This window comes from Anthonomus grandis, chromosome 14 (assembly GCF_022605725.1).
Source record: "Anthonomus grandis grandis chromosome 14, icAntGran1.3, whole genome shotgun sequence".
Lineage (NCBI taxonomy): Eukaryota > Metazoa > Arthropoda > Insecta > Coleoptera > Curculionidae > Anthonomus > Anthonomus grandis.
In genome coordinates this window covers 23,056,803-23,158,915 of record NC_065559.1, presented here as the reverse complement: position 1 = coordinate 23,158,915, position 102,113 = coordinate 23,056,803, and the positions used below count along the sequence as shown (strand labels likewise).

The following is a 102,113-nucleotide window of genomic DNA, read 5'->3' as shown; positions in this document are numbered from 1 at the left end:
GATGATCAGTTGGAAATAGCGCCGGCCGATTACCTGTAGAGCCCATTAATGCAACGCAAAAACTCTTTAGATCTTTTGGTATGTCCGCCTGCACCGAACCGATTCAGATCTGTTTGCCACAACATGACATGCAAACAATGTTGCTAAGGCCTCTTCGTTTTCACAAGACTTTATTAAGTGCATTGCTAGGCGTAAAACGTGCAGTCCTTCGTCCAAAAGCGTTGTATTGGATTAGGAACACTCTGACGTCCAAGAACTGCTTCCTCGAACATGTCCATAATGTCAAATGGTTTTGAAAATGTCGATAAAAATTATGTGCGAATATCTGCCTAAGTTTTACCTAAAGGTCTAGAACGAATAAGCCAATCCGCTGTATCTCCTTTTAACGCACATGATAAACTAGTCACCAGCGTAATGCCAGATAACATTTGCATTTTAACAAACAGCACCACCCTTCCGGATCTGCAATTTTTGATTTTACTCTGCATTTCAATCATTTTTCTAAGTAGCAACTTCACTTGACTACTTGGAATATTTGTCTGCGTCTTAGGCTAATTCGTCAGGATATTTTCAGCCAATTGTGGACTGGTTAATCCCACTTCTGATGTCGGAGAGTCATCAGTATTATTATTTTCGGCGGACATTTTCGTTATTAGTAAAACTCGTAATTCGTGAAAATACACGCTTAATTACGTCAGTATAAAGTACCGTCGCGAATAAAATAAAAGAACTAGTGATCCGAAGCCGGTCTACCTATCATCAGTTCTCTCAAAAGACTGCCTTTTCTTTTCCTTTATCCTTGTCTTAATATTCTTAGAAAAATACGTATAGCCGACATATATGACAGAAAGAAATCATTGAAGTCAAAATAATCTTCCATTCTTCTAGAATCCGAATTCAACCTAATATTGACATTAAATTTACATTTCTGTTGTCAAGATGAAATTAATAATGTAGTGCTTTTTTTAATTTTTCTTGTAAAAAATTACTGCAAACTGCTCATGACAAAGTAGCGATATTTAGCGCATACTCGTATACTAAGTAACCTAAGGTGGTCCCAAAAATGAAATAAAAAGAATGACACTCTATTTAAAAAAAATGTCACTTATATGGCCATACTTTTTTGAAGCACCTTGTAAATTTTAAAATATTTTCCAGATATGCGCTATCACGTTCCAAAAAAATCTTAAGAGGTTAGAAAATGTTAACCCTTTTTTTGGGCGTTATAGAATACTGACACACTGTTGCAGGACCCTGTATAACTCGATTGATTTTTAAATTTAAATTTCCCGCCCCAAAAAAACGAATGACATAGCGGTGTATGATTGCCAAGCTTCATTTGTTTATTTGTGTTTTGTCATTTAATTTAATTTTATTGTTGTATTTTCTTAAGCTTTAAATTGTCAAATTAAAATAGAAAATTGTGGTTTAAAAAAAATGTCGTAAATATGTAGTTACTTAGAGTAACCACTGACACAATCTGCTAATATATTATTTTTCATTTGCAGAATGTTTTCATTTAAGGAATATATGCAGAATCCGGCAACGCTGTATATGTTACCATTGATGACGTGCATCGAAGGTTGTTCGGTATGGGATCATAAAAAACATAATTATAGGATTTATTTATATACATCTTATACCTGTAAACTTGAAGTTTATATACACACATTATATGTATAACTTATAATAAGTATATGGGTGCGCAAAGCAAAATAAAATCACACTGACAGATGACAGAAGTGACAGGCACATGTCAAATGTCCTGAACTTGAATGGTTTCCAACGAAATCATTTGGTGAAAATTTTTAATTTCCACAGGAATTTTATCAATTTGATCCAGTAATTAAAGTTCACACGGTGTGTTTAACGGCGGTAAAATTTTTGGTGGTTCGTAAAATATTCCGGGAGTTTTGCAAGAATAAATCAGTAAACACTTAATAGTAGTGAAAAGGCCTTAAACTTAGAAACAGAAGTATATTTTTATAGGAAAACTTTTACATTTGATCAGGTAAGCAGAAGTATATTTTAATTATGTATTTATTGTTTTAACATCTATGGGTACTACATTGTAATTTATGTTGCAAAACAAAAATAGTACCACAATCAGCAGTATGAACTCTAGGCTAAACAAATAACAATTTTAAGTAGGATAATGGGTGGAACCTGTTTTGTTTAGAATAGTCCCATGATTATACTCATCAGTTTATACCCCTTGTCAGATAAGTGGGTACCTTTACTTTCTAGTTTTCTATTGCTGGTCAGATATGTTGACCAAATCATTCAAATTTGCTCATAATATATTCCAACAAGCATTTATTCAAATGATAATATTTATACATTTATAGGGCACTTTTTTGGTCATGTTTTAATGAACCATTAATTGAAATTATTATATTATTAGCTCTTATCGAGTCGAATTAACTACAATCTATATCACAGACTTTCAAACTCAAAACTTTACTGTAACCTCAAGAGATAAAAAATCTTTCTTTTTATTATTCTTGGGGTTCATTCCAAGGAAACAATTTTATATTATTCTGAACGTTAAATACTAGAAAACACATTTTATTATGATATATTGGACATAACCTCTAAAATTCATGAAACCATATTAAAGCTATGGCATGCCAATTAATTAAATCACAAACATAACAATTGTTGTATTAATAAACTATTAACTAATAAACACTAATAAAAATTGGTCGATTATGTATTCAAATCAGGTGCTTGAGCAATTTAAGACCCAAGGATTATCACAAAATTATTCTTTGTAGTAAGTTTATAGAAGATAATAAAGCAAAATTTTTTGGATGTATCAAAATGATGTCATTTTCAAATCATTTAAATATAAGTCACTTAGTAGTCCCCATTAAATAAAAACCCTTAGAAGTTACACATTGCTATCATGTACCCTCTCTAAAGCATGTCAATTACAACTGCATAGGAATCTCAGAAAGCAGTTTCATGACCGACTTGAAGCTGGCTAGGAGCACCTGAAAATGTGTGTTTTGTATCTGCGGTAACCTTTTCTTAGCATTTTATCAAAATAAGTATAATAGATGATTAAACAATAATTGATTACTGAGAGGATTAAAAATTCTGCAAGTTTCCTGGTTTTAAACTTTAAATCTTTCAAAATGAGACACAATTTTATAATATTGAAAACTATTCTTCCGTACACAATTGTAGGAATACCCGAGGAGGGGGCACAAGTATTTATTTAAAAAACAATATAGACTATACAGTAAAAGATACATCCTTTGTAAACTTGGAAGAGTGCAATTTTTTGTCAATAACCTTGACTAAACTTAAATGTACTATATGGAATATATACAGACCACCGAGCAGCAATGCACAAAAATTTATTAGTGAACTGGACAATATCATGGAGAGTGAAAAAAATCCTTGCTTAATTATAGGTGACATAAACATAAACAATTAATAATAGATTCTCACATAGTAAATGAATATAAAAATGTAATATCAATCAACGCCTTTGAAATAAAAAATAAGCTAACTATTGACAATGCAACTCGAACAACACAAACAAGTAAAACAATACTAGATCATATCATAGCAAATAAGAACCTAGAGTGCAAAATAAAACTAGATGATCATATGGTTTCTGATCATAAAATAATAAAAATAACTCTTAATAGATAGGTGGAAAAATACAAGAAAGAAAGAATTATTAAATATAAATTAGATGAAGAAAGGTGGATTCAAATGGTGCAAGAAAAACTACATGGAAAAAATAATGGTGTACAATCCTTCCAAGAATTGGCTGAGATTATTGTTAACTCTAAAAACCAATGTTCTAAGAAATATACACTAAAGATTAGATCTGCTAATGATTGGATTACTCCGGAGTTTATAAGAAAATTAAAAATATGGGATGAACTGTATATTCGCTGGAAGAGGATCCCAAATGAGTTTACAGAAAGAGAATTTAAGAGCATGAAAAATACAGTAAATAATATGCGAAAGAATTTGCAACAGAAGTATGCTGAGATGAGATTTAAGGCAGTGAGTGGACATGGAGAGTGATTAATGAACTATATAAGAAAAAGAAAAACAACAATACTAAAATAAAGCAAATTGAGATAGATGGACAAAAAATTACAAACAAAAAACAAATTGTACAGGAGTTTAATCACCATTTTTCATCTATAGGAAAAAACTTGCCCTTAAAATGGAAAAAACTCAAACTACAACATTTATAGAGGAGGAAACAATAAATACCATTTTCTTCATTCCTACCATTCTCTAGAACCTACAGACAAAACTGAAATAATAAATACAATTTCTGAATTGAAACAAAACAGCTCTCCAGGCCTGGACAAAGTTACCACCAAAGGCTTAGAAAAATTAACCCATGTAATAGGAGATATTGTAGTGACAATGGTTAATGGAATATTAGAGACAGGAATTTTTCCAGAAGACTTAAAAACAGCAAATATAATACCAGTGCACCAGAATGGAAAATGTGAGGATCTAAACAACTATAGGCCTATTTCGCTACTGAGTACATTCTCCAAACTAATAGAAAAAATAATTAAGAAACATATGACTAGGTTTATAGAACAGAATTTTCAATTCGATGACCAACAATATGGATTTCAAACAAAGAGTAACACCTTGGGAGCTGTCTTGGACCTATTAGAGTATGTGTCAAATGAAATTGATCAACAAAAATATGTTGTAGCTGTCTCTGTCAACCTGCAAAAAGCCTTCGACACTGTTGATATTGAATTGCTGCTAAGTAAAACTAGTAAAATGGGATTTCGAGGCATATGTGGGAGCTTACTAAGGACATATTCAGTAGGTAGGAGACACTACACAACAGTAAACGACCAAAACAGTGAGGCAGAGACTTTAAATGTGGGGGTAGTGCAGGGGTCAGTGCTTGGACCGTTGCTTTACCTATTGTATGTGCATAGCCTAAAATATGCTGGTCTTATGGCTAAGTATTTTATGTTTGCTGATGAGACAGTTCTAGTGTTCTCAGCCAAAGACATTAAAACCCTTGAAAAGGAAATAAATGACTCTTTAGATATATACTATAAGTGGCTGTGTTATAATAGGCTTAGTATAAATGCTACCAAAACTATCTACATGATTGTAAGTAATAAAAATAAAACAAAATGTGATATTAGTGTACATGTAAGCGGCAATAAACTTAAAGAAGTGACAGACTACAAATGATAAACTTTCATGGAATAATCATATACAAAAAATTAGTGACAAAATATCTCCTATGCTTGGTGCTTTGAGAAGGTGCTCTCACATGTTAAATATTAAAACAAAAAAATTACTCTACAACAGCTTTATTGAACCACATTTGAGGTACCTTATAGTATGTTGGGGAAATGTTCCAAATTATTTATTAAATAAAATACAATGAGTGCAAAATAAAGCAGTTAAATTAGTTTATTCTTTAGATTATTACACACCAAGTGATATAATTTATAAAAATACTGGTATTTTAAACATTAATCAATTAAGAACCTATGAACAAATTAAATTTATAAAATGTATACAGTTAATTAATATTAAGACTAGTTTAAAGGGAAAATTATTACAAATTAAAGACTGTCAAAAGTATCAGCTAAGAAATAAAAACATGTTGAGAAATGCATTGGTGCGAACAAAAAAATGTCAGGACTCTCCATTACATAGTGCAATAAGTGTCTTCAATAAAATTCCAGAAACTATTGTGAATCTAAAAAGCTACAAAAATATGTGTAAAAGACTAAAACAATACCTTAAGGTAAACTAAATAAATATATTAAATATGTAAGGCTGTAAGCCATAATCTCTATATTAATCAAGTAATATTGTACTAAATTTATTTAGAATTATGTTCCTAATTTTGTTGTATTTTTTTCTTTTTTTTTTGTTAAGTTTTAGGCCCTGGTGCCAGTTTGTAAACTGTTTTTGGGTCATAAATAAACTTATAAAAAAAAAAAAAAAACATGTTTCTTTGGACAAAGAAGGTGCAAATACAAATAACTTATTTAACAAAAACGATTCTTAAATGCGCCTGTAATCTTAAAGATAGATGTAATCAATCCCAAAATTTAGACATTTTTTGAACAACCTAGTTGAAACCCATTCAATGCAATATACTATTTACTCATTTCTTTTTGGAGCTAAGCAGTACCATGTTTGTTTTGCTACCATTAATAATAAGATTATGCTTTGTAGAACACTTGGCAATTGAATGTAAATCATTATTTTTATTATAAGAGAGGCTTCTTCAATATTGTTTGGTTCAAAATAGTGGATCAGCAGGGTTTCATTGGTATATTGGTAGACATCTAACACATTAACCTTAGAAGGAAGATCACAGGTTACAAAAAGAAATAAAAGTGGGTCTAAAATCGAGTCCTGAGGAACCCCAGATATAATTATTTTTAAATTGGAATACCTATATAAAAAATAAATAAATAAACATTTATTATGCAACAACAAAATGTTACATAAAAGGTAACATTCACATAATGTTGTTGTTCTTCCATGCTACCTGAAAAATACAGTATTAGTGGGCAGTTTCAATACAATACTACTTTGTACTAAACTTGTTCTACTTCAGAGTTTAGCAAAAATACACCCTGATAGGCAAATGAGTTTTTAAAACTTTCAGTTCTATGCACTGGTATTTGAAATCTTATAATGTTTCTTAGGAGGTGACTATGTAAATCTTGTCTTGCTGTGAAATAATCTGATAGATATTTACAGTACCTCATAAGGCGTTTTGAGCTAACTGAATTTTGTTCTTCATTTCAAGAGTGAGGTAATTGTAAAAAACAACATTGCAGTAATCTAGCTGTGACCAAACAAGAGCCTCCACAAGCATTAATTTGATATTTTTGGGCAAATAATATTTAAATTGACCCAAACTTTTAAGTAAACCTCATCAAAAATTACACCAAGATTTTTTGCTGATGCTGACCAAAGAAGGATACTGTCATTTATATGCAAAGTAGTGAAATTAGATTGAAGAAATTGTTTTTTTAATGTATTAGAACCTATGAGTAAGTATGTGCTCTTACTAGCATTCAAAATCATCCCATGCTGTCCATTTAAATATTGAGTTTAAGTCCTCATTAATTTGCTGCATACATTGACATGCATTATGAGGAGGAAATCCAGATAGCAGCTGTGTGTCATCTGCATAAAGATTTACAGAACAAAACCGAATCTGCTCTGGAAGATCGTTAGTGTAGATGCTAAATAATAAAGGTCTGAGGATACTACCCTGGGGCACTCCATAATCCTTGTTTTTATAGTGACAACAGGTTCAGATCTTGCTCCATCCAGTTCTACAATCTTTATTAAATACATACCTTTTGAGTATATAAAATTAATATTGTCAAAAGCCTCAGAATAGTCTGTTATATTAAAAAAGGCAATAGTACCATACCCCTCTATAAATCCTGTGATAACTAGACATGTGCAACCCTCTCTAAAACCATTAGTGTCCTTTATGTTATAAATTTCATGATCAGTAGTAGACCCAAAAAAATATATTCAAATCAAATTTCTTTATTTGCCCAATATATACATATACAAATCATACACAATCAATCTTACAACTACATACTATTTAACCCGAGGACAAAAAGGACTACAGCGTGACCATAGTGGCCAATAACACAAAATACACAAATCATGTGCATTTGTGTGCGGTAACCCTGTATTAATAATAATAATAATAATAATAAGCCTTTATTTCCAACAGGCAACTTGCCCAATAACAGGAAACAGTTGCAAAACAATGAAAAATATAGTTAAAAAAAAACACACACAAACAAACCTAAAAGAATGAAAAGAAAAGAAAAAGAGTAAAGTAAAGTCACATTCTCAAAAGTTATCCAAAGAATTAGAACAAATAACTATTAATATGATATAAAAACCCAATTATAAAAGTTTAACAAGATAATCACATATTCAACAAAATTAAATTAAATTAAATTAACTGCAATACACCTACTAACTATAACTTAAACACATGGGTCTTAATCCCAAGAGTAATGATCCACCAAGATATCGACAATCACATGAACCGGAGAGAAATTTATATCGCACATGTGACAGATCCGATTAAATATAGCGCATATTGTATATAGTGGCGATTTCAACAGGATGTTAGTATGAGGCCTTGGCAGAAAGAATGTTAGGGGATGTCTAGCATTAAGCCTAGGCACCATGAAACGTACACCGGAAAGAAGTACAGGACTATCAATGAATCCATTCAGTAACCCATGCAGGAATTTTACAGAGAAGATCATTCTTCTGAGTTGTAATGGATGTAGATTGAAGCGTTCCAATAGTTGCCGATGATCAAACCCTCTTACCGGATATATGCCATCCTGCCTGAAGGCCAAAAACTTAGCAAATCTACGCTGAACAGATTCAAGGAGACCAACATGATTCTGATAGAGCGGGTTCCATATAACGCAGCCAAACTCCAGTTTTGATCTCACAAAGCAACAGAAAAGCAGTTTTAATGTAGACTCCAAAGTAAAACTCTGAGAACTTCTAATTATGAACCCAAGCCTTCTCAGGGCTGACTTGACTATGTTATTGAAGTGTGGAACGAATGTAAATTCAGAGTCAAAGGTTATACCAAGATCAGTAATTTGCTCTAATCTACTCAAAATAGTATCATTAATAAAGTAATTAAAATTTAAGGGTGTTTTTGATCTAGAGTAACTGACCACACTACACTCAGCCGCATTCAAGCCTAACCTGTTAACAGCGCACCATACCTCCAATGTATTTAGACAGTTCTGAAGAAAAACACAATCCTCCAAGCCATATACATTTAAATATAGCTTCAAATCATCGGCAAAAGCCAGCCTATGACAAGTGAGTGACTCACCTAAATTTATAATTATTACCTAAACTATAGTATTACCTAAACTATACATAAATAAGTCAATAAGATTTTAAATGGAACAGCAAGTAGAAAAAAAAAGGTGCGCGAGACAAAACAAGGGCAGCTAACAGTAAATATATTCATTTTACAGGATATCCTATCTTAATTTATTTTTGTGGGAAAATCTGACAACAGCACAGCATGCATGGTTTGGAAGAAATGTAGGTTATTTTTGGTCATTAATCAGAAATTGCTTAGCATATTTTAGGAATCTTTTATAAATAAATTCCTTTACTTCATCTGGTAAATCCCTATAAATGTAAAAGATTTCTGAAAAGCTGCAGTGTGATGTTGAGGTACCCTGTATTTCTTAATAAATCATGTATGATGCTGATGTAAAAATGGATTAAGTAACGCTGCAAGGTATGAGGGTTGTCCAGTTTTTAAGATTCTATGTAAAAAAGTATAAAAATTAAGTTTTCTACGGTAACTCATATTAAGGATATTTTTATTATTTAAATGAGGTTTAATATGTTCTCTAAATGGAATATTGTAAGAAAAACGCATCCAGTTGTTCATTGTCAAGATGAACCATAAACTACATCACCGTAGTCGAATAGCGATAATATTAAACTGTCACATAATTGATACTTTATTTTGTGTGGTAGCCATTTTTTAAAATAATTAAGTTTTTTCAATCTTATATAAGCAATTTTTAATTTATTATGAATATGTGCTTGAAATGTTAGCGAATCATCAAAAAGTATACCCAAATTTTTCACCTTTTCACCTCAAACTGAGGCCAAAGGCATATTATCTATTTGTGGAACAAATAATTGCCTAATTCTTTCAATCTGATATTTAGCATTAAAAAATAGTGTACAGGATTTAGAGGAGTTTAGTTTTAAATTATGATCATTGGAGAACTTTTTTAAATTATTCAAGTCCATGTTAAATTTGTCAATATTTTCGTTTACATACTAAAGAAAATGAAGTGTATATTTGAGAATCATCAGCATATTGTTGAATTTTCGAGTTTTCAATAGAATTCCTCATATCTGTAACATATATGGAAAACAACAGAGGGCCCAAAATTGAACCTTGAGGCACACCTGTGGCAATTGGAACAAATTCAGATCGAACGCTTTGAAAATCTCTCACAATTTCCACACAAAAGGATCTATCTATTAAATATTGTTCGAGAAATTTTACAGAATTATCAGAAAGTCCATAGTAATGAACCTTGGCTAATAGCATATTGTGGCTAATCGTATCAAATGCTTTGCTGAAATCGAGAAATGCCAGGCAAGTTATTAGTTTCTTATCTTCACTGTGACGAACATCATTTAAAAGATTAACTAAACAAGTAGAGGTGCTATAATCAGATTGGAATTTATTAATGTGTTTTTCAAGAAGTTTAGAAACTACTGAAAGAATATTATTAGTTATAATTAGTCCTTTAGGATTCATATTTTTAGCTAGCGGTTTCACGATTCCCTTTTTCCATGAAAATCTAAAATAGAGGAATGTATGATTATTAATAAGGGTGGAATGCAGTATGGCAAGCAAAGTTTAACATCCCTTACTGATATACCATCATCGCCAATTGCCCCAGTGGATATACGATTCAGAATCTTTAACAGGGAATTCTCGTCTATAAGCGTAAAATTTAGTTTGATATTAATATTGGGATGGACATTTGAACGATAAAAAAAGATTTTGTCATCTGACGCAGAGTTAGGACCATGAAAAGTAGATGAAGAAAAGTTGCAAATCTGTTCTGGATTGTATAATTCATTGGGAATTTCAACTGTCTTATTGGATGATATATTTAAGTTTTTGGCATTGTCCCGTCAATCTTTTCCTTTTTTTGAAGAAAATTGGTTAAAATAGTAGTTTTCTCCTGTGTAATAGCATGTTTTGTAAAATTTCTTAACTGTCTATAATATTCTAAGTTTTGTTTTTTAAATATTTCTTGTGTGCCTTATCCCTTAAACGCATTAAAAGTTTTATGTTATCAGTTATCGAGGGCATCAAATTTTCCTCTTTAACTAATTTTGTTGAAGTGTTTATTTATTAAATTTAATATATTTGTATTAAAAATATCTAATTTTGTATCAATATTGTTTGTGAAATAAATTCCGTTCCACTCTATTTGCTGAGCATCTCTGCGAAAATCCTCAGAACTAATGTTTTTATAATTACGGTATTTTAAATGTTTTACTTTGTTTTGTATTTTTGGAAAATTTAATATGGCGTATACTAAATTATGGTCGGTTAGGCTTCTTGACACAGGTGTAGAAACGGCTTTTATCACTTCAAGTTCTTGACTTGAAATAATCACATCAATAAGACTTGACCTATTTGTTAATAAATTAGGGTGTGTAGGTTCAGTTATTAATTGTTTTAAGTTAAAGATACTTAAAACATTTTTAAGGTTTTTTGTATTCACATTTTCATTTAGTAAATTAATATTTATATCACCAAGTAATAAAATATAATTGCAAAGCGTCATTGCTTGCGCCAGTACATTTTCTAACGTATCAAAAAAAGTGATTTCTAGAAGGTGGTCTATATATAGTAAGGGCCAAAACCTGCTTACCGTCTGCTTTACACAATAGGATTGTTGACTTGTTTAATGAAGCTTTTCCTATCAAAAAGATAAAACGCAAAAAACTGTCTAAAAAAGAGTAGTTTACTAAGGGTCTAACTATTTCTTCAAAAAATCTCCGTTCGCTCCAGACCATCAGGAAATATACGTCATCTCTTTATTTCATGAGTATTTTGCTAAATATCGCTCCATATTTCGTCGCTTAATAAGACTCTCCAAGGAACAATATTATTCCAACAGGCTGATCAAGTCCCAAAATTCGCAGAAGGAATATTGGAAAATCATAAACGACATACGCAATAAAAACTCTCATTTTCCTGCTTTCGTTCCCAATGTTTCCCCAAACGCACTTAACAACTTTTATTGCAGTATAGCTGATAATCTCCAACAACGCTTGACTTAGTAGATCAGTAGATCCAATGACTTACTTGTCAGCTGTCAACGTTTCAGACTCCAATAAAATGTGTCTTTTAGTCATGGGAAACAGGAACATTTCCCTCTTGTCTAAAAACAGCCAAAGTCATTCCAGTCCACAAAGAAGGAGACATGGAGAATCCTTCTAATTTCCGGCCAATATCACTTCTATCCACCATATCAAAAATCATAGAAAAACTGGTGAAAACTCGTATGCTGTCTTTTATTAATGCAAATAACATCCTTAGTAAGTGTCAGTTCGGTTTTCGCGAGAATACCAATACAAATGATGCTGTATACCATCTTCTTCAGGACTTGTACTCTCATATCAATGGCGGGAGAGTTTCGGCGGCTGTTTTTTGTGATCTGTCAAAAGCTTTTGACTGTGTTAGTCATGACATTCTGCTGCTAAAGCTCCACCGCTATGGTTTTAGAGGCTTTCCTTTATCATGGTTTTCTTCATTCCTGCGAGGTCGACGGCAACGGGTTTTGGTTGGGTCAAAATACTCAGAATATAGCTTTATTAGATGGGGAGTGTCTCAGGGCTCAGTCTTAGGCCTAGTTCTATTTTTGCTTTACATAAATGATCTGGCTGGTCTCTCTATTCGCGGTGTCTTCACTATATTTGCAGATGATTCCACAATATTGTGGCAGGCTCTGGACTCCTCATCCTCCAGGATGATCTTAAGATGGTAAAAAGGTGGTGTGACTTACTTACATTAAATCTAACAAAAACTAATTTGCGATGTTTTAAATGTAATCTTAAAGATGTTTCGATAGATGGTGATCCAATTCAGATTAACCCTGACAGCAAATTTTTTGGAATTTTCATAGACAAAGATCTCAAATTTGACACACATATAAATCTTCTGGCTGGTTGTTATGCTGTCAGGATCAGTGTACAGGAACTTGGTCCAAAAATTGGCAAGTCCGTTTATTGTTCCCTCTTTGAATCCCACCTTCGCTACGGTATCGCTTTCTGGGGCAGTGCAAGCAGTTACATTATTCAAATGTTGTTTGTTATTCAAAAACGGGCCATTCGATATATATGTGGGGTTAATCCCCGGGATTCATGTCGTCCTCTATTTCACCAAAATAAAATACTAACTCTCCCATGTCTGTATATTCTTGAGACTGCTTGCATAATCTATAAGTACAGAGAAAGGTTCATGGTCAGGAGTGCTTGGTACCCTTTGGTTGCAAGCATGAATCAGATGATTTTGCACCTTCCTCGACCTACTTCAGCTTTAACAAAAAAGTCAATTTTTTACGACAGTATTTCTATCTTTAATCATCTGCCTATCATTATTAAAAACTTAACTTCCCCTAGGATTTTCAAAAAACATTTAAAGAGATTGCTTGTTGCTAAGACCTATTACTCTGTTGAAGAATTTTTTAATGATATACTTTAAGTGACTGATTATATATATAAGATCAATGGTTATGTTTTTGTATGTATGTTCGTATTTTATATTTGTGTCTTAAATATTTCTTTTTTAATTTTAAATTTTATACTTGTAGTTTGTAAGTTTTAATTTTTCTAGCTTCGTTAAAAACATTATAATGTTATAACAATAAAGCAATATTTGACTTTGACACTCACTTCAAACCCAACACTCATATGTTCAAAATCTGAAGAATTGACATTGTCGAATATTATTCGAGAAAATTGTAAAGATTTTTTTATTATAAAATCCAACTCCCCCTCCAATGCCAACTCTATCCTCTCTCACGAAATTATAGCCCGGTATATTATAAAAATTAACATCACAATTTGAAGACAACCAAGTTTCCGAAAGGCCTAGAATATCAAACGCATAAGAAAATACATAATTTTTAAATGCATCAAGGCCTGTGTTTAAGGACCTTACGTTCAAATGAGCATCAACAAAATTATTTATCCCGATAAAATCATCAACCAGGGCGCTATGCATGTCGTCATCCCGCAAAATATCGCGTTCATCCATCAGGAATCCCCGTCAGCATCCCCCCGTCTTCCCCGCACATCGCCACATTCCCCAAAATCCACCACAGAGACTTATCCATCAAAAATATTAACTATGTATAAATAATAATAATAAACACTAAAAACTAATTCTATATCACAAGTAATAAAATATATAGAATTAACAGAGAACGCAATATTTCCGTCACAGTGCATGTGATTAAAAACTTACCGGGTGCTTTAATTATATTTAAAAAAAAAATTGTGTGTGATTGGAGACAATAACTTTTTCTGTATCTCTGACCTTTTATGTTTTATTGTTTTTATTCTGTAAACTATAAGAAATAGGGAAAAGGTAATTTATAATTTCAACCAATCTAATTCAAATTCATAAAAAGGCTTTATTGTATAAAGACTGTATTATACCCTCATTTACAAAGCTGGAAGGAAAATTAAATACTGAAATTATAAAGCCAATACAAAAACAGACACAATACAATTCTGGGTATTTTCAAGATTTCAGTAACACTTTAATCCTCTGAAACAGAATTTTTTTGGATATTGATTTGAATCATATTTTGAAATAAATCGGAAATTTTGCTTACAATCTTTTAATCTTATCAGCTGACGGTTGATTTTTTGATGAACATTCGTTTTTACAGAGCTATTTGCCTGGGGAGGATTAAAATTAAACCTTATATTATATAATTTAGCAATAAACAATACTGAGATAAAAGTGAAGGCCTACTCTATACAGTTGCAAACTGATAAAGTTTCAGTTTTTTATATTTAAAAATAATAAATGATCATGAAAAGACTAGATAATAAGGATTACTTTGGATTAACTAAATGGATTTTGTTAGTTGGTGGCCTACTATTACATTTTATCGTATTCCAAAGCAATTGTGAAGCATCCTTACAAATCTAACGCTTGTCCTATTTACCTTTGAGTAAAATTATGCACAATTTATTGGTTTTATTTGTTAAAAGTTTGACAAGGTAGATCACTGTGTGCTTTTAAATAAATTGGTTGGCTCTTGTAATTTCATGAAATCTTATTTATCTGGGAAAAATAATGTGGTTAAGATTGATAATTGTCTATCAGATATGTCAACCTCAGGCATTCCCCAGAGTAGCAAGCTTGCTCCCTTGCTTTTTGTTCTTTTTATTAATGACCTGCCTGATTGTGTCTCCTCATCTGTAAGTCTGATGTATGCTGATGATTTTAAACTATTTAAAACTATTGCTGTCAAGGAAGATGCTGTAAAATTAAAAAATGACCTATGTTCTGTGGTTGATTGGTTCAAGATTAATAAGATGTCCCTTAATGTTCAAAAATGTGCTGTGGTCACTTTCACTTGTAAAGTTAACTATTTTCTTGAAGACTACTATATTGATAATACCAAAATTCTTAGAAAAAACTTTATTAGAGGGAGTATCTTTTCAGACCAATATGAAATTAATTATTAATTGTCAATTAAGATCAAATTAATTGTCAATAGAGTGAAATAGTTAATAAGGCTTACCGTTCTTTGGGTTTTGTAACAAGAAACAGTAAAAATTTTAAAGTCAGCACTATCATTAGACTTTATAATGCCCTTGTTAGGCCACATATAGAGTATGCCTCTATCTGGTCACCTGAAGCATCATCACATTCAGACATGATTGAGAAGGTACAGAACAGATTTTTAAGATTTCATTAAGATTTAAGATACCAAAGACTAGATTAAGAATAACTTATTAATAAAGAGCTTTTTTATATAAATAATTTTAATACTACATCTCCAATCAATAATATTAGATATATTTAATATCAGGGTTAAGGAAATTACGATGTTGCTTGAGCATCGGGACATAGTTTAGGACTCATGTCATCTTTTTTTTTTTCTCTTAGGTTTAGTGTTATTGTTGTGAAATTATTTTAATATGTTTTTTGTTTGTTTTTTTTCCTGTTATAGGCTTTACATGTAATTACTATTACCCGATTTATAGTGTTTGTAAAGTTTTTTTTTTTTTTGAATAAAACAAAAAAAAATATAACTTTGTTATCGTTTCATACCAATAAGAATAAAATATTATACAAAGAAAGAAAGAAAGAAAGAAAGAAAATGTGCTATATTACGTAAGACAACAAAATCTTGTGTACAAGCATCCTAAAAACTAAAAAATTCCAAATTCACTTTAAATTTCAAACAAACATAACTTCTAAAACACTTTACCATAAAATTTACACACATTACCAAAATTAATCATAACAAAACAGATTGAGAAAAAAAAGCATCTTTTTGATAATAAGATAAAGTTTGGTAACATTTCTTCTGAAAGGAAACTTAATTAAAGTAAATTGGAAAATATTAAATATGTAACGGTTATTTTTTAATTTATTATATTTTAAAATAAACTCTAAAACTATTTTAATATACAGGACATTCCATTTAATTTAACGTTACTCTAAGTTGACCTATATTTATGTATAACTGGAAGTATCAGATCTGTCAAATTATTTTAATCATTTGACCCCATTCAAATGTCACCCAAATTTTCTTAGGCATTATTTACTCATATCATATTCATGCACCATTTATGTATAACAATGTCCTGAACTATCTATGAATTTTCCAGGACAATATATTCGTTGTTGTTGGACATGATGCGTCAGCTGTCCATTATGTCCCTGAAAATGTATTATTTGGCTTGTGTAAAACAGTGTCATACATTATGAAAATCTATTTGCATGGATGGGTAAATTCTAGTGATGCAATTGATTATAAAGATTTCTTAGTGGAAAATGAATTCGAATTTTTACTTGTATTTCACAAAGAGGTAAATATTTATATTTTATGTATTTATAGGCCTCCTCACAGTAATGTCAAAGATTTTTTGAATAGATTTTAATTAGAATCTTTAACTCTCTCGTTTGCCTCTTAAATCAAAGATTATGGTTGCGGGGGATTTCAATATAAATTATTTAGATGGAAACTGTATGTTTTAGAATATTAGATTTAAATGAAAGTCTAATAAAAATTAAAAACAGTATACTACTTATAAGTATGATACCATATAATATCCAAAGACAACATGAATATTAACCCCTTATTACATGAACTTTTTATTTTTTATAAAAAAAAAATCTAGTACAAACTTGACCTCAAGATTACATTAAAAATATTTGAAAAAATCCTTCTTCAATAGCTTTTTCTATTTTTTCCTGTTTTTTTTTGTGCTTCATATATGGCACATTGTGCATTAAAATAACATTTAAAAACTGTAAAAAATACCTTTATTGTTTAATAATAAAATTTATTCAGTGTGAAACTTGTAAAACAGTTCCTATATTTGTTTAAACAGGACAAAACATTATATTTCTCGCATTTTATGAAGCTTTTTGCGCCACGGATATTTGCATTACACCATAATGGAAGATGACCATATCTATCTGTTCTAACATCTTGCATTGGAAAATTGGTTGCTGGACTCCTTCTTTTCTTGTTTTGCAAATTTTCCATAGCTCCACTTGGACGACCCCGCTTTCTAGTGGAACCAGCTTTATTAACTTTGCACAAACACTCTGCTACTGCCATTTTGAAATCTGCCAGGGCATTATTTAATACTTTATTTAATCAATACACGGGATCAACCCCATTATAAATATTTCTGAAAAAGAAATAAAAGCTAGACTACCTAACCACTAATTACTAATTAACAATAATAATCAGACTTAATCTTAATACCAAGGATAATTAAACTGTTTTACAAGTAGTAATAATAATCTCTCAAAATCTGAACAATTAACAATGCAAAATTAGCTAAGAAAAAACAAAATATATTATTATCAATGACTATGATCAAATGTACTTCAAATTATTAATCATGGAGCAAAATTATTTCAAAAAACAAAATCCTACAAATTCTCAATAAGACTCCTAAAATACAATAAGAAAATTCCCAAAACTTCAATTCCAATAGACTTTACTAGTTCTCAAGGTTCTTTCGACAGGCGAGTGCATAGCATAGTTGGTACGATGATGAGGCAAAGAAAACAATCGATTTACCCTCAGATTATGGTGTGGAATATTAAATGAAATTTTATTAAGTAGTTTGGGACAAATCACAAGGCCATTTAAAAGTTTATAAATAAACACTAAATCGTTCTCAGTGCATTGCTTCATCATAACAATGGTCACTAGGAACTGGAATGTGAAGTTTATAAAGGCAGAATCGTAAAAATTAATTTTTAACTCTCTCTAGTGCCATACAATTAGTCATGTAAAGAGAAGACCAAATTATTGATCCATACTCCAACAAAGAGACAACAATTGATATGTACAGGGTGTCCCAAATTCGAGGGTAACCATTAGGATCTCGGAAACCGTAAGAGTTACGGGGTCGGTTAAATAGAGGCAAAGTTGCGCAATTTGGAGCTTAATAAAATAACGTTTAAAAAATTTAAAAAATCCGGATACTTCCGGAGATATCCAAGAAAAATCAAAAATTGTCAAAATCGTTTTTACCTTCTACCGATTTTATTTAAAGAGATATCGGAAAACTAAAAACAGTTTAACCGGCTAATGTCATTTTGTCATGGCCTACTATATACATTTTAAAAAATCAAAATATTAGGCAAGTCGCCTATAAGAAAAAATAAAGTAGATGATGATCGAAAAAAAACGAAACGTCGTAGATTATTTTTTTTTACCGACAGATCTTTACAATTGCGCAGGACAAAACCAAGGACCTTAGATGCTTTAGTTATAATAGTATTCACATGGGTATTAAAATTCAATTGTTCATCAAAAAAGATACCAAGGTCCTTCACTACTTCAGTGTACCTAAGATTAACATTATCAATAGTATAGGAGGAAATTACCTGTTTGTTTCTTTTGTAGAAACTAATGTAACTGCATTTACCCACATTCAAAGCCAAAGTATTACCACACCCCATTCACACAATCTATTCAGATCATCTTGCAATAGAACCATGTCTTGTTCTGAACTGATCACCCTATAAAACTTTAAATCGTCGGAGAATAATAAAAAATTACTATTTTCAAATCAAACCAAAATATCATTAATGAAAATATTGAACAACAGAGGAGAACAATGACCACCCTGTGGAACCCCAGTTAGTAGTTACTGATTAGTTGGTGATTAGCATCACCAATTTGTACCTGCTGACATCTGTCAGAAGAAGAAAACTCGCAAACCAGGCCACCAAACAATCTGAAAAGTCTCAATTTTTCTAGTAATAAGCTATGGTTGACACTGTCAAATGCCTTGGAAAAGTCTGTATATATTACATCCACTTGTTCACCGCTCTCCAAAGCATTCAACAGAGCACCCTGATACAACAACAAGTTTGTAATAGCAGACTTGCCATGACTGAAGCTATGCTGTTCAATTAACAGAAGTTCTTTGCAATAAAAATTACTTTGGTCATAAATAAGACTGTCTAGAAGTTTTGGGATGGCAGACTGTACACACACACTCCTGTAATTGATCATTTCATTGGCAGTACCATATTTAAATATAGGCGTAATAAAACTGAGTTTCCACTGGGGTGGAAAAATTGTCAAGTCTAATAACCTACTAAATAAAATAAAGAGGGTATAAGAGAGGGCACATACACATTTTCTCAAAAAATAATTGAGTATACCATCGGGGCCAGCACTATGTTTAAGGGGTAATCGAAAGATCTTATCAAAAATTAATCCAACTTTAGGATTTGGATTAGTCATGTTTACACCAGCCTGCCGAGAAGGTAAGACATTATTATCTACATTATAGACAATAGAAAAAAATTGGGCAAACCCCTGTGCAATTTATTCACAACTTGCAAACTCCCCATTATTATAGGTCATCAAATCAAGAAGCCTATTTGTTGCTCTCCTGTTATTAAACTTATACCAAAAACTTTTGGGGTTTGTATAAAGTAATTAGTCCAAATTTGTTTATATTTTTTTTATTTGTTAATTATTTAGTTCTACATATTGTTTTTGTTCTACATTGTTTTTCATTTTCTTTTTGTATTTTTTCCAACAATAATTTTTACTTTTCCTTTTGAACCCTTATTAGTTCCAGCTGTTTCAACAATACCAGTCGATGGAGCTCTGTATTGGACAAATTTGAGGTTTCATCTGTTTCTTTAGATTTGGTTCTTTTGGTAACTATGGAGACTTATCAGGTAAAGGCCGAACATGAGGTGTAATAAATTCTTCAGTTTTGGATGTTGATGGCTGAGGTTGTTCCACAGATATTGCTCCTGAAATAATTTTTTGGATCAAGTAGCAGCAAAACAGTAATTTATACTATTCGGCAAAAAAAACCGCTGCAAATCCAATCAATACTTCGACATCACTGTTTGAGTACCTAACCCTCCCTACTTAGAAAACGACATATATCATATTTTAAGTAAAAAATATAATTTTTTTGGATGATTTACCAAATAAGAACATTTAGCTTTTGCTAGTAAGTAAAAGCAAAAGGTTATTCACTTTGATTTCAGCAAGTGCCATTAGATAAAGCTAAATATACCTAGTAAAAGCTAAAGCTTATACTTCATACTAAAAGCAAAAGTTGCACAACACTGCCCAATGGACGAATATGATTTCACTTCCCCACTTGGTTAATAACTTGACTTTTTTTTAGCACACAACATATTATCTAAATTTTATGATATATTTCGTATCTAAAAATTATTCTAATTTTCAGGCGCATCATTTATTATTTGTTAGTATAACATAGTTCTATGGTATTCTGTTTCAGGTGTGGCTGCCAAAAAATGTCACACCATAGCGACGATAATATGCTGATAGCGACCAGCGATTCCTTTTGGGAACCGGGGAATTATAAGAAAACAACTAAGCGGATAGAGGATGGGAATAAATTATGCACTGATCTTATGACTTTGGCGAACGAGAGGGCCGAAATTGAGAAGAGCTACGCGAAAGCTCTTAAGGCATGGTAAGTAAGTTAAGCTTTATATCTATTAATGAGAATAGTAATTGGTAAAAATCAATTTTATCAGACTCTAGGCTCATCCTAGACTCTATCCCAGATAATTTAGAAAAGTAAATCGTTTTTTTAGTTTAATGTCATATAGGGTATTTTTTATAAATAGTAATTTCTTCTCATAGTGGGAAAATATCTTAAGCACGTCAATCAAAAAACAAAACTATAAGTATGCATCTCTAAAAAGGCGAAATTTAAGGAGAGCTAGACTTTGCAAATATTTTAATTTTTTTCTTATTTTGGCGATTATCCCTTGAAATATTTGAATGATATTAATTAATATATACCGTGTGACACAGGAAAAAGGGAACACTTATTTTACTCTTCAAGATAAACAAATGAAATTTGGTAGATTGATGGAATTGTTATGAGAGCATCTTTTGACATATTCAGTTGTTTTCCGTCACTTTCTGTTTAACCGGAAGTTTACTTTCTTATTTTAAATGAGACACTTGGTATATTATTACGTATTTCGATAGAAAATAATTTTCTGAGAACAATGATGCGGCATTTGCTAATTTTTGTTTTATACTTATAGAAAAAATTAATTTTTAAAGTAGGGTGCCATGAATGCCTTAAAAGTATCAATTTTAAGTCAAATAGTCACGGAAAATTAGATTTGATTGCATTTTATGACTTAAATCTTTTACACGCCTATTTAAAACGTCCAAACCGGGAATTTTGGCATCTACTTTATTTTTTTAAATATCACGCTAACAACCACTTTTGAAATGCAGGTTTTTTCCGTATAATTTGATACGGTTAGTTTTTCAATCGGTTGATAAATAAGCCCATAAGAAGAAAAAACTAAATAACATAAATAAACGTATTGATTTAATAAAAATAGCATAGAAGGCTTCGGATTTCTGGAATAAGAGCCTGCCTTTTAACGCGTTCTTCAATTATTTTTCAATTGACATAATACATGACATCTTGTCAAGTGCAATTTTAGTGTTTACTAATATTTCTGATATTTACTGACTATACAAGATTATCCAAATTAAGTGTCCACCAATGGTAACTTTGTTATTAGTGAAAAAAGTTGTTTAATTAGCAAACTAGTGGCATTTTTGACACTGGTAAAAATGAGAAAGAAAAAAAAAACAACTGAGAATCGTATTTTTTGAGTTTTTTAGTGAAATAACATTTTTTTAACTGGATACCCCTGTATATTTATTTTTTTCGGTTAAAACATCAAATTTTAAACAAAAATTACTTTACTCCTAAGTTACAAATTAATGAAGTTATGACAGCCAAATGCAAACATCAACTTATAATCTTACAAAATAAAGATACAAATTTTTTTAAAGAAGATGCTTGAAACACCACCATGTTTTTCAATACATTTTTAGGTTTTCAACTGCTCGAACTGTCTTAAGTATGGTCCAATCATCTATTTGGGTTATCTTTTCCCTAACTACAGTCGCTTGTAAATTTGGCTCTTTAAGTAACCCCACAAGAAGTAATCAAGTGGGGCATTGTAGATCTGGCCATCTGGGAGGCCACCGGATAGGGCTCTATGTTCCTATCCCCTGATCATTAAAAGTAGTACTTAGAAAATGATAAGTACCTCCGTAGCTGTGGGCAGGTGCGCTATCTTGCTGAAAACGCAGATGATGTCTACTTATATATGATCCAATTCGTCTAAGAAGTTATTTGAAATTTCCGTCATAAATTCCACATATCTTTCACCCTCATGAAAGAGCGGGCCAACAATTTTTGAACCAATTATACCGCAGCAAACGTTGAAACTGAAACGGACTTCTTTGATGTATTAACAAAAGATTTTCTACTGAACAATAATGGTGGTGTTTTCTATTAAACATTTTAGAATTTGAGAAATTTGATTAATGTAATATATTATTCTTTATTCAGCCCAAAAACATAATATTACAATGTTACATACAATAATCGTAATATTACAAGACCCCAGATGGGTCCTAAAATATTAGCTCTAATAGCTTAGAAAAATTTAAAACTTTGCAAAAAAAAAACATTTAAATAAATAAAATAGATAATGACAATTACAATTTCAAAACATCATTGACAGCAATACAACCACAAACAGAACAAAATAAAAACTGAAACTGAATCTAAAGTAAGCCTATTCTAGATCTTTACTTAGTGCACGTCACCATCCTGAAAGAACTCATCAATACCGTAGTATGCCCTGAGCCTACAAACAAGCTTACTGGGAGGTAACTACCTAAAGGAAAGAGGGAGTACATTCCAGATCTTTAAAATGTTAAAGACGATGTTTTTTTGTACAAATGTAAAGTTTGGTTTCTCAATTATTAGATTGTCCTTAAACCTGGTTTCATATTGATGTTGTCTTTTTCTATTAGAAAAAAATGAAATGTTATTAATTAGAAACTTAATAGATTCCAGAATATAAAGACTTTACATTGTAAGAATGCCAGTATCTTTAAATACTCCTCTACAGCTATCACGATAGTTCATACCAAACACAATACGGATGCACCTCTTTTGCAAAATAAAAATTCTGTTCGAATCCACAGAGTTGCCCCAGAATATTATTCCATATGCAATTTGTGACTGGACATAAACATGGTAAGCTATAGGCGCCGCTTGCCAACCTACACTGCCATGTATTACCCGGAGAGCATAGCTGTATTTACTGACCCCGGTTGCGACCTTCTGCACATGTGTTTTCCAGTTCAGCTTTTGATCTAAAACTACCCCCAGAAAAGACACACTTTCAGCCGCTCCTATCACTGTGTTCCCGCATGTGAGTGCAAAGTCTGTTTCCTGTTGTGAAAAATGAACAATCTGTGTCTTTGCAACATTTAAAATAAGGTTATTTTCAATAAACCAGCCTCCCAGTCCATCCAAGGCTTCTTTCATTCTAGCAATACATGCTTCCCGATCATTCTCACTGAAGTTCAAGGAGGTTTCATCAGCATACTGCACCACATCGACATCAGTGGCGCACACAAGGTCATTTGTGGATATTAAAAAAAGGAGTTTTTTGAAGGTGGTAGACAATGGTACAGTGAAAACATCTTGTCGGACTTGCATTGTCTTATTTATTTAATGTAACACGACGTTTCGGTTGGTAAGTATCTCCAACCGTTATCAAGTGTAAACTAAAAAAAGGAGTGGTCCCAGGATAGACCCCTGAGGAACACCCCTCTTCAAACACTTCGTTTCTGATGCAAATGTCACCCCAGCGCTATTTGTTTCCATGACCCGTTGCTCCCGTCCCCGAAGGTATGACACAATCAAGTCCAATGCCACCCCCCTGATACCACATCATTCAAGTTTTGAGTAAAGTACACCATGGTCCACACTGTCAAAAGCCCTGGATAGATCTAGAAGCATGGTTGTAGTCACCTTGCCATTATTTAAAGAGACTAACATTTGCTTCAAAGCCTTATAAATAGCCCGAACAGTTGATTTCTTTTTCCGAAAACCATTTTGTTTATCAGAGATTATATTGTAATGATCAATTAGATTATTATTTAATGTAAATCCCGCAAGGACTAATATTTTGTTTAAATCCCCTATTAATATAATGTGTCAGAATTATATTAATAATAATTTACATGAACGGTTCGATATTTTTGTTGACAGTTTAATGTCCATTATAGAAGGTATTAAGTAAATAGGTGATACAGAGTCTTTCTAGTATGTAGATAGTCTGTTTAAGTGCATAGAATGTTAAGCATTTTGATTTTTAATTTTTCATTTTTATACTCATTTTGGTAAATTTTTCTTTTTTTAATATTTTTTTTTCCTTATATTCTTTCCTGTAATTGGTTAACAAACCTGTTGGAAATAAATGCCTTTTTTTTATTTTTTTTTTATCAAAAAATCCAATCATTCTTGAACATATAACTCTTTCAAAGATTTTACTTATATTCGAAAGGAGTGATACAAGACGATAGTTGTCAAACTTAATACCCTCACCTTTTTTATAAATTTGCTTAATAAGAGCTTTTTTCAGTAAGTCTGGAAATGCCCCTTTTTCAAGCATTAAATTCAGTATATGGGTTAGTGGCAGGCTTATTATGTCTGCCACCTCCCTCAGAATAGACACAGGAATGTTATCATGTCCAACTGATTTCTTATTTTTTAGAGATTTTATTATTCTAATGACTTCATTTTTTGTAACGGGTTCCATAAAGATACTATTTTGATTAATTGGTAGCTTTGAGAAATTTATCGATCCCCCATCCTTAATATCAGGACATAATATGTCATAATATATTATATTAATAAAAAAATCATGTATAGCATTTAAAATATCCTTTTCAGATTTTTCTGGAAAATGATTAAACAGACTTTGTTTTCAACAATTAGGACGAGTTATATTTTTTACTAAGGTCCAAGTAGCTTTTGTCTGAGGCTTCAATAAAATGTTGACTAGACATTTTTTTGGCTTCTTTAATATATTTTTTTAAGATTCCAGTATATTTTCTATAAAATTGAAGTGTGATTTCAAATCAAATCATTTATTTCCATCGACATTATAACAATGTATAGGAATTGTCAATAAAAAACTACAATGCTAATAAAAATAAAAAAGGAAACAAATTTAACTTAATTTAGTCAATAAATCTACAGTTAAAGAACTCTGTCAACAAATAAAAAGGACAGTCAGCTAACATGGTCCTAAGAGCCCTCTTAAAAGTTGGAAAAGTCTTAGCTCTCTTTATTCTACATGGGAGATGATTAAAAATTTTGAGAGATGTAATTTCCCGACCATCCTGTACCTGCCACAACCGGGTAAAAGGGATGTATAATTTATCTGCATTTCGAGTTTCATAAAAATTAAGATCTCCAGATCTCATGTAGTTTGAAAGATTTTTATGTACTGGACATGCGCACTCCAAGATATAGATGTTAATTATAGTTAGGATTTTTTCTTTTTTAAAAGTACCACGGCAAGTTTCTCTGAAGGAAAGTCTAAACATCGTACGTACAATGCGCTTTTGATTTGTTAGCACTGTCCCAAAACTGGAGAAATTACCCCAAGCTAATAAGGCATAGGATAGAGTCAAAGTCAAAGTCAAAAATAGCTTTATTGTTACATAACATCATCTGTTGTTAACAAAGCATTATATAAAATCTTAAAGATAGTTGACAACATAATCTTTTACAAAAATATAAAAATTTTAACAATTCTTACATACATAGAATATAGAATACACCCAAAGAAAGGGTAGTAAGAATTCACATTACGCTGCGCAAAATTCTTCACTGTCAAAAGATTGTATTTAAAAACTCGTCTACAGAATAAAATGCTTTAGCAAGCAAGAGTTTCTTTATATTTTTCCTAAAACGTTTTTCACAATTTATTAGCCTTATATAAAGGGGTAGGTGGTTAAAAAGCCTTCTGCCCCCATATACAAAAGAGGACTTAATCTGCTCACTTTTTGGGATAGGTAGAGGTAAAGAGAAGGTTGTTCGGAGATTGTAACCCGAGGAGGGGGGGCCAAGTTGATGGCGATATTTTTTGTGGATAAGACAAACAGTCTCTAAAATAAAAAGGCATGGCAATGTCAGGACAGAGTGTTTTAAAAACAATGGCCTACAGGGGCTACGAAAGGGAGCTGCACACATATAGCGTATGGCTCTTTTTTGCAAAATAAATAGAGAACTGAACAAATACTGAGAGCACACACCCCAAAACACAATACCGTATCTCAGATAAGACTCTATAAGAGCATGGTAGGCAATTTTGGCCACATCACGTCCCAGAGAATGTGTTATTACTCTAATAGCATAACAGTTGGATGATAACTTCCCTAATAAAGAGGAGATATGATTTTCAAATTTTAATTGCTTATCAATCGTCAGGCCCAAAAATTTGCATGTTTCAGAAGGACTTATTGTTTCATTTTGCAAAGTGACAGTTCCAAGGTTACATTTAAAAGTTAAAATATTAGTTTTAGAAATATTAAAAGTTAATCTATTAGATTCACACCATGACTTTACAAGAATTAAATCTTTATCAACAATATTCCTTAATCTCTTGGTGTCAGTGTCATGCCAAAGTAATGTTGTATCATCCGCAAAGATAGTAAATTTGCCCCTAATTGGAAGTTGAGAGATATCATTGACATATAGCAGGAACAATATTGGTCCAAGAACAGAACCCTGGGGTACACCAGCGTCCATATTCAGACGGGATGACATATCATTGTCAAAGAATACCCTTTGTGTTCTTCCAGATATGTAAGAACGAAACCAGTCGAGAGCAACTCCTCTGAATCCATAGGTTTCTAGCTTCTGTAGCAGTATTCTGTGACTTACACAGTCAAACGCCTTAGATAAGTCACAGAACACCGCCGCCGCACTCTCCCCAGCGTTCAACCCCATGTACAGACTCTCTAAAAAATTGAAAATAGCATCAGATGTACCCAGTTTCGTCCGGAATCCAAATTGCTGATGGTTAAGAACATTATGCCGTTTCAGAAATTCCATCATCCTAGTTTTTACCAATCTTTCTACAAGCTTGCCAAGCGTGGAAGCAGGGCTATGGGTCTGAAATTTGATGGGTCATCATAGTTTCCACCCTTAAATAATGGTATAATCAAGGCATCCTTGAGTAAATGTGGAAAGGACCCACTTGAAAGTGAAACATTTAACACCTCAGCCAAAGAATCAAGGGTTGGTAGCGGTAGCGCTGTTAGGACCTTTAGTGACAGCCCATCCCATCCAGAGGAGTTCTTATTTTTCATTGAGGATAGAGCTTCCATTATTTCACTAGAATCTGTTGGTCCAAAGAAAAATGTTTCAGGCACCTTAATGTTGTGTAAGTATGAGCGCGGATCTCCAACAGACTGAGGCAATAATATTGATAGACCCAAAGCAACACCCTGGAAAAAATGATTGAGTGTTTCGGCCGACACCGTGCTATTAGAAACAGAAGGGTTCCCACGTTCGCCTCGTAAGTCATTAACAATTTTCCAAGACTCTCTAGACTTATTTCTTGATTGGTTTATTTTACTTGAGTAGTATAAGTTTTTTGCCAATTTCACTGTATCACGGTAAATTTTGCGATATCTATTAAAGTAGGATATGAATTTGGAGTTGTCCAAGGCAAACTTTCTTATGGAGTGCAAACACCGAAGATTTTTACCAGAAACTAATAGACCCCTGCTGTACCAGGGTCTTCTCCTTTTTTCCCTAATTGTCACCATGGGAAAAGTTGCCTCAAAAACATCCACTAAAGTTGAATGGAAACTCTCAAAAGGATCACCGTTGTTGAGTATGATTCCATTCCAGTCTATTGAATTACAACATTCTTTAAACTTACAGAAATTTTTTCTAGTGAACAACCTTCCGCACTTTTTTTTTCTTGAGGTACACTTTTTTTCACTTAGAAGAAAGGAACATAATACGGCCTCATGATCAGACAACCCGGCATTCACAATTCTACATGCAACCTGCGTTTCACAGAGAGTAGAGCAAACATAATCTAAAAGTGGAATGCACTGAGGCATAATAAAAGCTTTTAAATGTATATGCATCCACATAGTCTCGATGTTGCAAGATGGCATAATTGCTGTAAGACAATCTATTGCACACAGATTCCACCTGAGGATCCCACGATAGATGTCTATCAATTACAATTCCCATGAACTTGGTGGAGTGTTGTTGGATGAGGCTACTTGATGACTGCTCTCTAAGGAGTAAGCTCCGGTCCTGAATAGCTCGAATCGGAGTGAAAACAATGAAATTGGTTTTCAAACTATTCAAACAAACACCATTTTTCTAGCACCACCCCGCAATATGGTGGTTTTTGAGTGGATAGACTGATAGTCAGTACCCGAGACAACTGCTGATGTATCGTCGGCAAAAAGTGTTATGTAGCTGTCATTAACCAGGAGAGGCAAGTCATTAATAAAAAGTAAAAATAAAATGGGCCCAAGAACACTACCCTGTGGAACCCCAGTGACGACAGTTGCCCAATCAGATATGGTCACCTGACCACCAACTCTCAATCTAACAGCCCGGGTTCTACCTGTCAAATATGATTGATATTTATAAGCCGGACCTTTTATACCATAATGAAAGATCTTATTTAATAGTAAAGCATGATTAATGGTATCAAATACTTTAGTAAGATCAAAAAAGATACCAACAGATTTTAATTTCAATTCAAAATTATTCAATATACATTTGTATAAAGAGATATTATAGCATCTGGTGTAGACAGTCCAGACCTGAATCCAAACTAATGACATGACAGTATAGCAAAAGAATCTAAAAATGCAATAAGTCTTCTTTTAAAAGATTTTTCAAAGATCTTTGAGAATACAGAGAGGAGAGCAATAGGCCTATAGTTACTCACTTCTGCTGTCTCCCCCTTTTTATGAAGAGGTATGACAACAGCTGATTTTAGCTCTTTAGGAAAATAGCCTAACTGAAATGATAAATTTAGAAGATAGGTAAGTGGAGAGATAATATGCTCAGCACATGCTAGCAATAAGTAACAAGGTACTTCATCTACACCGGATGACTTTTTCCTTGAGGAAGATTTTATAATCTCAAGTGTTTCTCCTTTAGTGAGAGGAAATAGAAAAAGAAATTGGGATAAACTGTTGAAAGGCACATTCATTCCCATGGGTGCCTGAAAATTATCTGTGATCTTTCGCACTGACAGTACAAAAAATTATTAAATGTATTAGCAATATTGAAGTTGCCAGTAACTTTCTTTCCATTATCAGTAACCAAATTAGGAACACAGTTTGTTCCGCGATTTGAAAAGTTCGTGATTGAGTTAATAATTTCCCATGAGGCTCGAGTTATATTGTTAGAAGTAAGCAACTTTGTTGAATTATAGGCCTTTTTAGCATTTACGATATTTTCTCTATGTACCTTCAATCTCCTTCTATAGGATGTCAGTAACTCATGGTCATGAATGGTCTTTAGTTGAGTATGAAGTAGCCTCAATTGCTTACCCTCATTAATTATCAATGGTGTTATCCACTGATGAGACTTTCTGTGATATGGCTTCGATTTGTTTACATAAGGAAAGCTCATATTAAATAAACTGGAAAATGTGTCAAAGAAGTAAGAAAATAGTCTCAATAACTGACAGCCAATGTTCTTTGGACAACAAGTTGTTAAAATAGCGTATTGTAACGAAATTCGGGAACACACTTTTATTGTCAACGTCAAAAACACTAACCTAACTCGCCTTGACTGTCGTTTAATTGTTTCCAAGGTAAAAACTGACTAAACAATTAAAACTGAATGAATTGTCACGAAGCGCGTCCTTTTTAAAACCCGATGGAACAGTTTCGAAATATTTAGAATTATCTTCATTGTTTTTGCCCAAAGAGACCAATAATTTTAGGAGAATACTGACAGTCAAAGCAAGCAAGTATACAAATTCTAGAAAATTAGAACTACAGGGATTTACAATAATATAACCTAAATAACCTAAATTGGGGCCAAAATGGGGCTCTCAAACAAGATGAACTACCTAAAAACTAAACACTATAGATGAAAATAATAAACCAAACGTAAGTAGAACCCTAAAGAAACCCTACGAATCAACTTTAACTACACAATACTAATAAAATTGTACAAAAACTAGCAGAATAATTAACGTATTTACATTTTCATAATAGTATGTTTTCATCAGAAAAGGATCTAGAACTCATAGAAAATTTGCTTAAATCGTGACTGATTGGGTTTCCCAAGTCAAAACTCAGTATCCGAGCACAATGATCAGAAAACGCTACTTCAAAGGTGTCAGTTGAAAACAGTGCAGAGTTAGTAAATATACTATCAATCAAGGTACAGGATGATCCCTGAGTTCTAGAAGGTTAGAAAGAAAACACTAGTTTAAGACCATATGAGCTAAATGCGTCCACAATATGTACTGCTTCTTTACATCTGGAAATAAAATCATAGTTAAAATCACCACAAAAACACATTAAAATATTAGGTTTATATAAAAGCTTTAACAATTTCTCAAAGTATTCACTAAAAGTTTTAAAATTTCCCCCCTAATTACTCTTTGATATAGAACCCTTTTATTCCTGCAAGAAACCTTTAGACCTGTTGTTATCCATTTGTTTGATCTGGCATTGGTTTTTTAATAGTCCTATTTGGACAGGTAAAATTTAGTTTTTCAGTTAAGATGTGGTTAAATTTACCGTATGCCAGGTTAACATCAGTCGCATCTAGCACACCATGCCAGTCTACACCCTGTAGTTCCTGCGAGAACTGTTGTATTCTAGCCTTTGAAAAAGATCTTACAGAAATGTAGCTGTCTTCCCTGGCTTCAGTTTCTAGTTGACCTATAGAAATACTCCGGGCATAATAATCAGACAGAGCCGACCCAACCACCGATGGATTCCTAAAATCCTTAAAGTTAACATATATGTTGTCAATACATGAAGCACTCTTTTTTGTGACCCTAGTGGGTTCAAATATTGATTTTTTAAAATTAAAAGAATTCAAAAGGTCAATAAGCCTACTTTTTTCCAGATTATCATTTAAAAAATTCACATTAAAATCACCACAGCATACAACATTAAAATTCAATTCAATGGTAACCATAAAATGTAACGAAGGTTATTTTACATTTTGGCGACAGAAGTTAAGATGACAATGGCAAAAAACTAGTCTTCTCTCTGGATTCTCTGCCAGAAGCGTTTAAAATGGTTGGTACTTATACGGAATAAATTTTTACTTTTTTAAAATCCTTTGAACAGTACCATAACTGAAATTAGAGTCCTTGAGAACATTTGGTATTGAATTCTCACGATAAGCTTCGAAATATCCAATAAGTACAATTTCCGTGATCTCGTTTATTATGAATTCTTTTTTCGCCTTTGTTTTAGCAAAAACATTTTCATTGCCTCTAAATTTTCGATAGAAAATATCGTTCATACGGTTGAATGCGAGCAGTGTATTAAGTGTTCCCTTTTTCCTGTGTCACCCGGTATATTATGCATGATTGAAAAAAATATATTTATTTATTTTATACAAGCAAGGCCACGATTTGAAAATTAAATATTACCGCAAGTACTGGCGTACTCATTTGTAAATAGTATATACTTCGAAAAATATGCTGACAAACCGACTGCTATGGAACCTATTAAAAATGATGTCAAGATAAAACATTTTTTTTTTACCAACTAGCACTTTTTAAATATTTGCCTAATTCCACGTCGGAAGTGTTTTACATAATAGCTATAATGTTTTATATTTAGAAATAATTAAACAATGTGAATTTTAAACTTCAAGACCATAAATTTTGATGTTAAAGTAAATAGTTTCATGGCAACAAAAGCTTTTTAAATATTAGGCTTAGGTGCCTGCCTCATTTTATCAGAATGAAATTCAGAAGGTACCACATTAGTAGAAAGAAAATTTCTTTAATGGGTATTATGAGAACTATTAAAATATAATAATTAAAACCTGTAAGCGTCATTTAAATAATTTTATAATTTTTAATACGTTAAATGAATTCAAAATAGTCCAAAATAATCAAAATAAATCATAAAAATAGAATAAACACCTTGTAAAACAACTGGGCGCTTGGGCGACTCCAAAGTAGAGCACACTTATTCCCGTAAAATTAATTAATTAAAAAGAAGTTAAGCAAAACTCATTAATTTGATTAATACGAATTGATATGTTTTAAACTTGCTCAGTGATTTTCCTTTTACGATAACCATTTAATTCATGTTCACCAACATTTAACCACTTTACTTTAATATACCAAAATTCATTATTCACCAATTTATTACTTTTATCCGTTTGTTAAATGTCCCAGTGACGAAAACGTACTGATATTGAATGATATACAATCGTTCAATATGCCAAAACGTGAGCACTACATTACTCATAAACCGTAGCCAAAATGCTACCAAAAACATTATCATAAAACATGAGATTGAGACAGCAATCTCCGATCTAGACCACTTGACGATAACACACTTTGTACTGAGGGGTGCAATGGACACCAAAACGCGAGGGTCCTCTCCAAATACAAAGCCTTGTTAAATACAACGAGCTGTGCAATGGTCCCAGACCAGCTCAGTATCTTAACAAAAAACAATTAACAATCGTCACAACAACACAAGCAAGACAAACAACAATCGGTCATTAATATATTTCATTAATCACATTCTTAATTAAAAAGGTAAAATATCGGTGTAATCAATAAGATAGAAATAAGCATACTCTGTGATAATACTCACCCTTTCTTGTAGTAAAACACTACACCAAACCAACACAGCTTATTTCACGTCGCAACACCCTTTATTGTTTTTATTAAATAACTTCACTCTTTAGTGACCAAAACTCAAATGAATTTTATAAACCAAATATTTATCTCAGACTCTTTTATCCAAACCCATAAAAATAATTCCCGAGGGGAAACGCTAAGTGTAAACCGTATTTGGTTACTTACGGTACCGCTGAGCTAGCTTTAGTTTTGTAAATATCCTGGACCTCTTTTCGGTCAGACCCATAAATTTCATCTTAATGACTAAGAAAAATATTTCAGTTCTTTAGAAAATAAACAGGATCTTACAAAAATTAAAATGTATTTATTCAACAACTAAAAATGAAAAATGCTTTTGCATTTAGATATACCGAGTGATACAGGAAAAAGGAACACTTAATAACTATTTTACTCTTTAAGATAAACAAATGAAATTTCTGAGAACAATGATCCTGCATTTGGTGCTTTTTGTTTTATACTCAGAAAAAAAAACAATTTTTTAAATTGTAAAATAGGGTGCCATGAATGCGTTGAAGGTTTTAATTTTTAATCAAGTAATCATGGAAAAAATAGATTTCATTGCATTCTATGCCTTATCTTGTACACGCCTATTTAAAATGTCCAGACCAGTAATTTTGGCATTTACTTTATTTTTTTTAAATATCACATTATTGGGAACAGCCAATTTTGAAATGTAGATTTTATTTCCATATAATTTAATATAGTTAGTTTTTAAATCATTTGATAAATAAGCCCATAAGAAGAAAAAAACTAAGTCACATAAATAAACGCATTTAATTAATAAAAGGCTTTGATTTGTTGAATAAGAAGGAGGCTGCATTTTCACGCGTTCTTTAATTATTTTTCAATTGACATAATACTTATCTTGTCAAGTGCAGCCTTAGTGTTTACTAATATAGGGTGTTTTTTTAGAGGTTTGGATTTTAAGTTGTCAAAACTGTTTCTGGTGATTGTCAATTTGACAGTTGGTGTATTCGTGGTCAGTACAGTTTGCCATTTCACAATGAATAGACTTACTCCAGAACAACGCTTTCAAATTGTGCAAATATATTTTGAAAATCATAGTTCAATTCGCGAAACTTACCGTGCGCTGCGTCCATTTTACGGTCGACATAATCGGCCATCCGAACAAGTTATTCGAAAAACCATGGATCGTTTTCGTACCACGCATACTCTAGTTGATAATACGCATCCACAAAGACGCCATACAGTGCGCACAGAAGAAGTTATTGCTGCTGTGGAGCATAGTGTTGAAGAGGACCCGAATGAGTCGATTCGCCATCGTGCACAACAATTGGGGCTGTGCCCATCCACTTTGTGGAAGATTTTGCGGCAAGATCTTGGCTTGCGAGCTTACAAGATCCAACTTGTGCAAGAACTGAAACCGCGTGACCATTATGCGCGCCGTACGTTCGGTGAATGGGCGGAAAACAGTATTCAGCTTGACCCATTTTTTCAATCCAAAATTTTGTTTAGCGATGAGGCTCATTTTTGGTTGAACGGCTTAATAAACGTCAATAAGCAAAATTGCCGAATTTGGAGTGGAGAAAATCCAGAAGCTTTTGTTGAGACGCCCTTACATCCATTAAAAGTCACAGTTTGGTGCGCTTTATGGTCAGGAGGAATCATTGGCCCATATTTTTTTAACGACCAGAATGTTACAGTCAATGGAGAACGTTATAGAGCCATGATTGCCGACTTTTTTGTTCCTCAGTTGAACCGACTTGATGTGGTAGAGCTTTGGTTTCAACAAGATGGTGCAATGCCACACAGCGCGTGACATTATCAATTTATTGCGGGAAACATTCCATGATCGCATAATTTCACGCAATGGACCTGTGAACTGGCCTCAACGATCGTGTGATTTCACACCCCTGGATTACTTTCTTTGGAGATATGTGAAGTCACACGTCTTCAAAGATAAACCACAGACGTTGGATTACTTGGAAGCAAACATTCGCCGCATTATTGCCGAGATACGGCCTCAGATGCTTGAAAAAGTGGATTCCCGATTACGCTACATTCGAACCAGCCGTGGAGCTCATATGCCCGAAATCATTTTTAAGCACTAATGGCATAATAGTTTTATTTCACTTCAAATTTGTATACCTCTCAAAAAAACACCCTTTAGTTGAAATGTTTACTGACTATATTTCTGAAAAACTGAATTTATACTTGCTATTTAAAAAGTACCAAAAATATTGGTTTGGACATTTTAAATAGGCGTGTAAAAGATTTAAGTTATAAAAGGCAATGAAATCTATTTTTTAGTAATTACCAATTGTACTATTTCAAATAAAAAAGTTCGTGTCACTTCCTGTTAAACCGGAAATAACGAAAAATAATAAAATATGTCAAAAGATGTTCTTATAACTATTCTATTAATATCCAAAATTTCATTTCTTTATCTTGAAAATGGAAAAAGATAGTAGCAAGTGTTCCCTTATTCCTGTGTCATTCGGTATAATACTTGTGTTTGCAAATTTATCATTTTATTATAAATTCATTTGAATAATATTTACATAATTTACTATAAGAAATAAAAGCCCTTTTTATGTTCAAATTTTATAAAAATGGTCGTGTTGGCATAATTTGGGGAGGACGTCAATCTTTTTTTTTATGACTTAAAAGGTGTTTTTTCCGCATCTATAATGGCAACATGACGAATAAAAAATAATTAATTATAAAAAACAAGCGTCATATCTTCACAAGGAATAGTAAAGCTGTAATTAAGGATTAATTCAACAAATATTTAACTCCTTATTATTCTTAAAATGGCACATTTAAGGGCAATTAAATAATACCAAAATTGATAGGTGCAAATTGCCACATTATTTTTATTTTTTTAAAGGTATCGCATATTGTATAATGTACCTAGACGTGCTATACATGGTGATTGATGGTGGATGGTACCTTAGACTTTTACGGAGAACGGAAAATGGATTTTTTTTTTAAATTTGGCCTCATGGATTTTAGCTGGTGTTCTAATGATTAAAATTATATTTGGCGCAATATAGTAGTAGTAGTAAATTTGTTATTTTAATGGAATACTGTGTAAATATCACTTATGATTGTTTTTGTATAAGTTGTTCCTTTATAGATCTTTAGTGGTTTTCGAGAAATTAATTATTTTCTTTATTTTTTGACTAAAACATAGCTCTAAATAAATTTTTATTACTACGGCACTGGAACGCGCAGAATATTGAAATTATACACGTAATTTACGGAAGTATTGTATGTACATTAGTTTTCACTTTAAAAATTTGTTCTACGTTATACATGGTTGCTCAAAATTAACGATTTTACCGCTAGATACAAAAAATGTGATATGTGCATTTTTTTAAGTGGCACACACTGTATATTATAACATATTCTAAAAGGAAATTGAAATCCCTTTCTAACGAGATCTAACGTGCCTATATCTAAGTAGTTCGGTTTCTGAAATAAAAGCAAGTTTCTGTAAAAATTGGAATATTTTGACATATTTGCTTTAGGTGGCCATGAAAGGCCATGACGCAACAATGCTATGCTATTGACGTTTGCAAGTTACATTACAATTTTTGGCTTCAGACATTTTTTTAGTTAAAAAAAAATTAAATTTGGTATTTTTTTAAAGTGAATTGTAACCTCCCCGACCCGTTTAACCCTATAGCCGTCCCAAAATAATAATATTTTTTTGGATCCCAGAACCGGGTCAAAATTGACCCTTTTTTTTGTCAAATTTTTATTTGGAAAAATACGGGAATCATAATAAAAGATGTTTCTATATTTTGCTTTACGTTTATTACATAAATAAACAACTAAAACTTTTTATTCTAAATACATATACCCAAAAAACGTACGGAAAAGAATAACAAACTAAATATTTACTTTGATTTGTCTAAAAAATCACATTAGTCCTTATTCTCCACCCTCGTCTTTTAAACAATAGGAGCATTACTGTTTTAGAAATTTTAATTTCTGAGTGTGTGGGACAAACAAATTTTTGACAGGTTTTGTGGCATATTTGTTATCATTTCCCCGGCACTGAAAACATCTACTTCTTTTTGCGCCCGCGTGGGGATTGGACTGCTTCTTTTTTACTGGAACTGCCGTAGTATCAATAGCTTGACATGTAGCTGCGGAAAACCCTCTACCATCCTCATAAATTTTTTCTGCTCGCCGAACAATATTATCATGGCTCAACATGTTACCTAGTTCTTCTAAAAAAAGTTTCCTTCTTATTTTCAAGTTACCATTAGAACTTTTCCAGTCTGGTTTTTTGTAATCCGGATGACAAAGGCAATATATGAAGCGACATCAAGCCAATTAAAAAATAAACGTAGAGGTCATCTTTTTGTGCATCTTTTGGAAGAGTACTCACGTACTATTTTATCCAAGCAATCGACGCCGCTTTTTGTCTCATTATAGGAGGTTATTATATCAGGTTTAAATTTCAAATCCTTCCCCGCAATGTCATGTTGGTGATGCATTGAAGATAGCAGTACCACAAATTTTTTGGGTTTCGTAACGTAGCACACTAAAGTAAGATTTCGTGTGAAAAGAAACTGTGAATATCCAGTAAGCACTTTGGCAGGCCTTTGTGAGTTTTGTCTCCACAATTGTTAGATTCTGGGACAAAAGATCTTCTCGAGGTCCTTGATTCTTTTCTACTATTCCATTTATTTTTCCTGAATACACTTCAAAATTTTCAGCATCACAAAGGGCCCATACTTTTATACCATATTTGCCCGGTTTACTTGGTATGTAAACTTTGAATGAGCAACGACCCCGGAAAGTTACCAATTGCTCATCAATAGTTCCAAAAGCTGAAGGATTGTAAGATTTTCTGCAATTCTCAGCAAATATCTCAGTGTTCTCACGAATCGGAGCAAGTTTATCCTCCTTTTTTCTCTCAGCCCTTGTAGATAGATCATCGAAACGAAGGTGACGTAAAATGTCAGTGAACCTATTTCTGGACATAGTAGCCTGATAAATAGGCCTGGTGAATGCATTGTTTGTAGTCGACCATAAACTACGTACACTTTCTCTTGATTCTCGAAATTTACCAGTAAGTATAAGGATTCTAAGCAAAGCGAAAAATTCTGTAGTGTCTACCTCAATCCATGATTCCATCTTGACTTCATGACTTTCATTATAGGTGTTTATAAAGTCTTTAGCTTTTTTGTTTGTGTATTTTATAATAATATCTAATAAGTCATTAGAAAAGAACAGCTTAAAACAGTCAATGATAGAATTTATATCTTTGCTTTTATCTGTAAGACCTTTATTTTCTTGCAAGTTATTGCATGTTCTGGATTTTCCTGTTTTATGTGCAACCGAATACCAAGTGCGATTATCAACATAGTACGACTGTTTATTGCTCACTGTTTCGTCTTCTAATGGATCAGGTAAATATATTTGTTCTTCTTCTAACTCTTGAAATGAAAGATTGGCCGTCATGTATCTCAGGCTCTTCATCCGAGGTGTCCCCATCATCTGACAAATTACTAAATGCCTGTTCCAAAGGTATTTCGGTTTCGCACTCGTCATCTGAAGAATGCATCAATATTTCGTAGAGTTCCTTGTCCGATAAACCCTTTTTTATTTTTAGACCACATGGCACTTTACTATTTATTATTGAAAAATAAAATAACCCTCTCACAGTAACGCTTAACAGTAAACTGAACAACAAAGCGATAAATTGGAAATATATGCAACTTATCTTGTTGAGATCTGTAAAAAAGGGAGTTTTAGCATATACCTATTTATCCCAAAACCGGGTAGTCATTTTTTGAAAAAAAAACTAGTATTTTTCTTAAATTTTTACCAAATAAAACATTGTTATGATAAAATTTGAGAATTCATGGGCGCTCACTGAAAAAAAATCAGGGAAGCAAAAGATATTTCAGGATTTTTAAGTTTCGGGTTATCGAAGACCCATATTCGGTACGGCGAGGGTTAAATATAGCGCGGTATGGCAAAAATGGATTTTTCTACTTTCGTTCGTAAAGTAGATACTCACTTTGCACACTTCCCAGAGTGTGTAAAGTTTCACTTTTTACCCACTAATGCGTTTGAGGTTTGACGTTTATTTGACATTTAATTTATCATTTTTCAACAAATGTTTCGACTTTTTGTACCGTAAAGTCGTTTAAGTGCGTAAAGTAGTTTGATATTTATTTTTTTTTATATTTTCTTCTGTAGTAGAAAAAATTTTGAAAAAACTATTAAATTTTGTACGCAAAAACCAAAGATCCTATTCATCGATTTCAAAAAGCACCTTTAGCTAAAAGTCGTTGACTCTAATTCTGAACCTCTGAGGATAAACATTTTTTTGTCTGAAACGTCGCGTCAGGGGCATAACAACACATTTGTGGTTAACACTGGTGGTGGTTGAGATCTTAAACAAGAAATTTTAACCACGTATTCTACGTCAAAAAAGAAGCCCTAGTTTGCTATATAGGGTGTCCCAACTCTATTTACACACGTTTTTTTTTCGCACCCTGTGTATGATATGAAAAAAAAGTTAAGATAAAAAGTGCAGAAATACAGAGTGTTTCAAAAACTAAAGTTTTCATTGTCAAATAAGTTGTTTTAAATGGAACGCCCTGTATATTTTACCAAATTTTTGCTCTTCATTTAATTCTACATAAAAGATGTATACATCAAATATTTAATGTATTTTGTGTTATACATTTTTGATGTAGAATTTAGTAAAGTGTATGTCACTAAACCAGCGAGTTTAGAAGATTTAAAAGAACAAATACGCCGGGAAATTAGAAATATTACTTCAGATGTCATAGACAACCTTCAAAAAGGATTTTTAAATCGCCTTGGTTATTCTCAGGTTTTTAACGGTGCTCAATTCGAATATTTAATTTAGTATAGGTATTTCTTTAATTTTACATTTTATCATCATTTTTCGTTCAAAATTGCTTATATAATCACTATTCATTTGTACCATATCCCTTGTAAAAATTGCGTTCTTTTTGATTCTGCATTAAAAAATGGTAGTTTCCATTTAAAACACATATTGATGACGTCATATTTTTTTTTTTGAGGCACCCTGTATATTTAATTTCCACGTAGAAAAACCCCAAACCAAATATTAAAATCGACGGGTTTGGGCATTTTACAGAACGGTCCATTTCATTTTTATTGAATTTATCCACTACTTTACGGATGAACTGTATATACATATAGAGACAGAAATTTATGGAATTGTTGTTTTTTTTTAAATCTATAGGAATATATAGTAAATAAACAAAGTAATATTATATCAGATGAGCCAATGTGGGTATGCAAATTTCAAACTAATCAAATCAAATCAAATGTGCTTTATTGTCATAAGAGATAATCTTGTCGACAAAGCTGTATGGGAAGAATGGCATTACCATACATAGGTACAAACAAAAAAAAACACATATACAATACACAAATCATACATAAGTATAAAATAGCAACTAAAATAGTGCTCAAAAAAAAAAATCTCTTACAGCAAAACTTAAGTACTACATACACCTTTTTGACAGGGCACAGACAAATATGCGTCAGAAAATATAAAAAATATAATGTCATATGTTAAAATCTATCTAAAAAGAAGTCATTTACTTCATAGTAGCCTCTAGCAACCAACAATTTTTTAACCCTTTTCCTAAAGACTCTATTACTTTGCACTTCCTTAATATCCGCTGGAAGATGTTTAAACATTTTTTTACTATCAAATATAAATGACCTTTTTTTTAATGAGTTTGATGGTACGGGCAAAATCACATCATTAGCCCTTCTGCTGCTATAATGGTGCCTATCTCCAACATTGACATCTCTGTACTTTTTGTGAATTAAGTACACCGTTTCCAGTATAAATAAAGAAGGCAACGTAAGGATTTTGTGAGTAATAAAAAGTTCTCTACATGAATCTCTTATACCTACTTTGCAAATATATCTGATAGCCCTCTTTTGCAAGATAAAAACACTCATGAATAATTGATCGGTACACCCACCCCAAAAACACAAACCATACTTCAGATGTGACTCAGTCAGTGCAAAATAGGCATTCCTGGCCATACCAAACTCTACTTCTCTTGTTATAATTTTAAGGGCATAACAATTAGACGCTAACTTGTTGCACAATAATCTGATATGACTTTCAAACTTCAGTTTATTGTCAAGACTTATTCCCAAGAACTTATTCTCATTTAAATTATTTAAATCAATGTTTCCAAGGCAAACTCTGCTCAAACTGCATTTAAAGTTGCATGACATTTGTTTTAAGAACATTTAAAGTTAGCTTGTTGCAGTCACATCATTTTTTAATTTTGGCTAAATCCCTATTTACTGTATTACTTAGGTTTTCAACACTAACATCATGCCAAAGTACCGTTGCATCATCTGCAAATTGAATAAATATACCTTGTATATCAAGGTTTGCCATATCATTTATATATATCAGAAACAAAATGGACCTAACACTGATCCCTGTGGGACACCATGTGAAACAGGCTGCTGTTTTGAGAAGGAACCACCTGAGGAAACACTTTGATACCTTTGCAGAGCTGACCCCCGAAAACCATAACGCTCAAGCTTCCACAGCAGTATTCCGTGATCAACACAATCAAAGGCCTTGGTCAGATCACAGAACACTGCTGCATCCAACCCGCCACTGTTCAGTCCCAAAAAGAGGGACTCTAGGAATGAGAAAATAGCGTCAGACGTTCCCTTACCTTCCTGGAATCCAAGTTGTTTGCTTCCAATTATATTTTTTTGGGTCAAATAGGACATCATGCTAGTCTTTCAATAATTTTGGTGTAATAAAGTGCTGACAGCAGTGCTATGGGTCTATAATTAAAGTGAATGAAGACTATTTAATCTCCTGTGCAGAGGGACAAAACTTCTTAGCTCAGCTTGTGTATTTAAGCACTTATTATGAGAGAACATTTCTTTATTGATTTCTAGGTCTTCCAAAAAATCCAAACGCATAAAATTTTTACTCTTGACATTGACCAAAATTTTTGAATCTTTGTCGGGATCAAATTTGTGTTTAAAAAATTTTATATGGTGTCCAAATGTGGGCTTGTTAGGATTTTTTAGGTGTTCATCAATCCTAATATTTAAGGAACTACAAGTTCTCCCAATATATGATGTTTCGCATTCGCCACAGTTTAATTTGTATACACCACTTTTTTCTAATTTGTTAATTTTGTTCTTAGAATTTACTAAAATTTTGCTTAAATTATTATTTATCTTGTAAGAGAATTTTATACTTGGCACATGTTCTTTAATTGCTTGGGAATTATTTTTAGTAAGAATATTCTTTAAAAAAGGGATACAAATTTATTTTTAACTGTTTTTTTTTTGTTAAATAAACACTTTCTCTCAAATTTTTTGTTTTAACTTTTTAAATCTTTTTATCAATAAAGTTTGGGTTATAACCATTATTGTAAGCTATTTGTTTGATAATGTTGACTTCTGCGTTATAATCTGATGGTGAAAGTGGTGTATTAGTCAATCTGTGGATATACGAGTTGAAAATTGCCATTTTATGCCGAAAAGGATGGTTGAAGTAACAATGAATTGCGTGATCTGTCTGCGTTGATTTTCTATAAATACTAAAGTCTACATGATTAACTCTCCTATGAATAGTGAGGTCTAAAAAGTTTAAGGTTTTATTATTTTCAATTTATTTTTTTATATATATTTCTTTTTTTTACTTGACATTTGGATTTATTTGAATTTGTATTTTAAACGTTATTGTAAATTTAAATACTTAAGTAGATTTTGTAGTAAGATTGTACCTAGTACCAGTAGATTAGCCCTAGGCTAGACTGCGCTCTGTATTACCATGTAACTTTTTTTTTGCTACTAAAAAGTCTTCTTTTATTACTAATATTATTATTATGCTGCTACCATTCGTCATTTTTTGACCGACGATGATTGGCCGAACAGGTACCGTATAATGGCATGCTAGATCTCCCGATCTTATCCCTTTGGATTTTTTTGTAGGGAGTTATCTAAAAACCAAAGTCTTGACTCCCTTGAAGATCTTCGAAATATAATTGTTAATTAATAACGCTCGGAATGTGCGCAGACGTTTTGAACAACAATTGTATTTTTGTATAGAGGTCAACGAAGATCATTTTCAACATTTAATAAAATAGGTCTTAGATACTTTTTTTCTCTTAAAATAAGGTTTATTTATTACTAACATACGTAGAGAATAAAATTGCTTTGGCTGTGGAGGGTGAGGGGATGACGTCAAAGAAATGCGATGTCTATCAATAAATGTTTCCCTTAATATTAAATTTGACGTGTTCGGCCGTTTTTGGCTAAACAATTTATTTTTCAAGATTTTTAGGGTAAAATGTTTTGTCTCGGACACCCTGTATATAAGGGCCAATTTTAAAAAAATCCAAGATGATAATATTTTAGATATTAGCAGCAACGTTCTAAGACTAGAAATATTTCAGATTAATTCAGCAAAATCTGGTCCTATGACCCATTCAATATACCTATACATTTAACCTACTGTCGATCGTCAAATATTTAAAATTTCACAATAATTTAAAAAAAATCGTTTTGTCTCGTAGGCAAACCATGATTTGATAAGTGCATAGTAGCACATGTATATACTCATTTGTATATAGCAGACAACATACTTTAAAAAAATATGCTGACAAATCAATATATTATAAGGAACCTATTAAAAATAACGCCAAGATAATGAATATAATATTTTTGTTTTACGAATTTGCAATTTTCAATTTTTACCTATCATTCCGTGTCATAAGCTTTTATACAGGGTGGTGCAGTTCAGAAGCAAACAGAGAACCACAAAATAATATCTGTTTCTATTATAAACTATATTCGAAAAATGCTTCCTGACAAAGATAGAAGGTGTATATTGAAATTTAATATTTTATTTAAAAAATTAATAAATAAATATTTAAATGAAATTTGGCACGTTTAATCTTTAATCTTCCTTGTTTAGGTTGACTTTCGAGTCTCTGTTTTTCAAAAATATCTCAATTCTATCAGATGAATCCTTTTTTTTTAATATCTACTTTTCTTTTTTGTTACCTTTTTAGGTCAAAGCTTAAATATATGCTACTGTGGTGTAGAAGTCATGTTATGAGGTGCACGTTACCGCAATAAAAAAAAAAACTCAAAATAACATTGTTGAAATTTCGTCATTCAGGGTAAATGGCTAACCAAAATATGAAAAATTCCCGAATTCTTATCGTTTGTGATTGATGCCAAAAGCCTAAAATCAAAAAGGTGGGATCTCCACTTCTATCGTTTTTTGAAAAACTCAAGTCCGAAAATATAGACTTGATTTTCTAACTAAAAGATAAGTCCTACAAAAAAATTTACTAATCAAAATTTAATTGATAGTCCTCATTTTATTTTTTTAACAGAACATCGGCTAAAAATTAATTAATGTTTTGATTTTCCTAATTATTCTGTGCTGTCTGTATTTTCACAAGAACCAATTCTATACATGGTGGTACGATGATTCTCCTGCATGATGAGCTTATCAAGGATGTTGGTTTTATAAAGTCTGATGATTTTTTAGATTTAAATGTTGAAAAGGAATTCGAAACATGTGTTATTGTTGACTCAAAGATTAACATATATATATGGTCTGCTTGTATAGATCTCCCAATGGCAATTACGACTCATTTTTTTGTAGACTGGAGCAATTGTTAACAAGTATTCCGTTACATTCACGCATTTTGTTGACAGTAGACTTAAATATAAATTTTTTAAACAAAAATAATATCAACACACGGCGCCTTGAAAACCTAATGTTAACTTTTAATTTTCATATGCATGTGGTGGAAACGACACGCATTACAGCTGGGTCCTCTACACGCTTAGATTATGTATGTACACATTTTTTGGATTTAGGGATTGACACCAATATTGTAAACCCAGGTCTCTCGGATCATGAGGCTGTTATTGCTAATTTTAATATTTTCTCAAATTCATTTTTTGATGTAAACTTGCCAATAGCCTAACACACGTCAAAGATAAAAGATGAACAATAGTTCTACTGAACGACATTTAAACGCTAGTTACATATAGATAAATAAATATATAAAAATAAATAAAAACACACATATCAGAATTGAGATTTCAGATTGTCTTCACTACTATAAAATACATTTATTAATAAAATATTCTTAACTCTACTTTTAAATTGAGTTGTAGGAAGATCTGTTATGTTACATAGCAAATTGTTGTAAAATTTAATTGTGCAATTCCCTGGTCCAATCTGACACCTCCTTAGCCTCCAATAGGCCGGAACAAAACCACACCTGTGTGTAGTGTTATGACTCTGCACATTTCTATGGGTCTCAAAGTGCTCCCCATGCCTCTTAACAAACATAAGGTTCTCAAGGATATACAATGAGGGTACAGTAAGAATTCCCAGAGTCCCATAGGCCAATCTACAGTCGTCCCTAAACCCAAGACCTGCAAGAACTCTTGGTTCCCAAGACCTCAAGAAGCTTGGGGTCCAGGTGTACCCCTAGGAACTTCACACTAGTAACATCCGCGTTTTCAGCCCGGGTGTCTCTAAGAGCAAAAACACCGCTTTGTCTCGTTGAGCAGGAACCTGTTTGATGGTCGACTGTGCAGACCTGGAACCTCTAAGAGAGTCCGCAAGTGTGTCAGCTGCAAAGGATACCGTGACGTCATCGGCGAAGAGTGTGTATGTAGCGTTTGATTCAATGCTTGCAAGGTCGTTAATATAAATTAGAAATAGTATGGGTCCAAGGACGGAGCCCTGAGGAACACCAATATTAACAACACTCTCCCCCGACAACACCCCAGACACCCTCACAGATTGTAGCCTGTTCCTGAGGTATGACTCGAGCAACTTGACACTCTGTGGACAGAAGTTGTTTGTTTGTAGTTTTTCTAGAAGTATCCCATAGTCCACACAATCAAACGCCTTACTCAAGTCGGAGAACAGTGCTGAATTTCATACTATGAAAGGATTCCGAATGCGGTTGTGGTCCTATTCTTTCTGAAACCAAACTGTGATCCAGAGAAATAGTTGTTACTTTCAAAGAAATTTGTAATTTGCAAAGCCGTGGCCTTTTCTACTATTTTAAAGATACTTGGGGAGCAGTGCAACCAGCCTATAGTTCTCAGGGTCTTTTCAGGAATTGATTCCGCCTTTTTTAAATATGGCTTTAAATACTTGTCTCTAATATTCTGCCTGACAACATTATTTGCAATTGGGTATGGTATCTAACTCTTCTGCAAAAATTGGCTTCTGATCCGATCTCCTAAAAAAGTGACTCCCATACCATAAAAATATGATAGTAGGTATGCACCTACACTAAACATAACAAAAACATGTACACACTTTGTTATTAATATTATTATTAGTATTTATTTTATGCAGGAAAAAACTAATAAAATAAAGAACTCTGGTATTGATTTTATTTTTTTGCACCAAAACGGTGTGTCGGACCGCAAAAATGCAAGGTCAAATTACTTGCAAATCCTCATAAAGTTGCCTAACCATCTATCTCTGCTTTTTTTGATATACATAAATGATCTCGAAAGCAGTGATCCTAGTATTCCTAGTGCTGATCTTATTCTCTTTGCTGACACAAACTTAATAAAAAAAGGCATATGCACTTGGTGATTTACACATGAATCTACAGTAGACACAATCGAAGGTTTCAGATTGGTTTTATTCTAACCAATGAAATATAAATGCAGATAAAAACCAACAACTGTAAATAACTACTCGCAATTTAGATTTGGCTAATGTTAGCAACGCATCTGTTATCTTTCTTAAAATAAAAATTGATTCCGAACTTCTGTGGGATGCATATGCCCTGGAATGGCATCTGGCGTTTTTGCACTTCGGAGCTTGATTCAAAAAGTGTCTCTTAAAGTTGCACTGTCTGCTTGCTTTGCATATCTCCTATGGGATTTTAGTATGGGGGCATGCAACCAATGGGGGCCGTATTTTCTCCCTTCAGAGAAAGCCCATTAGAATCCTCAAAAACCTGAACCATAGGGCGGAATGTAGAATGCATTTCTCAAGACTCAATATTTTAACTATGCCCTGTTTATATATCTACTATTGTCTATAGCATGTCAGGGCCAATATCAATAACTATGAAACTTTTGAAGATGTACATACACATTTTATTTTTTATGGCCCCATGTTTTATAATAAGTTGCCACTTCAAATTAGAATATTGCTTCTCAATAAGTTTAAAGTAGTGTTAAAAAAATATCTTGTGGTTAAGAGTTTTCAATCAATGAATTTATTAATAATAACTTTACTGACGTTATAAATTATGCACATTGGATTTAAGCTTGTGTAAGTCTGCCTTTGCTTTTGGCCAATATGTAATTCATTGACTTGTGTAAGCTTTTGTGTTAGCACCAATAAAGTACTTTGTCTTTGTATCATTTAAAACCTAAAAAAATTGCTTAAAGCGTTTTTAATACAGAGGGAAAATGACGATTTTTTTGAAAAAATTTCAACTCCCTATATTTTGGAAACGAGGTGACACTTCCGACCATCGATGTCCTATCTCAAACTATTTTTTTATGGTTCTTGGATATACTGTAGCATTTTTGACTATTTGAAAGGGGACACCCTATACAGGGTGTTACTTAAAGGTATGTCATAATTTAAAAGGGACATTCCTGGACCGATTTTAAGTCAAAAAGTTCATATAAACATGGGTCCTAAAATTATTAGTTTTTAAGATACAGGGTGTTAAAGTTTTATTTTTTTTTCGTTTTTAATAAATTTTTCAAATACGTTTTAAAATATTGAACTGAATTTTGGCACAGGATATTATGGCATAAAAACATATTTTTTAGATGTTTACCTACTTTTTTTTAGCGACTAGTGGCGTAGCTATGATGAAGTTTTAATACAATTTTACAAAAAAAATACTACGCCATTGACTTACGAAAAAAATTATGATTTTATCTTAATTACCAATCAATTATAAACAAAAAATTCCTCCATGACTTTTGCTGTAAATCTTACCGTTTGGGTGTAATCGTTAATTAAAAAAACGTCTTTTATGCATAAAATGCATCTTTAAAAATTATGGAAATAAATCAAGTTAGCTTGCTCGTTGCCAGCAAATGTTTTTTTGTTGTTGTAAACATTATGACACTGACATTAATGATTATTTTTGATTGTGTTAAGTTTGATTTTATTTTTAGTTTTTATTAGGTACATTTTTCAAATATTTATTTTCAAGCTATTTTTTACAAACTGGTGAACAAAAAGCAACAACAATTAAATACAATACATACATACATACATAATTTACAACAAATGTTGGAAATGACCACCTCTTGCCTCTATGCAGGCTTCTGCTCTTCTTCTCATAGAATCACGAACTCTTTCGAAAATTCCAGGCGTGTTTGAAGCAAAGGCAAATCATTTTGGAGAAAATTACAATAATTCTGTCCGTTAAGGCGTCCTGGTAAAAAAGATGGTCCAATTAAATGATCGGATACGATACCGATGCAAACGTTTATTGAAAATTGTTCTTGAAAATGTTTCTCTGTAATCGCATGAGGGTTTTCTTGAGCCCAGTAATGATGGTTATGGAAATGGATTATTGCATTTCTGGAGAAATTAGCTTCGTCCGTAAACAAGATGTTCGCACCAAATTGAGGATTTTGTTTTACTTTTTGGAGATATCATCTACAAAATTGCGTACGCGGTTCATAATCTCTAAGAAGCAATGCCTGAACCCTGATGTGAAAAGGATATAACAAAGAATCCCTTAAAATTTCTCATACCGTCTTGTAGCAGATGTTCAATACCATACCAATTTTTCGTGTACTTGTGGTTCTGATCCTCTTCGACTGCATGTAGGACAGCCTCTTCAACTGCCGGTGTCCTAACTGTACAATTGATTGATAATTAAGATAAAATCATATTTTTTTCGTAAGTCAATGGCGTAGTATTTTTTTTGTAAAATTGTATTAAAACTTCATCATAGCTACGCCACTAGTTGCTAAAAAAAAGTAGGTGAACATCTAAAAAATATGTTTTTATGCCATAATATCCTGTGCCAAAATTCAGTTCAATATTTTAAACCGTATTTAAAAAATTTATTAAAAACGAAAAAAAAATAAAACTTTAACACCCTGTATCTTAAAAACTAAGCATTTTAGGACCCATGTTTATATGAACTTTTCGACTTAAAATCGGTCCAGGAATGTCCCTTTTAAATTATGACATACCTTTAAGTAACACCCTGTATAGACGTGAAGCTGTCTGTACTGGTGTATTAATGTTTCTCACCTGTATCTCGAAACCTAAAAATCGTAGAACCTTGAAAAAAAATTTTTTTGTCATAAAAGTGGCCCGAAAAAAAAAAGCCGGAAATTGTTTTGTAGTTTATTACTCAGCCACTAGGGGGTGTTGCAGCTACTTCAACAAATAAAATTCTATTTTCGCTAAAAAACTTCCAATAACGTGGATCAAAAAATATTATAGCAACAATCATTAATTTAAAATATATACAAAAAAACTCATTAATTTATATAAGTAAAAAAATGTACAATCATGTTCCTCTATGTGTTAGACATATATCGGATGTTAAGAAATTTAAAAGAGAATTAAAGATGCTTTTATTGGCTTAAAACTACTTTTTAAGGCATATTATAACCTGGACGACTTTTTTAATGATAGGTTTTAACCTTGGTCATGTTGGAAAGTTTTTTTTCTCTAGGTTTGTCAACAAGTTTACCTTTATTTAGTAATTGATTGTTTTATTTAGTTATCTTTAATTCAAGTATGTTTAAAAAGTTTTTTCTTCTTGTGTTTAATTTTGTTCATTGTTTTGTCAATTTTTGAAATTGTATTTTTGTTTTGTTTTTTTAGCTTGTAGGATGCTTGTACACAAGATTATTCTTACGTAATATAGCACATTTTCTTTCTTTCTTTCAATCTGTGAAGATGCCCTTACAAAAAGTATTCTGTCAGATGTCAAATAGACTGGTGGGAGGAGTTTTTAACTTCAGTGAGAAAAACAATTTAAAGTCAACTGAGACTGAGAGGTAGACCGATTTTTTTGAAATAATTTTTGTTTTACATGCCATTTATTGCTTTATTTTTTTTTCCCAATAAATTATTATTCTTAGCTTTTGCTAAAATCTGCTATGGGGGGCGTTGACTTGTGACATACTCTATTCGACCAATTATTTCGAAAAACTAAAATGCAACCATATATATTTTTTTACGTCATTAAATGCAGGAAAAGCCCAATAAGATGGCGAAAACCGCATACCAATATCAAAGTCAAAAATAATTTATTATCTTAGATATTAGAAACATAACGTAACAATTACTATACAAAGCAATACCTATGGTAAATGTATAGGTATTTCTTAATCAGGGATTTGTCAAAATATATGAACGTACATACGGGGTATCCCAAAAGTATGGACACACCCAAAAATCTTGGGAAATTTGGGCGCTAGAACAATTCTTTAAATACAAAAGTTTTGGGGAATCAATCGGTGCATCTGATGGTGACCTTAAATTTGATCTTGAGCTTGACCTTCAAGGTTATTTGATTGGTCAAAGCGATTTTTTTAAATGAGAACCCCTATTTTTGACACCGGATTCTGAAAGAGCGGAAAATTTTACGTTCGAGTATGTATTGAGGTATGAGGTTGAAGTAATCCCAAGAGCTCAAATAATAAGGATTTCCATTTGAAGAAATCAGGTCGACCTTCAAATGACCTTGAAAATGAGGTTCGGCGTCAAATCCAAGGTCACCGTTGGGTTTCTCGTTAAGACTTACCTAGGGTATGACCTTTATTTGTTTTCTTTTACCTCTCGGGATTACTTCAACCTCAGACCTTAATACATACCCGGACGTAAAATTTTCCGCTCTTTCAGAATCCGGTGTCAAAAATAAAGGTTTCCATTTAAACAAATCGCTTTGACCTTCAAATAACCTTAAAGGTCAAGCTCAAGGTGAAGTTTTAGGTCACCATCAGATGCACCGATTGATTCCCCAAAACTTTTGTATCTAAAGATTTTTTCTAGCGCCCATATTTCCTAAGATTTTTGGGTGTGTCCATACTTTTGGGACACCCTGTATAATAAAAATAGAATAATATATAAAACAATAAACATACACATATTTGGTATGCAGTATACACTCTAACATTTATAACATTTTAAGAAGGTTTTAAACTCATCAACCGTATAAAAAATATCGCTAAAGAGCAGTGTTTTAACTTTAATCAAAACACTGCTCTTCAGTGATATCACCTTATTTTTTTATATTTTAGTGTTCCATTTAAAAAAACTTGAGTTTGGTTCATAACTAAAAAATAGTAAATATTTGGCAAAAAATTTTATCTACACTGTGTTCTACGGAAAAAAAATCTATAAGAATATTATTTTACCTTTTCGATAAGTTAAAGGATAACGGAGATACGAAGAGGGTCTCAAAATCGCATTCCGTTAACGTTAAAAATAACGGAGATGCCCTGCAAAAGTAGCCAAATAAACTAGCAAGAGCATCATGTTTAGAACAATGTGTACTTTTTTTTTTACTTAAAAATTATGATAGTTTTTTTTTTGTATACATTTTTAATATAGTTATGTTAGTTAAAAATAATGTGACACTACCCAATACAAATATGTCAGTAAAGTCCGGGCCTATTAACATAAGAAATCAACATCAGCTAGTAAAACTCCTTATGAAAAAGGTCCACAGATTTCATGAGTATCAAAATTCATAATGCACTTCCAGAGTGCTACAAAGTAGTAAAGCGCCAATAATAAAAAGCTTTCTATTGAAACATCCTTTCTACTCTTTTAAAGAATATTTCGAGCATAAGACTGAAAAATGAGAGTATGTAAGATTGGTTTAGATAAATGCTTATTGTATCTTTAGTTTTATATGTGTAATTTTTTTTAATACTGAACCTGCTACTTTTAAAATTATTTAATGTTAGTTTTAGGCATTTTATTAATAAATAGTTTTTACCGATTTTAATTTGCTATTTTATAACCAATAACGTAATATATTGATTTAATTTTTAATATCGTTGACACCCGGTATACAGTAATGACCATATTAAGGGATATTAAGTTGTTCCGTATCACATACAAAAAAAAATCATAAATTAACGTTACCAAAAGGCAAGTGGTGATTATTACAAATAGTTTGAGTATAATTCGATTGAATTCGGTCCTGAATTAATAAAAAAAAAACTTCCACTGGAGAATTACAAAAATAAGAAAATTATGTACAAGTGTTTTATTTCCTCAAGAATTTCTCTACTTTTAAAACATGTATTTAAAAGTTCTATATTTTTCTTCAACTAAATATTTGAATAAAATGTTTTTTTTTTGACACTTAAAAACATTGTTTTTTTGCACGAAAATTACCAACAATAGCTATAACTTTGGCCTATTTTTTTTAATACACATATGTATGTAGTGAGTTAACATTTGACAATTTTTCTACCTTATTTGAGTTACCTTGATTAATAAAAAATAAAGTATTTTTTAAATAAAATATACATAACAATATTTGTTATTTATTTAAAATAACGCGTTGGTTCGGTATTACGATATGCAATAATGTATACTTAAACAAATGGTAATTAATCATATATCGGTCATATGTTTTATTGCAACGGCACGCATTTTTTTCATATAAATACGCTGCGAGGAATCTAATTATCATCACAGTACCAACAACTAGCCGTCCTATTAACTAGTCGCACCATGAAAGAACTGTCTTCTCTCTTTATTTTGGGAGTTTTCTCCTTGTCGGTACTCTGTGCAGAAATTAAGAAACCCGAGCCTCCTACAGTGAACGCTGTTGACATTATCGCCAGGACCAACAAGACTGACGATGGCGAAGGAACCAACGTGGCCGAAGAACAAGGAAACAAACGAACGAAAAAATCCACCACTACAACTTTCTGTGTAGAAATAAGACCCAGCGACTCGCATCAAAAGCCTTACCAAGTCTGCGAGCCAGCTGCTCCAACACCCTCCTACTCAGCTCCAGCACCAGCTTATGAGGCTCCCGCTGCAGCTCCAAGCTACCACGCTGCACCCGCACCAGCAGCCTACTCTGCTCCAGCTCCAGCTAAAAGTTATGCCGCTCCTTCTTCAGCATATCCTACCAAGCCCTACGCCGCTCCAGCTCCGGCTGCCAAGCCCTACTCTGCCGCCCACGCTGCTCCTTCTTACACTTCTTACAGAAGCGCCAACGAGGAAGAACTCGAGGAATCTAACTGGTCAAACATGATGCAAATGAGAATGGCTGATGCTGAGGATCTCGAACAGATGGAACAGCAAATGCGCACCGATGATTCCCAAGAAAAAGAAATGGACGAAGACAACTCTATGATGCGCAAAGCCAGCGGCTACGGCTATGGAGCTCCTTCTTATGGAGGAGGTGTTGGACCCAGCGCGGCTCTCGCTGGTGCTGGAGGATATGGAGGTGGTGAGGGATACGGATCTTCCTTGGCATACGTTCCTGCTGAACCCAAAAAGAAGCACCACCAAGGACTTGTTATCACCTGTCAACCAAATTTAGCTGGTTACGCTCATGGACTTGCAGGTGCCGATCACGGAGGTGGTGCCGGTTATGGTGCCTACCGTTCTGCTGGTTATGGAAAACCTTATTCCTATGGTTCATACGCTCCGCAAGCCGTTTATAAGCCTTCAGCTTATAAGGTCCCATCTTACACTGCTCCAGCAGTCTATAAAGCTCCAAGTTACTCTGCTCCAGCGCCAAGCTACTCCGCACCGGCCTACAGTGCCCCTGCTTCTGCTTACTCTGCTCCTGCTCCAGCCTATTCTGCTTCAGCTACTTCATACTCTGCCCCATCTTACACCGCTCCTGCCCCATCATATTCTGCTCCAGCTCCGGCATCATCTTACTCCGCTCCTGCCCCGTCATATGCTGTTCCGGCTCCGGCCTATTCTGGTTCGGTTCCTTCATACTCTGCCCCATCTTATTCGGCTCCTGCACCATCATATGCTGCTCCAGCTCCGGCATACAAAGCTCCAGCCGCATCTTATGCCGCTCCAGCCCCGTCATATGCTGCTCCAGCTCCGGCATACAAAGCTCCAGCCGCATCTTATGCCGCTCCTGCCCCGTCATATTCTGCTTCAGCGCCAGCTTACGCTGCCCCAGCAGCAACTTACTCCGCTCCTGCCCCAGCCTCAGCTTATGCTGCTGCCGCAGCCTATGCTGCCCCAGCACCAGTATATTCTGCTCCGGCTGTAGCCCCATCATACTCTGCTCCGGCGCCAGCGTACAAACCTGCTTCTTACTCAGCTCCTGCCCCGTCATATTCTGCTCCAGCTCCGGCATATAAGGCTCCATCCTACAGTGCCCCAGCACCAGCGTACTCTGCTCCCGCACCAGCCTACTCTGCTCCAGCACCAGCCTACTCTGCTCCAGCACCAGCCTACTCTGCTCCAGCACCAGCCTACTCTGCTCCAGCTCCAACATATTCTGCACCAGCTCAAGCATACAAAGCCCCAGCACCAACGTACTCTGCTCCCGCTCCAGTATATAATGCCCCAGCACCATCCTACTCTGCTTCAGCTCCAGCATATTCTGCTCCCGCCCCAGCACCATCCTACTCTGCTCCAGCTCCAGCATACAAAGCTCCAGCCCCAGCCTACTCAGCTCCAGCCCCAGCCTACTCTGCTCCAGCTCCAGCATACTCTGCTCCCGCCCCAGCGCCAGTCTACTCTGCTCCAGTTCCAGCGTATAAAGCTCCAGCCCCAGCCTACTCAGCTCCAGCATACAAAGCTCCAGCCCCAGCCTACTCAGCTCCAGCATATTCTGCTCCCGCCCCAGCACCAGCCTACTCTGCTCCCGCTCCAGCGTACAAAGCTCCAGCCCCAGCCTACTCAGCTCCAGCTCCAGCATACAAAGCTCCAGCACCATCCTACTCTGCTCCTGCTCCGGCATATTCTGCTTCGGCTTCAGCAGCAGCATACAAAGCGCCAGCAACTTACGGAGCTTCAGCCTCAAGTAGTGCGTACAGTGGATCGGTTCCCAGCTACAAACCTCCAGCCACTTACGGAGCGTCCCCTTCAAGCTACAAAGCTCCAGCCTACTACAGATCTGCTGAAAACGAAGATGCCACTTCTGTGGAAAAAGTGGATAAGAAAGTAGAGCACGAGATGCACAACAAGAACAACACGACCGTCAAAGTTGAGGAAGAGAAAGTGGGCGCTACTCTTGAAAAGAAGGACGGTTGGACTGCTGAGATGAGGGAAGCTACTGACTCGAAGCAGAACTGGACCAATGGGATGCGAGAAGCCGATGAAGCAAAGGCACAAGGTTGGGCCGGTGATAGAAGAGAAGCCACGAAGGAAAAGGATACAGAGAAGATAACTTCCCACATGGCGCAGGATGCCGCAGATACTGTCAAGAATGAAGTTGAAAATTAGTTACTAGTCTTAAGTTTTGTACTTTTTTATGTTGTGAATATACGATTTATCAAGATATTATTTTGGTTTTTCTAATATATCAAACTAAAGTAATTAAATAAAATTTTTTAATGAGATTTTCTAAACCAAAATCTCCAATTTGCATTATACTTCAAAACGGGATGGTTTATAATTTTGAAAATTTGTTGCGAAAACGTTCTTTATGTTGTTGTAGGCCTGCAGAAAACAGAATCAATGAACAGTTGCTCCAGCAGTCCGTGGTGGTTAGGTATTATTTAGAACACAAGACGAAGGAGTAAATAATGATTCATGATACAAATGCTTCAATATTTTTTCCTAAATCTGGCAGAGCATCAAAGAAGTCAACATTAGAGCAGTGCTGGTCCGCCAGTCTTGTTGTCCTTGCCAGGAATGAATTACAGCCATAGTTACTATCAGCAGGGCTATGAAAGAAAATAACTTGAGTTAAGTTACAGAAAGGAGAATATCATAATAAACTGACATGTCTCTCAGGTTTCTTTTGTTTTCAAGCGTTGTTAAATGACAAAGATCCTCAACGTGATAATAATTAGAATAATAGAGATTGGTGACGGGAAAATTTATTGAACTCTTGTTTTATATTTTGGATATGGATACTGTAAGAAGGTGATGACGCACAAGGGAACAATAAAACAGCCGAATGGAGTCAGTGTTCTGAAAATCTACATCTCTTGATAAAGCCTAATATTTGAAGCGATTTCAGATATGTGGGGTCTAAAACTTAAACAGCTCTCAAGTGTGATATCCAAGTCCTTGATGTGTGAAGCAGATTCAAGGATATTGTTATTAATGTAGTAAGAATGATCAATAATATATCAACCATAAAATTATCATTGCACCAATAGCCAACCTGTTCAAGTCACCTCAATCATCAGGCGATTTTACTTTTAGGTATCTTCATGTCATCAGCAAAAAGAATATTGAATAACAAAGGTCCTAAGTGTGACCCTTGTGGCACACCAGATAGTACAGGAATCTCTCTAGATTTATAACCTTGATTTCGAATAACCTAAGTTCTTCTAATCAAAAAAATAGAAAATGTGCGTAATATGTAAGACAAAGTGTACAATCATTCTAAAAACCAAAAAAATTACAAATTCATAGAAGAACCAAAACATATTTCTAAACTATAAAATTTTTAAAAACACATTATCAAAAAATAACAAAACCGGCTTAAGGATAAGTAAAACTGCTGTTAAAAACAGAAGTTGGAGGAAGTAGATTAAACAATAATAAAACAAAAGTATTACAGAATATGAAAATGATGTTAGAGGCTAGGTCAAGAGGTATCGTTAAAAAATTCATTAGGACTATAACATGCCTTAGTTAATAAAAGGAATTTTAATTTGCTTTTGAGCTTTTTAATATTTAATGTCCTAAATTTTTTACTGAGGTATATAAACAGTTTCTGGTAAGGGAGGGTGTAGAGATTGGTAGGGGAAAATTATCTAGCTGATAAGTCATATGACCAGTGTTAGAGGAAGGTGTAGGACATTTATGAATAAGAGTAGCTGTTTTCAGGTTAAAAAGAAAAAATAGAGTTAGAATTTTTGAGATATGAATTAGAGGAGTTTACAAGATTCTCTTAACCCCCCAGAACATACATATCTAACTTCTTTTTTTTTGATTTACAAAAATTATGTTCACTAACCCTTTATTACTTAAGTCCCAAAAAGGCATGTCATGATGAGACTCGATAAGTGCAACCATTTCTCCCACCTCATATTTTGCCATTCTTACTGCAAAACATCCAGATGATTATTTTGATGCAAGACTTAGGAAATGTTCTTCGAATCGAAGGCGACCATCAATGATAATACCAAAGAAGTTGCAGTTTTCTTTGGTTTGCAAAGGATACTCTTCACAACATTATGCCCTGGTCACACTTAAATCCCTTTAATAAAGGTCTTACCCATATTAAACACAAACCTGTTTAACGCACACCACATACAGCAAAAATACTAGTAGTCCTAACACTGAACCTTGAGCTATTCCAGATTTAAGGGATTTAGAATCAGATAAACATTCAGATACTGTAACTCTCTGAGTATTATTTGATAGATAGGATTTCAGCCATTGCAATGCTACATTTTTTAAACCATATTAATTGAGCTTAGACAACAGGATCTACACAACCAAATGCCGCGGCTAGATCACAAAATACTGCCTTCCCCGATTCTCCAAAATTCAAGGACACATAGACACTCTCCAAAAAGCTAAAAACAGCATCATGAGTCCCTTTACCAGCCTTACCTAATCCTCAATACCCCAATTCTCTTTATTTTATGAAGTAAGATTTGGTGATTGACCTTGTCAAAGGCCCTAGAGAAGTCTGTGTACAAGGCATGGACCTAAAAACTTTCCTTTAGGGAACTGGCCAGAAAGTCAGGAAACGTTAGAAGATTTAACACAGTAGAACGACCAGCAACAAAGCCAAACTGTGCATTGATAAGTTGTGATTGAAGAGAGAGTCATAACATCGCAGATAAAACTTTCAAACATCTTAGGATTGGTACTTAGTATGCTGATAGATCTGTCATTTGAGAATTGTTAAATTTTTTCTAGCATGAAGGAAAAATTCCTGATGGAGGCATAAATTTGAAGCACAGAGGCCGTACTACTAGATAGCTAAACTGTCTCAAGAAACTGGTGGGAAGACTATCTAGGCCTGGCCCTTTGCTTATATCCAATCCAGAAAATTGAGGTAGATAATCCCGTTAAATGTAAATCTTTAAAAGCTGGTTCAAGTCATCTGGCTCTAAATTGCAGAAAAATATTCGGCGAATAGAATAGCTATCTCAGGACCAGGTGACATAGTAGTGCCTTTATAGTAAATTTCATTTGGATTTTGAACCTTATTTCTATTGAATCTTACAAACCTCTGAAATTCATCAAATTGGACCTGAGAGATATCTCAGTAATCTCAACATACTCCTGAGAACATTGCCTCTTCAGTGATTTGCACTTTGCTCTTAAAAAGCTCTGCCAAAGAAAATATAATCTGTATATAAATTAGAATTAACATATCGCTTGTATATAATTTTCTTTTCTATAATTAATAGGAAGCTTCTTCGAGGAATATCTTCTTAAGGGCGCAAATTTATCTATATACAAGTGTATTACCTCTTAAAATGTCTTTATTATATCATTAAGAGACTTATTCGAATCATATATCTTGAGATCGCTATTAGTATTGAACACAAGATTGAGCTGAGATTCAGTCAGCATCATTAGCAATGTTACTTACTTGAGGTTATGAAAGGAGCACCCGTCAGAACCGCAGAAAGTTTCAACCTCATTTGGAGGAGCTGCAGGCATTGATGAGGCCATTGGAAAAATTTCAGCTTTTGTTCAAGTGCAGTGAGGCAGATTAAAGTCATCCATTAAGTAAATTTCACAATGAGGTAGTTCTTCGAACTTGAGGGATCTTAAGGAGTGTTAAGGTTGGCGTGAAAAACTCTGCCTAAGAAGTTAGGTGGTGTGTTGATCATAGTTTCTTAATCCATTAGTTTCGGATATGATCGGGACTTGGAGCATTCCAGTTAGGCAGTCATTAGTTTTTTAGCGGTGATTCGGAAGTGTTCAGTAATCGCATTAGCATTACTTGCAGTAATTGTTTAAATACTTATATTAATCTCACTTCTCTAAGTAAATTTTAAATGACCCCTATATCTAAAAATATGTCTGCTCGCTAACACCAAAATTCCTTATTCCCCTCTTAAAAATGAACGAGGAACCAGACGTGAGACAAGCACTTAAAAGGGAATAATTTTCATGTATTCGACGCATTTGAATGTATACTTCACTAGTACTCAAATTAAGTAACTAATCCCGTAAAACCTTGCCGATTATCGAAAATACCGGCCAGTAGCGGGAGTGACGGGCAGCTCAAGTATATAGAAGAAAGGAATCAATACCCTATGGTATGTTCATTTTTATTATCCTTTTTCTCTCATAAATTTATTGCTCTCACTCCCACAGGAAGTGTTCTGTTTGTCACCTATATGTCTTGCGTTGAGTGTTGAATTAACAACATCACTCCCCTGATAATATTAATTGAGCACTTCAGAAATTCTCAATATCTTTATGAAATGGATATGTCTAATTGTTGTGGTTTCGGAAAGTTTCCGTTTAACGGTAACGGTTAGTATTTTATGGATCTTATTCTGGAATTGGTTTGATTTTTACCTTCGATCTCCTAATGTTTTCAGAATAGCAGTAGCTGCACTGTGGATCATTAGATGTAGCTGTAAAAATATTATTATGAAAATGTAAATACATTAATTATACTTCTAATTCTTGTACTATTTTATTCGTATTTTGTAATTAAAGTTGATTCGTAATGTTAATTTAGAGTTCTACTTACGTTTAATTTAATATTTTCATCTGTAGTGTCTAGTTTTTAAATATTTCATCTTGTTTGAGGGCCTCATTTAGTTCCATTTTGTTCCATAGGACTTTAAAAGACGCATTTCATGACATGTTATTCAGTTTTAATTGTTTAGTCAGTTTTACCTTGAAAACAATTAAACGACAGTCAACGCGAGTTAAGTTAGAGTTTTTGAGGTTGCCAATAAAAGGGTTTTTTTCCTGAATTTCGTTCCTTCAGCTTGCTGTTCTTCGTATTTTTTGCTGTTATAGATTTTCATTCGCCCGTAGTACCTCTAGTTTGTCATTAATATGTATGTTGTATGTGTTATTATATTATGTAATCTGTTCAAGTTTTGCTCGTCTATTTAAGCCTCAAGGAATCAGGCTATAACGCGATTCTTTCCTTCCAAATGACTATTGACTATGAGTATTATTTCTCTTTCACTGCTCTGATTAAAAAATCTGAAGTAGCTTCGTGTCTTTTAGGTTTTTTCTACTCTAAATTCAGCCTTTTATTGCAGGTCAAAAAAATGGAATGATATAATAGAAAAAGGTCCCGAATATGGCACTACCGAAGCAGCTTGGAAAGGTGTTCTCGTCGAAGCAGACAGAAGATGTGATTTACATTCCAAAATTAGAGACGCCCTCGTGAATGATGTAATGCAGAAGGTGAAGCAGTGGCAGAAAGATACATATCATAAGGTTAGTATAAATCAGGGTTTCTTAAAATTCGTGTAATTTTAAAGTATAAATGAGTACATCGAACTAGAGAAACTACATAGATGTCAGGTGAGAGGTGTGGTAATTTGTCTCGAAGGGAATTTAAAATCTGAGTACTAAGCTATGAGATTCATAAAAACAAGAAGGCGAAGCATTAAGATGAGGAATGTAATAAATTAATATGCTAACAAATACGATACATAAGCATATATGTACATAAATTTTGGTAACGATATAAATGGTATGGTTTATTATCGCATAAAATCAATTAAAGGGAGAGTTTTTTTTTGGAAAATCCTCGGACACGTTAATTTTATTTTTAAATCGGGTATATTTTGAGTGTGTGTGTCACAAAAAAGTGAGACAGAAAAAAATATGTTTTTCTTAAATCTTAATCTCCTGTATTTTTGGATTCTCTGGAACAATCTCGACATGTTTTATATACAATGTTTTTTATAAACACTTTATTGCTATATAAATTGATAAATTACATTCCACATTGTTAAAATGTATTTTATCAAATACCGAAAGTAGCCGCCATTAACAGTTCAGCAGTACCCCAGAGGATCGATAAATTTTCAACTGTGTCTGGAGAAATATTCCTAATTATATTACGAATGCGGTCTTTAAAGACATTAAGCGTGTGTGGCTCTTAATTTTTGACATAACCTCTAAAACCCCATAAAAAGTGGGATATTTCGTTTTTAATTTCCATCATCCCATTTAAAGAAATTAAGTACAGTTAGGTGCCACTCTTTCGGAGGGGTTGAAATTTTTTTTCAACTGCAAAAAGTCTTAGTAGACCTGTTTTTGCGGTTTTCTAAAATATATTTCTCAAGAGTGCTAGTGACTTTATTCCAGTTAGAGTACCCACCCTGTATATACGTCTGTGAACCTCTAAAGTCATGAAAGGCAGTATGCATTGATCAAAAAACTTGTGTTTAATGCACAACGGAATCTCTGACAAAAATATAAGTTTATCTTTCACATTGTTTGATTTCACATGTTTGATTATCTTTGCTCAGATTCTGATCTCATGTCCTAGATATTTATAAGATGTCAGGTGAAAGATCTCTATTCCCTGTACCAGAAGGTATTGGCTAGAAACCAGGTTTGTTAAGAATTCCGGTTTTATAGCGTTGATTTTAAGACCAACTTTGTGTAAAGCAGATGTCAGTTTTGACAGCATTTTTTCCGTTTTACCTAAGTAATCTGTTATCAATTCAATGTCGTGGGCGAATCGGAAGTGATTGAGATCTTTTCCATCGATATTTATACCCAGACTCTTCAGCTCAATATTTTTGAACATGTATTTCCGAAGCGTAACCAGCTTAGACGAGATTGTGTCGAACTCCACGTTGTATCTTAAATTTATCAGTATTTTCATAATACTGTTACACTTCCGGTTGCCTGGTTGTAGATATGATATATGATATTTGTAGATATGATATGATAGTTGCCTGGTTGTAGATAGGTTGTATATACAGGGTGTTCCGTTGATCATGTTACAAACTTCTAGGACAGATAGAAAACGTCAAAAGAAAAACAAAAGTTCATATAAACATGGGTCCGGAAAAGCTTCGTCAGGGAGCCAGAGAGAGCTCTTTGAAAATAACCTTTAAAAACTAGTTTTTTTTAATAGCTCCGTAACTACTTTAGCTACCGCAACCAATTTTGGGAGGTAAATTATTGTTAGTACGTTTATTCTTTTGAACCTACTAAATAAAAAAAATATTTACCAGGGGCTTCAGAATCAGGGGGGTATTTGGTAAATTTAGGCCCATTTCTTTAAGACTTTAATTTCTGCCCGTTTGGGCATTAGATTATGATGTTCCTATGCTTTTTACATAAAAAAGGTACTAGTAAAAGTCGGTAAATGGTAAATATCACCGTTTTTGTGAAAATTGACGAAAAGCAAGTTATGAGATACAAAAATGAATTACCTATTATTATTAATAAACAATAAAAAAAAATCTGGCGTAAATAAAAAATAAATGTTAAAAAAATTTAAGGTAGCCACTTTATTAAATTGGTACTCAAATTAATTAACTGTCACTTTAATTACCTTGAGGCATAAAATGTTTAAATGATTTTAAGTGTAATAAAAAACCACAAATTAACAATTTTAGAAACGTAAACAAATTTTATTAAAGATTGGTATTACAAAAATAAACTTAAAATATTAATTGCTCAAAATGCCGGCCGCCACGATCTATACATTTATTGTATCTACGCAGCATATTAAGGTTGACGTGGTTAAAAATATCAGGCGTGGTTTGGATTACTTCAGCAGCTGCGGAAATGCTGGCCACCAGGTCTTCTTCTGACTCGACTGATGGAGTTTCATATACGAGATTTTTCATATGCCCCCAAAGAAAAAAAATCTAAGGATGTCAAATCTGGTGAGCGCGCTGGCCAGGTGACAGGGCCTCCGCGGCCAATCCAACACAACACGATGGAGCTGGCGCTCCATCGTGTTGTAGCCATAAGTTCTGTCGTATATTTAGGGGCAGATCATCTAATAGTTCTGGCAGTACATTTCTTAAAAAATTTAAATAAATATTTCCCGTTGAACGAGGAAGCAACATAATTGGACCAATTAAGCGTTCTCCAACAATGCCGGTCCACATATTGACCGAAAACTTATGTTGATAGCTCCTAAAATGAATACCATAAGGGTTTTCCTCACTCCACACATGATTATTCTTAGAATTAAAAATGCCTTCTTTTGTAAATAAAGCCTCGTCAGTAAAAAGGACATATTTTGGAAATTGAGGTTTTTCTGTACACCGGTCAAGAAACCACTGGCAAAAATTTACGCGGGGCATAAAATCATTGGGTCCTAATGATGGCACCGTTTGCAGGTGGTAGGGCCGAAGAAGCTGTTCCTTAACAACGTTCCATACCCTAACATGATTTACATGCATCGCATCAGCTACTGCTCGAGTACTTACTGATGGGTTATCTTCAAATCGCTAAAGCACTTCTTCCTCAAAATCCGGGATTCGGATGTTCCTTTGCGCGCCATTATATTGGCGTTTTATTTGAACGGAGCCAGTCTCCCTGAGCCGTTGATTGACCCTTTCAAAAAGTGTGTGAGCTGGGATTCGCCTTTCGGGAAACCGCTCTTTATATAGTCGAGAAGCAACTCTTACATTACATCGAACTTCCCCATAAATTAAAAGCATATCGGCGTATTCAGCAAAAGTGTAATCTTCCATTACTTAACCGTAATAAAAAGGGAATTCATATCATGTAAAGAATACTAACAGTGACAAATTTAAAAAATACTGATAGTGGCAATGAATTAGCATTATTATTATTAAAATAATTAATTCAGGTGCTGTATCTTAGTTTGGTTTTAGTCAATTTCCACAAAAACGGTGATATTTACCGACTTTTACTAAGAGCTCCTTTTTATTTAAAAAGCATAGGAACATCATAATCTAATGCCCAAACGGGCAGAAATTAAAGTCTTAAAGAAATGGGCCTAAATTTACCAAATACCCCCCTGATTCTGAAGCCCCTGGTAAATATTTTTTGTATTTAGTAGGTTCAAAAGAATAAACGTACTAACAATAATTTACCTCCCAAAATTGGTTGCGGTAGCTAAAGTAGTTCCGGAGCTATTAAAAAAAACTAGTTTTTAAAGGTTATTTTCAAAGAGCTCTCTCTAGCTCCCTGAGGAAGCTTTTCCGGACCCATGTTTATATGAACTTTTGTTTTTCTTTTGACGTTTTCTATCTGCCCTAGAAGTTTGTAACATAATCAACAGAACACCCTGTATATGTAGTAAGCAAATGCATTGAATATTTTGTTGTGTTTGATAATCAAACGCTTTTTCACAATCCACCAACACTAGCACGAGCATTTTGTTATATTCGATGGTTTTTTTTATTAAGGTTTTAATGACCTGTAGATAGTCATTAGTACCCTACCCGATCCAAAAACTGTAATTGTTTAGGTTGGTAATATTCCCTTTTTATGCATGATAACTATTATGGCATTATTGCAGTCTGTAGAGGCTGTTGCTTCTTTAAGTAATTTATTAAATAAGACTATTATTGCTTTCAGTAATATCTCTCCCCGTTCCTTGACTGGCTCGGCCACAATACCATCTTCACCAGGAGCTGTAAGTAGCTTCTCACCTAGTTACTTCCAACAGTTCTTCCAATCCCTGATTAAGGATATGAGGGATTGTCTGGAGGTCCTTTTTTCTCTAGTCTTTTGCTGTAAAGGTTTGATTAAAAGTCTTTTATGATTCTCGGGATTTCTTTTTTATCTGTGGTGGGTTACCGGGTCTTTATTCTCCAGTTTATTAATCTCTGTCTTTCCTGTTGAGAGTTTTTTTCTTGAATACTTGTATGCTTTTACTCTCTTCGATAGTCGTCGTAATCCATTTGTTGTTATAATTCCTAACATATTTTCGTATAGGCTTTGGTATGTTTCTATTTATCCGCTTTTATTCTGCGTTTTTAGCTGTTTCTGTAACATTTCTCGCCTCTGTTTCATAAGAAGTTTTGTACTTGTTGAGAGTTTTTCCTCTTTGTTATTTACTCTTGAACATTGTTTTTGCCGGGCTATTCTATCGAATCCCTTATGGAGGAATATTGTATTTCTATATCCATTTCATTTATATTTTCTAGGTGCTCGTTTCTGGTTCTATGGTATTCTTATTGCTTTTCGTCATAGCGAGTGTTGCCCTGGCCATTCTATGGTTACTACCTGCCGATAGCCGAGTTAGTACTGTAACATCGGTCGGTGATAAAATAATCCATCTCGTTTTTTCTATTCCGTCAGGGCTGTTCCATGCCTATTTTCGGTTTTCGGCTTTCATAAAGAAAGTACTCATAGCATACAGACAATGTTCCAGAAGGAACTGTAGTACGATATTCCCTCTTTCCCCTATTCCATGATGTCCCAAGGAGAATTCGCTTTCATCCTGCTTCTTACCAACTTTAGATAAGGCCATTTTAACATCGTCTGTATTTGTATTTGTAATTGCAGAGGGTGGTGCTAGCACCACTCCACTTAAGTCTCACTAGACCCATTCTACACCTCAAAAAAGTGTTACTGTAACTTTCCAAAAAACTTTAATCAAGTAGACAAGTAAAAGCGTCATCAGCAGATAATATCGCCAAGGGACCTTCTAACCTCTTCAAGGGATGGATGGGATATACCTAGAATGCTGCTACGTATTGCCGAGAAAGCAGGGCAGTCGCAAAGTACATGCTCCATTGCCTCGTCTTCATGGTTACATGCCCTGCATAGTGGACTTTTAGTTTCATTTTAAAAAAATTGCCATTGAATTCACAGTGACCAGTTAAGATGCCTCTTGGCAAGGTGGCAAGGCAGTCAGCGGCCTGATTTGCCTTACCGTGGTTGTGCCCCTTGCTTCAGCCGACTTCCACTCTGTTTGTGGACTAAGGTTCCACGATGGCATTGTTGCATTGATTCCGAAATGAGGCGTGGTCTTGACAAGAATTGCTTGTCTGCAGCCTGCGTGGATAATTACCGGTTTATCAGTAACGCTGCTACCGATTATTTGTTCAGGCGCTAGAATTATGCCGTATATTTTGGTTTGAAAGACATTTGGGGTAATGCCTAATGCTAGCATTGTGTTTAATTGAGGTCTTTGGAGTATACACTGCAGCCCGAACCTGTTTTAGTTTTGGAACCGTCCGAATAGATATTAGTAGTACTCACTGTCCAATTGGTATCAATGCCCTTTGTGTTGATTGTGTAATTGGTGAAAAAATTAGCGAGGCAAGGTCAATTCGAGCCTCCAGTATAGGAAGCGAGTTTGTTTCTTCTTGCCAGAGGCGAGATCTTTACAGGCCTGTCCCTACACTGTTCATTCCAGTAGAAGTGTATCATTATGAGTAGGACGACTTCCTTGACATAAATGTCTAGGGGCGTCAGGCACAACATGACTTCCAAAGCTTCCTGCTTGGTGTGATTCTCATAGCTCCCGTTATGTGGAGGCAAGCCATTGTTGAAACATGGTTTTGTTTTTGACAAATTGTGACCTGATCCACTTTATAGCGCCCCAGGCAGAGCGCCGTAGGTAACTAAAGGTCTTATCATAGCTGTGTAGATCCACATAACCAACCACCTTGGGGGGAGAAGCCCCAGGTCTCGCCAATTGTGCCCATGCACTGCTCGTAAGAGATATATGCTTTCTGTACTCTTTTGGAAATGTGTGAGTTCAAATTTAGTTTGCTATCGAGTGTCAGAGCTAGGTATTTTACTTCCGACTTATAACTTGTGATAGTCTGGGTTAGGGTTAGTGGATTATAAAATGAAATAATTAATATATAAAATATTTTGCACACCATATCTCTATAATTTTAAGAGCCACCTGCATTTGTTCGCAAAGCACAATTTGTACCAATCCACATTTGTACGTAATTACGGATACGTGAGTCTGTCCAGTATACCCGTGACTTTTAGTTCATCCACTAGAGACATGCGTATCCGTAAAATGACATTATACTTTTACTCGTGTTTTTACAGGTATGACCTCCCACAATTGCTTTAACTTATTTTTATGCCTTGATTGTAAAGGGGTTCTCGGATCCCATAGACGTTTTATGGCGTAAACGAATAAAATCAACATTTCGTTAACTAATTTTCTGTGTTTTTGGCTTAAACCTTTGCCATCGCCTGCTGATACTACAAAATAAATAAACAAAGATTAAACAAATAAAGAGAAAGTGTAACTAATAAAAGCTATAACATACACAAGAATGACATGATCTTGCTAAAAACTCAAAAATAACAATAAAAAACAAATAGCACAACGGACTGCACGGACGCAAAAAAATGGAATGAAGTTCGAATTAACCAACTTCTATCCGTGTTTTCCTTCACGTAGGTACGTGAAACCTTTCGGGTATCTCATTGGCTGATAGCAATCACGTAGTCCAAACGGATCCGTAATTACGTACCAATGTAGATTCAGGCTAAGTCATCCGCGTAGGCTATCGTGTAGTGGGAGCCATTATTCAGGCGGACGATAGACTGTCCAAATCCATGTTCCACAGTAGTGGTGATGACAGCCCCTGATCATCGTACGTTTAATTTTGACGCCCTGCACATTGATGTGTATGATTCTCTTAGCATGTTGCAAATCCACCCGATTAACGTGTCTGGGTTGTTTTTTTAGTCAAACGCACCCTCAATGTCAATAAATACACCCAGGGTAAACTTTTTGTGGGCCATCGATCTTTCCACCCGTTTTATCACTGAGTACACTCAGGCAGAGTCTGAGTCTGTTAATCTCCCTGGAGTGTATGCGTGTTGGTTAGGATGAAGCGGCAGTGGCGTAACTACCGGTGTTCCACTGTGTTCCATCGAACACGGGCCCCCGGAGCGAGGGGGCCCCGAAGGGGCTTACTACTGCTTACTACTGCTGACTGATATCGGAAAAATTTTTAAAGAACTTTCGGCTATTTAAATTAAAATTTTTTCCTAACAATTAATTAGTTATTACCTGAAAAATCTGTCCTGTAAAGTTGCAGGGAGCCCCCAAATAATTTATAGTTTTAATGTTTGCAAGATTATCAAAATTTTTTTCGCAAAATTTTCGTTTCGACCGTAAACTATAAAAATATTTTTAATGTTTTTGAGTATAGAGTTTTTATAGAATATATGGGGCCCCTACCAAATTTATGGTTACTGAAAATCATATTCACATTTTTCTACATTTTTATTTGATAATGATCTACTGGGGAAGATATTTAAAGCAAAGAAAATCGGACACTTTGTTTGTAAATCTAGCCTACTTCAGGCATTAAAAAATTAAGGTATCTTCGTGTCTTGGCCAAATAATGCAAATACAGGTCGGGGGCCCCGACATTCAGCTCCTTGAACTTTATTAAGGTTTTTTCACGGGGAGCAATGTCAAGAAAAGCATCGAGATTTCATAAAATTATTTTGAGATTGAAAAATGATTGTATTTTCACTTATGATATGCAAGGACCGAAAAAACAGGGGGCGGAGGAGACCCCCGTTAGTGTAGGGGGCCCCGTACGATTTTTCGAACACAGCAAATTTCACCGTTGTTACGCCACTGTGAAGCGGGTTATACATCAGGATTTCTTCCCTTATATATCTTTCGCACAGTCTGTCCATGAATTTCAAGCAAAAGGATGATAAAGAGGTCAGTCCTTCGATACTTTGGTATTTTTTGCTTTATTGAAAGCTTTTCTTGACTCTGCCCTGAGATTTTTTGGTTCTTGGTACCACCAAACCAAGGTTTTACTAGAGTTCTGAAAACGCGTCAATGGGCATGACTTTTTGTATGATGGAGGTTCGGATGCTAGTGGCGTACTGTTCCAATTTCTGCTTATCGTTGGGTGTTTTAGCTACTACCGTTCGTAGGGCGTAAGGGCTTTCTCCAGAGACGGTAAAGAGACTTGTCGGTATTTCTAGGATCTCGATACAATTTAACCTCGTTAAACAATGTCTCAACCTCTTCTTCGGTAATTCGTTGAGCTTGGAGCATAGACTTGAATAAATTTGATGCTGTATCTTTGATTCAGTTTCAGTACCACGAAACAGACTCTAGGACTACTCTCTAGATATACGTATTTTTGGCCCATTTTATTTTTTATGTATTATAAAGTCCACTCCGCCACCTGAAATTTCTTCATTTCCTCTGTAATAGAACATGCTTTCTGACTTTAGGCTAATTTGTTCTGCTCCTCTTCTGCGGTCAACTATATCCTAATGGATTTGCTAGCTCTTCTTCGAGCTCAATAATATTTTTGGTCATTTGATGATGTTCTCGTATCATATGTGCCGATGAACATTTTTCATCTTCCCTAGTAGCCTGATTGAACCCGGTGATTCTTAGCACCCTTTGGCTTCTAACCCAACCGCTACCTTGGGTGGAGATCAGCAGTCCGCCGGGGACTAAGGGCTCAACTTTTCTTTTCTGATTTATGATTCATATCGAGAGGAATTTAGCCAGTTCCTATCACCCTGGCCAATGGGGGTTAATAGTAGTTTAAAATTAGAACGATATTTACTTCGGTGTTGATTGATCAGTTATATCGCCGTGAATGAATTGAATTTTTTTCAGTCAATAATGCAAATAAAAGAGAAAAAAGACATGGATGATTCCTTTAAAAAGGCGCAGAAGCCGTGGGTGAAACTGCTGCAGAAAGTTGAAAAAGCGCGAACGGACTACCACACTGCATGCAAAACGGAAAAGTCGGCTGCCAACCAAGAGCGAAACGCGGCCGGTGATACCTCATTTTCTGCTGACCAGGTAACTTAGTATTACATTATTAACACTACATATCATATTTCATTCATATTTTTATCTAATGCATTTCTAATTATTTTCTGCTCATAGAAATCGCAATTGGTGAGTTTTGCATTTAGTTTTGGTTAAAGTTTCCATCATTATTTCCATATTTGGTTTTTAACATAATTGTTTTAAACTTATTTAGGTTAAAAAAATGCAAGACAGAGTACAAAAATCAAAGGAAGAAGTTCAAAAATGTAAAGAGAAGTACGAGGCCGCGTTGCAGGAAATTAACACATATAACCCCAAATATATGGAAGATATGACTGTAGTTTTCGACAAGTGCCAAGAGATGGAAGCTCAAAGGCTGACGTTTATTAAAGAAATTCTGTTTGATATCCACAAACACCTTAATATATCCCAAGACCCTATGTAAGTATCTTTTATCAGTCAAACTTTTAATATTATGTGTAATGCATCTAAACATTTTACAATATTTTAATAATCTGCTTTATTATCAAATTAAATGTTACAAATCTTATACACAAAGCTAATAAAATAATAAAAAAGTATATTTTTATATATATAATAACAAAACCAAAGATCACAATACATAAAACAAAATATAAATACATGCCATACTATAAATCTTTGTACAATAAAATAAAAATTGTACGCGGTCACAAGGTACAGGATGTCCCGAAAGTAATGGGACATAAGAACAACAGTAGATTCCTTACGTCAAAATAATGTGATTGAGGTCAACTTGCCTTATTCTAACTTTATTAGTAACTGAAATACAGGGTATCAGAGTATTATTTGATTTATCTTTTTTTTCTCATAGGTCCTGAACCAATTGACATACTGACATGAAATTTAAAACAAAAAAAAAACAGTTTTCGGTAGAGGGGGCTCGTTGAGTTAGTTTTTACTTTTTTAGAACTCCTAACTTTTTTTCATCCCCATATATCGGTTTAAACAAAATAAATTCCTTTTTTAATTCTACACAAAAAATGTATACATTATTAAAGTCGCTAGGAACAACCGTTTTCGACATAATCACCATTTTTCAAAAAAATGTTTAAAATAATATTTATTTACTACTTTATTTAAATCGTATCTTTGGCAGTTAGCGTAATAACATAAACATAATAATATTAAATTTCTCAACGTATATCACGCGGACATTTTATCCGATATTTATAGTTGAACTTCAACCAAAAATGTACATACACCTGGTGTAATCTAAAGATAAACGTTTAAGTATCGTGTGTTACTTTGGTAGAAACGAATACCAAGCCTTTTAAACCCTTTCGCGTCGATTGGGACATACTTGTCCCATCAAAAATTTGGTTTTGAAAATGCGACTTTTTTATTTGTTAAATTTTAGTGTCTTTTAATTTATTTCTTTATTAGTACCTACCGCAATGACAAAAATAGCTTAAGTTTATTTTTTTAACGTAAGTATAGTGTGGGCTATACAGGGTGTCCGGAAAAAGGAGGCCAATCCGCCGGCCACGTATAGGGTGGACCAAAATAGTGCGACTTTCGTCATGCCATTATTTGGGCGCTCGGTATTCAATATACAGGGCGTCAAAATGAGAAATATAAAATCGTTTTTTTAAAGTAAGTTGAGTGTTTCATAAGATATTAAATTAAAATTCGGTGTGAGGGGGTTTTTTGGAACGAGAAATTGAAATCCGTTCACGGATTCATTATACCTTGCAGAGGGCGCCACCTGCGGTATATTGCATGTGTTAAAAATATTAAAACTTTTTTGTACTCCTGTATAATACAGTTTTAGTGAAAAATTCTAATTACTCAATCTTTTCTTATAAAAAAAGTATTCTTAGTAAATGTCGGCCTGAGAATCCGTTTATTAGATATCTTAATTTTAAAATCTAGATACATTTTAACAAGTTAACAAAATAAACGTAAATAATTTTTTCTGAATTAATGCTAAATTACTTATTATAATAAAAAATCATAGAATAATGACTCTAAATTATTTGTTCTACGTGACATCCGTTCATTTGTATACACATACGAGCTCTCTTTATTAAAGAAAATCTAAGGCTTTGAAAAATATTTGGTTTCAACCTGAAATGCTCTCCAGCTGCAATGATTCTTTCCCTTAAATGATCCCCGTTTAAAATCGGAACATAAACAAGTAGTCTTTCAACATCCCCAGGCTGAAAAATCCAAAGGTGTAAGGTCGGGCGAACGGGGTGGCCACGGAACAGGAGCATCTCGACCCCGACCAATCCAGAGATTAGGAAATACTTGATGTAAATAGTTTCTAATATTTATAGCAAAATGAGCCGGAGCACCGTCGAGTTGAAACCAAAGATTTTGTCTTACATTAAGAGGCAAATTATCAAGTAAATCATGCAGTATTTCTTGTAGCAACAACAGAAATGAATCATCAGTCAAATTACCTGGTACGATGACAGGTCCTAAAAGAAAGTTATCCTAGACACCTGCCCTCACATTGACTTTAAAATTTACTTGATGATGTGTCTCAACTATGGCCTTAGGATTCTCTTCAGCCCATATGTGTGCGTTATGGATATTTGTCATGCCGCTTCTCGTGAACGTGGCTTCGTCGGTAAACAGAATCGCCCTTATAAAATCCACATTTCTATTATTCATTTCACATAACCATCTACAAAAAGCAAGTCTTGCCTCGGGATCGTCGGGTAAAAGACCCTGTACTTTTTGAAGATGAAATAGGTAAAGTTGACTCCGTAAAATATGTGTCTTGGTTTTCCCACTATTTCTCACCCGTTTTGCTAAAACCCTAGTACTAATGTTTGGTGATTCTTCGACATTTCTTAAAATTTCTTCCTCTTGTCCTGGTTGAACCGCACGAGGTCGGCCGCAATTATACCCTTCCGTCTTTCGCTGAAACTTCCAGCCTCCCTTAGGCGGTTAATTAAAAAATATTTTCGGTAATTTAAAAAATATTTTCTTTTGGGATGAAATCTGTTTGGGAATGTCTGGGCATAGCGTCTAGCGTCTAAACTAGCATTGGAGTCACATTTTCCTACTTGAGAATTGACATGTATTTACAGTTTACAATAATATTTCAAACTTACCAAACATCAACTGGTGCCCGAGGTCAGCTAATTTGTTTAGAAAGAAGTATCTAGATTTTAAAATTAAGATATCTAATAAACCGATTCTCAGGCCGACATTTACTAAGAATACTTTTTTTACAAGAAAAGATTGGATAATTAGAATTTTTTACTAGAACTTTATTATACAGGGATACAAAAAAGTTTTTTAACACATGGAATATACCGCAGGTGGCGCCCTCTGCAAGGTATAGCGAATCAGTGAACGGATTTAAATTTTTCGTTCCAAAAAACCCCCTCACACCAAATTTTAATTTAATATCTTATGAAACACTCGACTTACTTTAAAAAAAACGATTTTATATTTCTCATTTTGACGCCCTGTATATTGAATACCGAGCGCCCAATTAAAAAATGGTATAACGAAAGTCGCATTATTTTGGTACACCGTATATGTCGCCGGCGGATTGGCCTCCTTTTTCCGGACACCCTGTATATGTCGCAGCCGTATATTTGTTTGGGTTTTATATGTCCCAATAGTAAAATAAACCAAGATCAAGAAAATCATATTATTTAATTTTTTCAAAGAAATACAACATTAAGAGAGATAAGATGAGAAACATTCTTTACATAGTGGTACGTCACAGGCGGAGCATAACATGACCGTCCTTTTTTCTACTTTTTGCTGGGCACAACGACGGCATCTTCGAATATATAAAGAACTTAATATTATCAAACAAATTGCCTTAAACAATTCTTTTCCGTTAAAATCTATTCATAAATTATACAATAAATTTGTTAATAAATATAAGCTTTCATTAAATTTTATTCAAACAAATATTAAAGCTAATGTTACCTACAGATCTTTGACATATTTTGGTACAATCTCTGATATCTTGGGCCGCTTTTTCCAAAAATATAATGTAATTACCTCATTTAAAACTAGTAACACACTTAAAAGTTATATTGTTAAGGTTAAGGATAAGGTGGACCCGCTCACTTCATCGGGGATATATGAAATTAAATGCGTTGAATGCCTCGCAGTGTACATTGGACAATCTGGCAGGAAAGTAGCAACGCGTATTAAAGAACATAAATCCCAGTTTGATAAACATATTAACACCGATATTGTAGTGAGCAAGTCAGCTTTTGCCAGCCACTTATTAGAAAATAGACACACTTTCCCGCCCGAAGAAAATATCAGAATTCTACATAAATGTGATAAAGGTAAAAAGCTCGATCTCTTAGAGACGATGGAGATTAATAAAGCCATAAAAAGTCCCGATTTTGTATGTGTGAACGACAGAATTACGGGACAGAATCATTTTATTTTTAACAATATTAACTGTACATCTCCATCGCCTACAACGAGTACCATTGCTACAGACGCAGCGCCATCCAATAACCAACTATAGAACTCCGCACCATCAGAATATAAAAATTTGCAACTAACTTAACTTCACTCTAGTAAATTAATGTGTTTTATTGTAGATGTCACAATGTGTATTAATTATAAAATTTTTAATCTTTGTACCTATTTGGAATGTTTTATTTGTATACAATTAGAGTTCGTTTACGTGTATGTATGTGTATCGTCCTATTTTTGGTAAGGGAAAACCTTATTTTTTATTGTAATTTTATTTTAAATTAATAATTTTTTAAGGTCTGATGATGCCCTAACCGGGTGAAACATATGTAACCGTTATTTAAATTATATAGATGCTGTAGATTTTGAGAGTTTTTCGTTCCTGCTTTTGATATCAAAGTTTCTGTCAATTTTTTTACTACTCGTTCACCTAGGGTGCCATCAAGGGTACCCGGTTCTCTTCCAGAATAAATATTAAAATCATAAACATAACCCGTATTAGAGTCGCAGCGTTCCCAAATTTTTATGTCTCTTTTGATTGGTTTTAATGGTAAGTATTGTTTTAATGATGAACGACCTTTAAACTTTGTCATAGACTCATCTATGGATTGAAATTTGCTTTCGGTTCTTGCTTTCGGGAACGTCGATTTGAGGCACGCAACAATATTTTCAATATAATAAGTTTTACTGGCATTATTTGGCTTTTGTGCATGGTTAAAATACAGTTTACTAGCCAGAAGTCTAAATCTATCTCTAGAAATAGCTTCTTTTATAGCCTGGTTGCCCAAAGACTTATGGGAAGCCCAATAATGCTGGGGCAATTTATTATAAGCCATTAAAAAAACACCCTGTTATAATCATTATTTCGTGTGAATCAGTTAGAATTTGTTTCTTATTTCGAACCTCTTCAAGAATTTTTAGGCGCTCATTGGTACACTGGGCAATATAAATAAATAAAGAAGGTGGCATTAGTTTGAGAAAAATATCCAGCTCTGTACTTCTACGATTGACCTGAGCTATTATTGTACAGTTGGCCTTTTCTGGGACCTTATACCGGGGTGAAAAACTATCAATTTCTTTCCAGATCACAACTGAACTGTCAGCAGGAGAAGAGGCCGGAATATCAAGTTCGATATTTTCGTCCGAACTGTTAGATGAAAGATGACGTTGATGGTTCATTAGAATCAATTTTAATTTTTTTGTTTTTATTTATCGCAATTTTTTTGTTCTTGCGTTTTTTATTAACCTCAAGAAAATCTGAATCATCCGTTTCTTCCTGCTCGTATTCGGATCCACTGCTCTTAAAGGGGTCTTCCTCTATATATGATGTTAAACCTGCTTCTGCTAAAGCCTCTAGTTCTCTTTGTGTTAAACGTTTCCTAAAAGTCGATGGGACATATGTGTCCCAGATCAAGAATTTCCTAATTTACATGTAAATTACTTTAAGTATTACTTAATGTACTTTAACAAATAATTTTAAAAACTTACCTAGACATATTCGAAAAAATATCCGTAATTATTTTAAGCTGTATAATACAATGTTTGCTAAATTTGAAGCAATAGCACGCTGTCGGTTAAATGACTGTACTACTACCTATTCTAAAACAATTGACTGCGCTGCTTGAATATTTTGTTGACAAGCATTGCTGAATGCGGAGGACATCGGGCTATATAAAAATCATTGCATAATGTACCATCAGTATTTTTTGAAAGTTGGATGGGACGTTTGGTTTGGAAGTCGACGCGAAACGGTTAAATTGAAAAATAAATTAAGTTTAACATTATTGACCGTACTTATCTAATGTCCGTCTCTAATTTTAGGCTCAACCAAATCTACGAAGAACTATACCACACAATAAACAATGCAGATTTCGAAAAAGACCTAAAATGGTGGTCTAACAATCACGGAGTTAATATGGCGATGAATTGGCCACAATTCGAGGTATTTTATTTTTTAATTTAAACGCGCATTTTGTTGCATGTTTTCTTTCTGTTTTGTATGGAATAACGTTTTTAAATATTAAAATTTGTTCTGGTATTTATCTACGGGAGCAAAACTTAAACCCTTTACTAAATATCCAAAAAACTAACTAGGAATTGTACATTTAGTAAGTTTTTATCCCGAAGGTATTTACCATATTGATTTTTTTTAAAACCAAGTCTTCAGCTTATTTGCTTAAACATGTTCATACCTCATCAATTTTCATGTATTAAATATAAAAATAATGACCTCGCATGTAGTTATTTCTGTTTGATTTTGATTTTTGTGTTTTTGCATGAATTGTAGGACTACACAGAAGAATTTCGAGATATTCACAAAGGAAAGTCCAAAGATTCCGCGATGGCTGGAATCACTCTTATCAATCAGAGGCCGGTCGGGGAAGATTTGCATGTATGCCTTTTTATTTATTACTTTTTATGTTTTTTTTTGCTTCAGTACGTGATTGCTCTAGTAAGAAAAAAAACTTTTCCTTTTTTTTTCTTTTATTAAATTTGTTACTTATATTTTTATTTAAGCACAAGGTGGATTTAGATAATTCAGTGAGAGATTTAAATTGGACTGTATTTTTGTGATTAAAATTAAATGTGGAAAGGTCAAAAAACGAGCCTTTAAAGATCCTTGGCAGGCCTGCTCTGAACTTCTTGGGTCTTCTAATTTGGGTTTAATCACTAAAAGTGAGTCAATGGTGGCTTAGGATTCTTTACGCTGAATGTTTTAAATGCAAATAAAAAACTTAAAAAAAAACTGTTATAGTTACATGAAATAAACAAGAGTACCTTTTTTATTCAAAATTGAACTGCCTTTTAGGTTTTCTAGTCGTTTTAGCCATAACTGATTAGGCAAAAAAGATATGTTGTAATTTACCTAAGTAACAGGGTGTAACTAACGCCCTGTATAAATAATGCTAAATTTACCACAAAATTCGTAATTTTCATGTCAAAGCACATAAAGTCGCCAATATTCAAGACGATACTGCTTAAAATCACAAAATTATTAGTATGGGCGAAACACGTGTAATCCTCTGACTTTAATTTCATAAATTTGTGACCTCTGACATAAAAATAGACGTGATTTCTATTCCCAGACCCAAGTTGCGGATTGTAATTTTACCCCTTTCGGTACCGGGCTTTCAAAATACGATTTTTTTAGATCCTGATTGGGCAGCACAACGGTAGCCTTAAGTCCAGATTTTGTTTCAAAAAGACGAATGTTGTTGACGCCATTTAATGATATTGGGACTTCTAAGTAATTCATAAGTGCAGTAATCTGTTTGTTGGCATTATTTTTGTTGCTGTTTTTAATTAAGCCGCTGATACATATATTTAATATTTTCAACTTGATGCACATTTAAGGCGGTTTTCAGTTTTTCAGTTTTTCTTCTCAATTTTTTCTCTTAGCTGCTTATTCCCTTTCGAAACTTCAGTCACCATGTCTGAAAGTATTTTGGATAGTTACGAAATTCACGCAACTCTCCTTGCAACTCTCGAATCATTAGCTTCAGTTCGCTAATACCCTATATATAATTAGGAACAGTAAAAGTTGTAGAGAACGTCGAGAAGAAATATCCCTCTTGAATTCCTCACACTCCCACGGAGTTTTTTTCTTCGAAATTTTGGAGACGTTGTACCACACTCTAAGTGAAAAAATGTTTTGCAACTTCCACAGTTGAGCTTCAGTTTTTTTCCCACGTTTTTATGGCATCTCTTGCACAATTTAGTGTTAGTCATTTTATGCGATATATTAAAAATCAGATATTTAGATGGACTTGACAACGTCGATTGAAGAAATGCTCCTGCAGCGAAGTTATTATTAGGTACTACACAAATCGATATGAACTGGGCCTCACAAATTTATTTGTATTTTTGCTAGAGATTCTTGGATTTTATGGAAATTCACTCACCATTTAAGATTCAGAGCTTCTTAGGATTTGTCTATGAAGGCCAAACTTATTAAATTTTAAAGAAACACACGTGTTACAGGTTAAAATTGGCATTTTATACTCTTTATTAAAAGCACTGATTACAGTTATATTTTCAAAATAGATATTTTACAAATATTAATGATTGGTACTAGTAATGCCCTCTCTGTAATAGCCTCCCAAGTAACCCATAGTTCTGTTCTCTAGCCATTTCAAATTACAGTATTCTTTTTTTTTTAATGACACATTTAGTGTTGTATATTTCAGCTTCATATTGTACTGGTTGTTAATGAAATTTTATTTATACTCTTATAAAACCCGGTTCTGGACTAAAGAAATATTTTAGAATTTAAATTATATCCCATATTGATTATTCCATACTTTATTTATTTGTTGTAAAACGAATAATGATTAATTGGGCATGTACAATTATTGTGTATGTTGTACTGTCCATAGTACAATAACTGATTTTGGCTTGACCATACCAGATATGCTGGTTGATTTTACTCGGACTGACCTATCTAATTTTTGTCTCTTTTTATCTTGTGTAAATATTAGTTTTCTTGGAAGATAGCAAGAAGTTACTGGTCTAGGGAAAATCGTGTGACACATATTTTCATTGCCAACTTCCTTGGGCCATAAATTTAGTTATTTATTTTTTTATTAAAGGTTTTATGGTACTTATAGCGAAAGTTAAGTTATTTTCGATTGGCAATACCTACATTTTGTGCGTGATTGCTTAAATACGGGTTTAACCTCTGCGGTCGTTCCTTTTTCCAGACCGCCATCATGAAGTGAAGAGTGCTTTAGTTCTTTTTGAAATTCGTGTGAATTTTACCCATATGGGGATATTATTGACTAAATGTGGTGATAGTAAATCAACTTTTTGGGCGTAATGCTATAATTTGTTGTTTTGTTGAATTTACTGGCCTTTATGGCGATTTAAAACCTAATAATTTTTCACGTGCCCTCGAACATCGGCAAAATGGCGGTCCTGATTGGCATTCGCAGGGGACAATTTAATTAACAAAGCTACATAACATGGATTTTGGACGGATTTTTTTTGTACGGACCTGATTTCTTCATGCCACATGGTACTTTTATTTTGGGGTTATGTACTCTACTGCAGTTTTCTTTGACTGGGAATTTGATGTCTGGGAGAATCTCGAATCTGAAGTAGTCTGCTGTGTGTGGAGCTAAGTGATTAGTTTATTCACTTATTTTATTTTTATTATCACAACTTTTATCTTTTGAGTTGAGACACATACATATATGACTTTACAATCTGAGCGGGGTGAAGCCGAATTGTGGTGGTTAGGGGATGTAATTATTTTTCTCATTCAAAGGATGGATATATTTATATTGTTTTGATAATCCAAAGGCCCACCAGGTTCGACTGTACTTTGTCTCAAAAGTTTATTTAAAATTTTATTGACATTATTTAATCGATGCTATTTTATTATTGAATATTACTGATAAGAGTACATATACAGGGTGCCTCCGATTAAGTCGGCACTATTGGTATCTTTGTTAATGTTTAAGATACAGGGTCGGTTAAATTAGCAAACTAGTAGGATTTTTTCTGTTGATTAAAATGGTGAAAACAGAAAAAAAATTGAACATCGCGTTTTCGAGAAAATGTGGAAAATTTACTTTTGTTAAATGGAATCCCCTGTATATTTTTACATAAATCAAAAGATAATAATTTTCTTAATAAAAAAGTTTATGTACACTAATAGCCTAAACCTAAAAATAACAAAGTTATAGTGATATTAATAATTTTGTCAAATTTAGGCAAGTTGGCCTTGAACTTTTTGAGAGCAAAACAAATAAATCATTGTTTGAATAATAAAATGACAGTAGCCGTAGAGATTTTATTAAATAAAGAAATACTGACAGTTACATGTTAGCAAAGTTTGTGATTTTTGTAAAATCTAAATTAGAAAAATGCCTTTTACGAAAAATGTGATATGTTAGAATGTTACCTTGTATGTCGAAAAGTACCGCCAAAGATTCCAGACTCGTAACTTGCCAAACCATAGATACTTTTTAATTCTCTACAGAAAATTTAGAAGTAACGAAAACGTGTTTAAAAGAACTAGAAGAAGGAACCAATTTATAGTAAGCGAGGATGTTGAAATTTCTATTATGGCATATTTTGAAGCTCATATGGAAAACTCAACTAGAGATTTAGCAAGAGCTTACGGTGTGAGCTTAGTAACAATTTGGCGGGTCTTAAAGAAACACAAATTTGTGCCATATAAGTATCGACCAGTACAAACATTGTTGCCTGGCGATAACGAAAGAAGACTTGCTTTTTGTAACTGGTTACGAAATGCATATGAAGCTAATGATAATATTTTAAACCGTATAATTTGGTGCGACGAAGCTAATTTTTCAAACAAAGGTATGTTTAACCGTAAAAATGTACACTATTGGTCCCAAGAAAATCTTTTCTTTACTAATCCCAGAAATCCTCAAAATCAATTTAGTATAAACGTTTGGTGCGGCTTAATAGGAAGCCAAGTAATAGGACCTGTGTTTTATGATGGCACTTTGACTGGAAGGAGATATGTTCATCTCATATTATCTGGAGCGCTGGAAGATTATTTAGATAATGTTAACTTGGAGGGACGGCAACAAATCTATTTTCAACAGGATGGAGCACCTCTCCATCAACTAAATGATGTAAGAATATTACTTAATAGACTGTTTGACGATAAATGGATTGCGACACCCGATTCGTTGGCCACCTAGGTCACCAGACCTAACCCCTCTAGATTTTTATTTTTGGGGTTACATAAAAAATGTATAAACAAAAAAACAGAACCGTTGATGAACTTCAAACACATATTAGGCAAATAATTGGATCAATAGATAGAAGATCAATCTTAAAAGCTACAAGACGTATGCTTAAGTGTGCTCAGAAATGTATTGAACAAGATGGCGATGTTTTTGCTCATTTATTGTAAATTAGTAGTTTTACTTGATGTTATTTATTTCAAAGCCAACTTGCCTAAATTTGACAAAATTATTAATATCACTATAACTTTGTTATTTTTAGGTTTAGGCTATTAGTGTAAATAAACTTTTTTATTAAGAAAATTATTATCTTTTGATTTATGTAAAAATATACAGGGGATTCCATTTAACAAAAGTAAATTTTTCACATTTTCTCGAAAACGTTCAATTTTTTTTCTGTTTTCACCATTTTAATCAACAGAAAAAATCCTACTAGTTTGCTAATTTAACCGACCCTGTATCTTAAACATTAACAAAGATACCGATAGTGCCGACTTAATCGGAGGCACCCTGTATATGTGACAAGTGACTCCTGTGAGGTAAGACGTAGCCGGCTTCGTAGTACTACGAGTATATACTTGGGTTATATTATTTATTTTCAGACTACTCCTAAGATGTCAAATTTTCTCAGATTAGCTAGTAAATATTAGAGTAAACTAATAAAAGGGTAATTTTGATTGGGGAAGCTTCAACAGTTAGGGTTGTCATTTTTTTTTGGTTAGGTCAGTGTCCGTGGCGGGATATACCGGGCCATGTAAATTGTTAGTTTAATTCGAATTGAAGCTTCATTCCCCAAAAGGTATGGGTGTAACATAATTTATTTTATTTTGACAACCACGCTTTTGATTGTGTATTTTTTTAGATATATTTCTTATAAACATGGTCACGAATGACAGTGCACCATTCTGGAAAATTTAATTTTATGGCACGTTATCTGTTGACAACTTTGTTTTTCTTGTAATTAGAAACTTAAATGTTGTGGTTTCTTATTACCAGCTTAAATAATTATTCCTCTTAAAGATAAATAAATTAACATAACATAATTCTCTCTGATAATCAAGACTTAAATAAATTGTTATTTTCTGTTGTTATTTTGTTTTTCATTTGAGTTGAGTAGGTTAGAATATCATAGGTAATTTGGAAACAATAGTGTATACCGACTTGACTTTGATTTTGTTTTCCAAGTTTCGTTTTGAACTTGCCTAAATAAATTTTGATAAATATTGGGATTATATAAAATCCAAAACTTGGTGGCGCCATACTGATTTTGACATTTATTTGGGTGACTCTTGGGTAGTTACTACCTAAGAAATTTTGGTTCATTTGGTTGAGAAAGAAGCTAGAACCCACATCGGCTTGAGCTAGCAGCATTGTGAAGGAATTCCTTCTCTGGGCGTTTCAGGTAAGAGGGGTTAAGTTCCTCCGGGTATCAACAACTTTTGGAGACCCTCCTCAGGCCATGAACCTTTCACTATTTTTAGTACTTCTTTTCTTTTGAATAATTTGGCATTCATCGGTTCACCATTTGCATTTACATTTAAAAAAAATATATAACACACGGAAAACTAGTTTTATAAGTAGAGCAAATTCTAGACAAAGCACATACAGTAGCGGCCAAATGTAGAGAAACTTTTAATTTTTTAAAAAATTAATTAATAGGTTAAATAAAAAGTTTTAATTTCATCACTAAATCATTGGGTACCTTAAGTTACTTATAATGATATAAAAATAAACACATTCTTTAACACATGACGAAAATACCAAAATATTTTTCATTTTTTTGCGGCCATAAGTAGAGAAACTTTTTTTCCGATCATTCCTAAACAAACAGTTTTTGAATAAAGAGAATAATATTTTAGTCGTGTGTTAGTATTAGTCGAGTAAGATGCCACGAGGTATTCATTTGTCAGTTCAGTTAAAAGAACTAATTATAAAAAAATATCAAGATGGATTGAAACAAAATCAAATTGCAATTGATTTAAAGCTTAATAAAAGTGTTATATCTAAACAAATCAAGATGTACAAAGAACGTGGAGGTTCTTTAATTAAACCTAAGACCGGAAGGCCGCGAAAGACTACTCCTTCAGATGATAAAGTAATAAGAAGATGTTCCCAAAAAAATCCTTTCTTTACTGCCGTGGATATTAAGAAAGGAAACCCTTCCATTTCACTATCCATCCGTTCCATAAGAAGACGCTTAGGCGAAGGAAACCTCCAAGCCAGACGACCGGCAAAGAAACCATTCATTTCCAAGAAAAATCGGCATGCTCGTTTAAAATTTGCTAGAGAACATTCCACTTGGACTTATAACCAATGGAAAAACATACTTTGGTCCGATGAAAGTAAATTTAATTTATTTGGGTCGGATGGAATAAAGTATGTAAGGCGTCCCCCACATCAAAGATTCAATCCTAAATACACTAGGCCAACCATAAAACATGGTGGAGGTAATGTCATGGTATGGGGTTCTTTTTCTGGGCATGGACTAGGTCCGCTAATAAAAGTTGAGGGTATTATGGACAGATATCAATATTTACAGATCCTCAAGAATCATATGATACCTTACGCCGAAGAAAACCTTCCACTAATTTGGAAATTTCAACAGGATAATGATCCTAAACATACAGCTAAAATTGTTAAAGATTTTTTGCGGAGGAACAGCTCAACGTTTTAGCCTGGCCTCCACAAAGCCCCGACTTAAATCCCATTGAAAACCTATGGGAACAATTGGAGTTTGATGTTAGGCGTAAATATCCCGAAAAATTTAAAAACAAAGAAGAACTGTTTTGCGCATTATCGCAGGCCTGGCAGGAAATACCAGAAGAAAAAATTGTAAAATTGTTGGAGTCGATGCCCAGAAGATGTGCAGAAGTTATTAAAAACAAAGGTTTTGCTACCAAATATTAGGTTTATTTTAAGTATTTGTAATATTTTGCTTAAGTTTCTCTACTTTTGACCGCTTAAAAAATAAAAAAAAAAATTTTTGTGGGTTTATAAATAATTTTCTTATACACTAGTTATTTATTTTTTATGTTGTATTTGTGTTCCACCTAAAACAATAAAATATATTTTTAAAAAGTAATCTATCAATATTTTTTTAAAAATAATCAAAAGTTTCTCTACTTTTGGCCGCTACTGTAGCTTGGAGGCAACGTTTAAACAGGTTCAAATAGTTTTAATATTTTGACTTAAAGAATAAATTTTCGTGCATCATGAATGACTCACCCTGTATTGTTATACTTTTAATATTAAAATAATTCAAAAGTAGGGTTCAAATAGTCTTAAACAGTGTATAAAGCAATCCTATTTTCTCGTAATTATCATGATTGAATTACTTTTTTTATTAGGATTTTACTGCAAGTACAAAATCTTCCAAAACGAAAGCGGCAGCAATGAAACCTAACAGCGCGACTATACAACCACCGGCTCCCCAAGTTCAAGAAACGAAGTCTCCATCGAAATCAACGGCCGAGAGCCCATCGAATAGAGCATCCACGATCACGTAAGTTGCAAACAGAGTTGAATAATTAGTCAAATAAAGGATTGTTTAAGTTCAGTTGGACCGTTTATTTAGGAATGGTTCCTCCGCGAAAGCCAATGAATCTAATCCGTTTGAGGAAGAAGATTGGGAAAATGATGCATTAGTGGATAATGGAGAACCCGGAGTTCCAGTAAAGGCCTTATATGATTACGAAGGTGCCGAAAATGACGAGTTAAGCTTTAAAACAGGTTAGTTTACTTGTTTTTTCGCAAGATATATGTATTACCTGTTTTATGGGATGTCACTCACTATCTAAATAAAAAAGGAATAATTTTAAAAAACACTCATATGTTCTCTCAAAATATACAGTGAAATCTCCCTTGGGCGGACACCAACAGGACTGACCGATGGTGTCCATTCAAGAGGGGTGTCTGCCTACAAGAAATGAGGAGTGACTTATCAAAGCGCATTATGTCACCTAAATCCAGTTTCTCAATAATGAGCAAAAACGATTTACAGCTAAACCAAAATGGTTTAGAGTAAAATAATGTGTAAAATCGAGAGTTATACATCCGCAGATATAAAAAATTACGTTGTTCAAATCAAAAATACAGAGGTTTTTAAAAAAAGTAATAAAATTTTTATTAAAATATTTATTATTTTAGGTTTTTTTCATTAGTATTTTAACAACAAATAAAAATATAAAACCTATTTAGGGGTTTTTAATAAAATTCAATGCAGGCGAAAGATTTATTTATTAAAAAAAAACAAAAGGTTTTATTCTTATATTTTAGATATGCTTTACTTCCTTTTCTTCCTCAAGACAAAGACACTCTTCTTCCGGATCGTCAGCGTTGTCTATTACCTCCAAATTTTCTTGAAACACCTTATTGTAAAAACGGGAGGTGGATAGTGGAATAATTTCTTCCCAATTCATTCCAAATCTTTTTTCTAAAAGAATACGTATATCATTCTTCTTTTCGGGTTTTATATTATTAGTCAGGGGTCGAACGGAACGCGCTTTCAAGTCTTTATTGAAGCTATAACCTCTGTTGCAAATTGATAAAAACTGTTTTGAGGTGTCGTCGTATCGATATGTTGGCTCAAGTTTAATTTTAATTTCTATCCCTTCATTAGTTCTTAATTTTTGGAGAAAGATCCTTTTCATTTCACTTATTCCTTCAACTTTTTTAAGAATTTTAGTTAAATCTTTATAATCTTTTATATGCCAATCGGTTCCTAAAATTTTGATATCTACAACCTCTTTACAAATTCTGTGGTATCCACTAGGGTCAAGAATTTCTTCAACTCTTCGCATTTTCTTTTCAACTTGGCCAAAGACTCGATCCGGTGGTAAGTATGAGTGGCCGCGAACTGGAAAAAAACAAGTTATATTTTCTACGTATTGCGGAGACTCTTTAAGCAACCAATAGGCAAGAGCGTGCATGACATGTTGGCTCTTATTTTGACCACCACAACCATCTGCAAAGAGCCGAATTCTGCAAGAAGTTGGTTAAGGCTGAGCTTATTTCCTCATATCCCCGACAACCAGCCTGTGTTTCGTCCCATTCATAGAACTGCGGATGTTTCATTTCGACATCTGTTACGCAAAAACAATAAAAAGATACCTGGCGTGCATAAAAACACTCTCCAATAGTAAGAATTAAATGACTTACATCGAAATTTTCTGGTCCTTTGAATAACTGGCATACTTCTCATTAAAAAAAAAAAAAAAAAAAAAAAAAAAAAAAAAAAAAAACGCTTGTTTATTTTTTTTTAGCCTAGGGTTCAAGGTATCCAAATTTATTTTTTTTAGACTTTAACATACAGGGTGTTAAAAATATACGCATTAAAATGTACAACCTAGTCCGCCCCTGGTAAAGTAAGCAATTTTAAGGATGTCAAGTCGAAATTATACCCATTTGTAGTTACGTCATCCAGGTGAGAAAAAGCGTCTGGCGTAGATATTTTTGCCAATCAATATTAGGTTAGAAACTTTACCATCGCCTTCAGAAATTAATAGTCTGCTATGTATTTTTATACGTTCAGAAATTAACAAATGATTTATTTTAGCAGCATATTAATATATTTTTGTATTAGTGTATATACTTTCATTCCCAAAAAAAAATCTTGTAGTATTTATTGTATTATTAACAAACTTAACAATTAACAAATATTATTATAATTATACTCTATTTCAGAAGTGTGTAGAGCAATAAAACCTCATTAGGTATGCAAAAGTGGTACCTGGTGATCCACCAATATTTTATGCCACTACCTTAGTTGGGTATTAGTTTCAATGTAAAATTCTTTCTTTTCGTTGATTGCAGGTAGTGCCACCCGGTTTTGGGTCAATTTATGAGTTTTGCCCATTGTTACCCACTGATAAACATTGAAAACGGTTCGCCAAAGGCGTGCAACTGGGACTTGTTTTTTACCTTATAATTAATGTACTTAAATGCTATTTTATTTTAGAAAGTTACTTTTGTTTAAATGGAATAATATATTTTTTTCACAAATTTATTGAACATAATATGTAGAGTAAAACAGTTGAAAATGTCACTTTTGGATCTGGCACTTTTTGAACAGTGTATAACAATTTTAAATTATAATAGATTGTAGTCTTCTTCGTCATCTGACGAACTGTCATCACCTCTTGACATTATAATTAAAGGATCGACTGTCTGATCGATGAGGTTGTCAAGATCCCACATTTTGTCCTCTTGCTTAATTACATGCTGGACTGGCTTTTCGCCAATTCTCTTCTCAAATCTGTCGCTTCCGTAATGGCTTGATCAGACAGTAGCTTAACATCTTTCATTTTAAAAGTCGTGTTTTGTCTTGTTACAAATCCTTTTACCTGCGCCCATATCAGTTCTATAGGATTTAGTTCGCAATGATATGGCGGTAAGCGCAGTACAGTTATATTATATTTTTCGGCTATATCTTCCACGGCGTATTTCATGAAACGAGTTTTGTGTAAGTTTGCTATTGCCAGCAGTTCTTTTTTTATCAAATTTGCTTGAAACGCAATACCTTTTGCAGTCAGCCAATCGATAATTTCTTGCTTTCTCCAACTTGAATTTGACGTCTTCTCTATTCGCCGTGAATGATAGCTTGCGTTATCCATAACCACCACCGAATTAGCCGGAAGAAATTTTATCATTTCACCAAAATAGTCCTCGAAAACGTCTGAGTTCATGTCTTCATGGTAATCTCCTGTGCGAGTCGACTCAAAGGTTAGCAGACCTTCTTTTAAAAATCCCTCTTCGCTTCCAATATGTGTGATTATAAGTCTTTTTCCTTTTCCCGAAGGTACTTTAATACCCGTAGACAGGCCTTCTATGAAAGCTTGGCGAGCACTGGTTATATTTTTGTCTTGCCACATTTTTTGGACTATATAACCTTCGTTAATCCACGTCTCATCAAGATAAAAAACTTTCTTTTGCTCCCTGCGGTACTGCTTGATACTTCTCAAGTATTGTCGTCTCCAACAAACAATTTCGTCGCTCTCCAGTAAAAGTGCTTTGCGGTTATGCTTTTCCCAGGCAAAATCCATATTTTTTAAAGTTTTCCATAAAAGTTTTCTACTTATCAACGGAATACTGTCATCTCGGCCAAGCTCCATTAAAATTTTGTCTAGGGTGGGTATTTCCTTTTTAAAATGAAAAGAGTGAACTTTTCTTCGAATTATACATTTAGCATTTTCATCAAGGACTTTTGTAGGTCGTCCTGGCTTTTGCTTGGGAGATTCCACTTGACCTGCTACTTTTCTTTCCCGCAACAATTTGAAAATGGTGGACTTTCCAATTCCACTCATTCGAGAACATTTTTCAACAATTTCTTGCACAGTAAAACTAAGGTAATCGTGTTTTATGCAATCATGTACATTTAAAATATTAACTTTTTCACTCAGCGATAGTGGAGAATTTTTAGTACATCTTTTCGTTGGACTGAATACCTCCATTTTTTAAATATTGGGATAATAATATTGTGATTACACTACAGCGTAGCAGTGACTACTAACGTTTAAAATATGATTTAAAAGTATTTATAGTCTGTATATATTACCTGACCCCATTTTTGCATGTTACAAAGCGTTAAAAGATAGGTACCTATACAAAAGGATTAAAAGTATTTATTTAGTATTTAATCTCTTTCAAAATAAAGGCATTTAATCCGTGAAAATTAAATTCATAAATATTATAAGTACCTGCGCCTATGAACTACCACGAAATGTAGCCAAACAGAACGGAATTCCCCAGTTTATTGCTCTATACACTTCTGAAATAGAGTATAATCATAAATAATGGGACATAAACAACAAGTCCGAAACAGAATTGCACTTCAAATTGAGAATGCCGCAGATGCAACAAAATTGAGCACAACAACGATCGCAAATATAAAGAAGAATGGGATAAAATCAGATCAGAATTACGCTGCTCATGTATTTTCCAAGCAAAAGACCGCAAAAACCAAATCTACAACATATTTGAAAAGTAGAATTCAGCACTGGCAGTAGACGTAACAAAACCGAGCTTACAAAAATTGTGAATAATGGTATAAAATTATTTTAACTCGCTGAGAAAAATTTTAATACTGACAATTTAATTTACTTGTTCATGAAAAAAATGCTGCTTGAAGAAATATGTTAACACATTAAAATGAAAATACCATTCAAAGAAATAAAACACACAAACTCAAAAAAAACACGCCATATTGCATTACCAAGGTAATGAAATTGCAACGATATGATTGAATAGTTAAACGACGATCATAAAATAAAATTTGCTAGAACAAAAAATAGCTTAATCAATCTCGTCAGTATTGTCAGAGTCGGAACTGAAATCAGAGATGTTGTCTTCGTCATCGTCGTCTTCGTCAGTCGTAATCACAAGTGGCAGAATGTCATAGGCATCACACACTTGTTTTGCCTCCCGAGCCTTTTCAATTACCTTTTCTGTATGAAAAACATATTTTTGCCAATGATCTATAGAAATTTCGTTTATTACCCTTTCCCATGTAGTCAGAACTTCTGAAGGTGACCCCTTAAAATTGGAAATATATTGATCATATTTTCGTTTACATTCCGACCATACCATTTCAATTGCATTAAACTGGCACTGATATGGTGGCAGTCGCAAAATTTTGTGTCCTAAAGGTTTAACATATTCATCAAGGAAATACTTTTTTTCACTAGGGCAGTTTCTGCGTGCAATACTTCATATTTTATCTTTCACGGCTTTTTCTGGAAAGCCAATATTCTTTTTCTTCAACCATTCGGTCAGTCTCTGCATTGTCAAGATTTTCTCGGGATTTCTTCTAATAAACCAGAATGGTAACTTGCATTGTCCATGATTATAAATGACTTTGGGGGAAGATTTGGAACCAGCTGAGTTTTAAACCAGTTTTCGAAGTTTTTCCTGTTCATATTGTCATGATAATCTCCCGTCTTTAATCCACTCTTCAATATTAAATTTGCACCCTTGATGAAGCCATCTTTGGTTCCGGCGTGGACCACGATATAACGATGACCTTAAAAATAAAAAATAATTCAATTTTCTTCTTTTAGAAATCATTCTTCCAGAACATAAATTTAATATAATTAATAAGTAATGTTCCATGCACATACGAGTAGTGTATGGAGTTAAATTCCCTCATATTGTCTTAGAGCGAAAATAATATGAAACTATGAAACAGATAAAATTATGAAGTTAGAGGGCCCTTACAAGGGCAATAGTTTTTATTCAAAAAAAATCTTAAAAGATAACCAGATAATTTTTACCTTCACTGTTTTTCCTTGAATCCGTGTGCTTGGTGTCATCTTGCCAGCTACTACGAAATGATCCCTTGCTAAAAATCCACGTATCGTCAATGAAAACTGGAGTAAAACTTTCCGGACCTACATTTCTATTTTTGATATACTCCCTTAAAAAATTCAAGGTCAAGGTCCAAACCAATGAAGTCATTTTATGGCCTCCTGGAAACCATTTAAACTTCACATGAAACATTTTCTGGATACATGTTTAGTTTTCGAGATATTGCGATGTCTCAAGTTAAATGAACCACCCTGTATATATATATATATATATATATTTAAATCATATAAAAGACTTAGACCGAGTTAAATAAACAAAAGGAGTCATATATACAGTGCGAGTCTGTAACTTATATAAAATAAAGGAATAAATTCGATAATAAATAAACGGAAGCGTGTTCGGAAAAAAAACGCTCGGACACGTCAATTGAGATTGTAAGTTGCGCATTTTTTACAATTAAAAGTTTTTATACAGCGTGTGACGTGTAGGCGCGGCTAATACCAACTTTTTTATTTTAAACGGGTCACCCTATATGTTATTATAGTATATTTGGATTCTCCACAAAATTCCAAACATCTTGATGTATCACATGCCATATCTTTATTCGATTGTTTTTAAGATACAGGGCGTTAAAGAAAACGTATTTCATAAACTTAAAAAGGGTTCTTTTAAATCTTTTTCTTTAATAAGTGTTCAAAATGTAAACCATTTACTATTTGGCAATGCCCTAAACGTACTACCAATTCATTTTGAACGTTTCTTATGCATTCTGCAGAAATGTTTCGACACTTTTGCCTTATTCTAGTTTTCAACTCCTCAATAGTTGCCGGCTTGGTCACATAAACTTTGGATTTCAAATATCCCGATAGGAAAAAATCCAGCGGAGTCAAATCGGGCGATCTTGGTGGCCATTCAAAGGGTCCTCTCCTGCCAATCCATCTGCCTGGAAAAATAGTATTCAGATAGTTTCGAACAGGTCTTGCAAAATGGGGAGGCGCACCATCTTGCTGAAACCTGATATTTCTATTCGGAATATCAGCTTTTATTGGATCAGGGAATAGATCAGTTAGATTTGAAATTAGTTCTTCTTGTAAAAAATATGAGTACCGCTCCATTTAAATTTTCTTCGAAAAAAATTGGGCCTATAACTTGCTGACCTAGAATTCCTGCCCAAACATTTACTTTTTCTGGGTGTTGAGTGTGCATTCTGCATTAATTCCATAAATTGTTCACAAAATTCAATTCTTCTATCTGCATCCTCCTCTTTGAGTTTCTGGAGAATTTTCTGTTTATAGGGATGGAATTTTTTTGCTTCAAAAACCCTTACTACTAAATACTGGCTCAATTCCAATTCGCGCGCTACGTTTTTCTTTAATATGGCGTCCATAAATCGTATTTCCAATTTGGAAAGAAGCTCTAAAGTCTCCATGATTCTTTGCAAGTCTCTTAAGTTGCTTAGTTGCAGTAATAGCTTTATCATGGCTTAGGATGGCATCTATTGATGGTGCTTCTTCAAGATTCTTTTTCTATTGGTGGTGCTTTCTTTTATTTCTTAGGATAACTGCAAGTATGTTTAGTGGCATCAGTCATCTTCTAGATCAGACACAGCCTCGGCTGACTGACTTTCACTATGCACATTTTCATGCTTAAATCCCGCTTTACGAAAGCAATTTTTTACTGTTTCCTTGGTTACTTGTTCCCAAGCGTTTTTTGCAAAATAAATTGCATCCAATTGTGTAATTTTCTTGGTTAATTCAAAAGCTGTACTAATAGTCCTAAAATTTTATCACAAAATGCTAAGAAACGAATCTGCGCAAAAGTATTAGGTAAATCCGCTACGTTAAACAGGTAAAATTTTAGATACAATTTGTTAACGGAATATATAATCTTCCAATGATATGATGTTAAAATTTGCTCTACTATTATACAAAGTTTATACTAGAGAATCCCAGTGGCGAAGCGTGAACTTTTTTTTCGGGTAGACAAACAATAAAAATCGCTAATTAGAAAAAAAATGTGTATTTCATATTATTCACTTTAGTGAAATAGGGAATAAAAGCGCATGAAAGATTAACTCAAAGAGAAAAATTATGCAGTGATATAAAAAAGAAAAAAATAATAATAGATAGCATAAAAATAAATACTACTTACAAAAAAACATAACATATATTATAAATATTACATGTATATAATTTACATAAATATTCATATTGCTTTATAAAGAAGTTCAATACGACGCGATTTGCTCATAGCAAAATTGTCAATGACTTTTTCTTTAAATTGTGAGTGTCGATTGTAATCTGCAACGATATATTTTTCTATAGATAGCGTGGATAACGCTGACAACCGTTCGTTCTTCATCGAGTTTCTCAAATATGTTTTTATTCGTTTTAAGGTACTCATAGATCTTTCTGAGGAGGCACTGGTCACTGGTATAGTAAAAATTAGCCTCAATAATTTTATACTTTCAGAAAAAACATCATTTAAATCATTATCATAAATATAATTAAATAATTGTAATGGTTCTAAATGTTGTTTAATATCACAAGCATATATAGCTGATAGTTCATTTTCTAGTTTTAATAAATTAAAAATGTTTGGATAGGTACTATCCAATTTTTGGGATATTTTTCCCTTTTAAAAAGATTTATAAATGATAATTTGTGAATATCGCTAAATCGTTCCTGCAATTGAATAATAATTGTATCAATTACCTCAAATGCAACTCTTTTAAAATTCATCTTAATATTCTCAGAAATCGCGTCACCTAAAAATTCGTCACATTGGTCTACACAAGAAGCAATAGTTTCATCTTTACGTAAGTCTATTTTTAATTGTTTGTTCTTCTTCTTTGAAACAAATTGCAGGATTTGACAGTATTTTTGATTGCAAAATTGAGTATAAATGATTTGAAAACACGAAAATGTTATAAAAAAGACATAACATAAGAACAAATTTAGGTTGTTTTAATATTTTGATTAAACCTATAGCCAAATTAGTACTTTCTGAATTTATCAGAATCTCCTATGAATTTTTAATAGAGTGTGATAGTTTCGAAAAATAGAGAATACTGACCGAGAATGGAAATTCCATCTTATGTCAGACCCACTTGGAATACTAAAACCTGATTTTCTTAATTCATCTGCTCGTAAAGGAGATCTTGCAAAAAAAGTTTTAAAACTGCTTAAATTACAAATAAACAGTTTAACATTAGTAATTCGCTTGGAAGAATGTAAACGAACTAAATTTAGTTGGTGAGCATAACAGTGTATAAACAGTGCTTGTGGACAGATTTTTTTATTATAGTTTGTACGCCACCCTTAGTTCCTGATATGATACTAGCCCCATCATAAGTTTGGGATACAAGTTTTTTTTCGACTTGGCATAATTTTAACACTTCCAATATTTTATTACTAAGACCTACGGCCGTCTTATCACCAGATACATCATAAAATCCAAGAAATATTTCTACTATCTTATTTTTACAGACATACCTCAAAATAACACTAAATTGCGCACAACACGAATTGTCTGTAGTTTCGTCAGCTTGAACAGAAACAAATTCGGTGTTTTTTAATTCTTCTAAAATTGTTTCCTGAACTACACATGTGATAGATTCAACAAGATCATTCTGGATGTCACTCGATGTCCCTCTAAAAACCGAACTGCTTTGTAAGTGATCCTTAATGGCAGATTCCTCCATAGCTAGTAGCTGCAATATCTCCAAAAAATTTCCTAAAATATTTATATTCAATGCTAACATTTTAGCAATTAAGTTACAATAACCTACCTTTATTTCTTGACTCTCCAGTCTCATCATGGCTTCTAAATGCAAGTTCTTGCTTCGCCAAAAAACATACAACGTCAATTAATCGGCCTACTATCTGTCTATTTTTTTTCACTTTCTCATTGTGTTGGAGAGCATTAATTATTCGCGCCTCAATAAGAGTGTGATCAATGCGGACTTTTCCCAACATGCAAAAAAATTCATTACATGAAATGTGTTTTTTCGAGCTAGCATGTTTGTTCGCTTTCTGAACAAAATTTTTGATTGCATTGATCCCATCTTTTGCCCAAGCTTCTTCTTCGCCAAATAAAACACAGGAAAAGCAGTACAAAGCATTCAAATTGACACTTCCCGTCAACCAGCTGAACGACTCGTACCAGGTTTTTTGGAATTTCCGGATAGTTTTGCCGTCTTTTTCTGAAATATTAAGATCAGGTCGTTTTTGAGAATTTTTTAAATTAAGTTTTTCTTCTAATGATAAAGAAGAAAAGTTTCGTTCTTTAATGTATGTAATTGGATCTTCAATATCCATTATTTTAAAATTAAATAAGACAAATAAAAACAAAACTCAAATACAATTACCAATATCAAACAGTCATTCATAAATAACCACTAAAATTAAAATATCCACTAAAAAAACGTTTTTTATACACCCAAAAATAAAAATACTACTAAATATTAAATTACTAGAGCACGCGCCCGCACCAAATGCCAAATGCAGATTCATCAAAACAAAACAAAACTGAAGATGTATTGCGGCCGACCAGATCAAGTGTGTCCATAAACAATAACCCCTCAACAGCATAATAAAATAGCTGGTTGACTTCCATAGACAAAAGCTCGAATGTCTTTCCTGCGAGTAAATTTCGCAGACGTAATAGGCTGAATGCGATGCGGCCGGACCTCTGTCGCCTACTTGATGCGTATTTGGTTCGATTAGATGCTAAGACAAATATCAATGTGTCTTCCTGGGGCTCGGTGTCAGCCCTGCATTTTTATTTTAATCGGTGCGGCAGGCGGGGCGCGCCTTCGAATTAATCATGTATAGATACGTTCTGTGTTAATTTTTTTTTTAATTTAAATTCAACAATTACATGAAATAATTACGTGATAAATTAATGATAAATAACAGGATAATTTTGGGTAGACAGTGTCTACCTTGTCTACTCGTACGCTTCGCCACTGCCTCGATACGTTATAAATGATGAATGTCTATACAATAGGATTAAAATGTATAAACGCTTTGTTACTGGTTCCATTTTTTATACGTACAGTTAATTGTAGTCATTGTTTTTGATGATTTCAAGTAACGACACAACGCAATCATCTCAAAGATGGCCCAAAAGATTAACATACACAAAGTTTATTTTTTACTAGAGAATAGTTTTAACCAACACACACAATCAACATTTTTGTACTACCTCTTAAGATATTTCTCTTCATTTAGGTTGCCATTAATTAAAACAAAAACAGAAACTCCCTAAATTTGGATTACTCTCCCTACAAAATAAATATCCCGAAATTTTAAAAATATCATTGTTTAGAATTATTTAGGTTTCAGAGAGAATTAATATATCAAAATCCATCTTATGCCGCGTAAGCTCAACATAAAGTCCATCAACATTTTTAGTCATACAGAAGCCGTCTTTTTGAAATCGGGTAAATATTAGCGAAACACGGTGTTTTGAAACTTTAACAAGTTCTTGAAAATTTAACGTTAAATTCTTGAGTTTCCATGGGAACAATGTCATCTTCAAAAATTTCTAACTGCTGTCTTTTGTTTTTAGGAGAAATTTTTGAAAAACTAGAGGACGAAGATGAGCAAGGATGGTGCAAAGGTAGGAAGAACGGTAGGGTCGGCCTATATCCTGCAAACTACGTAGAAGCCGTAACCCCATAAACATTCTTCATTCATATATTATAAACATATTTGTTTGTTAAACATTTTATATGGTATATTATTATTATTATTATTATTAACTTTTGGTTGTGTGATCGAAGTATTAAATGCCTGAAACTTATAGTTGCTAAGGGTCGAGAAAAGAACGTTTACTTTTAGGATCGATTACACTAAAAGTTACAAAAACAATCATTCATATGTTGTTATTGCATTTTTATTTATATTAAACATATTTATTTAAGGTGATACGATTTCCCTTTAAGGTATATGTTATTATGTTATTATTTTTAAAGTAATTTGTACAATAATGCCCCACTTAATGCCAGTTTAAGTTTTTAAATGTTATTACGCGCCCAAATAATTGGGGTGATTATATTTTCTTATTAAGTAAATCATAAAAGGACTTTTAAAAAAAAAAAGGCGGGTTGTTGAGTAAATATGGTAAAATATGTAGTTGTGTAGAGCGGGGCCTTACTGTATTAAAACCCTTAAGAAAATATTAATTAAATTAATACGTTGTTGTTGAAGCATTTTGTTAAAATAATTAGTCAATACGTAAACTTCGTTATTAGAATAAACCGATTATAAATTAAGAAAAAAATTATATGAAGCATGATATTGTGTAACTCTATAATATTTGTACAAACTGTAAAGAAATATATTTATAATAAAAAGTACTACACGACTTGCACTTAATAGTTATTTATTTCTTGAATTCGTTAAATGGTTTAAAGAAAAGAAACCTTTAAACAGAAAACTGCAAAGACTCTCTTATTCTTATTACCTTCATTGATGCATGGTTAATAGAATAGTACTTGTTAGTTTATTTGCTCATCCATTACAGTACCAAAATCAAAACTTTTAAATTGCCAGTCCATATTTTTTTTTAGTTTATTTGTCATCAATTTTAATGGAAACTTCACAATTGTCAAATGATTGGAACAGAAATTTACAATATGTCATATAATAATATTACAACTACCCATCTTACAACTAAGTTAATCAAATAAATATACAAGAAACACAATACATACAAAGAATCATAACAATAATTGACTCCAAACAGCTAATTTAAAACAGGCGTGAGTTTAGTATCTGCGATATGTGGTTATAAAATTCATCAAGTGAATAAAAGGGATTTTCACACAATAATTGTTTAAGTCTAAACTTAAATACTTTATCATTTGTAGGGTGTAAAGTAAACTATACACCCTAATGCAATTATATATATAGTAGGGACATCTTTTAAATATTGCCGTTCGATGTGAGGGAATTCTAAGACTATTGCATGGCCTTGTCGTCATTACACTATATTGACTTCTGAATTTGTTTGAAAGGACGTAAAATGATTTCTTGCTATCATGGAAAAAATCTTGCTGTTGTTGTCAGTGTCAAAAAGTGAATTTATTTTGGTGCCACTATTTGAAGTATTTTTACTTTTGCAAGTGGTGTTTATATTCTTTTTGAGAGGCGAAAGCATTGTGATCCTGCGTTTTATTAGTAACTATGTTTTATTACCTACTGTTATTGTATGAAATATGAGAAAATCAACCGAAAGTGAAAGAATCTAAATCTTGTGCATGATTGGTTTCGGAGATCTGTCGCGTACTTAAAAAGAGGTGGTTCAGTTGTTTAATGCAACGCATCCTGATCGGTCGCCTATTAGCCAAAGCATGATAAGCAGAATTAGGGCAAAGTTTCGTGAATTCGGGCATATTCGGGATACTCAAAAAGCTGGTCGTGGTTCAATAACTGAAGAAGATGAGCTTAACGTTATGGTCCAAGATAATCCCAAAGCCACAATCACAGGCACGGCTTCTAACGTTAATTTATCGCGATCTACTGTGGATAAAGTATTAAAAAAAGCTCCACCCTTATAAAATTACTTCAAGAGCTATCGGAAGATGATGTTGATCGCCGAAATGAATTTTGTAAGCAAATGCAGCAATTCTGTAATGATAACAATAATTTTGTAAAACGGATAAAATTTTCTGATGAAGTAACTAAACGGCCATGTGGACAGAATTGTTGATACTGGGCGACCGAAGACCCTCATTGGTTCACAGAATGTCATACACAACACTCTCAAAAAGTCAATGTATGGTGCGGTATAGTGGAAGGAAGAGTTTTAGGACCTTACTTTTTCGATAACACTCTCACTGGTGAGAGGTATTTGGACTTTCTTCAAAATGATCTTATCCCCGCTCTGATAACTTTGTATTCGGATTTGGAAGAACTTGACATGCAATAACGTGATTTTATTTACCAGCAAGATGGAGCCCCACCACACTATGCTCTACCGGTTCGCAATTATCCAGATGAAGTTTTTCCAAATCGTTAGATAGTTAGACGAGGGTTCATTGAATGTTCACCCAAATCGCTGATTTAATGTCACTAAACCAGCGAGTTTAGAAGATTTAAAGAAACATATACGCCAGGATATTAGAAATATTAGACGGTCCAAAACCTAGTAAAGTAGTTGCCGAAAAGGGAACAGGACAAGTCGGCGCACTTATATCAGAAGAGAAAAGAACGTTGATTATCATAACTTTGGCCGTCAATGCTATCGGTATCAGTATACCGCGCATTTTTATTTTTCCTCGAATAAGATACAGAGATCACTTCGTCCATGACGGTTCAGTGGGATGTATTGGAGCGGAAAAACGAGCGGGTAGATGCAAGAGGATGAATTCTTGGCATACCTCAATCATTTTCAAAAGCATGCTTTAACCAAAAATAAAGTATTGCTTTGCAAAGATTGGCGAGGCAAGGTCAACTCGAGCCTCCAGTATAGAGAGCGAGTTTGTTGCTTCTTGCCAGCGGCGAACCCTTTGCAGGCCTGTAGCCACAGTTATGTTCATTTCAGTAGAGCGGAAGCGCATCACTGTAAGACGACTTACTTGACATTAATGTCTAAAGGCGTCAGATACGACAAGGCTTCCTGCTTAGTGCGATTCTTATTAGTCCCATCATGTTGAGGCAAGCCATTCTTTGGCGAATAGTGACCTGATCCAATTTATAACCCCAGACAATAGCGCCATGCGTGGATCTTATGATAGCCACATAATCACCCTGGCAAAGAAGCTCCAGGTCTTGCCAATTATGCATCTGCACTGCTCGTAAGAGATGTATGCTTTCTGTACTCTTTTTGTATTGTCAGAATTCTAATTTCGTTTGCTGGCGAATGTCAGACCTATAGGTATTTTACTTCCGATGCATAACTTAGAGAGGTGCCTGATAGTTTGGATGCCAGAAGAGATAGTATTTTCCTCTTTTTGGTGAATAGCGACCCCTCAGTCTTTTTAAGGTTTATGGAGGGGATGTATTCCAAACACCATATTATCTCTATAATAAGAAGAGCCGGCTGCATTCGTTCGCAAAACGATTGTTAAAATTTATCCGTTTGTAGGATGGTAGGATGTCTAAGTCATCCGCATAGGCTATTGTGTTGTGGTGGTCATTATTCGGGCAAATGATGAGACTGTCCAAAACAATGTCCACAGCAGCAGGTGATAGCATCTCTCCGTGCGGACTGCACACTGATGTATATAATTTTCTTGAAAATCCACCCGATCTACGTGTCTGGGGTGCTTCTACTTTTTAGCGATTGGCTTATTTTACCGAAAGTTGTTTTATCAAACGCACCTTCGATGTCAATAAATACTCCCAGTGTGGACTCTTTCTGGTCCATCGACCTTTCCATCCACCCTATCACTGAGTGATAGGAATGGAGTAGGAATATAGAGCTGAGTCTATTGATCTCCCCCTGGCGTGTATGCGTGTTAGTTAGAATGTAATGTGTTAAACATCCAGATTTCATTCCTTATATATCTCTTATCTTTCGCACTATCCATGGATTTCCAGCAAAAGGATGATACGCTAATAGGGCGATAAGCTTTGGGAGTTATACAGTCTAACCTCCCTGGTTTAGGAAGAAACGCAACTCCATACCTTAGGGCGCTAACATACCATACCATATATCTTAGCGCCAAAGACGTTTTGAACACTCCCACCAGTTGTGGCAATAACTGCTCCAGGCCCCACTGAAGTAGTGCTGGGTAGATGCCGTCAGGTCAGGTTCTAGGGATTTAAAGAAAGAGGATAAGGAGAGTTTCCTGTTTATTTTGTCCAATACACCGAAGAGTAAGGGACATGTATCCGATTCTCCTTAATGCTAAAAGTAAAATCAGGGAAGCGCGTAACAAATAGTAGCTCCGTGCTTTCTTGGAGTTTGGCAGTAAATGTGCCATCCTCCCTCTTAGCTTGCATATTTTCCGACATGGACCTTTATTGAAAGTTTTTTGGAGTCTCGGATGATTGGTAAAGTTCTCTATTTCCCTGCAGTACGTTCTCCATGCTTTTGTCTTACAACATGGTTGCGGTAGCTCCGATAAAGGTGCCAGTCCTCCATTACTCTGGTATTTTTTGCTTTGTTGAAAGCTTGATTCTGGTCTGAGTTAACCAGTTAAGTTATCCAGCGATGATCCGACTTGGAAACTTCGTCAGAGACACACCAGTTAACGATTGAGTTTTATTTAAGTGGGGTGCACAGTGGTATGTCTATTACAGTTTAACTACGAGAGTTTCAGAAAGTTAGTAAAGTTCCAATTTTTAAAAAAGTTTCAATTTTCCAAGAGATCTGTACCTATAATAAATTTATAGAGCGGCCTTTGGGCGCTTTAAATTTCGTTTAAAGGTCGATCAATTCGTTAAAACAACTTTTAAACGTCGATCAATCAGCCTTTTCAGTGTCATCAGCAGAAAAAAACTGGTATGTCTGATCGGTCGATACGATTTGGGGTCTTTGTAGTCGCTTTATCCTAGTTTCGGGGTAAAGGCCACTCTCACTCTCGCCAAAATCTTGGGACATAGCCTTGAGTAAGGGAAGTCTTTAATAGTCTGACTATATATGGGGTTAGTACATGTAACCCATTTTGTAGAAGGCACGTAGAAGGGGGGAATGATTTTATTGCCTATTTCGCCCTCTCTTAGGTGATTATTCTTCTAGTAATATCGAATCCGGAGCCGAAAGCTGCGAGGGGATCATGAGATGAGTTGGAGCCTGGAAAGTGAGTACGTGCACGACCTTCAAGGTTTCCTGTTCATTGGTTATTAAGACGCCATCTGGAAGCGACAGTGACTCCATTTTAGTACCAGGATCCTTATAGAGTATCTTGCACAGGCGTGCCAAGGAGGAACTGTTTTCAACATCTTCACAGAACCGTCTCCAGCACTGTCTCTTAGAGTATCTTTTTGTACTGCTTTTGAATGTTTTTTTTCGTGCTATTGTTGTGTGCCACCAGGCATTCTTGAATGGCGCGACTATCGCACGATTCAGGTTGATTCCGTTCCGATCTCAGTGTCGGCTTAAAGGCATGGCCGACTAATTCCTCTCGAAAGTGATCGCAATCAGTGTTCCTCGGTTTTCTGTAGGCTGGGGTAGCGCCGAGCATGTTCCTGTAGCTCAGATAGCATGTGACCTCAAGGACATCCTCCATGAGCAAAAAAGGTTGGCAGTATTGGATGAACAGGTCGTAAGATCGATAACTGATTGGTTCCTATTGAAGCAGAGTGGAGACACCGCCCTGTTGGAGTAGCTCTAGGCCGTTTGAGCACAAGTAATCAACCAGGGAGCAGCTCTTCCAATCCAGATCCAAAAAGGCTATGATACACATTGGAATCGCAGCCCATGAGAAGCGGAAGACCCAAGTCTTCGCAATATTTGACCACTGAGTAAGGATCAGGGGAGAAGGAGTGAATCAATTATGATGAGAAAATAGCTGATAAGACTAGCAGGTCCTTTCGCAGACCTATTGACAGTTTAATGGCTACTAGGTCCCTTATGTCAAAAGAAAGTACCGCACCTTCCTAGTTAGGGTGCAGGCAGGAGGATTCTCAGGCGCAATATATTTGTACAAAGTACCGCTAGTTAAACCTAATGCTTATTACATTACTTATTACACTTATTAAGCCTTTTGCATAGAACAGCAGTAGACGCTCTTCCACTAGCAGCCTTTTTGCT

General features: G+C 33.8%; 2 protein-coding genes across 3 annotated transcripts; both read left to right on the top strand.

Annotated features, from left to right (window-relative positions):
• The first annotated feature begins 1,739 nt into the window (after window positions 1-1,739).
• Window positions 1,740-96,782, top strand: LOC126744523 (protein kinase C and casein kinase substrate in neurons protein 1). 2 transcript variants are annotated; one of them, XM_050451961.1, is made up of 10 exons: window positions 1,741-2,011; window positions 20,620-20,817; window positions 60,485-60,665; window positions 69,772-69,960; window positions 70,145-70,371; window positions 76,204-76,324; window positions 76,670-76,774; window positions 84,452-84,606; window positions 84,679-84,833; window positions 95,979-96,782. In XM_050451961.1, the coding sequence occupies exons 2-10, from the start codon at window positions 20,636-20,638 to the stop codon at window positions 96,089-96,091; spliced, it is 1,428 nt and encodes a 475-aa protein (XP_050307918.1). In that variant the 5' UTR covers window positions 1,741-2,011; window positions 20,620-20,635; the 3' UTR covers window positions 96,092-96,782. The 2 variants fall into 2 exon arrangements, with proteins under 2 accessions (XP_050307919.1, XP_050307918.1); XM_050451962.1 differs by lacking the exon at window positions 76,670-76,774 and having other exon boundaries at window positions 1,740-2,011.
• Window positions 52,804-55,608, top strand: LOC126744518 (uncharacterized). Its single transcript, XM_050451953.1, has one exon. The coding sequence runs from the start codon at window positions 52,854-52,856 to the stop codon at window positions 55,551-55,553; it is 2,700 nt and encodes an 899-aa protein (XP_050307910.1). The 5' UTR covers window positions 52,804-52,853; the 3' UTR covers window positions 55,554-55,608.
• Window positions 96,783-102,113: the final 5,331 nt, after the last annotated feature.

Excerpts from the sequence above, each read along its gene's own strand:
- LOC126744518 (XM_050451953.1), top strand. The coding sequence starts at position 52,854 with ATGAAAGAACTGTCTTCTCTCTTTATTTTGGGAGTTTTCTCCTTGTCG.
- LOC126744523 (XM_050451961.1), top strand. The coding sequence starts at position 20,636 with ATGTCACACCATAGCGACGATAATATGCTGATAGCGACCAGCGATTCC. Across the intron at positions 76,325-76,669 it reads TGAATTGGCCACAATTCGAG|GACTACACAGAAGAATTTCG; the intron begins GTATTTTATTTT and ends CATGAATTGTAG. Across the intron at positions 84,834-95,978 it reads CGAGTTAAGCTTTAAAACAG|GAGAAATTTTTGAAAAACTA; the intron begins GTTAGTTTACTT and ends TTTTGTTTTTAG.